Below are 113,933 nucleotides of genomic sequence, written 5' to 3'. Positions count from 1 at the left end.
GTTGGTCAGAAGAGTCCATCTTAAAGTCTCATTCAATGTTTGATTTAAATGTTTGATTTTTGTAAAACGAGCTACAAATCTGTGTCCTGAATCAATTGAGAAGCACCCATTCTAACAAGTCGGTTATGTTTTGGTGTTTTCAAATTCAATTTTTAAAATAATTTTGTCTTGTCTTTGGCTTCTTTGTCTCCTCAGGCCGGATCTTCATGATGTTGTTTGACAGTCGGTGTGTTTCTGTGCATGTGTGTCACAGGTGTGTACGTTTATCTGTAGCGAATGTCTGCTTCCGACCGTCTGCGCTTCATTTATCATCAGGACACACTGATTCATGTGTTTCTCTGCTGTGAATATTCTTCCACTTTGAGATGGTAAAACAATTGAGTTTCTCTAGCTCCTTCTGCGTGTGTGTGTGTGTGTGTGTGTGTGGTGTAGATAAGAAGTCAGGCTCTCTGAGGTTACGTGACCCTCAGTCTGTTTACAAACACAGCACTCGACCCCCAATAAATCACTGTCTGTGTGTGTGTGTGTGTGTGTGTGTGTGTGTAAGTGCGTGTGAGGGAGGACAGGTGCAGGGGATGAGTCCAAAGGAAAATCTTGTTCCCAAAGGAGCAGATTTAAGGTAAAAAAAAATCAGCACTTTAATTCCTTACAGCAAAAAAAATAAATAAATTAAATAAAAAATTGCACATAATTCAGTGACAGCTGTGTTGAATCTATTATTATCTTATTATCCTATTATTATCCTATTATTATCTTATCTTATTTTATTTTTTTATTTAAATGTTTAAATAAATATGATGATCTATAAATAGTTACTCCCCCCTGTTGGAAGAAAATTGCAATACAGAACAGAGTGTGTTACAGAATCATACATAAATAATAATAAACATAAATAAATGAATAAATTGGCACTTTTTATGCCATTTAATGCCATTTTATGACATATGGGTATAGTGGTTTACATTAGAGCAAGTGTGCAACAGTTATTGTTTATTACAGTATTTTTTTGTGTATTTTTACTAATGTGAAGTGTGCTGCAAATATTGTGATTTCTATGACTTTGTAAAGTGGAGTATGCAGTTGATTTGTGTAGTCAGTAATGGTGTGCATAATGAAGTGTTTAGTGTTCATTCAGTGTTTTTTAACACTAGAGCTTGACTGGAGGAGGATGAATGACCTGACGGGACAATCTTGAGATTCCACAGCGGAAGAGAGGAGGACAGATGAAAGAGAGCAAAGGTCAGAGGACAGAGGGACAGAGAAAGGGTTAAAGCTGAGCTCTCGCTCTCTCTGCTTCACCTCTCTGAGCAGCAATTCATGAACATTCAGCTGCTAATCGCTGTTTAAACACACTTCAGCGCACACAAACACACACAATACCACACACACACACACACAATGATCTGATCCTTACGTATCAATCCGAGACCTGTTCTGCACAAAAACAAGACTTTTAAACGTTTAACTTCCTCACATCAAATTGGAAATATCACTCACATGTTGCACGTTTTAGAATTTGCTTTTAGAATTTGTTTCATTTTTTTCAAAACCTTCAAAGTTCTTCATGTCTTTGAGAACAGGAAATCATCTTTCACTTGTTTTCTAGAAAAAAAAGAAGAAAACCCTTTCGGGTTTCAGAAAGAAATAAAATGAAGGGAAAGAGAAAAGAACAAAACATGTTGAACATATTTATATTTCCAGCTCAGCTGAAGTCAGATCACCGTGCCACAGACTGCCAGACATGAACTGGAATATCAGGAAATGGCATCTCAGTTTCCTGTTTCTTCCAGAGAAAGAACTCAATCCATCTCTCTCTATCTCTTGTGTTTCTTTATACCGTTCTATATCTATGGTGAAAAACATATCTCTGTCACAGAATGTTTCCAAATCAGAAACAGCGAGAGAGAGAATGATTTATGTTTAAGAGTTCAACTGTTATATTGTTAACATGTGATTGAATTCTAGTAGATGTTTCACTCGTGGGGGATTGTTTTATAATAATATTAATACAGGTATTACAGACCCCACTGGCTCAAACAGACAGAACAGATTCACAATGTTTACACTCTTCAGGGAAATCAGTGTATGAATGGATTACATATTTAGACTTGGCTTCATGTCAGTGTATTTTCATAATTCAAAACCCAGATTATCATTATTCATCCCAAATAAACTGAAAGTCCTTTATAAACATTTATAGCGAAGTGCTTTCGCTGTAAGAACAGACTTTTGGTCTGATATAAATGTCTTCATCATGACAAACAGATGTGTGTTTGTTGATTAATAGCAGATGAAATGAGGAGGAAATGTTTTAAATGGATTGTATGAAAGAATATAATGTGAATAAATAAATATTGTCCAATAAAATGCGTTTTTTATAAATATTTTTATTGTATGCATATATTTTTTAAAATGTGTATTTGTCCTTTTATCATGGTTAATTTGCTTCTTTAGTATTGATATAAAGATAATGCTGTCAAATAATTATATTGGTATTATAAAATTGCATATATTACTATATAATGTAGTATTACTATAAATATTTATTTAAAATTATTAAAGTAATATTATTTCTCAAAATTTTATAATTGCTTAATGTAAAATATTTTAGATTCTTTAAATGTTTTAAGAGTTACATTTAAATATATTTTATATAATATTTGTTTCATAATAAAAATATTAAAGAATTAATGTAGTATTAAAAATTAATATAATACATGATTATTTGTTACATACCTTTTTAATATATATATATATATATATATATATATATATATATATATATATATAAAGGTATAACAAATTATTATTAATTTTTAATACTACATTACTACAAAATGTAATAATCATATTATTTGAGTGCTTAATGTTAAATAATTTAGATTCTTTAAATATGTTTTTAAGTTTTTAAGAATTACATTTAGACAGTTTTTTTATATTTATATTAAAAATATTAATTAACGAATTAATGTAGTATTAAAAATGTATATACAGTATTTTACAAAATTGATTATTTGGGTAAATCTGCCAAACTGGGTAGTTTTGGTTGCTATTTCTGACAAGACTGAGCTTTATAGTACAGGTTTGAGGTTTGTTTGTGTAGGATTTTTAAAAGAAATTGTGTGTGTGTGTTTGTGTGTGTCACAGGCATTAATGATCTGATCTGCTGAGTTAATGAAGACATATTTTCCCCTTCTCTAAGTGCCTGTGTGTCTCCGTGAACCCTTAAACCTCAGATATTTTATGGTCAGCAGCAGTTATTTTGAGGTAATCTATGATGTCATAATGAGCCACAGTGAAATCTGAAGCTGATGAAAGGCTCAGTGTTGTCTTCCCTCAAGCACTGTAAACGTGTCTGTTAACTGACCCTGAGACCGCCAGACCTCTGGCCTTCTGCTCTATAAACATCACAAGATAAAACAATCCCCAAAGCAGCCGTACCTGTTTCAGATGTTCAGAGCCTTGAAGGTACACGTCTTACAATGAGACACTACAGCTCTGGTCAACAATCATCTGATTGCTCCGGTTTAAAGAGTAACTCTTCACCTCTCCATAAGCTTTACAAAGTAAAGGTGGCTTTAGGGTCATTATAATGGAGGTGAAGAGAAAAGAAAGGGTCAGACATGTGGAAGTCTGGAGGAAAGAAAGAGGTGAAGTTAAGAAGTGATTGCGCTTGTGAGGGTTTTGTTGCAAACAGAAAGCTACAAAAGTCACGTTTTTATTCAAATAGTATATCAAATATATAAAAAGTGAAATGGGCCACTTCTACTGACTAGATATATTTAGTAAAACAAATATGGTCTTCCAGATCATCAGCAGCATGTGACAAAAACAGGACACGTACTAATAATATTTTGAATCAGGATTTGTCACCATCTGCTGATTATTATGAGAATCGCTGTGGGTTTTCAAGCACTTCAAATGAAAAATAAAATAAAACAACATATTACCATAACACTCACACATTATACATAATTTATTAGTAATATATAATTTATTTATTATGTATTAAATTCTATCAAAGGTACCACGGTATTACCATCTGATATATCATAATAAACATCACAATACTTTTTGTAAGGGGCTGACAAAATATTACATCTCCCATATTTAAGAAAGTTGAATGTTCCGTTAAATAATTAATAAAGAAAACTATAAAAATACAAAGAGTCAGAGGGGACGTTTGGGGGCTATATTTAATTATTAATTAGGATCATAAAAAAGATGATTAATAAATAAAAACAGAATTATACTTGTAAAGTTTTGGGGCCATAACCTAATGAATAATTGATGAGAATAATAACATGAGATCAAAATACAAAAATAAATAAATTTATAATTTATGAATACAAATAAGAAAAATATCCAAATCCTATAACGAGAGAGAAGAAGGATGCGTGCTTAGTCTATTGTTGAAAAATTACATATATTATTAAATTATATATAGTCATGCATATATAAATACGACTATTTAAAATCATTAAATCAGATTGATATAATTATATGTAAAATATGTGTATTACATAATTTATATCAAGATTTACATTGTATAAATGTTTTTATTTAAGTTACATTTAAATATTGCTTTTAAAATATTTATTAAATAATAAAGTAGTAATAAAACTTAATATAATACATGATTATTTGCTGTATAATTTGTACTATAAATTATAAAATATAATATTGCTTTTATAAAATGGTTATTTGGGTAAATCTTCCAAATTGGGTTACTAGTTCTGACAAAATTGGGCTTTATTTTACATAGTTTGAGGTTTGTTTTGATTGGAGATTAAATACGATCATTAATAAATACAACTAAAAAAGACTTCTCTTTTAGTTTGAAAGTTTATGGGCTGTAACATAATTATGAGTATAATCTAACATAATAATAATGTATAAAATATTAGTAGGGTAACACTTCATTGACTGTAAGTGTTTCCCCTGAACAAACGCCTGTTTATTAATAGTTAGTAAGGTAGTTGTTAAGTTTAGGTGTGCAGTTTAAGGGATAAAATGTGCTTATGCAGAATAAGGCATTTTAATTTTAATACTAATAAACAGCCAATATGCTAGTAATATGCATGCTAATAAGCAACTAGTAAACAGTGAGAGTTGATCCTTAAAATAAAGTGTTACCAAAATATCATATATGGAAAATATAACAGCAGAATGAAAATAAGACAAAAAGGGACACGTGTGAGTGTGTTACGTGTTCGTAACGCAGCTGTCATGTGACGGTCATGTGACTTAACTCCAGCTCACTTCCGACTCTGCCTGGAAGAGGAAAAAAGTTGCACCTCAGGAGTGAAAAAAGTTTTAGTTTCGATTCATTCAGTGAAAATTAGAAACGTAGCATCGTTAAAGCTCATCTGCGTTTATCGGAGGATAAATAAGGTCGCGGTGCTGTAGTGTGAATCGGGGTAAACGCTCGGGATGTCCGCCAACAGCGTGTCGTATAACGAGCAGGGCTCGGTGGAGTCCGGTGTGGACGCGGCGCAGGAGAACAGCAGCATCCCCGCGAGCATCAGCAGCGGCGGGGCCGCCTTCAGCCTCTTCAGTGCCGACTACAAGAAGTAAGAACCCCGGAACACACACTCACTTGATCCTTATTAATATGCTTTTCACTGGTTCCTGTGTGAGAAGTGTAGTCATAGCATATGAAGAATGTTTTTGTGCATGTTTGGGTGTCTTAGGTTTTTGTGAACTGCTAATTTGGGTTATTAAACATATTGTTAGGTTGGAACTAAGTATTATACTTCGTCTGCGAGATCAACTGCCTGTGTAATATTTGCATGGAGAGTAGATTAAGCAGCCTCAAAGGCCAGTGTGAGAGAGTTTTGGGTTAATTCACAGATTTGTCAGTTTACATTTCAGGTCAGCGTTGTGTTGTCTGTCTTGAGAACTGAAATATTTGATGTAAAAGCCTCTTAAATAAGTGCCATCTGAAATTTTCTTCTAAAATTAGTATTTTTATCAGGCTCCTATGTGTAGGTTCAGTACAATAGGTGCTTTTCATTGCCGTAAAAGTGAAATAACTGAACATAAGCATTGGAGAAGCATGAGAAAAATGCTAATTTTAGAAGAAAATTTCAGATGGCACTTATTTAAGAGGTTTTTGCATCTGAACTCTTCATTTGCTTTTCTGTCTTTTTCATTGTTGATGTAAAAGTTGTCACCAAGATATTGTCTAACTGGCTGACATAATAGATTTTAAGAGCTTTGTTGATTTTGGAAACATGCCTTGTGTGATAGTTTTGGATAAATATGTAATAAACTAAAAAATTTACATTTTGTAGCAAATGTTTCTATTATGGAGGCCTGTATAAATGCACACTCTTATACATTTGATATACAGGTTAAATATTTCCAGCAAAAGTATGTTTATGAATTAATGGAGTTACATGATTGTAGCACATCTGTATTTATCAGAGGATAAATAAAAGTATAGATGGATAAATAGATACACACATATAATTTGATTTAAATATGAAATATTTCTAGCAAAACTGGAGATGTATCAGCTAATAATATTTATTAAATGTGCATAATAATTTAATATTTAATATATTTATTTCTCTATACAGATAGAATGCATATATGTACTTATTTCTTAGAATGTTTTTTTATATAAGGAAAAATTGTTTTAAAGGGAAAAAGTAGTTTTTAAAAAGAAAACAAAATGTAGAAAAAAGATCAAATGCAAAGAAAAATATATATTATAATATAATATATTTAATTTAATTTCAAGCAAATAAAAAATATATTATTACTAAAAAAATCCCATAAATCTTTGGTGGTTCAGCATTTTTAATCTTGTGTTGTCTTGCAATCTCATGTCGTTGTTTGCTGCAGCCCTCCTCCTCCTCCAGGGGTCAGTATGCCGTAATATCAGAGCACTATTCATCCTTTTGATGCAAATATCAGATCAGTATTATAAACTAGGCCTGACTCAGGCCTAGGCCTTGTTTGTGCTGATGCATGTCATAAGGTGCTGCCTGGAGCTCAAGGACTGATCTACATACTGTATTGTCTCTAGTGTTTATCTACTCCGCCTCAGTGTTTGTCTTCTCCAGACTCTTTGTGAAGGCCGTAGACAGGGTTGATGTCAAACCTTCATGTCCCCGTCCTATGGGATCTCAACTCCATTTAGCTTTAAGGGATCTGTTCCAACAATTACGGTACTGAATGACAAATTCCCATCCTTAGACAGGAAGCCTGTTGCTGTTTCCTACATTAATGAGCCTGGTAATTGTTTAATCTAATGGGACGTAAGAGAATCGTGATTCGTGTCATTTATTATTCACTGCTGGTTGTTATTTATTTATTCACTGGTACTAGATTTTATGGATTCCTTTCTGTTGTTAAGAGGATACTGTTTAATGTCTGCTTCCTGATTACAAGATGCTGGTTTTCTGTTGTAGCTGATGGTGGGATGGTTTGTGTGTGTTATTGGTATGTTGATGCCTATAAGGAAGAATGGTTAATGTTATTTTGGCCTAACTGAATTGGCGCTCTCACATGACTGCAAGCAGAAGACTGAGTTCATGAGTACAGCGAGAGAAGCATAAGAATGAGATGTTAAGCATAAAAATGGGATAGTTCACCAAAAATGTTTTATTGTCTTGATTTACTCACCTTTATATGTTGTGCCAAACCTGTATGACTTTCTTCTGTGGAACCAACCACTGGATATATTATATTAAAAATGTAATATTGTAGATACACAGGTCTTTTTCATAGTAATCTTGACACAAAATGCTTTATGAAAGTAGTCTATACAACTCTTGCAAAGTTGTAAGAAAGCATTGTGTGATTAAAAAATCTAAATTTAAGTCATTATTCGCTGACAATCTTCCTCTTCAGTCAGCTGTTAATTCAAGAATATGTTTAGTGAGTTGAACTAATTCATTAACTAATTTCTCAGATTGTGAGCTAGATCAAGATCATTCCCTTTTATTCATAAGAACCAGCTCAAAGCAATAATTTGTTCACAGCTTCTCTAGTTCAACTCATTGATTCATTTGAGTCATTTGCAGTGCAAGTTTGTAGCTCACTGGAGGAGGATTTTTTTTTTCTCAGCAAATAACATTTTGGTCCAAGCTGTAATATGACTTCAGAAGACTCAAAATATAGCGCTTGAGTCATATGAGCTGCTTTCATGTAAGAGCCTGTTCAGGTAAGTTGAACTGAAATTTGAGAACAAATCATCTCAACTCAACTCATTAATGAATCATTTAATCCAATTTGTGAACTATAGCTCAAACAGTTTTCATTGTAGAACTGGCTCAAAATAAAGAGTTGTTCACTGTTTCAACTCATTGAGTCATTTGCATTGATTCTCAAGTGGAGGGGAAGATTATGAACAAATAACAACTTAAATTTCAGTCAATTTCTCTCTTGAAAGCTGTCATATATTTTCAGAAGACTTGTGTAAATATAGGGCATGAGTCGTATGGATTGCTTTCATTCTCAGCTGATAAGAACAAAATAATGATTTGTTTTCTGCTCCAGTTTTCAGGTTAAACTCATTGATTCAGTGATTCAGTTGCAGCAATTCTTGAGTCAACCACTTTATCAGCAAATTATAGCTTTATTTCAGTCTGTTTCTCTTTGAAAGCTATCAAATGCCTTGAAAAGACTCTGAATATATTGCACGAGTTGTATGGACTGCTTTTATGGTGCATTTTATGATCTTTTTTCGAGTGATTCTTGTTCAGTCCAACTGATTCAACCAATTTCGCCCAGCCATGCTCGCAAAATATTCTTCCCGTTCCTTCCTCCGTCTCACTATTTGGGTTTGACTTTTGTTTCAGACTTGTTATATTTTGTTGCCTTGGTTGGCAGGAGGAAGTTTCACACTATCAGGATAAGCAGACCTGCCGTGAACGACGAACACAAGCGAAGAACACTGTTCTGCAGACGTGATGAAAGCCTCGGTCTGAAGATAAGAGCCTTTACGCTTCCTCTAAAGGGAGGCAACCACAGCCACGAAGAATTACCACGACCGGAGGGGATAGGAGTTGCCTCAGCTCTTTAGATGGTTTAGATGGTGCTGTTTTGACCTAAATGGACTTCCTTTCCATTTTACCCGCTTCCTTTATTGGCTACAAGACGCAACCGGCACTCAAAGGGACGCAGCTTGCAAGCTCTGGATCTTCTGAGGTTGATTTTCTCTCAACCCAATCATTACCTGAGGTTTCATCGTTCTCTAATGGCGACCCAAAAGTGAAAAGCTTCTTTGGACAACTGACCAAATCTCAGGAGAACTTTGAAGGAAAGTAAGGGAATTCAACCTTCAGTCCATGATAAGAGTGAACCATAGTAACCTCACTGGTCTCTCAGTGCTCATGGATCTAATTGGTGTGTGATGGTCACACTGGATGGTTGTGCGACTGCTGCACGTGGCCATTAACCAGATGATCGAGTCAGGCTGGAGGATAGTGCTGTCTTGTCCTTCTCTGGGCTTCTTTACAGAAAACCAGTTGACTGTCACTCCCTGTCATACTTTCTCTTAGCTTAGCTTCAACTTCTTAGATCTGGTCTTCTGGGTTGGTTTGAAGAAATGGATGATCTCATAATCGTGTTTGGAAGTTAAATCTGAATGGATTCATGAAGATAAGCAAGGCTTGAGGAACCTTTTGTGGTGGGTTGCTCTTCCAAGGCTTTGTGTGGATCATCTTGACCTTCTCTACTGCTGTGGTTTGTGATTTTTAGTAATTGTGTAAACGTGTAAGATGAACGGAGGATTGGGAAGCTTGCGCTTGGAGGCCGTTGGAGTGATGCGAAACGCTCTCGTCTCAGCAGAAAACCTTCAGCTCACGCTGAAATCAGACTTCAGCTCGGAGGAGCAGTCTCTGACCAACAACCACAGCAGCGGTAATGAAGAGAAACCAAGAAGAGGGTAGGAGAAATGCTCAAGTAAAGCCAAGAAAACCCACTTTTTCAACCACTTCAAAACAAGGCACTTTTGAAATTAGGCACAGATCTTGATTTTTTTTTTTTTTTTTTTTTTGGGCTTTCCTTCAGCTTTTTTGTTCTCACAGTCTTAATATTTCTGTCAGGCTATCGGTTTGTCGTCTTATTCGTAGGTTCATTTAGTCAAACACTCACATGATTGTATGATGAGCATCCTTATAGTCCAGCTCTATATTGCAGTTCCTTTAAATAATAGCTCATCTGTATCTCTGTGACATGATGGCAAACTATCTTCATATTGTCTGAAGAATGTGTCTCTCACATGGTACATATGTAAATGACAGCACTGTGCGGACAGAGGAATGACCAGCATTCGCTCAGAGTAATCTAATATATCTTTGACCGTTTTCCATTAGCTGGGATTGAGATTTTGGTGTTTATGGTGCTGTAGGCCAGGCATTTTTATTGTTTATGTCAGCCGAACCAACCTAAAGTATTTACTTGAATTACCCACTGAGATTTTTAAGATAATATCTCAATTTAACAAAACATTTTATGTTCGTGGTTCTCTGTTGTCAGTTAATTGTAACATGACATGCAGGTAAAAAAATAAATACAATTGTAGTGTTTTTTTCTATTATTTTGATTGTTTTTATTTTGAAACGATATGAATTGCCCAGTTTATAGTTTATTATAATATTTCTAATATATAACAATATTTGATATAATTTTCAATGTAGATATAATTTATCTACATATAAACTACCGGTAATTAAAAAATGTGCGATTTAATTAGTAAAAAAAATTTAATCAATTGACAGCACTAATTTAAAAATAAATAAATAATATATATATGTAAACTACCAGTAATTAATCGCTCATGGTTCTGCTGTTTTGAAACTGTGAACAAACAATTGTGGATAATACAGATATTATTTTTATTTCATTTACAATAAAAGAACTGAAGCTGAATAATAAATCACTGTAAATCAATAGTATAATGAATAGTAAATCACTGACACTGATTTGGAGTGAATTGACAGCCCTACTTTCACTCTATAGCTAAAACTATATGGTTAGCATGGTGCATTTTCATAAGGGTACATGAATGTAAATGAATCAAATCCTTCTTTCACCGTGTTTAAATATGAGTTACTGTAATACTGAATCATTGTGTTCTCTTCAGGAATGAAGATCTGAAGGAGATGCTGGAAAGCAACAAAGAGTCTCTGAAGCTGGAGGCCATGAAGAGGATTGTGGGGGTAAGCCATACTGACAGAGAGAGAGAGAGAGAGAGAGAGAGAGATCTGCTATTAAAGGGATAGTTCACCCAAAAATGAAGAACATGGGTAAGCAAACTGGTCCCCTTTGACTTCCATCAATGTCAGTGGGAACCAGCAACCGTTTGGTTACCAATATTCTTCCAAAATATCTTTTTTAATGTTCATCTGAAGAAGGAAACTCACAAAGGTTTGGAACAACTTTAAGGTGAGTAAATGATGACCGAATATTCATTTTTGGCTGAACTATCCCTGAAGATCCAGTCTCTGATTTTATGATTGCATTCATCACTCAGCATCAGTATGTTGCTTCATTCTGTCTCATCATATGTTTATTTGTCTCTATCTAGTTGATTGCCAAGGGAAAGAATGCATCTGAACTTTTCCCAGCGGTGGTGAAGAACGTTGCAAGCAAAAACATTGAGGTAAGAAAATATATAAAACGCAACAAAATATGCTCAAATCAGTTTTCCTCACTGCTCTTTTTGCTTTGGCTTGAGAGTGAAAATCGACTGCTGAACACAAATGTTCGGCAGCTGTGAGGACCCCTGTAGATGGGAGTTATTTTTGATCAGGCATCTCGCAGGGAAGCCCTTGTTGATGAAGAATGAATGTTTAGATGGAAGGAAGATTGTCTGGACAGGATGATGGAAAGACATGAGAGGTGGTTGGGAAAACGTCCTGGCTGAAGAAGACTGCTGCTGAGGGGCCGGTGTGTAATTAGTGGTCCAGGGGCCCAGTCACGTTCTCTCTGCCTCCCCCCATGTCTGATGCTCAGCGCTGGGCAGCTGTGTGCTGAACGCTGTCGCTCTCTGGAGCTCAGAGACGTGGGGACGCTGGCATTGATCCACACACACACACACTCACATACACGCATGCGAGACCACAGGTGTGACCATTGATCCACTCACTGCAGGGTTACACACACACACACACACACTCGTACACACTCAAACACTCATGTATTTGACCCTTCACTAAACTCCTCCCTTGCTTGGTTACTGTTGCTAACTTGGACAAGCTTTACATGACATCCTGTAGGAATGAACTTGAGATTTCTGTGAACAGCATGATTTTCAGTAAAATGTGTTTATTAAGTTTATCAAATTCATTTGATATTATTTTATAATTTTTATTTGTTTTTATTATTTACTTTATATCATGTTTACCTTTTAAAAATCTTTTTTTTTTTTTTTAATTATGCAGTAACATTTAAATCTTTGATGCCACAGACCCTCACAATTGTTAAGATTTTTTTGTAATTTTTTTTTTTTGTGTGGTTTGTTTATTTATTTATTTTTTTAAAAGTCTATACTGTTTTTATTGATTTTTTTCCCCCAGTTTTTTTAGTACATCAAGTTAAACTAAATGAAAATGTTTACAAGTTTTAAAATATTTCATTTCATTTAACATTTAATTTTAAGTTTTTTATTATTATTATTTTATAATGGTTTTAGTTTTAGTTTACTACAATAACCCTGCCTAAACTATAAATAATGTAACATATAAACATTTAAATAACATTATAAATGTTTATAAAATATAGTTTAGAAAATATTGCTATATGTTACTTGCTATTAGGTTGATGTTTTTTTTTGTATGGTATCTGTCAACATATTAATTGCAATTTATGTAAATCCCGTGTATATTATTTTTTTAATTTCTCACAATCATAAAATAATGTATTTTTATGTTTTTTTACTGTATTTTTTTTCTCATAATTTTAATTTACTTGTATTTTAATTTATTGTATTTATTTTACTTTTTTTTTATCTTTCTGGTGGATCCTTTTGAGGTTTCATTTTAAAATTGGTTTAAAACTGGATTAATCCACAGAATGCACTTTTTAAAGCACAATAGCTTGTTTTCAGGTTTCTTGCGTCCCTATTATAAATGACCCAGGAACAACAATCTTACGTGAAAAAACATCAGTTTTGTTTTTCTGTTCCTCCTATAATTCTGCTTCATAAATGCCAGCGGCTCATTTAGTCGCTGTCTAATTAACATGCACACGGCTGCTCCAATCCCTGATCAGCAGGCCGCTGTATGTAAATGTGATTAACCAGAGGGGCAGATGGGTAATGTCTCTCTTTATGAAGTGAGTGATGTTTTTCCATTTGGCTGGTAATCGCCGTGGTGATGATGATGGAATGCGTCGTAGTGACTCCCTGATCGCTAATGATCTCTCATCACCCCGAGAGCTGGGCGCAATTATACAGAGAGCTGACCTTTGACCCTTCACCTTTGAGCACAATCTGATCAGACTGTTTCATGATAGACTCCGAGTTAAGATGGAAAATGAGTTTGTTAAAGCTGGGATTGGATGATGCTTGTTTGTGTGCTTCTTAAAGTTTTCTGTGTGTCTTTCCTGTTGTGTTTCTGTAGGAAACTGTAAAACAAACAGAAGCAAATTACCCAGAATAATGAACTAGAACTGGGCTGTTTTTTTAAATTTTGTGTTTTAATAATGTGTTTCAGTTGAAGAAGCTGGTGTATGTGTACCTTGTCCGCTATGCAGAGGAACAGCAGGATCTGGCCCTCCTGTCAATCAGCACCTTTCAGCGGGCGCTCAAGGTAAGTCCGCCCCTTTCCTCTCCCATGATGATCTCTTTGCTCTTTAGATGAAATTATGATTAGAAATTATGATATGGCTTTGAGCGATTATCAAATCACAAAGGCTGCAATTTAATTAAATACATATCCTGCAGTATTCTGTCAAAATAAACATGCAATGGTTTAAAGTTGTGTGATTTTATAGTTGTAATATAACAAAATTATTACATTTTTTTTAAATGCTATTTTTTTTTTTTTTTGGCAATGAAATATATATAGTGTGGTATTTGTGTGTAGTAGAAATAGCAATACTTCTTATTTCTAATTAAATAAATATACTGCAGTTTTCCATCAAAATGTGATGGTTTAATGTGTGAAAAATGAAGAAATTAAGACAATTCTGATTATTCGTTTTGTAATTTTATAGTTTTGTAATTATCATAATTTTTTCTTAAATGGTTATTTTTTAGTTATTTTTCTTAAATATGTATTTTTTTTATTTTAAGTAATATAATGTATTTGAATATAATGTAGTATACTTTTTTAAGTAATATTTGGTGCTTATCATATCGCTTACCATTATCATAATTTATAAAATAAAATTATCGTATTTTTCTTAAATACTTGATTTTTTTGTTTTAGTAATGTAATATATAGTATTTATTTATAAAAAAAAGTATTTTAGTAATATATAAAATAGTGGTAATAGTGTTATTTATTGTTGTTTATATTTATTTTTAGTTACTAATTAGTAATAATAATAAAATGTTGTAATTAATTCTATTATTATTATTTTATAGACATATTAATATATATATATTCCGAAAATTTTGGCCAAAATGTGCTTCCCTACAAACAAGCACAACAAATACGTTTTTTTCTGAAAAAATCCAATTAGATTTTTCCCCAAATCATGCACCCCTAGTTTCCTCCCATTATGCTCTGCCCCTTTGTGCATAGACTGAAAGTTTTGCTTGTATTTTATATTAGCACTAACTTAACACACGTCTTTATCATTGGTGTGTGTGTGTGTGTGTGTGTGTGTGTAGGATCCCAATCAGCTGATCAGAGCGAGTGCTCTCAGGGTCCTGTCCAGTATCAGAGTTCCCATCATCGTCCCCATCATGATGCTGGCCATCAAAGAAGCAGCCGCTGACCTTTCACCTTACGTGCGGAAAACAGCCGCTCACGCCATTCAGAAACTCTACAGGTAAAACACATTCACACAGATGTGGTCACTGAATGTTAACCAACGAGTGTTTTACAGAGGTCTCTGCCTTTGTCTTCCAGTCTGGACCCAGATCAGAAAGAGCATCTGATCGAAGTGATTGAGAAACTCCTGAAAGACAAAAGCACGGTAAAATCAACACACACACACACCACCAGTTTTTTCATGCTATGTCTATTACTATTATTAAACCAAAATTTTATTAGTGATGAAAATGTAAAACAAATTATTGAGGTTTAATAGGATTAAATGGTCTGTTTTACATGAAATTGGAAGCAAAGTGCATGTTTACTTTATGAAATTGTTTTTCCACTGAATTGGGTAAACTTGAAAAATATTTAAAAAAGAATAATTTTAAATTAATAATAATAAAAAAAAAAATATTGATATTGATCACATGTTAATAAATTTGCTGGAAACCGTCTCTGTCTTTTGTTTATATGCAGTACTGGTCAAATGTCTGGACGCATTACTATTTTTGATGTTTTTGAATGAAGTCTCTTATGCTCATCAAGCCTCCAGTTATTTGATCAAAAATACAGACAAAATCAGTAATATTGTCAAAAATTACAATTTAAAATAATGTTTTTTTGTTTTAATATTCTTTATATTTATTTCTTAAAAAAAAACTTAACTTGTGTTTTCGCTTGATTTAAAAAGGATACGCTGTAGGTTTTGATAGATCTGAGATTTAAAAATGGCGCTACCGGAAATGCTTCAGGACCAGACATGCGCAGTAGCGTTCCTACACTTTTGTTATTGTTTACGTCCTTGAAATGGTCTATAGTTAACTAAATCCTTAAAAAAGGTTGTTATCAGAAATAAAATGAAACTTTAACTGAAATAAAATAAAATGTTTAAAAAAAACAAAAAAACACAAGGAACCAATAAAATAAATTTAAATAAAAGTAATGTAAAAAAAAAAGTAATGCAATAAATAAAATAATAAATTAAAAGTAATAAAGTAAAATAAAGTTAATACAATAAAATGATGAAATTAAATTACAAATAAATCATTTCATTCTACTTCTAAACACAGATGAGAAATTAAAATACAAAAAACATGGGATTAAAACAAATTGTAATTTTTTTTTTATCTGCCTGTACAATATTGAAAAACCTTTCTTTAGCTTTTAGCAGAGCGATATTGACTGGATTTACAATCTGACCAGCTATATTCTAAAAAGCTGTTTTGGCACAATGTGCATTATAAATATACAAATGAGCTGAACTGAACTAAACTAATCAAGTTTAATGCATCGTTTTACATCAACTTTAATTTACAGCGTACAGCCACCAGATGGCATAACAACACCACATTCATTCCTGTCTGCCTTCCCTCTATCGCCATTCCTCTATCTAAATCACTTCTGGCAGTAAAATAAACACTTTCTGAACTCAACACATTCCCGCCAGGGCCTTGGACAAAGTCTCAGCAACACATTATCTTAAAACTTTCCTGCCAGCCTCAAATCTGAGTTATGTGTATGGGGTTTCAGCTCACGTCATGTTTTTTTAGCACCGTCCTCATATGCTTTTAGCGCAGAGCTGTATTTCACGTGTAGAGCTTCCCGAATATGCGCTGGAAATGTTTATTGTGACATAATAGACATCTCTACGAGCTTCCCCTGTACACTGCTAAAGGAAGCTGGCAGGGATGTGTTGCCGTTGATGAAATATGAGCACGTAGGTGTGTCTTCAGTCTGACCGGCGAGCACAGCATCAATCACAGCCGCATCGTTCCAGCATCTCTCTCTCTCTCTATCTCTCCTCGCTCGCTGATGACCCAGCATTCCCTGTTTCCTCTCCCGTCAGTGCGGCCCGGCCTTAATTAGAATTCATGACAAAATGGATCCAGGGAAACGTCCTGTACCCTTCATAATTTTACAGGAAATTTATTGTTATTAGAGGAGCCATTTGCTTAGTGTGATTTTTCCATTAAGGTCTTGTCAAGCAGCAGAGATAGCAGAGCTTTGTTGATGAGGTGTGTGTAAGTAAGAGCTTTGTTGATGGTGGATGGAGTTTACCTTGGAGCTCTTGTTGGGTAATATGGGAACGGAAAGATGGGGAGACGCTAGCTAAAGATGAATGGGAAATAGAAAGATAGAATAAACTAGGGATGCACCGAATTTTCGGCAACCGAATAAGCTAAAAGACCGATTAAATTGTACTGAACAATGACGTGACATGATCAAATAGAGGCGCACACTGATGCAGCAAACATGTCTGCTGTGTGGAAGTATTTAAAACCGTCAGAGAAAGACGCAAAAATCATTACAAGTAGGGATGCACGATATTGGATTTTTGCCGATATCCGATATGTCGATATTTTCGAATCATTTTGGCCGATACCGATATATTTTTCTTTTTGTTTGGAAACAACACCAAGTCTCTCCTGTGCAGAAATTATAAGCAAAATATTTTTAATTTTGGTTAGTTTTTAACAAGAACTTATTTGTTAGGATTAAATAAACTGTAATGGAGTTTTTTGACAGCACATTGAAGCTTTGAAAACAACTATAAATAAACTATAAATCAATCGCTGCATATTTCCCCCCAGAAAGATCCAGTGTTAACCCCAACATTTTGTTTTATTTATAAGATTTGACATTTGTAGATGGTCTAAAGCAGTGCTTCCTAAACCTGTCCTGGAGGACCTCTAGCCCTGCACATTTTGTATACACTTTTCAAATATTTACTTAATTTTTTATTGAAAGTAAATTGCTTTCTGATCTGGTATGTGATGGCAAAAGGAGTTCCACAATGAGCCAGTCCCACAATGAGCTTTCCTTAGGACGTGCCATTTCTGTGTCTGTAGCTTTAAATGCTAATGAGGAGGAGAGAGGCGGGGCAAGGTGGAGGGGTGGGTGTGTGGCCTTAACCAGCTTGCGCGCTAATGTTGACAGTGGATGTATCGTAATGGCTCGTAGACACATAGTCATTCAAGCTTTTCAGTTTGAACCAGAATCTGATCCGGATGGAGAAGCACCGGATGAAGAAGTTGCAATTCAGCGGCTACAGCAGAACGTCTCTGAATGGTTAGTTTAAAATATTGTGTCTGGATACGGTACTTTAGTTGGTTTGTTATGTATGCTGTTGCAGTTATTATCATGTAGCTAATGCTAGCCTACGTTGTTGGCTTTTCATGTTGCTCTGAGCAACTGCCACGCTTCGCTCGTTTGCAAGCCATGATGTCTCTCGAGGAAAAAAAAATATTGCGCTCTCCTCGCACGGTCGTAGCTCATTTTCTCATGGGCGGGCAAAGCAGAGAAAGGGGAGGTAGCCTTTCCCTGTATGACGACATAAAGGGAAAATTCCAGATTGGGCCATCTGAGCTTTCATTTTCTCAAAGGCGAAGCAGGATACCCAGGGCTCGGTTTACACCTATCGCCATTTCTAGCCACTGGGGGACCATAGGCAGGCTAGGGGAACTCATATTAATGTTAAAAAACCTCATAAAGTGAAATTTTCATGCCATGAGACCTTTAATCAGAAACAGTCTAAATGTTACTTGCGTAGGCTATTTTACTTTTAATTTAATTAGAAGCCAACAGCTCCCCCTACAGATTAAAACTCTTTACCGAATGGACATTATAGGACCCGGGGGAGGCTGTCACTGCTGCCGCTGCATGTGCTATTACTGTTTATCACACACCGAAAGCATCATTCTGTATGTGCTTTCACAGATTAAGTGCAGTGATCCAAAAGAGTGATTCTAATCATCATGACGTGATCTAATCACTAGCAAACCCTGAGCACATGAGAGTTAATCTATTCCTCTTATTGGCAAGACATATCGGCATAATTTTTCATATCGGACTGATGCCGATATTTACATTTAAAGCCATTATCGGCCGATACCGATAATATTGTGCATCCCTAATTACAAGCACGAAACACAGACAGCGAGAGACTGTTTAGCACTGCATCTCATGCCTCCAATGAGAAGAGGAAGAGGTGGTTGCTGGTTACTGTATGATGATTGAAATTGTGAAATGGTCTTAAACGATTTGTAAATAAACTGCAGAATATTATGTTTTCAAATACATGCACGGATTGCATGTATTCAAAAAGCGCTGCACAAGCTTGTGGTGCCAGGGTTCAAAATCCAAAGCACGAGGAAAATCTGCTGAAACAGTGTTACTCGTCAGTTGCTCAGTAACATTTTTAATCATTTTTTAAAGGCAGAAAAAATACATTCCTGATTCAAAAAGGGCCAAAAAAGTCTCAAAAATGGCCAAATTTTTTTATTTTACTTATTAATTTAAGTTAAATTGTGCTTTGTTGGTATAATGTCTGCTAGAATGTAAAAAAAAAATGTTCAGTGTTAAAGCTGCAGTCCGTAGCTACTGATTTGTGTTAAAAATGATCTGAAATCAATATTTGAGAAAGTACATAACCAGCCAGTGTTCAAATCTATCACCTTACTTTAGCCTGATTCACAACATTATATTAGCTTATAATAATGTTTTCTGATCCTGCAGGTGACGGATCATTTATAGCCTTTTCTCACAGCAACTAGAATAATTAAACTTAACATTTTGAGGGCGGATTGTGATCCAGAAAGGATTATGTGTTTATGAAACACGTGTGAATGAAATTAAATTATATTCCAGTTTTAAACGTGCTTCCGATTACAGATAGCCTGGGATTACACAAGATTTGTATTCTAAAGAAAACCATTTCGAAGGGAGCATAGTTTTCTTTTGGGGTTAAAAGAATTTCTTAATATGATTAATATTCATCATTTACTCACTCAAAATTAATTTTAAACCTGGATGAGTTTCTTTCTTCTGCTGAACATAAATGCTATTAGGTCCACAGTGACTTCCATAGTATTTTTTTTCCTACTGTCAAAGTCAATGTGGACCAGCAACTGTTTGGTTACCCACGTTCTTCAAAATATCTTATTTTGTGTTCAGCACATGAAAGAAATTAATACAGGTTTGGGACAACATGTGAGTGAGTAAATAATGACAGAAATTAAATTTTAGGGTGAACTATCCCTTTAATTACAGTTGGCAGCATGTTTAGGTCCCTTTAAGAGCTGCAGGCATCTAATATACAGGCACGCATCTGTTTCTCTCAACTGTTTACTTTCAGTTTAGACATAACCAACTGTGTCTATATGTAAACCTTGTGTGTTTTGACAGTATTAGCTCAAAAGATAACTTAGTTGAGTAATCAGGCGCTGTTAGACAGCCTTTTTAGTGCGCGTGCTTCGGGTGTACGGGCTCACGCCCGTTTCACACAGCAAGCGTGAGAGGTGCAGAAGCGGTGCGTATGCAGCTGAACCGCGGCTTACTGCATGCAATACAGACGAGTATCGTCATTTCTGTCATATTTTCCAGCGTTCTCCTTCGAAAACGGTGTGCCATGTGCTTTGATGTATGATATGGCCAGCGTACTCTGTGATCCGACGGGTCCCCCTCCCCTCTGTCCCACACACACATTTATATGTAAATAACATACATTAGGTAGTTTACACGATAAACTTGAGCCAAGTTTTCAAGATTTGTATACAAAAAAATTGCCGACCCAGTCAGAAAAATTATGTCCAACCCTTCTCACATTTTGTATGAGGAATATTAATTTTTGCCATCTAACAGAAGGCTTAGAGTTGCATATGCTAGACTGAATTGTCTGTTACATGCTGTAAAATCTTTTGTGTATCAGTCTGTAAAATTAATAAATCAGAATCGGGGGTTCAAATTGGCCTCTGGAAAATAGAAAGGACTCATGCACTGTAGCCGCGTGTTTATGTATATACTGTTGTTGTTGTTTTTTGTTTATTTATTTATTTATTTTTTTTTGTATTAAGGTGCGTCTATTGTTGAGTAATTATCGATGTGAATTGATGTGAGACGCACGTGAGATACAAGACAAATTTTGGAAAGAATTCCAACAATAAAGTGTAATTGGATTGAATAATTGAATTGAAAAAGTAATATTAAAGCTAACAAATGCCTCTAGTTTTATTAATTTAACAGACCTCGTGGAAGTGATGTATTTTCGTGCATTTTATTTTTGCATATGGTGATTGTGAAACAAGAAACACATGATTTTATGGTGAAATTTGTTATTTTTAATGTTAATCGGGTCAATTTTGATCAAGAACAATGCATTTTGACTTTAATTCAGGGTAAGCAATGCAGCAAAAATAGACTCGGCATGGAAACGATCGCGGCACTGCTCCTGCTCCCGGTGTGAATGCACTCATTTGTTAACATGCACGGTGAAAAAAAATCCGCACCGCTCACGCTTGCGGTGTGAAACGGGCATCAGAATAAGCGCACGTCAGACCAGCGCATAAATGAAAAGTTTAACCGGCAAGGCTTTAAGACACACGCAAATAATGTACTTTTGTGATCACGAATAAGTGCAGTGTCCCATGAATGTAATTCTAACACTGAGTTAACACTGAATGGATGTGGCGTTGTACAGTATGGCGGCGCCAGAACTGCCACTGAAAGAATGTGTGCTGTAGCACGATACTTCAAAAGCAGATCGTGGAGACATTTTTATCGCCCACAATCAAAAATCGTCATATAGTTGACGTATCGCCGACGTGACCAGCTCACTTTTTTTTTAAGATCAGTGCAAATTCATGGCTGCTGCGTAATACTTACGGTTGCTAAATTTCTCAATTCACCTGCCACTGACCGATGTGGCAAAAGTTTAATTTTGCACCCTTTCTGTAAAGGTTTAAGTGATCAGTTACATGTAATTTCGTTCCTCAGAGCTGGAATTGAAGTCACATGATGATGAATGAAGCACCTGACCTGCTCAAACTCTCTCTGTGTGTGTTGTTTTCACACACTCTCTCTCATATACTGTAGTTCATTAGTCTAAAGTGAGAGTGGTGTGTTATATTAGCTTGGTGGGAAGCAGAACAGGTTGTCATCTTCCAAGCATCTGTTTGTTTTGAGACCACACTGAGGTTTGTAATTACGACGCATATATAACCTAATCAGCTTAATTTGCAATTATAAACCTCCAGCACAACTTTAGGGTTGCTGCAGGAGAAGCGGGTGAGTGATAATTGCACAGAAGCTGTGGTGTGTGTGTGTGTGTGCGCAGCATGTGTTTGTGTGTGTATGCACAGTTTTATAACTCAGAGTGTAAGCGTAAATGTGTACAGAAGCTTTTTATTCTTCTTTTCAGGTATGCAAATGTAATATATATTTATAGCGAAGTTCAGATAGGTGAAATTACAATACAATACCAATATTCAAACCAACACTTTCCACATGAGTACCACAGCATAAAATGAATGTGGCAAAAGCATAAAACTAATGTAAACTATATACATACATACATATATACACTACCGGTCAAAAGTTTTTGAACAGTAAGATTTTTAATGTTTTTTAAAGAAGCCTCTTCTGATCACCAAGCCTACATTTATTTGATCCAAAATACAGCAAAAACAGTAAAATTTTGAAATATTTTTACTATTTAAATAACTGTTTTCTATTTGTATAAAATATATTTTAATGTAATTTATTCCTGTGATTTCAAAGCTGAATTTTTAGCATCATTACTCCAGTCACATGATCCTTCAGAAATCATTCTAATATTCTGGTTTGCTGCTCAAAAAATATTTTTTATTATTATTATGTTGAAAACAGCTGGATAGATTTTTTTTTTTTTCAGATTTCTTTGATGAATTGAAAGTTCAGAAGAACAGCATTTATCTGAAATAGAAATCTTTTGTGACATTATGAATGTCTTTATCATCACTTTTGATCAATTTAAAGCATCCTTGCTAAATAAAAGTATTAATTTTCTATAATTTCTTTACCCCCCAAAAAAACTGACTCCAAGCTTTTGAATGGTATAGTGTATAATGTTACAAAAGCTTTTTATTTCAGATAAATGCTGATCTATTTGATATTTCTATTCATCAAAGAATCCTGAAAAAAAAAATTACTCAACTGTTAATAAATATTGAAAATAATAAATAATAAATGTTTCTTGAACAACAAATCAGCATATTAATCAATGATTTCCGAAGGATCGTGTGACTGGAGTAATGATGCTAAAAATTCAGCTTTGAAATCACAGGAATAAATTACATTTTAAAATGTATTCAAATTGAAAACAGTTATTTAAATAGTAAAAATATTTCAATATTTTACTGTTTTTTTTTTCTGTACTTATGATCAAATAAATGCAGGCTTGGAGAGAAGAGACTAACCACTCAGTTCTTGTTTTCGCTTTTCTTTACTTTTTAATTTTTGTGTTTCATACGCTGTTATTTGTGTTTATAAATGTAATTTAAATTTAATGATTTCTAATGGGTTATTTTAATCACTGGTCTGTTGATTTGTCATTTAGGTGCACAAATGTTTATGGGTAGTTTGGTGTTTTTGGTGGATGTAGATGTGGTTTATTGTTCCTTGGATATTTCTTGAATGTTTCATGTCTCATAAATGATTATAATTTGTAGAAATTCAAAATATCTGATCCTGTGCAAATTTATCGTTTTAACACCAGAACTATTGAATTATAGAAAATTTAATGTAATTAGTCCAGAATAAATAATTGCAAATGACCATATTTATTATTATTATATTTTCATTTATCATTAATTTTATAAATCATAATCTCAATATAATCATATATATATATATATATATATATATATATATATATATATATATATATATATATATATATATATATAAATAAATATTATTTATATAATATTGGTACCCCTGGAATGTGTGACAACCAATCAAAAAACAAAAATTCTAAACTTGACTTTTCTATTGTACCACATAGTGAAAAAACACTTCAAGCTGATGTATAATACAGTAGTCAACATTTGAAGTGGATCAAAACCTTTCTTCAAATTTGTCCTAAAACCTAAATCCAAAATGCGTTCTTGTTTTAGGACAAATTTGAACTTTTTTGATCCACTTCAAATGTTGACTACTGTATATGAAAGTCTTCTAAAAGGTGGCTAATCTGTAAACCGTGCCGTTTATCATGTGTTTTTTGTAGCTGGTTGCTGGTAGCGTGGTGATGGCGTTTGAGGAGGTCTGTCCGGACCGGATCGACCTGATCCATAAGAACTACCGCAAGCTATGTAACCTGCTGGTGGACGTGGAGGAGTGGGGTCAGGTGGTCATCATACACATGCTGAGCCGATATGCCAGGACGCAGTTTGTCAGCCCGTGGAGAGAGGTTAGCTATTGTCTGTGTGTGTTTAAGCACAGTATTTCTTTATTATTTGACTATTATTTATATTTTTAAAGCTCAGCTATCAAGATTAGCGGTTTCATTTGAGCACAAATTGTTGTTGAAATGGGCTCATCTGATTTTCATTTTGTTTTCTTTTTCAAAGCTAGCATTGAGGGTTTCAGGTAGGACGGAAGGATGGAGAGGACTTTATATTGTAACTCTGAGTGAAGTTATGTAGACTGTATTGATTGTCCCAGGAGAGAAAGTTGCTGGTGTTCCTTTTCATCATTTTTAGAGTTGGTATAATGATCTCTGGATTTTGTTTTTTTTAGATGTTTTTATTCATTAATTGTGTGTATGATTGTAGGATGCTGTGTTTGATGAGAACAGCGAGAAAACATTTTATGATTCAGAGGAGGAGAGAAGAGTGGACCAGTCCAAGCCTTACACCATGGATCCAGACCACAGACTCCTGCTCAGAAACACTAAACCACTGTTACAGAGCAGAAACACTGCAGTGAGTACAGACACGCTTGGGTGATGTTCTTGGACCAAATCTGTCATAATAAAAACAGTAATTATAATATTATACTTTTGCCATTTTAAATATTGATACAAAAATGGTAATTATTATTTGTATTATTACTGTTATTATTATTATATCACTATTTTAAATGTCAAAACCTAATATAGTAAATAAGTTAATTATTTTAAGTATTAAAAATTAAAATATTTATATATGTTTATATTTTTTCATTATTAACATTAATAATAATAATACAAATATATTAATATATTTAATATAGTTTGAGCATAATATATAAAGCATAATTATATATAATTTGAGCATAATTATATAATAAATATTAGTATAGCAAATTATTATTAAAGTGGCATGTATAATCAATCTTAAATCAATAATACCGTTTTTTTCCATTTTGAATATTTATACAACATTATTCATAATTATTGCTTCATTTTTTGTATCAATATTAGTTAAAATATAATAATAATAATAATATAACACTTTAAAATAATAATAAATTATATTATGAAATAAATAATAATATATAAATAAAATATACTAATTAAAAAAGATATTCCAAACAACAATTATTATATTACATATTTTGGATTTATTATTATTATTATTATTATTATTATTAAGAATCTATTATAGGAAATATAGGAGTGTTGTATCGTTTGATCATTTCTATATTAATTATAAATATATCAAATATTAGAAATGTAACAAAGCTTCAATGGTAATATTATGCAATTGATAATTTTATATATAAGCAGTTGTTTTATTATTAGGCCATATCTCCTTTTTCGCTTCTCAAAAGTTTTAAGAAAAAAAGTTTTAAGATAGATAGACCTTTTAGTCAATCGTTGCTGATTTAATTCCTGTAGGTAGGGTTTGCTCCATTTGAACCAATTTCAGCTGATAGTTTCATCGTGTCTTCTTTATTCATATTCTGTAATATTCCTTTAAGATGCTCACATACTCTCATTTCCACACACATCTGCGTTCTCCAGTTTTCTCTTTCTCCCTCTCTTATGCTCGTTCCTGTTCAACTCTGAGCAATAGCGAAGGCCTTCGGGACGCACCTGAGTGTGTGTGTTTGAGTGCGAGTGTGTGTGTTTGTACATCAGAATATTAGCGGGACCAAGGCTGTATCAGACACAACTCCATCATGTTACACACACTCAGCCTTAGAAATGTGCTCAGAAACGTTATTCCCTCCTACATCACACACACAGAGTGACTCGAGTGCTCCATCAACCTGGAAGCTCAAGGTCTTTGTGTATGTGTGTTTTTTGTAGTGTGTGTGTGATATGTTTTGATTAAAACTTGTCCTGCTTTGTTCTACACTCAGTCTGCACTCTGTCTTTATCAGCTCTCTCTCTCTCTCTCTCTCTGCTGCTTTAGCGGTTGACGTGTTGAAGTCTGCTGTCCTGTTCGTATATTGGGGTCAAAGTAATTTGGGGAAGACAAAATCATTACATACATTGAAGGCTTCCTAATCTATCACCATCTATCTCTTTTTCAACCCCGCTCAAACCCTCCTCTTCCTCTTTCTCTCACTTCACATGTCTCTGGGACTCTCCACCACATCTTCCATTAATCTGTCTTTCTTTCATGAGCTACGTTTTATGTCCACCCATCTTTTATCACCTTTCTCTCCCTTTATAAAAAAATACCATGGAAAAGTGTTGTGTTTTAGTTTCTTTGGCATTCTTTTAAGTACCTTACATTTAACATTTAAAGGCGTAGCTCTTCATTTATTACATTAATCATCTCTTTTTCAGGTTGTGATGGCAGTATCTCAGCTCTACTGGCACTTGGCTCCTAAACATGAACTTAGCATCATCACCAAGTCCCTGGTGAGGCTCTTGAGGAGCCACAGGTAACAATCACACTATGAGAGAAATGAAATGGAGATGATATTAAGATCAAATTTATCAATCTAATTCCTGTTTTTGGTTTCACTCTCGGCTCTTTTAGGGAAGTTCAGTACATTGTGTTGCAGAACATCGCCACCATGTCCATTCAGAGGAAGGTACTACAGACTCGCTGAAATATTCATCCTGCTTTTCTCATGAAATCTGAATATAATATGAACAATGTTAATGACTTAGAATCAGTTAGGCCTAAATGAATTAGTCCATTTGGTAAACACTGAGGTAAAAATTAGAGGTAGGCCTCAATACTGAAGGAAGTCATGAGGTAAAATGGTAAAATATGAAGTATATTGCAAGGTTAGATTTGAGGTAAACATTGAGGTAAAATAAGCGGTGGGCCTTAATTTTGAGGGATATCATGAAGTAAAATATGAAATCAATCATAATGTAAGATCTGAGGTAAAATCTGAGGTAGGGCTCAATTCTGTGAGAAATCATGAAGTAAAATATGAAGTAAAACTCGAGTTAAGATGCGAGTTCAAAGGTCGTCCTCAATTCTGAGAGAAATCATGAGGTAAAATATGGAGTAAATTGCAAGGTAAGATCTGAGGTAAACACTGAGGTAAAATCAGAGGTAGGACTCAATTCTGAGGGAATTCTTGAGGTAAAATATGAAATTAATCATAAGGTAAGATTTGGCGTAAACACCGAGGTAAAATCAAAGGGTAGGCCTCATTTCTGTGGGAAATCATGAGGTAAAATATGAAAAGGAAAAGGAATAAACGTGTGGCCAAGTATGGTGTCCCATACTCAGAATTTGTGCTCTGCATTTCACCCATCTAAGTGAAATCTACACAGTTGGGGGTTCGGTGCCTTGTTCAAGGGTTCTCACCTCAGTTGTGGTATTGAGGGTAGAAGAGAGCACTGGTCATTCACTCCCCCCACCTATAATCCCTGCCGGTACCGAGACCGCAACCTTTGGGTTGCCATTAGGCCACAACTAAGCAAATTTTACGGTAAGATCTGAGATCTGGGGCCTCAATTTTGAGGAAAATCCTGAGGTGAAATATGAAGTAAATTGCAGAGTAAGATATGGGGTAAACACTGAGTTACGCCGGTTTCACACTGCAAGCGTAAGCAGGGCGTAAGCAGCGCGTATTTTTTTCGGCGCCCATGTTAACGGATGAGAGCGTTCACACAGCACGCAGGGGCGGCGCGGCAGCGCGTAGCAGGAGCAGAGCAGGTGCGGCAGTGCCGCGATCGTTTCGGCGCCGAGTCTATTTTTGCTGCGCTGCTTACGCTCAATTAAAGTGACAAAGCATTCATTATGGACAAAATACACACGAAAAAGTGAAATTGTTCCCCAGAATGTAAATTAATGACATCTACTATGTTGTAAATAGAGTATAAACTTCAGTAAAAAAAATAAAATAATACTATATATTACAAAAAACTAAATAAAATAAAGTTTTTGCTCTAATCACTAACATTAGTTTAAATAATTTATACTGTTATTTCAGCTTAAGTCACTGGTTAATTGTATTAATTATGTTAGCCTATATGTGTTATAACTATATAGTAAGTTGCCGTAAGAACAGGTGTCATGTTGACATCATGATGACGGTACTAGTGCTAATGCAAAGAAGACAATCATGGACGACACTCGTCTAATCGTGGAGGTTGAGAAGCATACAGTTATTTATGATCCTCATAATTTACTATATAAAGACTTGCAGGCGAAGGAAAAAGCATGGGAGGAAGTTGCATCAGCACTCGGTGCAGAAAGGAACCTTTCTTGCTTTTTTGTTTTCAATTTTTAGCATGCCCACGTACGAACAAATTAATAGCTAATTAACTAAATACAATAGACAGAATAAGGTCACACATGCTACATACATCTAAGCTGTAGACTATACTGTATGTCTATTTCAGACTTAATTCTCGATAAATTGATCATTAAAAAACGTGTCTATTAAGAAGTTTAAGGTTACTTATTACAGACATTTTTTGGATTTTCTATGTTTTTGATGGGTAATGTATGTAAATTTTCTGTTTATAAGATAGATAAAAATCTTATAAACTTAGTAAGAAAATCTTATTTTCTTAGTAATGTTTTTTTTTTGTAATGAAATAGGTAATTTATACCATAATTCATATATCAAAATATTAGCATTTAAATTATTCTACACATATATAAAATATGTAAAAGCAATTACTGTGCAAGGTTAATGACAACCTCAAAAGCACTGTCAATACTACAATGTAATGTTCAGGATAAAGCATTGTGTTGGCCTCAGCCATGCAAATCCAATCAGTACAGTTTTTGAAGTATTACAATCAGTAAAGAAACAACACTGATGAAATAAAACATTTATTTAAAAATGGATACTTTTCACACAATAATCACACATGTATAAGAAATATAAGATACATATGTATACAATTAAATGTTTCAAGTTGAGGAGGAAGGTAGGCTATTCTTCCTTCATCTTACATTGTGTGTAAACTGTATAGAGTGTACCCAAAGTCTGCGTCTCATCCTTTGTCGTAGTCTTCTTAACAACATATATAGCGCGATTGCCTTCCTTCTGTCAACAACTCTCACTACACGCAAACAAAGCATAAAAGAAAGTTGAAAACAAACTTATATTTCGTAATTTATTAAAAAAAATAAATACAGTTTTCCATCTGTAATGCATTTTAAATAGAAATAAAACAAAGCTAACTTATTACCCATTATTGAGAAATCTGTACAAAATCCGCGGTTCATGTGCGCGCTGCAAACGCTGCCGGTGTGAATGCAAAATGGATACGCGCTGCTTCTGCTCTGCTTCCGTCCTGCTTGCGCGCTGCGTACGCCCTGCTTACGCTTGCAGTGTGAAACCGGCGTTAGACTTCAATTATATCCCAAGCAAACTTAAGAGTAGTATCTAAAATACAATGTGTGATAAATTCACTGCATCTTCTGAGGCAAATGCTGAGTTAAAAGTTGAGGTATAGGCCTAAATTAAGCCACAAATAAACTGAGGTAATGTCTAAGAAAAACCTTGAGGTAAAATCTGAGGTATCAGTTGAAGTAAATTCACAATAAAAATTTGAGGTAGAGCCAAATTAGTCCTGAAATGTGCTGAAGTAATGTCTGAGGAAAAACCTGAGGTAAAATCTGGAGTATTGGTTGAGGTAAACACTACATCAAATTTGTATCTCTCATTTTCAGTCAAATTAAGTATAATCTGAGGTGAATACTAAGGGCAATAGTATGAGTGTAAAGTGGGACTAAATTTTGAAATAAACTGAGAAATTTTCTTCGATAAACTGTGTTAAAACTGAGGTGTGCAGATAAAATGTGTGGTAAAAGGGAAAATGGTAAACACCGATGTAGAATCTGAGGTAAAGTCTTTAGGTAATCACTAAGGTTAAAAACAAGAATCTAAAGTACACACATGCTATACGAGATAGTCCTGAGGTAATGGCTGTGCTGTTTTTAGGGAATGTTTGAGCCCTTCATGAAGAGCTTCTATGTGAGGTCTACAGATGCAACGCACATCAAAACACTAAAGGTACAACATAGACTTACCTTCGTTCAGTCTTTGTGTTTGTGTTCAAGTGCTGTGTTAATGTACAGTAGCCTTGAAACGGTGTCATATCTGCTGCTGATGTTTTGTGTCTTCTCTGATGTTTTTTGCTTTTGTTTAAATCCTTTAGCTGGAGATTTTGACTAACCTGGCTAATGAAGCAAACATCTCCACCATACTGAGAGAATTCCAGGTAAATTTTAATAAATTAAATTGATTCTGAAGGGGGAAAAAAACTGTTGAGATGAATCTTAAGGTGAAGTCTGAGGTTTGAATACTTTTATGATTTAGAAACGCAGCTGAGGAATAGCAGTTTTAAGCAGGTATATGTGTGTTCCAGACGTACGTGAAGAGTCAGGATAAGGCGTTTGCGGGGGCCACCATCCAGGCCATCGGCTGTTGTGCCACTAACATCTCTGAAGTGACCGACACCTGCCTCAACGGCCTGGTCCTGCTGCTGTCCAACAGAGACGGTAATCACACACTAACCTCACTGGAGCCTTTTGCTTTTGAAGTTATTGTTTAATTATTAGTAGCAGTGCTTCTGGTTGCCTCCAGATGGCAATATGATGAAGTTCAATGTTTTGCAGTGTAAAGACAAAATTGACTATAAAGACAAAGCCATTATCTCCAGTGATGAAAACGTGAATATTCTTTCTGAAAAATGCATATCACAGTCTCAATATTTAAAAAAATAAATAATAAAATTCTATGTCTGTGTCTTTTCCCTTTTCAATAAATATATGTTTATATTTATTGAAAGGGGAAAAGAGAAAACGATTTGTGATTTATGGAAGACTTTCTTGAATTTAAATCATTCTATGTTTAGACAATGTTTTTATTCATAAAATGTATTAATGGACAATTTTTAAAGATTTATCCTTGAATAATTGTAGAATTTTTGCATTACATTGAAATATTCTAAATAATTGTTATTAGGATTACAACCTTTTTATTATTATTTTAGGTATGTGTATATTTGTGCATGTTATTTCGTTTTTTAAAGACAATTTTTTAATTATTGTAAGCAATGTATTGAAATTATTTTAATTGATTGATTTGTCTATTTTACTATGAATGTAGCTCATATGGCGTTAAATCATAAATAAATCTAAATATATAGTTGAATATAAATAATATGTAACACACAAATTGCATACGGTGTACAACTGGTAAAAATAGAAAACACTTTTAAAATATAGTTCCTTGAATATTTAAAGTGTAAAATATGGTAAACTGCAGCATTTACCTTACAAAATGGAGCACAAGGGCTTGATTTATCGGATTTATCTGACTTGAAATGACTCCCTAAAGCTACTGTGCATATAAGAGAGGACATTTATGTATAGGAGTGCATGTATTAATTCCTCACCTCAAAAATGTAGTTAAGTTGCTGCTTAGTTACCTCCTCAACACTGGTTACTACAGTTAGTTATTGTTACTACAGTAAAAACATAGTATATTGGCTTATCAGTGTATTTGTGTGTTTCTTCTCTTCGTAGAGACTGTTGTCGCAGAGAGCGTCGTTGTCATCAAGAAACTTCTGCAGACTCAGCCGTCACAGCACAGTGACATCATCAAACACATGGCCAAACTCTTCGACAACATCACTGTGAGACACGAGTGCAATATTACACAACTGTAGTGTTATTTTGTGTGCAGCTGCAGTCTCGTTAACAATTAACACATGATGTTCTGTGTATACTGTGTCCATTTCCTCTTTAGGTCCCGATGGCGAGGGCCAGTATCCTGTGGCTGATGGGTGAATACTGTGAACACGTGCCTAAAATCGCCCCTGACGTCCTGCGACAGATGGCCAAGACCTTCACCAGCGAGGAGGACATTGTCAAACTCCAGACGGTCAACCTGGCTGCCAAACTCTACTTGACCAATTCCAAACAGGTAAAATCAAATCACGCTTTGAGTGGGTGTGTTTTGGCTGTGTTTTATCTCACTTTCTTTATCTCTTACAGACTAAACTACTGACTCAATACATTTTGAACTTGGGCAAGTACGATCAGAACTATGACATCAGAGACCGAACGCGGTTCATTCGTCAGCTGATTGTCCCAAACGAGAAGAGCGGAGCCCTGAGCAAATACGCTCGCCGCATCCTGATGGCGCCCAAACCGGCTCCTGTCCTGCAGTCTGCCTTCAAAGGTAACAACCTTGAAAAGTCATATAGAGTTATTTATATTTCTGTAGTGAATATATATACTTTTTTGTAGTTGAGTACTGTATTAAAATTTTTAGTACAAATATTTTATCAGTTTATCAGAAATTGCTTTTTGCTATTGCAATCTCTGAAAAAAATGATTAAAAAAATTAATGCAAAGTATGCAGGTTTTCAGGCCTGGAAAAGTTTTTTAAAAATCACATAGTTAATAAAAAATATTTTTAGTTAGGTAGTAAAACATGTTAGTAAAATTTTATCAGCTAGAAATAACTTTTTGTTGTTGCAGTCTCTGTAAAATGCTTTTTAAAAATAAATGTAACTGCAAATAAGTGTAAATTTCTATAGAGAATATCATATTTTTTGTAGTTAAGTACTGTAGTAAAATATTTTAGTAGAATATTTTATTAGAATTTTTTTTATTTTATTGGAAATTGCTTTTTGTTATTGCAGTCTCTGTAAAATACTTTTTTTAAATGAAATAATGAATGAATAAAATGAATGGAACTGCAAATAATGTAGATTTTCAGGCCTGGAATAGTGTTAAAGAGTCATTTAAATTTCTGTAGTAAATAAAAAATTGTAAAGTTAAATAGTAGAAAAAATAGTAAAAAAAAATTATCAGCTAGAAATTACTTTTATTGTTGCAGTTTCTGTAAAATTATTTAAAAAATAAATTATTAAATATATTATATAGTTTATTACATATTTTAATAAAAAACTGCAAGTAATGTAGGTTTTCAAGCCTGGAAACGTCACGCATCAATTACATTTTTTCTAGTGTTATTTATTTATTTTATTGCAAATTTAGTAGGAAAATATTTTATCAGCTAGAAATGACTTTTTATTGCCATCAAATTTACTTTTTTTTTTTAACTGCAAACAATTTTAAAACTGAGTGAAACTGCAAAAAAAAAAAAAAAATAGTGTTTCATGTCCGGAAAAGTCGTAAAGAGTCATTTAAGTATCTGTAGTGAATATAAATTATAATATGATATAATAGTAATAAATATGATTTTTACAAGTGATGGAAATTTAGTGGTCATAAGCTAAGCGATGCCTGAAACCATTCTGTGCAAGATTCGAACCTACAGCCTTTCATTTACCAACACAGATCTGTAACCTCGAGCCTATATCGCTCACCTGTAAAGCTTTGTTGCATGATAAAACAGCTGGAGCAGTTAAAAAAAAGTCCAAAGCCGTCAGTTAACCATCATGCTCTGATTCTGAATTACACGACCACATCTATACGAACTGAGTTCTGCTGACATCGATTTCTCCCACTTCTCTCTCTCTTATTTCATCACATCATTCCATTCCAGCAGAGCTTCAGAACTGAAACACACAACACTGCCATGGGAATTCATCCCTGCAGGCCATGACAGCAGCGCTAACCCGTAAACATCAATACAGCACGCAGAAATACTCTGCAACCGACTCTATCAAATGCCACACACTTATTTTTTCCCGCCTCTGAAGTGGGCTTTTTTTTTTAGCTGTGTGGATTTGTAGGCTATGCCTTTTGTTCCTCCTGTGCAGAATTGAATTGTTGGATTCGGTGTAATTTGATAACAGACAGTTGAATCTGGCCGTCCCATCCGCCCAGCACGCGCCCACACGTCTATTTACTACTACCTCCTGTACGTTCACGCACTTCACCTGCAATCAAACGGGAGTAATTATGCTCACGAGCAGGAAAAGGGTTTTACTCATTTGCTCCTGTAGATACACGGATGGACGGATGGATGGATTTGAGTTTAGCGCGAAGGATGTGCTCCGTGTGATTGATGCCGGCTGTCGCTGGGGGTAATTTTTGTTGTGCTGAGTATCGTTCTCAGTGCTTGGTAAAGCGTGTCCTGCTCTTAATAGGAGGTAATAAAGTTTGTAAGGGCTGATTATGCTTCGCTGTGCTCTTTGTGTGTTTTTTATTTAAGTCATGTGAAGACACAGGTTGTGACATATGATCTGTGCGATGATGGCTAATCATCAATAGTCCGAATTGCTAATCTACTGATCTCGAATCTGTGCTGCTGTTTCCTGCTCTAATTTATTTTAATACAATGAGTTCATGATTGTCCCCATGGTTACTGTAGATTAAAATAAATTATAATACACCCATTAGTTTTTATTTCATTAAAGCGGCATAAATTTACTCTATAACATTTGCGAGATATTTAACTGCTGCTGTCATTTTTAATATTGTTGGTTTAGATGCGCTGTGTGCGCTGGCGTTTTTTGCTCATGTTTATATTCTGCAGAGCCGCAGTGATTATGCGTTCATATACCTTGGTTATTACAGGACGTACCCGGCGTATTGTGAGAAGGGCACATGGGCAGACCTGAATGTCGTGGCATTTCTGCCAGTTTAATGTCAATTACCCAGCAGGTCTCCTGAAGGCCTGTGCAGACACTTATTGCTTTTTTGTTTATTATGACAAAGAAGTACAGTAATACCTAGAGCTGGATGCATAAACTAGAAGATCTGAGTTTATTAGTCTTGCATAGCAAAACTTTTGACTGTCTGCTTGTTCAACACAGTACGGTTTGTTTTCAAACTTTTTATGCCACATTTATGATGAAACTATAAAGGCGGCTGAATATATATTAGATTAGATTAGATTAGATTACAGTAGATTCAACTTTATTGTGATATATATACACACACACAATGACAATAACATTGAATCTAATCTACTATATATAATCTAATCTACTATGATATAACATTTAGAATTATATTCATGATTGCATCCATAATTAATATGAAATATTTTTATTATTAATGTTGTTATATTAATAATCTAGTGAAAAATGAAAGTCAAGTCTGCTTTAAAGAAATATATTAAAGTTATGTTTCATATTATCTGGAAAATATTTACTAAATATATAGTTTGACATTTGATTTTTCTGTTAATAGAATATAATAATTTGTTATTTAAAATCATGATATCAGTGTTTAGAAAGCAGAATCAAATGGCATTTCAGGAAATTTTTATTTAGAAATTATTTTCTATTTTATTTATTTATTTATTTGTACTTGTACTTTATCATTTTTTAATTACCTTCGCTAAAAATGTTTGCTTTAGCGGATGGTCAAATTAGCAGGTGTTGCTTTGATATTAAAACATTAAATGTTTTTGGCCACTGCATAATATTTGATGGTATCAACATATTTACTATCTCTTGGTTTTCGTCTTTTGTCTTTTTTTTTTTCTTTTCAGATCGAGACCGTTTTCAGCTTGGGACGCTCTCTCATACGCTTAATTCCCAGGCCAATGGATACCTGGAGCTTTCTGATTGGCCGGCTGTCGCTCCTGACCAATCAGTGAGAAATGTGGAGGTAGTGGAACCGGTAAGACTCCCTTTTATTTTTAAAAGATAATCTTCACATAATGTTCATATGTCTTGCGTAATAAAAGGGCCTCAGCATATAGTTCATTCACAGTGCAGTGATGTTACCAAGTCTAAAATTGTTATGACCTCATTTCCTGTTCATTTGTGAATGGCGCAGGTGAAAGAGGCTGAAGCACCAGCACTTGGTAAATCCAAAACTCGCAAATCAGAGAAGTTCTACTCTGATTCTGAGGAGGAGGAGGAAGAGGGAAGCAGTAGTGAGGACAGCAGTAGCAGCAGCACTGAAGGTAAAACGTGAGCTTTGGCTTGTTTAGTGTAAAATTGTCTTAACCTGTTTATGTGTACATGTAGAATCAGAAAGCGAATCTGAGAGTGAGGAGAACAGCGATGATTCAAACAAGAGCAGCTCCAGCCAATCAGAGAAGAGCTCCAGTGAATCAGACTCAGAAAAGAAGAAGAAAACTGTAAAAAACAAAAAACTACAACAGAAGAAACCGGACAGCAAAGACAGGTACTGGTCTCACTCAGTGTAAAAGACCTCATTTAAATTAACCAGTCATGACCTTGCTCTGTATCCCACTGGCAAATCACATTCATTCTTTCTAAATAAATTCTTTAAGATAAATTGCAAAAGTACACTACTCAAAAAAAGGTTTGGGGTCAGTTTTTAAAGAAATTAATAATTTTATTTAGCAAGGATGCATTAAATTGATTAAAAGTAACAGTAAAGACATAATGTTAAAAAAAGATCTCGGTTTCAAATAAATGAGCAGCAAATCATCATATTAGAATGATTTCTGAAGGATCATGTGACACTGAAGACTGGAGTAATGATGCTGAAAATCACATGAATAAATTACATTTTTAAATATGTTCAAATAGAAACCGCTTATTTTAAATTATAATATTACGATTACATTATTTGATCAAATAAATGCAGCCTTGCTGAGCATAAGATACTTACCAACCCCAAACGTTCCAACTGTATTGTATTTTTAGAATCAGCCATTTATATTCATGCCAGACACAGCATTGTTTTCAATTAAATAGATGCATCACTTATGCATAAACCTTCATTAAAAGTCATGCATGTTTACTGAACACCCATTGAACTCTACTGACAAAGTAAGTGGTCTGAATTCCAGCACTTTATACTTGCACCTCATGCTATTGCCTATTTTGAAGTGTTTATGTGCATAAATATATAGACAGATGGTATGTGAGATTGACTTTGGTCATTTTAACCGCATATATGGATGTGTTTTGCTCAAGTGTGCGCACTAGTGGATGCACAATGTACAACTTGGGTTGTATATATGTGCAGGTGGTAAATAATGTGTGTGTATTTGTGTGTTTGTGTGTATGCTGCAGCATAAAACGTGACTAATAAAATGTGGCACCAATAATCTCCTCCTCCATCTGTTCATCCTCGCACACTCTCTCTCTTTCTCTCATTCACACACATGCCAGGCCTCACAATAAGGATATTTTCACTGGCCTATTTATATTTTTCATTGCATTTCTGGTTTGCTTAAGTTTGAAAATACAAAAATATCTGTCAATTGAGTAGCTGTAATGCAGCTCAATAAATGCATACAATGCAAATCATTTATTCATCAGTTTTTGATTTTCAACCCGTTTTTACTGATGCTTCCGAAGCTATCAAAAGTCACTTTTGCAATTTTGCTAACATTAATAACAAGTTTAAAATCAGCAGAATATGTTTAGTTCATCACATAAACCCAAATGTTTATATTTGCAAAGCATAAAACACAAACTTGATGACTTTTTCTATGCTGTCCGCACACAGAGTTTGCATTGTTAATTGTTGTGATGTAACATTCCTGTAGTTGACCCTGCTGCCTTTATTAGAGGCGGTGATTAAACAGCTAACACACACACACACACACAACACTCTTTGCCTGTTTTGTTTGCTGTTCTGTCATTGTGCATAATTTAAGGCTCTCGCCTCCATCCTCAACTACCGTGAAATGCGCTCATTAATACACACACACACACACAACCTGCTTTAATGCTGCCATTGAACTGTGCACACTTCAGTTAGATGGTCTCTGTGTGTGTGTGTGTGTGTGTGTGTGTGTGTGTGTCACTTGTTCGGAGCAAATGAAATCCAAAGGCCAAATTAATCCATCTAATCATTTTACAATTAAACAGACATTGTTCCCTCTGCTAATTTAGCCAATCTTCTCTCTTGTGCTCCCTCTCTGTATCAAACGACGTCCCTTTTTATGCTTGAATATTGAAATGTTCTTTAGTAATGGCTAATTGTTGAACAGTTTTTCTTTTGGTTGTCAAAAATGACCCGGGAATAAATATTTAAAAATGTTTTTACATCATTAATTGTAGTGTTTAGTCCATAAGAAACTCTTAAATGGAAGGTAGTAGATGAAATTTAGAAGTGAAGTGTGTTTACTGGATGTTTTGCAGTTATTAATTTGTCTGGTGGACTCAAACAAATAGTTCAGTTGTTTCTGTGTCTCTGTGTTTGTGTAACTCGAATAGGAAGCAGAAGAACGGGAACGCTGTAAAGGGTGAATCCAGATCCGAAAGCGAATCAGCCTCTGAGAGTTCCTCGTCTGAGAACTCATCTGTATCCGGATCAGAATCTGGATCGGAATTAGGTGCAGATTCAGACTCAGGAACAGACCAGAAGAAAAACACAAAGTCTAAACCTGTGCAGTCTAAACCAGTCACAAAGGTGAGAAGAGCAAGAGAGTCCAAGCACATATCCAGAGTTGTGAGTAGTATGAAGTTGTGCTGTATATTAATCTGCATGTGTAACATCTGGTATCCATGTTTCTTTTCAGCATGTTGAGAAAAAGGAAGTGTCTCTGCTTGATCTGGATGACTGTGAGTTGTTTTCTGAGTTTCTTTTAATTGTACTGTTTTCTTCTTTTTGTTATAATTTTGGTTTTATTATTTTGTGATAAAATGTCTCTTTTTCCAAACCCCAGTGACCTGTCTTTGGTCTACACGGTGGTCTCTATAGTGAAAATCCCATTCATTTTCTCCATAAGGGAATTGAATTTGAACGATAACTTATTTAACTTTAAAGACAGACCTATTTAAAGCTCCGAGCTTGTTAATCTGTGGTATATGCTTCTGTTGAAGCCATCAGCCTGCATTATTTCAACTTATTTTTAAAATAATCATGTTAAACCACATAATTCCTTGTGAAAAACTTCATTATCCGTGAGCTTCACCAAAATATATACTGTGTTTGTGTGTGTATGTATGTATGTATATATAACAGTAAAGACAAAATTGCTCTGTTGGCTGTGTGTCAAGACAAATATGATTAAAAGATGAATATGAGACAAAACTACAGAATGTCACATTTTATTATTGGGTGATTCAACACATAGATGTTTTACCAGCTAAGAAGATCAGCACTTTTAGAGTTTCATCCCTCTATCTGATGTGAGCATAAGTATTGGAACAGTTGCCTCACAGGTCTTTCTAAGTGATCAGCTGTGTCCTGTTGCATTAATTCTTCAGATATTAAAAGCAGGGAATGTGTCGTATCAGTTATATCCATTACTTCTGTATTATGAATCTTGCATTCGATGATGACACACAAACCAGGATGAAGACGAGGGAGCTGACTTTGAGAGAAAAGCAAGCAATTTGGATGCTAAAGGAAAAGAGGAAGTCAGTTAGAGCTCTAGCAAAAACAAATGGCATGGACAAATCAAGAGTTTGGAAACCACCAGCAACCAACAACTACCTGATCGGCTGAGAAAACAACAGTAGTTTATGACAGACAAATCATAAAAGCTGTGAAAATGAACCCTAAAAGACGTGTCTGTAAAATCACCAACAACTTCCAGAAAGCTGGGGTGATGCTCTGACAATCTACTGTCCTCAGGAGACTTTGACACAGAATTACAGATGCTACACAGCAAGATGCAAACCTCTGACCAGCACCAAAAATAGAAAGGCAAGATTAGAGTTTGCAAAAAAGCACAAAGATGAGCCAGAAGAGTTTTGCAACTGTGTTTATGGACCGATGAGACAAAGATGAACCTTTATCTAAGTGATGGGAAAGCAAAAATATGGAGAATAAAAAGGGAACTGCAAATGATCCCAAGCATACGGCCTCATCTGTAAAGCATGGTGGAGGTGGTGTCATGGCATGGGCATGCATGGCTGTCTCTGGAACAGGCCCTCTCATCTTTACTGATGACTTAATGTATGATGACAGTAGCAGAATGAATTTGGAAGGGTACAAAACCATCTTGCCTACCAATATTCAAGAAAATGCCACCAGATTCATTGGAAAGTGCTTCATATTGCATCAGGACAATGACCCAAAACACCCTGCCAGTTCAGTCAAGGAATTTATAAGGGCAAAGAAATGGAAAGTCTTAGATTGCCCAAGTCAATCTCCAGATTTAAATCTGATTGAACATGAATTTCACCAGCTGGAGAGGAGAGTAAAGGCAGAAACTCCCCAAAACAAGCAACAATTGGAATTGGCTGCATTAAAGGCTGGGAAAAGTATTTCAAAGGATGAGACCAAGAGTCTGGTGATGTCTATGGGTCACAGACTCACTGCTGTGATTGTGTGCAAGGGATCTGCAACTAAATAATAGCTTTTAATCTTTTATATTTGCTTTATGTTCAACTGTTCCAATACTTATACTCACATCAATGAGTGGGATGAACTCTAAAAGTGCTGTTATTTTTATTTGGTAAAACATGTATGTGTTGAAACGGCTAATAATAAAATGTGACATTCTGTAGTTTTGTCTCATATTCATCTTTTAATCATATTTGCAAATGTCTTGACTCCACAGACAACAGAGCAATTTTGTCTTTACTGTTCCAATACTTATGGAGGGTACTGTATATATCTCTCTCTCTGTGTGTGTGTATACATGTATGTGTGTGTGTTTATATAATATATATATAAGTTTGTGAACCCCTTGCAGAATCTGTGAAAATGTGAGTAATTTTAACAAAAGTTATTTTTTATTTAGTACTGTCCTGGGTAAGAACTTTTACATGAGAATGCGATATGGTTTAGCATGATTATCAAATTGCAAAGACTGGGTTGTAATTTGATACAGTAATTATGTAATCTGCTGTGTAAGTGTATGATTAATCATATAAATACAATAGAATGTTGCTTTCTTGTCTGTAAAGGACACACATGATGATGCCTTAACATTTAGACAAAGCTATATACTTGTTTTTTGTGCTGATTTTGAGGGGAAATTTACACAATGCAGTTAAAACTAGTAAAATGTGTTAAATAGAGACAAAACACAAACCTCAGTATGCCATTTAGTTAGGCAGCTCACTCTCTTTTGTAACAGGACCAATTAATGTATTGATACATATGTGACCCTGGAGCACAAAACCAGTCTTAAGTCGCTGGGGTATATTTGTAGCAATAGCCAAAAATACATTTTATGGGTCAAAATTATTGCTTTTTCTTTTATCCCAAAAATCATTAGGACATCAAGTAAAGATCATGCTCCATGAAGATATTTTGTAAATTTTCTACCGTAAATATATCAACTTTATTTTTGATTAGTAATATGCATTGCTAAGAACTTCATTTGGACAACTTTAAATGCGATTTTCTCAATATTTCGATTTTTCTGCACCCTTAGATTCCAGATTTTCAAATAGTTGTATCTCTAAATGTTGTCAGATCCTAACGAACCATACATCAATGGAAAGCTTATTTATTCAGCTTTCAGATTATGTATAAATCTCAATTTTGAAAAATTGACCCTTATGACTGGTTTTGTGGTCCATGGTCATATATATGGGTTTTAATGCTGTTGTTATTGTTTTGTTTGACAGTCTCGCCCGTGGCGGTCACCACACCCAAGAGCTCCATCCTGTCTCCTAGTCTGCTGTCTGACCTGCAAGGGCTCTCGATCTCACCCACTGCATCGGCCATACAGGTGTGTGTCCATCTGACTTCGTGTTGATGTTATAATAAGGCTCTCTTGAATACTTTGAGTTGATTTATTTGCATAAAATGACTGCTAAACTATATATTCATCCTGTTTGGGTTTATTTTGCGTTAATGACCGGCTGACTGTACATTATACCGCTTAATTTTTATCATTTCCCCTCCAGTCTTTTGTTTGTGTCCATCTAGACGTCTTCTATGTTCTTTGTTTCTTTTTGTTCTGCTGTATTATAGATTGTTTTTTCATTGCCTTCCCTCTTTCTTCTCCTCCTGTGTGCATCCAGCGTGTGTGTGTGTTGTCAGCGTATGTGATTGTTGACCTTTTGCAGTATGACGGCTCCTTCCTCTCCCGAGAGAGGGATGTCAAGGGAGGGAGAGATGTCAGTAAGAGATGAATGAAGCATGTGTGGTCATTTCTTCTCAAATACTATCTGTATCTTTCTCTTTTAGGATTGACACATGAACTGTAATATCCCAGAGGCCCACAGACACCCCCCGACAATAACACACACACTGTACGTGTGTTTATAGACCTGCGCTGCTGTCATATTTCAACCTAAAGATTCTTAGCGGGATCTGGACCTTGATCTTATCGTTTGTAATATTTTGTGGTGCTCTCTTAGCATATATTTGTAAAGACTTTGCATAGATAAAGATATTTTTGCATAGTAAACACAAGCAAAAGTTAATGTACAATAAAGATACGTTAGAGCTAGCAGCACTACCATTCGAACACTTGAGGATTTGTTTATTTTTTAAAAGTCTTTTATGCTCACAAAGACTGCATTTATTTGATTAAAAATACAGTAATAACAGTAATATTGTGAAATATTATTACAATTTAAAATAAGTGGTTTTTATTTAAATATATTTTAAAATGTAATTTATTTTTGTGATGCAAAACTGATTTTCAGCATCATTACGCCAGTCTTCAGTGTCACATGATCCTTCAGAAATCATTGTAATATGCTGACCAAGAAATATTTATTAGTATTATCAGTGTTGAATACAGTTGTGCTGCTTAATATTTTTGTGAAAACATAATTCTTTTTTATTCTTTGATGAATCGAAAAATCTAAAAGAACAGCATTTATTTGAAATAGAAACCTTTTGTAATATAATTTTTGCTGACACTTTTGATCAATTTAATGCATTCTTGCTGAATAAAGTATTAATGTCTTTAAAAAAAAAAACTTAAAAGGTAGTGCACTGTCGCTAACTAAACTAGTCTAGTGTAAACTAGACATAAACTGGTTAAAAACATTTAGACTGAGATTTTACGAACTAGCTGTTTAACAAAATCAGATTAACGAAACCAACTTGTCAATTGACAGTTTGTTCTTATTACTTTGCCTGGAAATAATTTTGAGTTTTATCTGCCATTTTTCTTTAAAAGAAACACAAACGAATTGAGTTATTTAGTGATTTGTGGATTTGCTCAGTAATGATTGTAAAGCAGGGCTAATAAAGTCTTATTGATTACATACAGTATTGTAACAAATAAGTTTTAATTGAAACATTTTTAATTTTGTGTACGTGACATATTCTGACTTTGTCATATATTTAAATTTCCCGATCAATTCCATCATATTCTCTATTTCTCTATATTATTAATATTCTAATATTATTGGAAAATACTTTTTTTTTTCTTCTTTTTTTTTTTTTTCTTCAATAAAATGTCAAAATGCACCAAAAAGCATGCAAAGGTCATACAGATTTATTACTTTGAGTATACGAGCATGCTGTTAAACTCCAGACATCTTGCTGACAGTGCTGTGGTTGTAATATGATTGCTGATAACACGCAATCCTTGATATCCCAGAGTCGGAGAAAACTTTTAAACTTCCTATAGGTTCCAACCTCATCTGTCAGAATTCCTATTGTCCTCCTGTCCATCACTGCAGGGTTGCCCCTGTGACCTGTATCGGCGTGTTGGGCGGGTGTCAGCGCTGCCGCTTTGATTGACAGCCTCGTCAGGCTCGGGCCGCTGCGCAGCTAGAAGCTGTTAGGCACAGGTCATTAGAATACTACCCACGAGCCTCGGCGGGCAGGCTAATCAGAGCTGAAATAAAGGGTGAGATTGAGAGAAAGAGAAAGGGCTTATTTAAAGTCAATGCTATGCATAAATACATTACAGGCCGCTATAATCTTAGTCACGGTGGATAAACCTCATCTCTCTCACTCGCACATACATGCATTCAAACGCGGGCATTCATTATGGCGTGTCACGTCACACAGCTGGTCTTTCTTAGCTGCGTGCATGCAGATGTATGAAAATATATTCATACGACACTGCTGCGAGTATGTGTGTGTGTGAGAGACTTTGGCCAGCGGGGGTACAGATGAAATAACGGTGTGTGAAATAGAGAGACACTCCGTTGCATTCTGGGACGGTTAGCGGCGGTATTTAGCCGATCCGGGGTCAGTGTGCCAACTATCTGCCTCGGCTCCTCCTGTTTCTAATAACATTTTGACGTGCGGATCTGCTCTGAAATACTGTTTAAGCGTGCGCCGGGGGAGCCGGCTGATAACTTTTCATTCATAATTAGCGTGGGGCGAATGGGGGCCGAACGCAGGGCGTCGGAGGGAAATTGAACTGTCAGTGTAGGGCGAGCGGGGGGCAAACGAGGGCGAGCGCGGGCTGAGCGCGGGGTGGGGGGCGTTTGACCCCATCACAATCTGGGGGCCGCGTCATAATTTGTTCATTTGGTGCCCATCAGCCGGCCGGCGTTGCCGCGGTGACCCCGTTCTTCTCGGAGCACGCTCAGTGCCGTCCTCATTATGACTCAGCAGCAAGGTAGAAACGCACGTGGAGACGCAGACTCACACTGTCAGTCACATGTGCTTTACGCTGGACACGTTTAGCACGGCTTTTTAAGCACTATAAGACACTTTGGTTTGATTGTGTGCAAGTATCAGTGTTTCCCACAGGATTTTGTGAGACTATGGTTGGGTGAACATTGGGGGTCCAGGAGTATGAATTTTTAATGTATTTTCAAGTTAAATGCATCAGTATGGTGAACTTTGGGAGCAAAATTAAGAGCATCAACCCCTTTTGCAGTGACCAAACTGAACAGAATAAAAAAAATATATATATATATTTGCATTGACGTTGACCTAAACTTTATAGTGGACTCAAATAAGGGTTATTATAGTTAACTAAAACTAAAAACATAAAAAAATCCCCTTTTGTGTCTTGAAATAAAATGAGCATTAAGTGAAGTGTAAAAATCTTTTTTTATTTCAGCTAGTTGCTAAAGCAACATTTCTCTTTTTTTTGTCTAACGTGATGGATTGAAATAACTGAAACTAAAACTGAGATAAAGAATTAATAAATTAAATCTTAATATTAAATTAATTATTAATAATATAAATCATTAATAACATTTATAGAATTTATAATAAAAAATAAAATAAATAAATAAAAATAAAATAATCATTATAATTAAAATACACAACAAAATTACTAAAAATGTAACTGGAATTAAAATTACAACTGAAAATATAAAAATATCTCAAATACCTCAAAATTCAAAATATTAATAAAACTACTAATATCACACAGAATTAGTTGTGATAGTGTTTCAGTCTGCATCATAATTAATAATAATAATCTTTATATTGTAATAAATTTTTATACATCTTTAATTATGCGTTATTGTATACATAATTATTGTAATACATCTGCACCGTAACAGTGAGTAATATATCTTAATTATTTTACAGTAGTAAAATGACAGTATATTTTAATTTCTTCAACTAAACACATTTCTGTTTAGTTGACAGCAAGTTTTTCATTACAATTCTGGTGAAATTCTGTAATCATCTCTTCACAAAAATGTAAAAAAAAAATGCTAATGTGAAAATAAATTGAAACTGGCACATGTTGTATCCCAAATGGATGTTAAACACATGGAGTTTGCAGCATTAACTATTAACCGAGTCGCTTTGAGATGCTGAAAACACCAGATCATGAGCTGCTCATGTGTAAACGAACACAGTACAGATACTCTTTGATCTGAAACACAATATAGGCAATATATAATGGGCCCAATAGATACTTTGAGTAAAAAGTATCTGACATTTGATCTTTAGATTTGATGCCATAATGTGATTTCGATTTTAGTCCTTTTAACTGACCTTTTAACTTTGTTTGCCACAAAACGCAACGTTAGATGTTTGATTTTTTGTGCATTATATATTTCGCAACACAAAAGAAACTAACTCCTATTTCTTTACATTTATTTCACAGCCTTCAATATTAATCACGGTGACTTTTAACATCTGACAGGATCAATGCGTGCGCACACCTCGCCAAATGACATTTTTTTCTTACAGACAGTCTCATAAACAAATGAATTAGATTTCAAACAGCAATAGAAAATAGATTTTTAATTCTCTCTGCTGTATGTCCTCCCGTCCTCCGTTTATCCTTCTTTTCCCTCCTCTGGTTTCTTTCTCTCACTCTCTCTCTCTCTCGTTCTCTCTCTCTCTCTTTATCCTGGCCAGTGGATGTGTTTTGCATCTGTCAGCAGATTTGGGCGGCAGCTGGACAGAGAGGATGCTGGGATATGTGAAGGTGACTAGAGCGAGTTGTCATCCATCACTGAGGTTTCCTTTAAGCTCATCCATAATAGAGCCCCTCAATCAAGCTCCCCTTCACACGGGAGATGTGTCCGAGTGTATGTGCGGGACGCTGCGGTCAAGGTTACACTTTTCTTTTGGTTATTTACTCTTCCACTGCTCAGCGGAGTTGACCACTTTATAGGACACGAAGTGTGTGTGTTATATTGGTGATCATAAGCGATGTGTTGTATATTGGCTCGTCCAGTCCTTGAGGACACTGATAGGGGCGGTTATCATGAAACGGTGGACACAACCTGCACGTTTCTGTGTGGTAAATCTGACGCTGTAAACGTTACGGCTACTTTTATCAACACAGACCGACTTGACACCTCCAAAAGCACGGCTATAAATTCATGGTGTGTCTGTAAATCCGTGTGTGTTTTTGTAGGAAGCTTACAAAAGGTTATGACACATCTAAAGATGCTTTCAGCTGCACATAACTGCTGTGTCCGTATAACGCTGCTGTTTCAGATAAACCAACTCATTCATACTGTCAGGTTTTCAAACCAATTTTATTTTGGTTTGTCTAGTTTCGGTTGCGCCATCCGTCATGGTGATTGTAGGTGATGTGCAGGCCCATACAGAAGCTCTGCAAATTTCCACAGAATTCGAACGCCCATCATTCACATTTTTCTACATATACCCCACCTTTGTTTGTGTTTTTTTATCTATTTAATATTTTGGTAAATAATGTTATATTTGATACATGATTTGATGATGATTTCATTTAAAATGTATCAAAATAATTTTAATTTTAACTTAATGTTTAATTAATTGAATTAATAATTTAATGTAACATAAAACGTATCAGAATTGAGTATTTTATATTAACATGAATATAATATTAAATGTATTATGATTGTATTAATAATGTAATATTATTTATCTGTATTTAATTTTATTTAATATGAATAATGTAATTTATCAAAATGTTTTATAATGTTAATATTATATATAAAATAATGTATTATTATTATTATTATATTAATAAAATAATTTTTTTTAATATTGGTTTTATTTTGACATTTTCCCCACACTTGTTTGTTTTTATAAAATATTTTGATATATAATATAATATTAATAATAATTGCATAAGTACCAAAATAATTTTAATGGTCATAAGTTAATATAATCAACGATCAAAATTAATATTTCATAATTTTATTAACATGATATTAAACTGTTATATCATTGTATTTATAATTTTATGTTATTTATCTAGATTTAGTAATTATATAATTTCATATTATTTAGTATTATAATATAATTTAACAAAATATAATGTTAATATTAGAATAATATGATGGTTATGAATAATTTAATATTTAGTTATTTAATAATATTACATATTAATAATTTAGTCAATTTAATATAATTGGTAAAATATTATATTTTTAATATTGTTTCATAATAAAAGTATCAGTTATATTACAAAATTTGATATTGTTTTACCTGAAAATCTGAATTATATTCAGCTACATTTAACAGATTTTTACCATATTTAAACCCATTTCCTAGAATTCTGCAGAATCAAAACAATGTGTTGATTCTGACATGGTGTTTGTTTTGTTACTGTGTATTAACATTAACAATGTTAAAAAGTATTCATAACTGAGCAGTGAAACATTATCGGTGCGCAAACAGAGCCTTGAGGTACTTCAGTATTCAGAATATGAAAGGATGCCATTTTTATTTGCACATTTTCAGTTTATTTCTATTGCACTATTTTAAGCTTTTATAACACCTCTCATTACTCTATGAAAATACTCCAGTGTTGGGTTGCAGATGGAATCCATAGCTCGGAGGGATTGCTGGTGTTGAAGACCGAGCTGGGGCCAACAAATAAATTGCAGGCAGAAATGTCATCCCTGTCCAGGTGTTCAGGAGTGCAGTGTAGAGCCAGAAAACTGCCATCAGCCACCGATCTGTTCTGCTGTCACACGAGCTAGAGAGAATCCAGAGAGTCAGGAGTAATGCATTGAGATGTCAGTGGTCTTTCCACACTCGTCATATCGATGGCAGCCGGTGTCACAGGCCTTTCTTTTCCTTGGGCCATTACAGTGATTTTCTTGAAGCAAACTAGTCTAAATCAGGAATGCACCATTTGAGACATTTTTGCTGATGCAATTGCAAATTATTTTTGCTATGGCTGAGAGCTGATATGATAGTCCATATTATACACTACCGTTCAAAAGTTTGGAGATTTTTTTGTGAAAGAAATACAGCATTGTATAGCAAACATGCATAATTTTTTTTTAAAAGTGACAGTAAAGACATTTATAATGAAAAGAAACATTTCTATTTCAAATAAATGCAGTTCTTTTGAGATTTCTATGCATAAAAATATGCTGAAAAAAATGGTTTGCTCAAAAATATGAAGCATAAAAAATCTTTCTTGAGCAGCAAGTCAGCATATTAGAATGATTTTCTGACCTTAGTTTTATATTGATAATTAAAGCTTTAATTATGGCTCATAACATTATCTGGATTTGGAGTGTTTTTGCAGAGCTGGCAGTACAGTCACTTGCTGGAGCAGTTGTTTTTTTCACTACGTCTTTGTTAATGCATTTTTATCCATTGCCAACTTGAACATTTGTTTTTCTGTAATGGACACAGCTGTTGTGTTTTCTGCTGTTTTAAATTGTACCAAGGTAACATTATCTAGACGTTTTGTGATAGTCTTGGAAACAGTTTTTGGAATTGGTTAGAAATTATAAACAAGTCAGTAATGAGCATTTATAAAACTGTATTTATGAGTGTGTGTATGTGTATATATATATATATATATATATATATATATATATATATATATATATATATATATATATATATATATATATATATATATATATATATATGTATGTATATATGTATGTATGTTCAAGTTTATTTGTATAGCGCTTTTTACGATACAAATCGTTGCAAAGCAGCTCTACAGGAAATTAAGTTTCCACAATATATTTATATATTGCAGAACTTTAATATATTTAACTTATGGCAAAATTTGGTAATTCTGTATGTTGTCTGAGCATTGGCATCCTCTGAGGGGTTGGCATTATCTTTTCTCAGGTGTTCGGTCATCTCAGATCATTTAAGGGTTGGATCCAGACTGAAGCTTCTGTCATTCCTAGTTACCACGGGATGTTAATCAGAAACGGAGAAACAAATAGAGACATAATTAGCGTAGCTGCTGTTCCATGATTTGTTCAACCCAAGCTAAATAATAATAAATGTACATTTGATCAGATATACTGCAGTACAAGATTATAAAATGCATTATGTGAATGCTTGGCTAAAGAGATGTGTCTTTAATCTAGATTTAAACAGAGAGAGTGTGTCTGAACCCCGAACGTTATCAGGAAAGCTATTCCAGAGTTTGGGAGCCAAATGTGAAAAAGCTCTACCTCTTTTAGTGGACTTTGCTATCCTAGGTACTACCAAAAGTCCAGAGTTTTGCGACCTTAGGGAGCGGGTTGATTGTAGCGTGGTAGAAGACAAGTTAGGTACGCAGGAGCTAAACCATTTAGGGCCTTATAGGCAAGTGATAATATTTTGTAAATTATACAGAACTGAATAGGTAGCCTGTGCAGAGACTGTAAAATTGGAGTAATATGATCATATTTTCTTGAGCTGGTAAGAACTCTAGCCGCTGCATTTTGGACTATCTGTAGCTTGTTCATTGAAGATGCAGGACAACCACCTAGCAGTACATTACAATAGTCCAGGCTAGAGGTCAATTTTTTTTTTCCCCCCCAAACCCCTGACCCTAAGTATTTAATGTTGGCACATAATTCCTCCCACATTGTTTGTGTGACCACCTAGCAACCATTCAGAACAACGTAGCAACCACAATGCACTGACAATAGCATTGTTATGGTAACTTTAGCACAGATGCGTTGTAGAACCACTGGTATTTTCTTCAGAAAAAAAATCTAGCTCTGTTTCCACTCTGCTTATCTTATAAATGACAGCATTAAGAGCATCCTAGCATTACTCTAGCGTTATATAGGCATTTTGCTAAGGTTTTGCTAATGTGTTTATAATGAAAATAGCCTTATGCCTCTCTATCATCTTCATCTGTGTCTCAGAGATTTTGCATTTAGATAAAAAGTTAAAAGGTGGCTTTATTAAGAGGAGGAAATGGGCTGATGGTGGCTCTTTATGTACTGGATTTATCTTTTAATTTTCATGTCTGTCTGTTTGCAAATAGGTTTTTTTTGTATGTTTTATGTGAACATTGACATTTTACATGTTTTAGGTCTTAAAGTTTTGATTAATTGACAAAATAATGACTGTTTTCATACAGGTCTCCTCTCATTTTCTATTGTTCAGACAAAAAATAATTACTTTTGATTAACTGCCAAAATAATGACTGTTTTCATACAGGTTTCCTCTCATTTTCTATTGGTCAGACAAAAAATAATTACTTTTGATTAACTGTCAAAATAATGACTGTTTTCATACAGGTTTCCTCTCATTTTCTATTGGTCAGACAAAAAATAATTACTTTTGATTAACTGTCAAAATAATGACTGTTTTCATACAGGTTTCCTCTCATTTTCTATTGGTCAGACAAAAAATAATTACTTTTGATTAACTGTCAAAATAATGACTGTTTTCATACAGGTCTCCTCTCATTTTCCATTGGTTAGACAAAACAAGAATTAGATCAAACATGGTCAGGAATAATGCAACCCAACTATAGTTTTGAATATTACTTATTTACCACCACAAATTATCCAGAGGATACTGCTGCTGATCATAATGACCAAATTTATTTTCAATACACATTGTTCTTTCCTTTTCTAATCAGTTTGTTGTTAACTGCAGGTGTTCTCTTCTCCGTCTTTGTGTATTTATTGCTTGTCAGTTTGACACCGTTTCTTGGCATGTGCGTGTCTCCCTGCAGGCGATTTCTCCTGTGTTTGTGCCGGAAACCTCCCATGAGCTGCTCCACAGGATGACGGGTAAAGGTTTGTCCGCCCAGTACCGCTTCACCCGGCAGCCCTGTATCTATGGCAACAGCATGGTATCCCTGCAGCTGACGCTCAGCAACAGTAGTGACCAAGCCCTGGAGAACATCCACATCTCTGAGAAGAGTTCCACTGGACAAAACATCCACCGCTTTAATGCTATCGGTGAGCTTCACACGTGAATAAATGGAGTTTAACAGGACTAGCTGTTAATGTGTAATGCACAGGGATCATAACATGGAGAACCAGATTTCTGTGCTTCTGCTTGCTTTTGAATGAAGAGTTTGAAGTACAAATCATTCTGAAATTGGCACAAACATGAGCATATTAAAAGAGTCTGCATATTGAACATATTGAACAGTCATGTTTATCAATATCAATACCTATTTGGCAACTAAAAAAAATTTTTCAAATTTTTTTTTATTTCTTTTAATCATAGTTGTTGTTTTTTATTCTTATAGTTTTGTGCATTGGGCATTCATATTAATTATTTATATTTTAGTTTTAATTATAGTTTTTTTTGCATTAGGTGTTTATTTATTTACATTATCTTACATAGGGTATTCATTCATTTATTCATTTTAATTATAGTAGTTTTTTACAATGATTATTTATTGTAATAGTTTATTTTATTTAACTTTTTGACACGGTTTATTTATTATTATTATAATTACATTTTTACAGTATTTAAGTATAGTTGTTTTTTCTTACAATTAGTGTTTATTTATTTGAATAATTTTGTTTTATTTATTCCTAGTTTGTTTATTTAAAAAGTAATAATAGTTGTTTTTACATTTATTTATTTTAGTTTTTTTTTTCAATTATAGGTGTTTTTACATTATACGTAGTTATGAAGTATTTTATTTATTTATTTATTTTAAGTAGAGTAGAGTTTTTTACAATTAGTTTATATTTTAATAATGTTGTTTTTACCTTATTGTATTTATTTATTATTTTTTTATGTTGAGTTTTTTTTATTACTGCTGTTTTACAGGTATTTATTGTTGTTGTTGTTGTTGTTGTTATTATTATTATTATTATTATTATTATTATTATTATTATAATATTGTACTTTGGTAATAGTTTTATCTATTTTAGTTATTTTTTGTCTTAGGTATTTTTGTTTATTTATTTATTTTTACATTTATTCATATTTTGTCTTTTACTTTTTCTCTCTCTCTTCCAGTCAGGGATTTTGCGGTCCTATTTTCACCCTTTAGTTGAATCTTTTTTTCTCTGATTGTCATGTAAATTTTAATAAATTCAACGGACCTTCTAAATTTTGTAGAATTCAAGAAGGCAACCCATTGATTTTTAACGTGTTTAGTAACTATTAACAGTCAAATTAGACATTGATAAATATTAAGTATTAATCAGACTGTCCAGCACACACACACACTCACATTCTCCCTCCTTCAGCCTGTATTAATGCAGCTGATATGATTTCAGCCGGTGTATCGATTAGCAGAGGTCCTCTCATCACACACACGGCTCACAGTGGTGCACAACACAAACACACACAATCACATTCCCTATGTTTTCTCTCAGTCTGTTTTTCTTGTTCTCTGTCACAAAGCACTTTTAGTCATTCACAGGACAGGTTTGGGTTTTCTAACATTAAATTGAACCATGCTCGTGTTGTTAAAGCATCACAAAGATGAATTTCATGGCTGGGAGGGATCAAGAATAGATCAAGCTTCGTTATACTGTGCTGCACTTTCACAGTTCAACTCAACACCAACTATTTCACTCCTGTCTTTTTCCTTCAATCCTACCTTCTTTCCTTTCTTCCTTTCTCTCTTTTTTCCTTCCTCCTCTGTTCCTTCTGTTTTTTCTTCATTACATCCTTCTGGTTTTCCTTACTTTCTTCTGACCTTCTTTACATTCTTCCTTTTGGCCTTTCTTTCTTTTCTTTCTTACATTTTTCCTTTATTCTTTCCTTTCTTCTCTCTGTCTTTTCTTCCTTCCCACCACTTCATTTTTTATCCCTTCCATTTCTTCTGGCTTTCCATCCTTTCTTGCTTCTTTCAATCTTTACTTCCTTCAGTTTGCCTTTCCTTCTTTCTTTCCTTCTGTTTTTTTTCTTTTTCTTCCAGCCTTCCATACCGTCTTCCTTTTTCTATCTTTACTTCCTCCTTTTCTGTTTGTCCATTGTCCTTTCTTTCCTTCCTTCCTTCTTTCTGTTTTATCTTTCTTCTATCAGTCTGATTTTCCTTTCCCTTCATTACTTCCTTCCTTCCTTCCTTCTTCCTCACATTTTTTTCCCTCAATTCCTTCCTTCTGTCTTTTCTTAATTTCTTCTTTTCCATATTCTTAAATTCTTTTTTTCCATATTTCCTCCTTTCTTTCTTAGTTTTTTTGCCCTTCCTTTCTTTTTTTTCTTCATTCCATCCTTCCTTTATTCCCTCCTTCCATCTTTACTTCCGTTTGCGCATCCTTTATTCCTCCTATCCACCCTTGCTTCTTTTTCCCCTCCTTTAGTTCATCCTTTATTCTTTCTTCATTCCTTCTGTTTTCTTACTTCCAACCTTGCTTCTTACTTCTTTCTTCCTTTTTTTACTGATCAGTTTTTTACCTTATTCTTTATTCCTTCCTTCCCTTTATCCTTTCTCCCTTTTTTCAATCTTCCCTCCTTCATTCCTTCATTCCATAGTTTTTTTGTCCTTCATTTTTAGATTGTTCAGACAGCATGCTGACAGATCTTTCTCTCTCTCTCTTCAGAGCGTTTGGAGCCGCAGGCGTCAGTAACGGTGTCCATGGGCATTGACTTCAATGACTCCACACAAGCTGCAAACTTCCAGCTGTGGTAACAGTTCACTACATATCATATAAAGCGAAAATTGTTGAGAAGAGCCAGAATCTTTAAATCCCTAACAATTTCCATCCCTACCTCGAGTCATTATGCTTCAGTAGCACTAAAACCCTTGGATCAGGTCACTTTGACACATCTGAGAACGAGGCACGATAGTGTTTGCTTTCCTCAAAAACCAACGTTCAGCAAAAACGTGCTGGTCTTATGATGGTGTTAGCATGTCATTATACAGATTAAATTACTATTGTTCATTATCCTTACACAGGGCAAAATAAGACAAAATTAATTGTTCCCCCTTTCAATACATTTTTAAAAAATAAATTATTACCGAATCGTGTGAATGGTAATAATATGCATTACATTTTTTTTTTAATAATCTAATTTAAAGTGATTACACTTCTCCACAAAGCTTGTAATTGTTTTTTCTTTTTTCGATTACGCCGGAGGCTTTTGTGATCGATACAGTGAAATAGCCAGGCGTGAATAACATCACCATAAACAGCCGAGCTGAAGAGAGTGAGCGAGCAAGCGACCGGTAGATTATGTTTGCTAATGGAGCCAATGTGAGTTCAATGACATGGAGACGAGTGGGCGCAGGTCAGGCCTGCACGCGTGTCTGTGTCCTGCACCAAAGCTGAGCTCATGGAGTCGGTTTAAGGAGGGATTCGGCCCCTCTCTATCGCGGCTACGTCAAGAGATTATGCCGTATTAGACAGTAATACCTGGATTTACTTTGCACGTTGATCTCTAGCCTGCTTATTTGGTCTCCGAATCTTTTTCAAGCCTGTTTCCCCTCATCACCTGATCTCCGTGGTGCTCCTGGATTCACTCCTTATTGGCTTCCTATTTCCCAGCATGCCGCTCTTCATGATGGGAATTTAATGTTAGATTTCAGTCTTTATCGGAGTACCTGACAGTATTCTTTCCTATGGCAGGCCACAAACAGTGATGATGCTAATCAATACGAATATGAAAATAGAAATGACTTTCATCCTTCTCTCTCCCTCTTTCTTTCTGTCTTTCGTCTGTGGATCAGTGATGGTTGATCCAGTGGGATGGTAATAACAGTTCTCAGCTAATTGGCTACTTACAAAGTAAATTGGCAAACCTTACAATCAGTAAATTTATTCTTTTACTCTTTTGGGATGAGAGGAGGGTCCAGAAACAAAATAGATTGTGTTGCAGTATCTCTCGTGGATGTAAAATGTTTTTACTTGTTTAATAAAAAGTGTGAAACACTGTTACAACTTCCCTGAAATGTTTTACAGCTTTATCACATTAATTTGTTAGTTAACGTGACATCAGAATTGATCCTATTTACTTTCTTTGTACATATTCCTGGTCTTTTTTCCGGGTTAGATTTGAAATGTTTTCAGAAGTCTCTTACATTCACCAAGGCTCCATTTATTTGATTAAAAATTGGGAAATATTATTGCAGTTTAAAATAAATGTTTTCTACTTTGATATATTTTAAAATGTATTTTATTTTTGTAATAAAAAGCTGAATTTTCAGCATCATTACTCATTACTTCAGAATTCATTCTAATATGCTGATTTGCTGCTCAAGAAATTTAATAATTAGGTTATTGTCAGTGTTGAAAACAATTCTGCTTCTTCATATTTTTGTGAGAAAACATGGTAATTAACAGAAAGTTCAGAAGTAAATGAAAGAGACATTTTTGTAACTGTTAAAGTGTCACTGTCACTTTTGATCAGTTAATGCATTCATAATGAAAAAAAGTATTAATTTATTTCCTAAATTCTCTTACTAAGCGCACAAACTTTTGACGAGTAGTGAATATTTAGAAGGGAAACACAGAAAAAGATGTACAGGTGTGTGGTGACCTTATGGTGCTGTTCTCTCTTCTTTCAGTACTAAAGAAGATGAATTCAACGTGTCCATCCAGCCTGCGGTTGGAGAGCTGCTGCTGCCCATCACGATGAATGAAGCAGGCTTCACCAAAGAGCAGGGTAATACAAACACCTCTTAGCACTTACACAACACAATACTGATGCTGTAAACACCAAGAAATAACACTTAAAGGCCTCAAAAATACAGCACTGTCTCATCTTCAAAAACATCTACAGTATACACCACTCTCAAAAACCTCAAGGACATTGTACTCAGGATTGGGTGAGTTTATATGAAAGCCGTTTTAAGCCTATGCTCTGAAATAGTCATTTTCCCACTAAACTAAATCAAAATGTTGAGTGCACAAACTAAAAAAAACACTCAAAATCGAGATAACAGTATTTAGTCATTGAACACAAAGAAGAATGATACCTATTTTTTTATGCATGTAGCAGTGGATTAAAAAATGTCCAAGTTGTGAACTGATCCAAATTTTTTGAACGATTTACTGAATCGGGCAGTTTGATTCACTGAAATTTATTGAACTTACAAACTCAAAAGATGATCATAGACAGTATTAAAACATTTTGTTCTTTACATTGTCATGCAAGTTGCGAGGCAAGGATGGTTAAGAAACAAGTTTATTGACAGTCTTTAGAAAATTTGATGGGAAAAAAAGAGTCATTGTGAAATTGTGATGTAAATTTTCTGCTATTGCAAATATATAATGAAAATTCAATGTATTGCCCAGCCTAACCAGTGCGTCCTAGAACTGCATATGATCATTTCATATATTCACCACTTGTTTCACCACTTTTAGTGCTGGTGACAGGCGTGAACCTATGAAAAACTCTTTACATTTAAATCTGGTTATTTAAACACACACAAAATATCTCATGAAATACTGTCCCTGCTCTTCGAACTGTCCCTCTGAATATAACCGCTGATGCAGAAAGCTCAGACAGGCAAATCTGACACACACACAGTATACTTCACATGTGCACCGCTAGCATCTCCACTGAAGGCCGACACAAGTTGTCCAAGGAGAACTAGACCTGACGCATCTGACCTGTTCTCCGCAGGACCCCGGGGGTCCTAAGTGTTTAAGCACTATTTTGCAAGAAACTGATTGATTATGAACACTTTTTTTTTTTTTTTAATATCTGCTCTTTTTATCTTGTCCAGAGCCAATTTATAATTTTTTTTCAATCTTAAAATACTTTTTCAATGGCTTTCTAAATTGCAAATTCCTCCATATTTCTCTTGAATAAGCTATTACTTTGCAGCTGTTAAATTTAGTGCTGTCAAACGATTAATCGCGATTAATCGCATCCAAAAAGTTTTTGTTTGCATATGTGTGTGTACTGTGTATATTTATTATGTAAATATAAATACACACACATACAGTATATATTTAAAAAAAATATTTACACGTATTTACATGTCTATATTTATATTCATATAATTTATATTATAAATAAATATATTTAATATATAAAAATAAATTTTTTCTGAAATGCATGTGTGTGTGTGTATTTAAATATACATAATAAATATACACAGCACACATACATATATTATGTAAACAAAAACTTTTATTTTGGATGCGATTAATCACAATTAATCGTTTGACAGCACTAAATAAATTAAATTAGTGTTCAAATAAAAAATAAAATATTTAAGAAAAACCATGGCAGCATTTCTTATTATTTAGTTGAATGTACTAAATTAACCAAATAAATTGTAACAAAATAAACTGCAATAAAAAATAAATAAAAATAAAAACATTTAAAAAAATTATATAAGTATACAACAAAATTACTAAAACTTTAAAATTAAAGTGAAAATGGAAAATATCATTTTATCGCGGTGATACTAAAATAATAATTGTATCAATTCCTTTTAGTTTGAATGAAATCCCATGTGGACGGGACTATCTGCCTGTCTGACCAATGACAGACTGGGTACAGGAAACCTATTTAAAAATAGTAATTTTAATAAAATATTTAAAAATACTAAAAAAAGTCATGCTTTCCTGTTATGTTATTGGAGTGTGTAGTTTTAAGTGAAAATGATTTCTTTTTAAATTTTTTAAATACATTTTTTATACATTTTAATCTTTTTTTGTGTGTGTGTGTATTAGGGAAGTTTTTGATTTTGAATACAATGTCTTAACCAGTTTTATCAATTTGGGGTAGGGCTATCAATTCTTCTGACCAGTGACAGACTGGTATGGAAACCTGTTTGAAAACAGTCATTTGTGCATTTATGTGTTACGTTAGTGACACACACTTCACCTTTAAACTTCTCCTGATCAAATTTGTTCCTCCTTCCATGATGCAACAAACCGTTTCAGCTGATAAAACCAAACACAAGCACGGGAAAACCAAATAAATGGAAGCCAAGAAGAGAAAAGCTTGGTTTAGCGTTCAGCTGGCTTGTTAGGATGCCTTTCGGGAGTACGCGCACACACACACACACCTGGCCCTTTCGAATACCTTTCTCCGCTTTACGCCCCAACATTAGGCCAACATAATGAAGCAGACGCTCTTCGAAAGAAATGGCGGGTTTGATTTTTCATTTACACTCAATGGATTCCTGCCTTGTCTTTTTAGAGAGCCGCCTATACCTTCACTCAGGACGACACGCGTGCGCGCACATTTTAATGAGCTAAGAGAGTGCTTCCCGCCTCACTATTTACAGACGAGGAACAGGAAGTAAGGCGCTTTTTATAGCCAATCATTTATTCTTAATTGGTTGCTGTGGCAAAGGCTTTTAGCATAAGCCGCGCTATATTCATTTACTCCACATTTTCTCTACAATAGAGCCTAATGGACAGATTTAAGACTTTAAATGAGCACTCTCAAAACCTTGCCCCCTAAACGAGAGAGTGCGTGCATGTGTGTGTGTTTGCACGTATCACTGTGCACTCTCACATTCGCACCGTTTGAAAGCCAAGCTGAAGTGGGCCGCAGTTTGTGCCTTTCAGAAAGAAAAGCACCTGGTCCGTCTGTGTTTTTTAAGTGAAACACAACATTTTCATTAAGTCCAGTTTGGACGCATTAAGCCGTATTGTCTGCGCGTGTTTCCCTGAAGAAGCTTGTTAAGGAGCAGCGGCGTGCTGCTTTTATGTGCTTGTTACCGTTCGACGAGGCTTATTCACGCCGTCTCTGGCTAATGTCCTGCACGGCCACCGTGTTTCTCCGCTCGTCTTAATCAAGTCTAGTGGTCCAACGCAGCTCACAAATAACACATGCTCTTACCGAAGGCCGAGATGGTTTTGACCCCCAGTCTCTTTCGTTCTGTGCTCCTCAGATGTTAAATATGAAAGACTGCACACGTATACATACTAGGTTTGTCTTTCTACGAATCAGAGGTACACTTTAATTTTTAAGCTTTATGCAGAACAGAGATGTTTCTGGTATTTCCTTTAGTACATCGATTTAAGTTTTAAAAGGGATAGGTCATTCAGAAATGAAACTGCAGTCATTGTTTACTCACCTTTGTTGTTTTAAACTCTAAAATTTTACACATACAAAACATACAAACATTTTGGTGTATTGATCACACAAAACTAAAGTCGCAAATCTCGAATCTTTTACTTAAATATAGCTCTTTTTTAATAGTATTATAAACTTTTTTGTCATATTTCTAGCATGACAGTCCATATATACATAATATATAGAAGTTCAGACTCAGTAGAAATTAATACATTTATTCAACAAGGATGCATTACATTGATCAAAAGTGACATTTAGAATGTTACAAAATATATTTCTATTTCAAATGCTGTTCTTTTGGCCTTTTGTTTTCATCAAATAATAAATAGTTAAAAAATCACATTTTCACAAAAATATTAAGCAGCTTTTTAAAACATTGATGATAAATGTTTCTAGAGCAGCAATATTAGAATGATTTCTGAAGAATCATGACTGGAGTAAATACTGTAAATAATATGCACTGTAAGAGATATAATGTTTTTGCTGAACATAAGACTTTTGAAAAAATCTTACAGACTCCACACTTTTGAACATTTTTCATCTTTCAAATTCATAAGAACACACATGCTGTTATATGCAGCAGATATTGTATATGCTCAAAACTTACCTATGGCTCTTCTAAGTTTGAATCCAGCTTGAGCTCCCAGAACAATTTGCATAAAATAATAATAAGAGACCAACAAAAACTGTGCAAATTGTAGTTTTTTTTAACAGTTTCCTGAATAACTCTTTAGAGACTAGATTATTAAGAGTATAAAACTAATGTTTATTTCTGTGTTCAGGTAAACTGATAGGCATGAACGAGTCATCGGCAACAATTACCATGACGCCAGAGAACGTCTCCAGCCAATCAGTAAACAGAAAGGTGGTGTCTGTCGCCAACCTAGGTGTGATTCCATCCAGTCAGGAGAACATACACAGGTAAGCATAAAGAAAATGTCCCGTCTCTAAGAAATAATTTGGACATTTTCAGTTTTCATTTTGTATTTAGTTCTTCCACCTAATTTGACACTTGTGGTTTTATATTTGTTAAATTTTTCCATCCATCCGTTTTCCCCTCTTCAGGAACTTGAATTGGTCTGTTTATTTCTTGTCTAGTACATTTTGGGGTCAGTGTTGTTGAAGTGTCCCTAGAAGGTGCCTAAAACTAACAAAACCTATTTTGGGGAATGACATCAAAAGGAAACGGTGTTCCTAATTAAAATAAATTTTGTAATTCCTAAAATGCAATTTGCACTGTTTTATAGGCTATAATTAGGCATTTGGGATGCATGTGCTTGTATGAATCCCTTGAACATACATAAAGATGTATTTTGCGGAGAAATTACCATAGGACATCTGACTTTGTAAAGGATTGTAGCAGCCAAAACTTTCATAAGCGCACACAAACGCACTCAGCCTTCCTGCTGACACACAGACAAACTTATTTGTCTCTGTCTCATATATGCACACAAACACAGCGACGTTTGGTCTGGACTTTGGGGCAGTCTGATGCAGGCTAATTTAATTATAAAATATGAGTGAATGTGAAAGCACCTTGAGAAGCATTAAAATCTTCCTCACAAGGACACACAGCACACGGGCTGAGTGGAAATCAATGCCCGCAGGTCTGTGGAAAAGGCCTATATTTCATTTAGAATACGCAATCGGGCAAATAAGAGCATGTCATCAATCACACGGCTGTTTCTTAAAAGACATCCCGAGAAAACTCTCCGTTATCCTTCCTGAGACACTTGTACACTCATAAACAAATAACTGAGATGTCCTATGTGAGTTTTCACTAAGTTGTTGTGGTAAAATCTTGTGATTTTATTCAGTTTTAAATCTTTTTTTAAGGCCGTTTCATGTAGTCTTTAACAGGTAATAACAAATCAAGATAATTAGATGCACATTTCTTTTGAGCGGTTTCTTAGTGTTGGACTTTAAAATAGAGATTCTTTATGTCCCACAGTCCCAACTGGTGACCTGTTTTACCCAGAAGTCTCATTTTAGGGCTGTTTTTTCCTTCATTTTCCCATTTATGTGCAAGTCCAACACCAACTGATTTAATATAGTTTCTATTTCCAATAGTTTTTATTAGTATTCTTTTGTTGTAGAGGCCTTTTCCAAGTCATTATTAACTATTTATGCACAAAGTCATGCACTTTCAGTGTTTAATGGTACCTGCTGGTCCGGTAGAGCTAATTGACCCAATTCTTTAGTGGATTGTGGGGTGTTTGTGGATGCAATTCTTCTGTTTGGCAGCAGGGGGCAGCACTGCTTCTGTCTTCAGCCGAAGAGGGAGAATGCAAGAAATTCAGGGGAGCCGCTTCTAAATGAGCTTGAAAAACATAGACTCTGTTCTTGTCCTTCTCTAGATCACAGAAGGAAAACATTTTGTCCTCTCTGTTACTAAACAGAGACCGAATGAATCACAGCTATTCTCACTGTTGTTTTTTAAGCAAGCCAAACCACAGCAGTCATGAAATGTCATAGTAGTGGACATACCACATATAAGATGCTTTGTGTGTGTGTGTGTGTGTGTGTGTGTGTGTGTGTTTAGTGTTAGTTGGTGGGTTGACTGATTGACTGAACAACTAGTCAACTAATCTGCCTTTTTATTGCACAAAAGTATTATAGTGCTAACAAAAAAAAAAACAGTGATGTAAATATTATGCATGAGAATGGGAATATTGCTGCTTTAAAAGGACTGCAACTATATATATATATATATATATATATATATATATATATATATATATATATATATATAGTAGCAGTTTTGTAGATCTACAACAGGTAGATCTACAAGATTCTTCAAGGGTTCTTTCAGTACTTTTTTCACTTCTGTCTTCACTGAGTCGAACTTCTGAGGAGTCTTGTGATATCTATCTCCTAGTTCTCCACTCTCCTACACTGTTTCATGTGTGTGTACGTCATATTTCATGCATGCTCTTTAGTTTAGGTGCACTTTTCTCCTCTGTCTGTTAGTTAGCAGCTGTGTGAGTGGAATTTGTTTTAGAGAAGAGGAGAGAAGCTTGTCCTTCATTTTGGAGAGGGACAGCTGGTCATCTGGTCACTCACATTAACCTCTATTAGTACAGAGGACTCTTAAAACAGACACACACGCTCACACATAAACATACTTGGCACGGACATTTGGCAATTGATGACTAAAACCCTCTCTGTAGATTTGAGGACACAGAGGAACAAGATGGCAGAATAAGGCTTTACCATATGCTGCATCCAGTGTGACATTTGCAAACATTTGCTTTCATGGCTAGTTTCTGAATGCTGGCTTTTGCAGATACGTGAATGGGAAATTTAGTGATAGTGGTTAACCGTTGTGGGTCAGTGATGACCAGTACCAATCTTATAGGACTAGGAAGCTGCTCAATCTGAAGGAAACATGTCACTCCAAAATAGAAAAGAAATATTCTACATAATATGAAGCCCATTTTAGGACCATTAGTTATACATTAGTTTTTTTTTTTTTTAATTGACGTTTAGAATAATTAAGCACATTTTCCCCCAAAATTGTAGTAATGCACTGTTCTTTCTTTTTTTTAAAATATTGCTAGATTCATTAATGTATGTGTTTTTAATGTATATAAAAATAAATATTTTCTTATACTTATTCAGTGCCAATTTATGGTATAATTATATTTTATATATCTATTTATGTTTAGTATACATTTTCATTTCAGCATGTACCAGTTGTTTTTATTTTTTTGTAACTTATTACCTTTTTAAAACAAAGGTAATACTTTAGGTACTATCATGGTTCATAAATACGGAAATATGTCACTATTCTTCACATTGTATTAATTAGGAATATTTATTTTATTTTATTTATAACATTATGGAAAGAAGAATTAGAGAAATATACTTAATTGTCATGAATATTCACATTTCAAAAAGGCTTTATTTTACTTTAAGTAAAATAAAAACTTTAAATTATTTGTTTTATAAATGTATATATTTTTACTTATTTTTTTATTTATTTTTATAAATAAATAAAATGTTTGTTTGTTTTGTGACATTCATCCACTTACATTAACACATTTGTGAATCTACTAATCGAACCCGTTATCAATAAAATATCTTCCAATAAATTGGCCTGAGCAGTGTTTCTTAGGTCTGTCTGTGAATGATAGTGAATGATAACTGTTGCGTGTGAACAGGAATCTTACTAGTCCAGTCTTTAAGGTTGAATAAAGAGGCGACAGTCATTTAGTCTCTTTCTCTCTCTGTCTCTCTCTGATTAGGAGCAAGTGTTAGCGTGTGTGTGTGTGGATCGATAGCGGTCTGGCTGGCCAGCACCGGGCTTCTGCTTTGCTTTTCTTCCCACAGCCTCAATTAATCCAGTTCAGAGGCCCAGTGGTGACAGACCAGAATACCAATGACCCATTTAGAGCCTGAACCACACCGTATACAACACACACACACACACTGGGTAGAGCTGTTGTGTGTGTGTGTGTGTGTGTGTGTGAATGTTTGTTTTATTTGAGAATGAGCAACAGATAGATAGTTAAACCGAATGACTGTCCAGTATCGGGACCTGCAGCTGTAATTGTACTGTGTTTGTTTGTCTATATTTGTGTATGTACGTTTAGAGACCACTGAAATCATGTGAATGATGTGGCTTTGGGTTATATCACACACACACGCTGTGCCTCAGAGCCGTGTTAAGTGTGTGTAAATAAGACTTTTATAAACTGACTCCATTAGTTGAGCCGCAGGGACTGAGAGATCAGAGTGTCAGCAGCACACTGACAGCACAGATATAATACACTAGATCTGAAATATTTGTGTGTGTGTCTGTCTATAGAACTATCTATATACTGTATGTCTGTTTATGTATCTGTCTGTCTGTGGTTCTTTCTGTCTATCTGTCTGTCTGTCTATCGTTTTGTCTATCGTTCTGTCTGTCTATCTATCTATCATTCTATCTATTGTTCTGTCTGTCTATCTGTCTAATGACGCTTTTCCACTGCTTGATATGACTTGGCTCGGCTCGGTTTGCGTTTCCACTGCAGTTTAGTACCACTTTAGAGTGGGCAGGATTATTCACGTGTCATTATAGTTGACTCCTGAAAAACTTTTTAATTCCGCATCGCTCCATCAAGCTCTCGCTGGATCCGCTCCTCGGCTATCAACGATAGGAACATCTGTACTTCCTCAGCAGACAACGAAACAGCCATTTTTTGGTTGTTAAAGGTGCGCTCATTAAAATCAGTTGTGTTCGATCCTTTGCTGGCTGTGCTGATTTAAATCTAGCGGGTCCGTTGTGTGTCGTGTTGCAAGCTCAATGATGCAGGCAGTGCCGATTTTCTCCGGCCAATCAGTGATCAGCAGAGTTTACACGTCATGTTTTGGTAACAGTACGGTTGGTTCTCTTGGAACCTCAACCGAGGTGGTACTAAAAAAGTACCAGGTTCCAGGTACTGTACCCAGTGGAAAACCCCCCAAAAAGTGAATTGTACTGAACCGTACCGTGCAGTGGAAAATCAGTGGAAAAGTCTGTCTTTCTATCTGTCTATCTGTCTGTCTGTTGGTCTGTCGGTCTGTCATTCTATCATTCTGTCTGTAATGTAACATTAGTGTGTGTGTGCGTCTGCGTGTGCACTGATTGTCAGATGTGACGCCCTCTCCAGTTGGTTAGCAGTAGCTCTGACGGCTCTTGTGTCTCATGCTGTCATGGCTAAATGGTGGCCATTGTGTATGTGTGAGTGCGTGAGACAGAGATTTAGGGAGTAAAAGAGGGGCCTCCTGGTGGGACGGGGGGTATGTGTGCTTCTCAGTGCTAAATGGGGTCCCCGTGTGTGAGGGTGTGTGCTAAATGGTTCATTGTTGTATAATAGGCTGTGTAAATGGGAGGCAGATGGCAGTGTATCAGGCACGTGGGTCCCCCTCAGTGAGAGAGGGAACGAGAGACAGACAGGAAGGAGGTACAAGGGCGCAGAGGTCGGACAGGGTCGTGTCTGCTCTGTCAGTGGATCCGCGTGTGGTGCGTTCACTAGTGTTTCCAGTCTGTGACGTTACCAGGGTTACTGGACACCAGGAATTCTCCCACAGCGCTATGGAACGGTTCATTAGTACAGGTCATCTCTATTATTACTCTAGCTTGCATCATACTATTGTAACACATCCATTTAAATTTTAGCAGTGGGTTTTATGTTGCATTTTAAAATCAGCTGTTCCTTTCCAAGATGTTTGTTCAAAAAGTGTTCCAGTTGTGTGAAAATACACCTGTTCACCCAGTTGCGCATCACCCATAGAGGTCAGCTATTCTCCTTAGTTTACATATCATGGAGAACTAATCTGCTTTTCATTCCATTAGAAACGGTCATTCCGTTAAACAGTTTTATTTAGATTATTTGGAGAATGTGTCATTAGCAAGCATCTAGAAAAAAAAAATCATTATGAGGATTATTTGTTTGGTTGGTTTAATTGTCATTTATTTGTTTGTTTTCTATTTTCTTTTTTTTACTCTGTTTATTTTTTACCATGAAGATTATTTATTTATTCATCCATCCATTAATTTTTTGTAGTATTTATTTTTTATTTGTTTTTATTTTATATTTTTTGTTTTATTTATTTTATTTTGTTTATTTTTTTACTGTAAAGATTTAGATATTTGTTTGTTTGGTTTATTTAGCATTTGTTTGTTTCCTTTCTATTTTCTAAATTTTTTTAAAATTTCTTTAAAGTTATTTATTTTTACAATTAAGAGTATTTGTTTGTTTTTTGTTGTTTGTTAATTTATTTTAGATTTTTTGTATTTCCTTTGTTTGTTTGTTTGTTTTATTTAATTTTGTTTATTTATACCATGAAGATTATTTGTTTGGTTTAATTTAATTGTCATTTTATTTGTGTTTGTTTGTTTATAGTTTTGCATTTTATTAAATTTTTTGTTTTTATTTATTTATTTTTCACTTTATTTCATTGATGTATTTCACCTTGTTTTGCAATGAAAATATCTGATTTGCATTAAGCACTCAACTTCTACGACTAAATATCAGTGAGTATATCCACTATCAGAAGAGAGGGGAAGTCGTGGCCTAATGGTTAGAGAGTCGGACTCGTAATCCAAAGGTTGCGGGTTCGAGTCTCGGGCCGGCAGGGATTTAAGTGTGATTTAAGCTCACTGCTCCGGGTGTGTGTTCACGGTGTGTGTGTGTTCACTGCTGTGTGTGTGTGTGCACGTTGGATGGGTTAAATGCAGAGCACGAATTCCGAGTATGGGTCACCATACTTGGCAGTATGTCACTTCACTTCACTTCCATTGTGCCCTAACATTTTTTTCTTTCGAATATAGCAGAGCGTGTCTTAGCTTATTGTTTAAAGTACATGAAATGCATTGTGTTTTGCTTTCTTTCAGGTATGCTACATTTTTGCGGATCCCAATGAAAGTTTGTGTACTACTATAGCTTACAGTTGCAACTTGTGTACTGCAAATAGTCTTTTTGGATAAACATATATCCTAAATGACCACATGTAAAAAGTAAAGCTTACAGTACTTAGTTTTCGGTATTAATGTGAAACGACAAAGCAAAATGAATCGCCAACGAAAATCACAGTTCTATTTGCATAATCATTTCTCTACAGATGTGAATGGTCTTTAATGCTGCATCATAGATATCGCACATTAAGTCCCTTGGAGCTTTTATTAAAATCATAATGTTGCTCAGTATACTTTACTCCATCTCCACTGAAGTTGATCTAGTCCTCTGCACTCTATTTAGTGCACACCCCCACACTTTGCTCCCTGTCTGTGAGAGACTAACGGGTTCGAGTCTGTGAGTGACAGGAGTGTGTCCCTTGGCCCTAATAGCTTCTTAATCAGACCAAATAATAGACTGCCATGCCTGTTCACCACACACACACACACACACACACACACACACACACCTCCCCCTTCGCTCTCCAGTGCTCACATGGCACATGGAATGGCACATAATTATGCACTTTATTAGATATATTTATTATTAAAATGTATTTATTTACATAATTATTCACATACATATTTACATACTTATTCATTGTTATTAACAGTTGGAAACCCAAAATTTGTTTTGGAAAATATCTTAGACAAATAATTTATTTTTATACAGTATTATAATCCTGTATTTTTTATAAAATATGTAAGCCTATGCATGCATTATATTATATTAATGAGTTATGGCATATGGAATAGCATTTACCTACACAATTAAAAAAACTGTGTGTGTACTGTGTACGTTGTATTATATATCTATTTATTTTCAAAAATCTGAGACTCATCAATGTCTCATCAATTTTCTTTATTTGACATTAATTCAAAAATGATAAATACTAGGATATTTTGTAAATCTTTAATATATTACCACTAACTGTTGTTTGGCTATTATCATTATCTTATTTTCAGATCATTGGTCAATAAATCCTCTGCAAACACTGCAAATATATTGATTGTGGCAGGCACCTTTCATTTATTCTCAAATTAAGTTGATAAAAATCTCAGTTCATTTCATGCAAGTAATTTAAGGTTTGTTGGTTAAGTCTTCAGAAAAGCCATTTTTGGGAGAATATAAACTGATGAATTGTGCACAATAAGATTAAGGGTATTTAAGTAAATTGTGTCCATTTCAAAATAATTATATTGTTTTAATGTTTTATATTTCTGTTGAAGAAACTCTGAAAGCTATTTTAAGTCAATCCTGAATCCATTTTAGATTTCCTACCTGAAGCAAACTTTAAAACCTTACTGTATGTTTTAAAATTCCTCTTTTATACTATTTAAACTTGTTAGTCGCCAAGAAAATAAGCCAGGGAAGCTGACATGGTGTCAAAAACCCAACCAATCAATCAACCAATCCAATTTTGTGTGTGTATTTCCAGGTTTGCCGGTAAGACGGTGAGTTCTGGATCTGTGGTCCTAGTGTCGGTGGCCCTGAATGATCCTGACGCTGTGATCACCATCAACACAGAGAAAACCGTGATGGGCTCTATGCTCCTGCGACAGTTTAAAACGGCCCTGACCAACAGCGGCCCCTAGAAAAACATTAAATCTCACTGTCACCCGTTCACAGTTCAGTCACGGACAAGTGCTGTATTCAAATATAGCTCGCTCTGGGTTATAATGACACTTTGGGAGGATTTGTATTGTTTTGAGAAGATGGCAGAAAGATGGCTTCATATCTGTTCTCATTTCAAGAGACTTTATGCCTCAAATATGCTTAAGTCTTTTACGGGCGCATTAATGTTCTCTGCTAATCTGTGAGATTTGACTGTATTCAGAAATGCTTTTCAAGGTCAATGCTGACTGTTTTTATTTGTTATGATTTCGTTTTGATAAATCTCCCAGGTGGCATGATGCCGACTTGTATGTGCTGCTTTCTGTCTGCTCTTTGTGTGACCAAAACATGCAAAGTTTCAATGTGAAGTGCCTTTCTTAAAACGATTTTTCCTGACAGAAGTTACATTTGCTTGAAATTACAGTGATTAAAAAATATATATATGGAAACTGAGAAGTAGTGTTTTTCTCATTTGTATCATATTATACTGTAATTTGTTGTGTGCCATGGATTTATTCTGATGTCATTGTAATATGATCACATGATGTCTGGTTTAAGTGAAGTTGCTAATGAACCACCCTTACAAAAATGTCCTGTGGTACTGCAGAAATACTACATAAATTTACCACACAACAAATGAGCAGAGCTAAATATGACCGGATTACCACAGCACTTTCTGTTGTACAGTATCACAAGAATTTACCATTAGATGCCGAATGTGGCTTTTCTGTAGTTTTTTTGTGGCATTACCGAAGTATTTGAACAGAGCTAAATATGACCGGATTACCATGGCACTTTCTATATAGCATGAACTTACTACAGAAAATACAATGTGTTGTATTTGTATTGTTTTTGTGTGATCTTTCCAAAACAATGACATCTAGCTGGCAGAAATATAATGCAGGTGAATGCAGTATATATATATATATATATATATATATATATATATACAGTGTATATATACAGCGCACATTTCCATTCAGGTAAGGAAAAGTTCTTGTTTTTTCCATTTGATTCTTTCCACGTTAACTCTTCAAGTGTGATGCAGCATGTGTTTCCGTCATTGTTGACATATGCGTCTAGCCTTTTGATTCTTGTTTAGTGAAAAAGGCCAAGCTTTTATTTCCGTTTTATTGCAAGCGTTATGTGGGCTATAATTAAATGAGTTCACATTAGTTGTCTAGCTATCTTGTCAGCAGATAAATGCAGTGAGTAACACGTTATAGAAACTGTAAACTTGAATGTGGAATAGTGCAACAGTTAACTGCAGTAGTTTACAAAAGCTAACAGAAAACATTTTTCATCACTTATGCATAATTCCAATATGTACTGATGTATTAAACAATAATAGTATTATTTGTAAATATTGTGCATTAAATAAAATGTGCATTATATGTATAGCTGCGTTAGCTGTAACAGAGATGTGTGCATGTAGTTTACTGAAGGCCCTGCTATCTATAGGTACTTATACTATATTGACTGGGTTAAATAGAATTGCATTACTAAAAAGAGACTAACATACAATTTGCATTGACTAAAACTAGACGAAAATAGTCATGGATAATTCTGACTAAAATAAGACTAAAATGCTCAGACTGAAACTTTACTAAACTAAAAAGAGTATGAACGTGACTAAAACTAAAATGACCGCTTCACACAAAGACCAGATTAAAACTAAAATTAAAACAGGCCGCCAAAAACAACACTAAGCATTCAAATGCTTTCTAGCACTGTTCCACAGCAACAAACTTGACCAAACTGAATGAAACCAGTAATAATGGCATGAAGTGATTCGCTTGCTAGCATTTATTTAGCGTTATAATAAACATGCATGTTCTGTAAAGCTGCAGTGAAACGATATGTATCGTGAAAAGCCCTGTACAAATAAAAATGAATGTGTAGACATACAGAGATTACAGACTGACCCAGCCATGCAAGTGAAATGTCCACCAGAAACCTCCCCGGACATCTTAACACAAACCATGATAAGATCGTAAGTAACACTGTTTGTCTTGCTTCAGTTTAACCGAACATAAGACTGATGTCATCCATTGTGCAAACAAATGATCCCAACTTTTCCGCTCAGGAGTTAATTGTAAGGACCAGACATGCGCAGTAGCGTTCTTACACTTTTGTTATTGTTTACATCCTTGAAATGTTCTATAGAGCCAATAGTTACCTGATCTTAAAAATTATTTTGATCTGGCAATACAGTCAGGTTGATCATGTTAAATAACCAGTTGTTTATAAGATAAAATAAATTAGTTTTAGTCATAGTCTTTTGACTAAAATACCATTTAATTTTAGTCATATTTTAGTCATTTAAATTATTTGAAATATCATAACATTTTAGTCGAGTAGTCTACAGTAAATTTAGTCAGCTAAAATCTAATGGGTTTAGTTACAGTGCATTTATTAAGCATTTCTCTAAAACTCATTATATAGGTTTGATATTAAAACCGAATGCACAGCTGCAATGGATGAAATGTACTGATTCACGTTCTCCCTACTGTTTACGTTCACATAAGACATAATTGACTGTGTTTATGTGAATGCTGGTCAAAACATATCATGTTATGTGTAATTCTCTGTTCTTGTGATGCGAGAGAGTACTCGCACGCTGTGAGAGGCGCTTTCTGTGTGTGTATGCTTCAGAAAACCAGACCGAATCCAGTTCTCTCTTGCCTCGTCAGATTTAACCATATGTCTGCTCTTCTCTTACTCCCACATATTGACATTTTTGAATGTTTTAAACCTGCTCCAACACTCATATCGGTAGTTTTATTGTTATCGATAAAATCCCAGAAAATACCAAGATATATTTTTTTGCCAATTTCGCACACCCCTAATTCATGTTATTTAATTTATATAATAATTTATTGATAATAACTGTTAAAATCAGTATTATTAATACTTTTGACTTGATTTTTGGGAAAACTTGTATCTGAATTGTAAATTATGCTTTTTACAGTCATTTTACAGTTGAATATGGTACTATAGACATTGCCCTACCCCGCTCATATGGTACTAATTTTATTTGTGCAGGTCTTAAAAAGTGCTTAAAAATCCTGCAGAAACCCTGAGGAAACTGCAATAACCAGCTTTCAGAGCGTTTGAAGGCTGGACCCGTCTCAGCAGAGGCACTATGCCTTTTCCTACAAGATGACAAACATGTTGAGAAGAACGAAAGGTAAGAGATGTCTGGAAAAGTGGCAAAGTAGCTGTGTGAATTGAGTAATGCTTACCATATATATATTCAGTACACGAATATATGAATATCATTTCTACTGCATTGTTGAATATCAAATTAAGTGCCTGTATCTTTGCTCAAATGTTCAAATCATTATTTATTATCTTTTTCATTTTTGAATTTTTATATCATTCTATCTATCATTCTCTGTATGTACATATATATTTACTAAATATATACAAATATGGTTACACTTTACAATAATGTTCCATTTTTTAAGTTGTATCAGTTACTATTGTTTAATGGATCTTGGTTAACATGAACTAACAATGGGCAGCTGTATTTTTATTAACTAATGTTAATATATATATATATATATATATATATGTGTGTGTGTGTGTGTGTGTGTGTGTGTGTATGTATATACACACACACACACATTAATCATAATGTTAAAGCCACATTAAAAAAAAAACACATTCCCATAAACAAAGGCTATATTTTCTGACTGCAGAGGCCTTTTCTCCCCGCTGACGTGTGTATGGGAGACTGAGAGTGTGTGAGCATGCACATCCAGAGATTTGCAGTACATTTGCCCATTAAGTGAGACATTGTAATTTATGGCCAGTATGAGGCTTTTCTCTGTCAAGCAACAAGCCACATCTTTATTGAGCATTATGGCACTTGTTGTTTATCACACAAAGCTGATATGATATGCACACAGATGTGCAGCTGACGGTTTTATGGAAGGGACACGTGCGAGAGAGAATTCAGCAACATCTTCTTCCATCACCGGAGGCTGTTAAGATGTCAGTGTGCCGTTAAGATGCACTCCCAGAGAAAACACTCATCAAGCGCTCACCTCGCGTGTGCTTAGCTGCTTCATTTCAGCCTGGTTTTATCTCTGTGTAATTATGGTGATGAAGGAATAATCATTATAGATCATACTGTCGATATGTATGATGATCACTAAACTATGAAGTAATAATTACTAATAATTACCCAATAAGGTATGAGATGCTGTGCTGTATTGTAAAAGTAATTATGGGTAAAGGGTGTTGATGACAACGGAGTACATACAGTCCCTTCAGCACATTAGGGAAAATAAATGTGTGTGTATGTGTATATATATATATATATATATATATATATATATATATATATGAGATACTGACATACTACTATAGTTTTTCTTAATACTTTGAATTGGTTTTTATTTTTGTATTTTCTGTTTTCTTTTTATTTTAAATTTTTGAAGATAATTTAAAGGTTTTTTTTAGGTTTATATATATATATATATATATATATATATATATATATATATATATATATATATATATATATATTATAATTTTTATTTCAGTTATTTCAGTACATCAGGTTAAACTAATGAAATTAACCTGAAAAAAAAAAAATTAATTTTAGTTATAATAACCCTGATCCCCAATGTCTTTCTTATTTATTTATTTATTTATTTTAAATACATATACATAATTTTATCAGTTATTTATAAATTATTTATTTATTTATCTATCTTTTTCTGATCATTTTCTAATTTCTTGGGAATATTGTTTAAATGAACTGAATTAACTAAATTAAGTTATACTTTTTTCTGTGTACTCAAAATCCCAATAAATTATAACATTAAATCCCATATCCCAATAATTTATAACATGTGTATATATATATATATATATATAAATAATAATAATAAATGCCAGTTTGTGAATGGAATCACCAGGAAGTTCAAGATTCAAGATTCAAGAGTTTTATTTGTCACATACACAATTATACAGAGTATAACCAGCAGTGAAATGTAGGTCAGGTCCGCTCCAAGGACAGTGCAATTATAAAGTATACAAATATTAAGAAGAAGTACAAACATAAAATAAAATAAAAGATAAGATAAAATAAGATAAGATAAGATAAAAAAAATATAAATATAAATGTGCAGGTCAGTATGTTGTTGACAAATAGTAATAAGAGGAATGTGCAAAAAATAATGTGCAAAAAGTTGTACAGGGTATTTGAATAGCAGCAATATGAGGTAGAGAAAAATTATGAATAGCTTATTGATATATGATATTTACATGGAGAAAAATTATGAATAACTTATTGATATGGTGATATTACATGGAGTCAAGTGATGTTATGACACAGAGTTAGAGTTTAGGAGCCTGATGGCCTGGGGGAAGAAGCTCCTCCTAAGTCTCTCAGTTTTTGCCATCAGGCTACGGAAGCACTTACCAGATGGAAGCAAAGTGAATAGATGGTTACCAGGGTGATTAGAGTCCTTGAAGATTTTGACAGCTCTATTTTTGCAGCGTTTGAGGTAGATGTCCTGCAGAGAGGGGAGAGCAGACCCTGAGATGCGCTCAGCTAAGCGCACAACTCTCTGTAGTGCTTTGCAGTCCTGATTGGAGCTGTTTCCATACCACACTGAGATGCACTGAGTCAATACACTTTCTATGGTCCCTGAATAGAAAGTTTTCAGGATTGCTGGTGAGACCCTGAATTTCCTCAGCTGTCGCAGGTGGTACAGTCTTTGCCTGGCTTTCTTAACCTGTGTTTGGATGTGTGTAGTCCAAGTCAGGTTCTCAGAGATGCTTACACCGAGGTACTTGAAGCTACTCACCCTCTCCACAGGGGTCCCACTGATCATAAGAGGAGAGTAGGGCTGCTGCTGTCTCTTCCTAAAGTGACATCATATTTGGTGTCTGTGGATTTAGCAATAGATTTGATGAATACTCTTATGTTTTGTGATATTAGTTAGTTTCTCACCTTACAACAATTCCATACTGTTACAGGAAATCTTAAAATTAAATAAAAACATAAAGTAGTAGTTGTTTCAGACATACTAAAATAACAGACCTACTAATAATTGGCTTTGTGTTGTTTTTTATGTAACTGTGTATTGACCAATCAACAGCCAGGACTGGAACCCTTTTATGGTAATGTGTCAAATAATGTCTGTGTTCCAAAATCTCAGTCCTGCTCATGCACTGTTCCATCAGCAACATGCAACTCCACTAGTAATGACAACTGAAAGCTGTTCAAATAAACCCAAGTGTATGTGAGATGGGAGCCGCTTCACTCAGATTAATAGAGGTCATGCTAACTGTAGCTGTTGAACAGCAGGCCTTTGAGATTGTGCTGTAATTTTAGTTCAAAATGCAGAGTTTATCACAGCATTCTGACAAAACGCATGGCACGCCGTGTTTTTCCTCAATTAAACTAGATTTATTTAGATTAGAAATAGATCAAATCTGAGGATTTAAAGGCATTCAGCTGGTGCGTCTGTAATTATTTTTAAACTCTGTTGCGACGTGATTCGACTCAAATTAGGGCAATGTAAACACTGCGCTTTCAATTAAACCTGGAGATGTTGCAGGTTGCTTGGGTGGTGTGGTTGTACATGTGTTGCCGTGGTAACTGACTGCGTGGGTTTTGTAATGATCAAAAATGACAGTTAAAATATTAAGCAGTTTTCAACATTGATGATAAAAATAAATAAATAATAAAAAGTATCATGTGAAACTGAAGACTGGAGAAATGATGCTGAAAATTCAGCTTTTCATCACAAGAATATGTTACATTTGAAAACATATTAAATTGGAAAACAGTTATTTTCAACTGTAATATTATTTCACAATATTACTGTTTTTACTGTATTTTCAAATGAAATACCTGCAGCCTTGGCAAGCAAGAGACTTATTTAAAAACATTTTACTGACAAAAAACACAAGTAGCTCAAACTTTTAACACTGGATTATAGCTGTTACTGTACTTTAGCTTTTATTTTGGCTATATTGACCAGTCAGCATCTAGAAACTTAACTACAATTTTATAATTACTAATAATGAAATTTAATTTAATTCATAAGTCATAATATTAAAACAAATGGTTAGTTTACAGGTTTGTGAAGTAATTTTGCACCAAATAAACATAGTTCTCAAAAAAAAAGCAATAGTTAAATTTATTGGTACACTGTATAAAATAATTTCTCAAAGTTGTTGGCTAATTAAAAAAATGCTATTGGTGTGTGTTTTACAGGACAATACTATTCCAGTGTTTCTACTTCAAAATGTCATGTTTAATTTAATGTGTTACTTGCCATTTCTTTGTAATTAATTTACCATTCGCTGGGATTTTGATTGACAGGTGATCTGACCAATCAGAACGCCAAATCTGCCATTTTGTCCGACAGACAAACCGACACGAAAGTACATTAACGTCAGTGGACTTGAACTTGTAAAAAATGTATTGACATCTTTCCGCGGTGTACAAAATGTACAAATTGTGAATAAAAACAGAATGCAATGATGTGGAAGTTTCACATTTCAATATTTTATTCAGAATACAACATAGATGACATATCAAATGTTTAAACTGAGAAAATGTATAATTTTAAGAGAAAAATAAGTTTATTTTAAATTTCATGGCATCAACACATCTCATAAAAAGTTGGGACAAGGCCATGTTTACCACTGTGTGGCATCCCCTCTTCTTTTTATAACAGTCTGCAAACGTCTGGGGACTGAGGAGACAAGTTGCTCAAGTTTAGGAATAGGAATGTTGTCCCATTCTTGTCTAATACAGGCTTCTAGTTGCTCAACTGTCGTAGGTCTTCTTTGTCGCATCTTCCTCTTTATGATGTGCCAAATGTTTTCTATGGGTGAAAGATCTGGACTGCAGGCTGGCCATTTCAGTACCCGGATCCTCCTTCTACGCAGCCATGATGTTGTAATTGATGCAGTATGTGGTCTGGCATTGTCATGTTGGAAAATGCAAGGTCTTCCCTGAAAGAGACAACGTCTGGATGGGAGCATATGTTGTTCTAGAACGTGGATATACCTTTCAGCATTGATGGTGCCTTTCCAGATGTGTAAGCTGCCCATGCCACACGCACTCATGCAACCCCATACCATCAGAGATGCAGGCTTCTGAACTGAGCGCTGATAACAACTTGGGTTGTCCTTGTCCTCTTTAGTCCGGATGACATGGCGTCCCAATTTTCCAAAAAGAACTTCAAATTTTGATTCGTCTGACCACAGAACAGTTTTCCACTTTGCCACAGTCCATTTTAAATAAGCCTTGGCCCAGAGAAAATGCCTGCGCTTCTGGATCATGTTTAGATATGGTTTCTTTTTTGACCTATAGAGTTTTAGCCGGCAACGGCGAATGGCTCGGTGGATTGTGTTCACCGACAATGTTTTCTGGAAGTATTCCTGAGCCCATGTTGTGATTTCCATTACAGTAGCATTCCTGTATGTGATGCAGTGCCGTCTAAAGGCCCGAAGATCACGGGCATCCAGTATGGTTTTCCGGCCTTGATCCTTACGCACAGAGATTGTTCCAGATTCTCTGAATCTTTGGATGATATTATGCACTGTAGAAGATGATAACTTCAAACTCTTTGCAATTTTTCTCTGAGAAATTTCTTTCTGATATTGCTCCACTATTTTTCGCCGCAGCATTGGGGGAATTGGTGATCCTCTTGCCATCTTGACTTCTGAGAGACACTGCCACTCTGAGAGGCTCGTTTTATACCAAATCATGTTGCCAATTGACCTAATAAGTTGCAAATTGGTCCTCCAGCTGTTCCCTATATGTACATTTAACTTTTCCGGCCTCTTATTGCTACCTGTCCCAACTTTTTTGGAATGTGTAGCTCTCATGAAATCCAAAATGAGCCAATATTTGGCATGACATTTCAAAATGTCTCACTTTCAACATTTGATATGGTATCTATATTATATTGTGAATAAAATATACGTTTATGAGATTTGTAAATTATTGCATTCCTTTTTATTCGTAATTTGTACAGTGTCCCAACTTTTTTGGAATCGGGTTTGTAGTAAAGAGGAAGAGGCGATCGCTTCATGTGTCGCTTGAACTGAGGAGCTACAGCGATCTGTCATGAAACATTGAAGAGCCACAAAACGGTGTTTATAATTTGAATTTCTTTAAAAAATGACTATTTTAAAGCTGAGACTTTGTTTCACACCTCAAGTAACCTGCTCTGTCTTGTCTGTCGGCACATTGTCAGTTTCCTCTTTGCTCTGAGATATATTTTTCACTGCGTGAGAACATGATTTGTAGCCTCATTAATAATAATAAATTGAGAAATATTTTGAAAGGACTGTTTGAAAGAACTCATAATGCTTTTACAATAGCAATAACTCAGTAATTATATTTTGGAAGAGACTGATTATCATAGTATATTTGTAACTTTGTAAGGGACAGACCTGAGATTCATCACGTGAGCCCTATATCTGTATAAAGAGAACAACAGGTGTGAACACACACCAAAGATGCTCAGTCACAGTGTCACACTAATTATGACTTTCTCTCTCTCAACTTTCTATTTTTGCCTTCTTTATTACCACGAAAAGATTGTACATTTGTACTGCAGAGTAAACGTCTCCTGAGAGAATAATGCAATGTAAAGCATCCACAGCTCTCTCTTTGTCTCTCTCTCTGTTGTTCTGACAGCTTGATTTCGTGGTCTCTCGGTGGGCAGCTCAGGGCAACATGATGGGCTTCTTAATCTGAGCTTTTCATGCTGTCTGTCAGGGCCAGAGGAGGAGGAAGAGTGTGTGTGTGTGTGTGTGTGTGTGTGTGGTAGCTTTTGGAAACGGCTGTCTGACCCGACCGTGGGGAGCAGCTCCTATTAGACAGAATCCTATCAAGCGTGTCTCCGATCTGCTGACAGCGTCACAAACACACACACATGTGCTGACATGCTCTGATAAAACTGCCGTTTTCTCTTCTCTTTTTTTTTTACCTGCGCTTCATCTCTCCATTCTCCACTTGTTTTATCATCTACATTTTTATGCTTCATTCCAATCGGGCTTTACTGAAAGCATTATGTATGTCCATGAGGTTATACAAGCACAGACTAATGTCATACATTTCTATATGAATACGTTTTGACTGTTTGAGTCAGAAGCCTTAATATATAATCTATTACAGACATTATTATGCACATTTCAAAATGCTTAGTTTATCATAAATAATTGTAATTGCTATTATTATTATTATTATACTTGTTTGTAAAATGTACCTGGCAACAGAATATATAATATAATATAGTAATTATAAGACATTATATGGCATTTTAAATTGTTTCTGATGTTGTATTATACTTAAAATATTGTAAATAAAGCACTTTTATGATACTTTTCGATACTGGAAACAATTTTCGGTTTAATGACAAAACAGTGTTATTTTAGCATAACTGTTTTTCATATAGTTTTAATTTTAATTTTAGTTAGAGTTTTAGGAATTTTGTTGTGTGTGTTAGTTTTTTTAATGTCTATGTAGTTTTATTCATTTGTATGTATTAGTTTTATTTTATTTAGTTGTTGTTATTGGAGTGCTTCAAGATAAACTAAACAATAAGAAATATTGCTTTGGCAAATAGCAGAAAATGTATTAAGTTTAATGTTTTTTTAAATATTTTATTGAATTTTAGTTATGTATATTTTATGTATGTATATTTTAAGTAACAAAAATGTTTGTTTTTTATGGTTAAAGTTAATAATAATAACCCTGATAAAGAGCAGCATGAACTTTCTACAAAATATCTCCTTTTGTGTTGGACGTAATAAAATAAGTCATTTGGGTTTGAAACGACATGCAAATTATAACAATTTTCCGTTTTAGGTGAATTATTTGATAAATAGGTAAGAATTATAATGCATTCTACAATTACTAAAATTAAGAAATTTGAAAAATCGTTCTTTAAAATATCTTTTGTGTGTGTGTTTGTGTATCCTACAGGAGAAAGTCGTTCAAGCTTTAAACAACACGAGGGTGAGTAAAAAATTACACATTTTTAATTTTTGGGTGAACGATCACTTATCACAACGAAAAGGCAAATATGTAATTTTATGTGTAGCACTATATAAAGTAAAAAAAAAACATGCATTTTAGGCTTGTATATGGCATCCAGTAGTTTACAACACAAAATGTGACCCACAGCGTTATTAAACTGAACTGGAGTGACTAAAGTTCAGTAGAAGAGCTGGAAAAGCTGGCGGTAAAAGCCCTGCATCTGTTAGCGGAGGCCTGGGGGGATTTCAGCTGCTGAAATAAACTACGTGCTCTGTGACAGCAGATATTGTAACAAAAGAAAACAAGAAACAATAAAAACACAAAGGAAAGCAGGTCTCTTGATTAATTGTGTGGTTAAAACTGCCACAAGCGGTTACAAATGCATCTGTTGTGAGCTAACAAAGACACTTAAGAGTGGCTGAAGTGCTGGGAGGGACGAGGACGTGTGACCTATTGTTCAGTCATTTATGCCTGATGTTCAGGATAAAATATTGACTGCTTGGAGGAAAGAATCACTATCAGGGTTCATAATATAACTTGTGTCTGAATTCTGAAAATTCTGAATGTGAATCTTTTTTTAGACTGGTCTGCTCATACGTTTAAATACACACAAATGAAGTTGTTTTGACACATTTTATGCTAAAATGATAATAAAGAAGCAGCTGTACATTGAAAATAGTATTATGACAGATGAAAAAAAGATTATTACGTAATTAGGGATTTACATAATCTGTCTAAATATACAGCAAACACAACTAATAAAACACACATCGTTCAAATTTGTAGGTTATAAATGAATAACCTCCTGCATGACATTTCAAATAGTGCCAGATTTCTAAAACATTATTTCCTTTGTTGGTTTTAATGAAATGTCTTATGAGCTTGTTCTAAGAAATTTTAAACTTAAATAATAATAAACTTATGTTAAACCAAAAAAATGGCACCAATTTGTAGAGAGTCTTCATTTGCTTTTTTAAATTAAAGCTTGAATGTGTCCCGTCTGTATCAGTGCTTTTACTGCTCAAATTTTGAAAAGCTTTGCGAAGACACTTTCATTTGACTGTGCATTGACATAAGTAAATTACTGAGTAATTTATATTTAAATCAAGCATGAACCAATGTACTTGTCTGCGTAAAGTTTGCTGTTTTACCAGCTCTCTAGGTACAGTATGCATCACTTAGCCTATTTCTTTTTAAATATACTTTTGCATGGATATTAGCAAACATTCAGGTTTTTACAGTAAGAATTAAAACTTTTATTTAGCAAAGACTCATTGTTGCAAATTATTTCTATGTTGTTCTTTTAAATGATGAGGCCTATTTATGAAAGAATCCTGAAAAAAAAAAGATTTTTCACAAAAAATATGAAACCGCACAACTGTTTTCAACATTGATAATAATAAGAAATCACCACATTAGAATGATTTCTAAAGGATCATGTGACACTGAAGACTGGAGTAACGATGCTGAAAATTCAGTGTCACATCCCAAGAATAAATGATATTTTAAGATATACTTAAATAGAAAAACACTGATTTTAAACTGTAATAATATTTCACAATTTGACTGTATTTTTGATCAAATAAACGTAAACGCAGCCTAGTGAGACTCCAAACTTTTGAAAGGCAATGTGTATATCTGTAGATTTCTCTTTCTATGTGTATATATTGCTTCACTTGTTTTCCCTGTATGCATATGTGTTATACAAGGAACTTCACATAAAAGCAGAAACAAATAGTCTATTTAAAGTAGATATTGCGATGTAAAGTGGTTTAAAGTGAGGTTTGCAGGCCTAAGCATCTCTGTGAGCCTAATGGAAAACATTTACACACCTGCGGCTTTATCACATCTACATCTTTAACAGACAACAATAACACTCTTGTTTTTGTTTATCTGCTTTCACTCGTCTAAGTTTCTCATCTCATTTAACATCCAATTTACGTAGTTATGACACATTTAAACAAGTCGATAGCATAAATTCCAGCAGTAACCTATACATTCCTCTTTGTGATTACGCTCGTGTGTGTGTGTGTGCAGGTTACGAGTATATTGCAGAGGGAAGTGAATGGAGAGTAATGGATGGTTTGCTGTGAGTGAGTGTCTCAGGCTCACCAAATACAATTTTTCTCTTGAAACAATCACTCTGTGTCTCTGAGGAGCCCCGGGCGCAGTAATTGATATGATTAGCCGTAAGTGGCTGCTTCACAGCTATGTTATGTCTGTTTTATTGTAATTAGATTTTTTTGGTAGTCTTTGAGGAGCTGAACTTAAACGACTGCATGTTCTCCCTCTGAAGTATTCAATCAGACGCTCATTAGAAGAGAAAGACAGATTCATCTTTTCTGATTTTCAACTGATTTTTCTCCCCTTGCTCTCTGTCTTTCTCTCTTCCTCATCTTCTGTCTTGTTTTCCTCTTTTCCTTTGTTCATATAGCTGATTCGTCTGTGGATTGAAACAGCGAATCGTAATTTCCGCCTGCGGTCATTACAGGCTGTTGAAGTAATAACGGAAGAAAAAATGGATTTTTGAACAGTTTCTTCACACACACTGATGCCAAATCGTTCCTCTCAACATCTACTCACCCTTTATTCTGTTTTCTCCAACATTAATTTGCTAATTCACAGCTTAAATGTGTTATTTTGCAGATACAGTTTTCACTTAATGGAAATGCAAGACTGGTGACTGTTTCCAAACAGGTTTCCTGACAATCCCCACTGTCTGCAAATGGTTTGTTGCTTATCCTACTATAAACAGGTGCATTTGGTTATCAATTTTTACTTTCAGGTAATATCTGAGTGATAATTTGAAGTGAATCTTGCTTTAATTTAAAGGTAATTCTATATAAGTGTGTCATAAGTATGTTGGGTTTTTTTTAGACTGAATGATGTCATGTGACCGGCTCCAAATTGTGATTTTCAAAGTTCCTGTAGTTGATATCTGTGGGAATTTGTGCCAGTATTAGTTATATCTGACAATTTCTCGATGGAAAGTGACAGCTTTCAAGCTCAGTCTTGGTATTTAAGACAGTTTGTGAATTTTGGTCAGGGTCAAAGGTCACCTTGTATCTGTCCATTAAAGTATATCTGGTTTTAAAAATCTGCTACATAGAAAAATTCCTCTATTGCATCCTTGAGCAAGACTTGACGTTGCTGTAGAAGTATTGTTATTTTATTAAATGGATAATAATTTAGTCATCATTTACTGAGTTTGTGTCGTTTTAAACCTGTATGACTGTCTTTCTTCAGCGAAACACAAAAGGATATTTTGAAGGATGTTGACTTTTATTGTATTTCATATTTTCTTTTTGTGTGTTTCACGGTAGAAAGAAAATAATACAGGTTTGTAGCAACATGAGGTGAGTAAATGATGAATTGTTGTTCTTTAGCAGGCAAACACCTAGCAACACCCTGGCAACCATTCCCAACACCATAGCAGCAGGTTTTACACGTGCAAGCACTACTAAATGTAAATATGTAGTTTAGTCAAAGAAGCATAGTAATAAAGCACAAAACACAGGCCATAACTTCACCAGAATAGCCATCTGACTGCAATTGTGTATGCTATCTCATCTGATTTAATATACAATAAAAAAGCTGTTATAGCACATTATGAATATTTAATGAATTCTAATCATTTTTAGTCCAAAAAAACAAAAACTTCACGCTCATCATTCACAGGCTTGTCTACAACAGCCTGATTGAGCTCTGAGCTGCTCAGTAAAGGAGGGAGTTTGTGTAATTGGCTGATAATGGGTTTTATAGAATGTGTTGTCATAAAAGGTGTTTTCATTTCATATTAAACTCTCATTGAAAGCCGCTGTTCCTTTCATTGTGCCTTAACGTTAAGGTTTAAGTACCCTCTTTGCAGGTGTTTCCTGAATTCTGGAAAACAGAACACACACACACACACACATTTGTGGCCTTTGATTGGGTGTTTGTGCAGTAAAGGCTGTAGATGTAATGGGAGTTGCTCAGTGTGAAGGCTATAGTATCTTAATTAGCCCCGATTGCTCAGTGAAAGCCCTTAACATGTCTTGTAGAAAAATTGGAAATAGAAAAACAAAATCCAGTGTATTAATCACCAACACTGCATGTTCATTTTGGGTTAATACAAGGCTATTATATATATATATATATATATATATATATATATATATTCTAAATATTTGTGAATTTGCCTCTAATATACTGTGTGCTTCATATAATCTTGTATGCATATATGTAAAAAAAAATGTTTGCCTCATTAACAAATATGCCAATATACAGTATATATATATATATATATTAATACATGTAGAGAACACATGCAAATAATACATATTATGCTAATAATTAATTGAAAAGTTTATATTTATGATTTGTTTATTTATATTTATATATCTGCATAAAACATTGGTGAATTAAGGCGCAGCTACTACATAGCTACATAAATGCTGCACATATTTGCACATATCACATATAAATTATATCTATTATATCTCATATGTATTACGTATTATATATTAATAAGATCATATATATATATATATATATATATATATATGCATGTATATATATGCATGTATATATATATGCATATAAAATTTATTGAAATAAATGTGTGTGTGTGTATGTATATGTATTTGCACACCTTAATGCATGCTAGTATGTATGCAATGCAGCATTTATGTATTATATTATGTAACTTTTTTAGTATAGTTGTGTGTGTGTGTGTGTGTGTGTATATATATATATATATATATATGTGTGTGTGTGTGTGTGTGTGTGTATATAGGGTCATATATATTACATTGAATAATAGTGAATATAATTATTTTTTTATTTATTCTTTATTATAATAACTATATAAAATAGATATTACTTCTTGCATAAACTAATAGTGAATTAAAGCCTTCAGGTATAGTGCTCGCACAAATCCAGTGCTCAGAGTCAGTTAATATGAATGAGTCGTTGACGGAGGGGGCCGGGCCCCGAGGTTTGACTGGTCTATTCAGCTGTAATTTTACTCTATAAAGGTCTGGCTAAATCCACCTCCAGACAAAGCGGAGTAGCATTAGAGACACAAAAGCTTCACAAAGACCCCGAGTACTCCTCATTAAACAGCATGCAGCTCTCCACGCTAATGCTAATGAAGACCACCACCACCCTCTTATCAGCGAGAGCTTTCCTCTTCCCATCTCATCCTCTTTAAATCCGCCCTGATACTTCTCTGAGAGAGAAAGCACTCTTGCGGGAGGCATGGAAATGCCCATTTAGGTTTTGTCTGCAGTTTGGCTTTTTAAATGAATTTCTCTTTTACAAACAATCAGAACACCCCATCAACCTGCAAATCAAGAGGCTCTGTGTAAAAGCCTGACTTATGAGATTTTTAAAATGGAGAGATGCGGCCGCCAAAATGCATCTCTCTCAATCTAATAAATCGCAAAAAATGTCCTAACACATAAATGCATTTGAAATTAAGCTCATAAAAGAGACCCTGCCACACACACACAAACACACATTATTCCCCCAACTGATGGTAGAAATCAATGTTTTTTTAAAGATGAAGAAGAAGAAAAATCAGATTTTGCCAAAATGAGAGTGTATGTAGGCCCATATAACAGGCGCATGTCTGATTGGTCTCTTAAAAGTCCAGTCATTTCCCTTCGTACTCACAAGAAAAACGAATTAAAAGCAAATTCGCGAGCAGGTGCGAGTCGCGGCCACCATTGATAGGTGAATCTTGGCGAACAGCATGAGAGAAGTGTTGGAAATGAGATCCTGCTGCTGTACTGCTTTACAAATCCAGCCTGGCCTCCTCCTCACAATATGTATTACAAATTGGCTATTTGTATTGAGACTCTTCGGGGGCCCGAGGCACTGAGGGCACATATTCCCTCGGGACGGAGGGTCTATAGCGGGGTCTTTTTAGCACCGTGTGGGGATGATGGGATGAGAAACAGAGAGAAGGGGCCCGTTTACGGTGGAAAATTATGTCACGGGAGTGCGCGCGGTGTCATTAATACCACCCTCCCTTTTTCCTGACTCTCTCAGGGGCCCCGCACGCTCTCATCAGAATGCTAATTTACCATTTAAGAATCCTCCCCCGCACGCCCCTTCTCAATGGACTTTCCGGGAGGAGAAAAGACAAAACGCACGCGCAACTTGGCCGCACAGATGCAGAGCGCGGTGCCACTCCTCGCCCATGTGCGTTCAACCCCAATTAATTAACCCGCAGGGCTCCAAGCGAGCAGGTACCCCTCCGCAGCGAGGCTCTGCTTTTTAAATGCGCATCTCATTTCTCAATTGGCTGCTCTGGCCACTTTTGTTAAGAGAGGGGACATATTTTTCACCCGTGCACATCACTTCCTTCGTCCAAGATTTAGGCTCTGCTCTAAAAACTGGTGAACTGACTACATAGGGAGCTTTTTAAAGTGCTTTCAGATGAAAATGCAATATCATGTTTATCCTTTAAAGAAAAGGAAATCCCACACTGGAAAAAAATTGTAGTATTAACTTTTATAAATAACTTACAGCAAGTAACACACTGAATTAAATGTGAAATAAAATTTATATAAAATATATATATTTTTTAATAAAATAGTAAATTAGAAACTAGCTACTGCATAAATGCTGCATATGAGTTATTACAAAAGTTAATTTGAGGAAATACACATTTGCATGCATGAGTGTATTCATTATTCATTACAAAAACATCAAGTAACATTGAATTAAACATGAAATTCTGAAGTAGAAAGACTGAAATAATATTTTCCTGTAAAAAATTCTCCAATATTTCCAAGAATCTTTATTTACAGTTTTTTTTATGTTTATTAATATTTAAAACTTTTTAAAATCTTTCTTTTACAGTGCAGAATGCATTGCGACAGTTTTTTGAATCAGAATCAGAAATGTTGATTAGAAATATAATGCATTCTAATAAAAAAAAATCAATTTTGATTAGAATATTGCATTGTTAACTTAGCAACATTCTACATCACCAGACTGGAAAATAAATTGTTTTCAGTTTTGTCTATATATTTTGAGTGTTTTGAGCTTGGATGCCACCTTTTGCTGCTTTTGAGAATATATAAATGTAAGATTCCAACTTTGAGTTCATAGTTTAGCACACTTTTGGTTGCAATGCTGAAAATGCTAGGTTGCATATTTGTTGTTGGTGGCAAAGCTACATGAATTCACCTCTATATGCTTTTGCAAAACGTTCTAAACATAGAAAGCTCACGATGAGAATGTGGATATAATAAAATGGTCAAATGTGTAGTATTAGCTACCTTTAACTTTTAGAGCTGCTGCTATTTTGGTTCTTTTACAGTGGTCAAGTGAAAGAAATTGTACAGGTTTCGATCTTGTAAGCTTGAATGTTTGTTATTAGTCAAAAGCCTGACATGGTGTGAACGTAGCACTAAGAAGGCAGCTTGCTAGGTTTTGAAACAGGCATAATCCTCCTCTAGATCCTGCGTGAGAATTACACTGAGAGGCAGCTCATGGAAAATCAAACGCTTTAAAGCGTTTCCTTTGTTTGGCCCCCTGCGCTCCCTTGACGGATCCCGGATGAAGGATGTAAATAGAGAGTGATGGCGCTCTAATTGCGGGCAGTTGTCATATGGAGATATTTGAATAGAGATTACAGGCGCCACTTCACGCAGATCCACTCCGGTTTAGAGCAGTAAAGCGATGAGAGATCAGGAGAAACTGAGGGATTACACAAATGGACTACACTTACCCAATTAACACTCTAACAAGAGACAGAACGCACTGCTTAACATCTCAATAGCGCTGTTTTGGGCTGTTCGACCCACCTCGTGCCGCATAACTAATGCCAGATTAGCCATAATAGTAGATATTTGTAATCCGTGTGAAGAGGGGATATCACCCCATGTGACTCTTTCTGGCAAAATTAGTCATTGGGGTATTTAAATTGATTGCTAGGATGCACATGCACATTTGCCGACGTTACATTTCTTCACTTACATAAATACATTGTTTAGCTTTGTTGCTAAAGCTATGTTTGTGGTGATTTCTTCAAACAACATTAGCCTAAGAAAAATATTTTAAGGAGAAATCGGATGGATGGATGGATGGATGGATGGATACTGAGATAGATAGATAGATAGATAGATAGATAGATAGATAGATAGATAGATAGATAGATAGATAGATAGATAGATAGATAGATAGATAGATAGATAGATAGATAGATAGATAGATAGATGGATACTGAGATAGATAGATAGATAGATAGATAGATAGATAGATAGATAGATAGATAGATAGATAGATAGATAGATAGATAGATAGATAGATAGATAGATAGATAGATAGATAGATAGATAGATAGATAGATACTGAGACAGATAGATAGATACTGAGATAGATAGATAGATAGATAGATAGATAGATAGATAGATAGATAGATAGATAGATAGATAGATAGATAGATAGATAGATAGATAGATAGATAGATAGATAGATAGATACTGAGATAGATAGATAGATAGATAGATAGACAGACAGACAGACAGACAGACAGACAGACAGACAGATAGATAGATAGATAGATAGATAGATAGATAGATAGATAGATAGATAGATAGATAGATACTGAGATAGATAGATAGATAGATAGATAGATAGATAGATAGATAGATAGATAGATAGATAGATAGATAGATAGATAGATAGATACTGAGATAGATAGATAGATAGACAGACAGACAGACAGACAGACAGACAGACAGATAGATAGATAGATAGATAGATAGACAGACAGACAGACAGACAGACAGACAGACAGACAGACAGACAGATAGATAGATAGATAGATAGATACTGAGATAGATAGATACTGAGATAGATAGATAGATAGATAGAGAGATAGATAGATAGATAGATAGATAGATAGATAGACAGACAGACAGACAGACAGACAGACAGACAGACAGACAGACAGACAGACAGACAGATAGATAGATAGATAGATAGATAGATAGATAGATAGATAGATAGATAGATAGATAGATAGATAGATAGATAGATAGATAGATAGATAGATAGATAGATAGATAGAATACAGTATACAGACAGACAGATACTTGGAATGGAATAGATATATACTTGGATGGAGATGGATGGAGGACGGATGGATTACATGGTATATATTGTAACAAAATTCAGTAAGAGTAAATGTTGTAGTCATAATATAATATTAAAATAATATTAAAGTCAAATTTGAGAAGATTTTGAAATACAAGGTGTTTCAAAATAAATAAATCCTTACTTTCTCTTCCTTCTCTCTGTAGCACAGACCTGTGGAATCAAAAAAAGAGGCCATTTACAATGTGCAAGGGTGGTGTGAAGAGTATATTTAGTTTTTCAGTGCATTGTGTGTGTGTGTGTGTAAATAGCTTCACTAATCATTGCATTTGAAAAGCCCTGATTTATGGCTGTTGTTGAATGCGGGCCATGATGAGAGGGCTGGTGGTAAGTGCGTTTGGATGTCTCTGTGTGATGGTGGCGTAAATAGGTGCTTTATTTATTGCCGTGCTGGGGCCCTCCGCGCGGAAGAGCGCCTCTCCAAATTGAAATATAGCGCGAGTTTACTCTGCTGATTAGGGCTCGAGCGCTGCAGCCGCCCAAGGCTATCATCAAACAGAGAACGGCGCGAGCTGACACCTAATTGTGGCGGGATTAATGTGTGCAGAGTGACAACAAATAACCCCGAGTGTCAGCGCGAGAGACTGGTGCCGCACAATGGATGAGGCGCCGGGCCTTTGGTGTGGGGCCACGTGGGAGCCTAATGTGGTGTAATCCGTGATAATCCTATAAAGGTGTTGGTACCCCTTTAGGGATTATAGGTGTCCTACTGAGAAGCATTTTGTTTAGGATTAAAAAAATGAATTATTTGATAACATTCCATTAGGCCTATAATATAATGAACATTTGAATGTAGGATCTGTCCATGGGACGATACGCCTATTGTAGCGAAAAATTGAGGCGTTTAAATTGATTGCAAGAATGAAAATAGCTAGCCAAAGTGTTTATGTAGCACTGAGACCTACTTGTTTTGAACATGCTGATTTGTTGGGTAGCATTCTTGTTAGATATAATGGAGAAAATAGTCTCTTTCTGGTAGCCTATAAATTGAATTACATTTATTTATTTATTTATTTTTGACAACGCATTATTTTTGCTGCATTGCTGTGGACTGAAATGCTATATTCCACTTAGTGTATGTTAAGGATGCCACCTTAGGAAAATAATTTATTATCTCTAGTTTCATTGTATCTGAATTGAATTCAAAAATTGGTGTGTGTCCATGTGTGACTGAGTAAATACTTTTACAAATATAGATATGTAGTAGATAATGTGACAGCATAATGATAGACAATTAGATAGATAGATAGATAGATAGATAGATAGATAGATAGATAGATAGATAGATAGATAGATAGATAGATAGATAGATAGATAGATAGATAGATAGATAGTTACAAGTACTTCATATTTGGGTAATATTTTATCTTAAGGTGTCCTTGTTACAGGTTACATGCACTATTATATACTAACAATAAATTATGCATAATTACTTGCATGTAACCCTAAACTGAACTCTAATCCTTACCCTAACAATATGTAGTTAATATTACTCAGTATTTAAATACACTGTGTAACCTTATATAATTACACTATAACAAGGACACCTTAAAATAAAGTGTAAACCATATTTGGAATCTGTGTAATCCAAATTACTTGTAATCCGTTACTCTGCAGATATGTGAGTTTATTATGTTATTATCTTTGCTTCATTTGAACACAGTTTGCAAGCAGATAATATTCCCAAACTCCTAAAATATCAAACACACACACACAGAGAGAGAGAGAGAGAGAACTGCAAGCGTCTCTACAGACGCCCATCCAAGCGTTACCATATAAACTTCCAATAAAACGGAGCCGCGTGATGACCTTTACAGTAATTCATCACGGAGCGCGCCGGTGACTGAGGGGGGCCCTTCACAGACCGATAATTTGATTACCACAACATCTGTAACATCAATAATGTCCGATGAGATTGTTTTGCGCAACCAAACATGGCGTGGCCATAAAAGAGAGAGAGAGGGAGAGAGAAGGTGTCATCATCTCTTTGACATTTTACTTGCATTTCCGATTAGGTGAGCGCGCAAGATTAGAGAATATTCACGTGGCCACGTCAGGACGTTTGAAGATGACTGCTATATGCCATATTGACCAAGCGTCATCATACTTTGCCAAGTATTGCATATCTCGGTTCTTTAATGTCATGTGTGATTAAATGGAGTTGGTTTGACTGAGGCGAGCTTAAACTGACACTGTCGTGCCCCTGATTACCCTAAATCACTTTTCATGCTCTTGAATTTGTCTCACCTGCTTTATAATGAGTTTAAATCGTAGGTGAGACACACAGTTCGTCTGCGCGAGTTTAAAACGCACGGGAAACACTTAGAAGTGGATATAAATGTTTTGCCTAACCAGAGGAAGCATTGCGCTCACAATCCAATCGCGTGATCCATTAAGCTCATTTATTAAACGCAATTTGCCTTGTGTCATTGACTTGAGTAACGCCTCGGAGTTGAGAACGGTAAGACACACACGACCACCGGGCGGGACAGCGGGGAAACACGGATCTGACACGCGGAATTAGGAAGCAATTAAGAGGAGGTGGTTCCCGGGTAAACGGTGGACACCTATGGACAGCGCTGGGCGAGTGTAATGTCAGCTTAATTGCTATATTCTGATCACTCATGAAAACGTTATTTCTTTCTGAATGTCAATTAAATGTTTTTACTTGGTTATGGAACAGTAATATAACGGTAAGATAAGAAATTATAAAATATTAAATTTTATAATTTTGTAAACATTGCAGGAACGTTACTTTTGAATGCCCTCTTAACATTCTGAAACAAGTAACATAAAAAAAAAAATAGACAAACATCCAACTTCAATTATTATTATTATTTTTTAAAAGCATTCTACGAATGATGTATAAATAGCCTAGCCTACTAATCTTTTTGTGGTAACGTTTTGAGAGCATTATTAAAAACTTTGAACAAAAGTTCTGTTAACGTTACAGGAAGAATGTTTTGTTCATAAGTGAGTAGGTAAAAACAGCCACTGTAAAACCACACTATACTGAGAGAGAAAACAAATCAGCTATACAATAAAAAACGTAACTGTCTTCTTAGAACACGTTTGAAATGTTGTCATTTTATGCATTTAATCATTCCAATATATGTTGGGCAAAACAATTATTTCATATTTTTATTACTCTCTATATCTTTGCTGTCTCGTTAATCATTTTGGCTTATTAAAATCCATTTAAAATGAGTCTATTTAAAGCACCATAGGGTCTGGCTGCAAATAAAGACGCAATTTGACAACTTATCCACAGTGTGACAACATTAAATGCAATAGGTCAGCACGTTTTTAATGAACAGTATCTTTTTTTTTCTCCAGAGCAACGATGGTGGAAATGTTTAGTAGACTCTATACACGTATGTGTCTATACAAACACTGACATCAAGAATAAACCCAGCCTGAGAAATATTCACTGGAGTAAAGGGTGTGACAACTAGCCCCGGTCACCTCCAATGTTCTCCGCACAGAAGTCTAATAAATAGCCAAAATGCATGCAAAGTCATGCATTTGCATGTTTTGCACGCCTATTCCAGCAGGGCTGGAGCAGAAGGTTGATGGTGTGCGGGGTTCGGGAGGTTTTGCGGTCTGCATGACGTCGTTCCCATGCGCAGAGATGCATGATTAGTTGTGGGTTGTGTTAACTAATACGTGCACGTTTTTGTGTACCACTTTAAATCATCTTTGTTTGTGTTTTGCAATCCCCCATTTGTTCTAGTTTGTGATGGCTGTTTTCTTGCCCCTGGTTTTCAGTATTAGGCATATTTAAGGCCAGGCGCGCGCAGGCAGCAGAGGCACTATGTTCAAGGTTGAGTTACTTTTGGGGCTTTTTTGTGTGAGCTATTTGTCTCAGCAGTCAGTACTGTTAATGTTACATTAGGTGTTTGATGTTTCATCATTTCAACCAATATTGCGTGAGATAACGAATGTAAAATGAAACCGCTAGGAACACGTTTGAATTCCCTCAGAAGGTGCAGGGAAAGAAATTCCACGCGCCATGCCTATTAGCCTGGGTAATTTATTTTGTGTATGTCAGAAAACAAGAAGGCCAGAAAAAGAATATGGGGCTTTCTTTTCCATTACCAAACATTACAATCTTATTTCCATCACTGCACCGTTAAGTAATTTGCGAAAAGCCAACAGAGTCTGGCGCGCCACGCGCGTGGCGTGTGTTTAAACCCATTACTTTACCTTTTAATCAAACCTCGCGCTCGTGTCAAAACGCGCAGTTTTCGCCATGCATCTCTCTGAGCTCGTTCCAGTTCACCGGGTGACCTTGAAAATGTTTGCTCTCCTAAACGTTGTCGTCTCTCTCTCTCTCATACACACACCATGCAATGTTTTCATTGTTATAATATCCTTGTTTCAATCCATTTAACTTTTTAAATTGTAAATTTCTCTCATTTCGATCTGATTATATGAGGTTTTCAGAATATCAACTTGATTTTCATCATCACAATTATATTCAAAGCGGTCAAAAAGTGTAATGACCTTATCACTGCAGGCTGTAACTTTTATCTTACCAATTTAGGGCAGCAATTAAACTCAAAGTTAAGGTAGGGAAATGAACTGCTTTTTCGCTGCACACAACTGTGCATAGAGATATGTGACACATGTAATTCAGTGAAAATTATATGTTTCCATATATAAATATATTGTCAGGTTTTGTACAGCAGCCTATCTGTGGAAATATATAAATGGTCTTTCTAATAAACACTTAGTGTCACCTTTATGTCTGCCGAAAAACAATGGTAGAAATGTTCAATTATTTACAAAGAAATGGCAAGTAAAACATTGTAAAGTAGAAAGACTAAAATAGTAGGCCCCTATTTTAAATAGTATCTTTTCAAACATTTGGTACAGTTACATTTACAGTTAGGTTAACAATTATCTGTTTTCACATATAAATACATAGCCTATATAAATAATTAAATACTTTAAAGATCAATTAACAGTTCAAATGCTTCATTTAGGTGACTGTTGCCCTGTGTGACGAGCAAAACAGAGAAAACTTCTATGCACCAGCGCCTTTGGGATTAGCTTTATGCTTTTTTGGAATGCGCGCGTGTGTGTTTGGGTAGATGGGGAGATGGGGAGGGGGAATGTTAGTTGCTTTCGGCTGTGATTTATCGCAGTCCCGGGGAACGCGGCTCCCGTTCCTGTCCTAACGCATTTCAGCGCGCGCATCAGCCGTGATTAAACACCTGCTATGGCGCGCGAACAAAGCGCACTAATCCAATATGTATCTCTGACATCTTAAATATCGTCCAATCCCCCGGCATCACGCGCAGCTTTTCCGCAAGATGGAATTCTAAAACATATTTTTCTAATTTATGGACGGACGATAAATCTAAATTAAGCCGTGGACAATGAAATATACATCAGCGTGCTGAGAACAGGCTTGGAATGCAGCTACAGGCTCATAGGTGTTGGGTTTGCAGTGGGGTTTTTGGTCTTGCTTTATGAAACATCAGACATGCTCAAGGCAAATTCTGTCCCTACCATGCTGAAATACCACACTACTATGCAACGGTTGTAACTGCACTGGAAAAAAATAAATAGCCTAAGCACTTGCATGTAGCCATTGCATTTAAAACGCTGTCATAAGCCTAATAAAAAAAAAATATGAATAACTTTTGATGTAAAACACATTTTAGAACAACAGTATTCCTCCAAATGTTGCCCTAGCAAGACTAAAATATATATATGCACAAATAATTTCATAATGCTTAATATTTCTGTTTTGTTTAAGGTTTGTGAGTTCCCAGAATGCACTGCAGCATGAAATATGATGTTATAGGGTTATTGTTTTACTTTATTTATTAAATATAGGCCTAGATGTTTTTGCCGTTACTATTAGCTATTTGTTGTGTGGTGATGCACATTTTTATGAATGATAGTTTACTGTAATTGAATATTGTGTGTTAAAAGATCAAAGATCTGGGTCTGTATGAATCTGTTACACTTATTATCTTTGCTTAGATGCATATGCTTTCTTTTCCATGCAAAGATTGCACTGAAGAGTTTTTTTTAACACGTTAAGAGTATAAACCTAAATCAGAAATGACCGAATGACAACTTAATTCATAATGTTCTAAAGTAATTTCAATTTATTGGTTAAATAAGACATATGAGATCAAATGTAAATTACTTAAAGGGTTTTACTGATGAGAATTAAGACAAAAATCATCATATACAGAAAAAGAGATAGTTTTAGCAAAAACAGGGTTATTTTTTCTTTTCACTCAAAATATTTTTGCTCAAATCTCTATATAGAAACTTATAATTGCTTGCTGTTTTTTATCCTAGATCTTACAATCAGTGTTTGCTTCACTAAACCTACATGCTTCTGCAAGGAATCTGACTTTTGTAAGGTATGAGGTGAGTTTATGCATTTTATCATTTTATATAAATCCTATAACTTAATTTGCATGCTCTTTTGTCATTGAGATCATAGCCAGTGAGTCCTATACGGTGCTGTTGTTTTCTCTGGTGCTAGATTGCTTGCTCTCAGACAGACATAAAGGAAAGCCATTCTCTCCGGTCACTGTCCCGGTGACGCTTATTATTTGTGACTCTTCAATTCCACAGTTTCCCTGAATTCTCAGCACATTCTGCCCAGTGTATTACGCGCCTTGAACTACTCGGACATCAGACGCGTGTCTGTGGCCCTATAGCCACATAATGGATTCAGCACCCTGTTCTCATGTTTGGAAACAACCCAACATCGGTGGCCCTACGACCGCTGAAACAAAGAAAATATCTGACCATCGTTTTGTCTGCCCTTACAGGCTTTTATTCCGGATTTCCATGCTGAACAAAGGCCAGGACAAACGGCTCGGTGCAGAAATAATACATCATCAGACTGACCTAGTTTGCAGGACCGCGGGTGCTTGTGAAGAATAATTGTTTGTAATCATCTTAATTAATATAATAATCATCTAATTTTATACCTCCTAATGAAAATTAAGTGCATTTTGATGCATAAGTTGTAATCAGCAGGCCAAGTAATTAATCTAATGATTTGTATCGGTGTTTATTCAAATAAGCAAACAATTTAATGCATTAATTTATACAGATTAAAACTTTGCAGGCTCAAACAGGGCGGTGGAGGTAGACCTGCAAGGCTCTTTTACATTTCAACACCTTCAAACAGGCTTTAAACCTGTACAGAAAACAAAAGGTTGTAAATATTACAGTAAATATGATGGGTCAATGACAAACAAGGATGCTTGATATAATAAAAAATGAGCAGTCCAGTTTAAAATGCATCTCTGTTCCAAAATAAAAATGGTTAAACTGGTGACCAAAGTTGTTTTGCTGAAAATTTGTTCACTAAGAGCATCATTTGTCTAACTTTAATTTAATGACCAGTGACAATCTCAGTAACTCACAATATTGACCTGCATATTATGTGGCATAATGTAGGCCACAGAGTCTAGATGAAAAATAAGTCCAAAATTAATCAAATATAAATAGGTTATGAAGACTTGGTTATGATTTGATGCCGGTGCAACTAAAATTCAGAGGCTCAAAACAATATATAGGCTTTTTTATGAATTAATATTATGTTTATAGTGGGCTCATTGGAATAATGCTGCCATATTTTGTAACCACGTCATTTTTTTTTTGATACTCACAAAGAAAATGAATAAAGAGCTGTTTCTTGTATTCCTGCAGACATGTTTAATTTTAGGATACCTAATGTCACATTTCGATTGTCTTTTGCTTTCAGATCTTCTGTGAATCGTTTCCATCAATGCATCAGTCAATCAATCTTCACCAACACCACATGCTATCAGCAACTCCATTTTTTTGTTTCTTCTAATGGAAACGGCTCTCCATGAGAGTTCTGACGAGTTCGAGTGATGAACGAGGACACAGTTTGGTGAGAGTAAGTGAAAATCACAATCTCTTCCTCCACTCAGCGACTTTTATGTAAAACGGTGCAATTAAACAATGTCCTGAAAATGAATGTATGCTGGAAACATGAGGCTCATTTGGCTGATGAATGGCCACACTTTGGATCAAACGCGATTTTAGTTGAGTGTGAGTTTAATACTGCTCTCATTGAAGTATTTCAGACTGAATTTCATTTATTTATTTTTAGCTTTTTTTATATTTTATTAGCTTTATTGTTTTTATTTGTCATTTAAACTTGCCTTTTTTCCTCCCCAAAAAAGAGTGGGTTTGAGCAATTCTCAACTGGTCAGGCAAGAATACAATCTGTTAGACCAGCAAAACCAGCTGAGCACCAGTTTGACCAGGCTGAAAGACCAGCTAAACCACGTTTGGCAGGTTTAAGCTGGTTTTGTTTTTTTTCCAGAAGGGTTTATTATTATTATCATTAACTTTAGTAGTAGTAGTAGTTGTAGGCGGCCTACTGTTGTTGTTCCCAATGTAGTTTATTGCAGAAGTGTTTACAGCAGTCGAGTTCTATATCATGGCCGTTTTAGTTGCTTTGAGATAGGGCGAGGACATTTTCATTCCAGATTTCGCCTCTGTTCGGCCCCTGAAACAGGGGGATGTGATCAATCTGCCGCCTATTAAGGCCGTTAATTGATAATGCATACTAATTAGGCAGAGCTTTGGTACTTTAGAGACTTTGAGGAGGTAATTGTCGGCACGAGTCCAAATGTAGTTTAAAAAGCAGTCTGCACGAGGTGAAAAATTTCACTCTGCTGGCGGCGTGAGGAGCCTGTAACGAACTGCACTCATAAACAGGTTTAGCGCACACTTACCAGTAAAAAGTTTGGGGTCAGTAAGATTGTTTTTGGAAAGAACTTAATACTTTTATTCAGTAAGGACACATTAATTTGATGTAAAGTGACAATGAAGACATTTATAATGTTACAAAAGATTTCTATTTAATTAAATTATGTTCTTTTGGATTTTCTATTCATCAAAGAATCTTGCAAAAATGAAAAAAATATATAAAGCAGCACAATTGTTTTCAACATTCTGAGCATCAAATCAGTATATTAGAATGATTTCTGAAGAATCAGTGACACTGAAGACTGGAGTAATGATGCTGAAAATTCAGCTTTGCATCACAGAAATAAAAATAAATCTTAAAACATACTGAAATAGAAAACAGTTCTTTTAAATTGTAATAATATTTCACAATATTACTCTATTACAGCCTTGGTGAGCATATTTTTTCAAATTCATTTAAAAAGTCTCACAATCCCAAACTTTTGAACATTTATGCAACATATGATAAGTATTTAGCTATTTAAATCAATAATGGCTAAAGCTAAAAACCACTGAAGTACCTTTATTTTGAAGAGGGATGATAGGACATTACAGTTTTGTTCCAAATTCAAAACAAATAATGTTAGGAGCAGGTTAGCCATGTCAAACGTAAATGAAGTGTCCTTGCATGAAGGTTGTTTGCATGTTGCATTCCAACGGCAGGCCCACACAGACTTCTCTTCTGTCAATGTGTGCGTGGTCATCTTGAGTGAGACGCATTTAACTTCACTTGATGCAACATCAAGCAGCCCCTGACAAGCATGCATCAAAGCACGCAGCTCTAATTAAACTAGATCAACATGTGAGAATATTTGTTTCTTTTCAGTGTCAAAATCAAGACCCTTTGAACCGTCAATCTCCCGCGCAAATGAGCGTGTCTGTCTGCCGTGTATAGAGCCTGGGTGTGATGTTGTCAAAAGCCGTTGCCATGGCGGTTTGTTGTGGTACTCGACCCGAATTTGTTCCCCTTTGCTCCGCGCGTCCCTCACAAGTGAAGCCCGTGGCGCGTGTCTGAAGGTTGTCACATGCTGTTTTCTGTCCGAACGGTTCATGGACATCCTTTAAAACGAGTGGCAGTATTAATATTTATTCAAAACTTCAAAACTAATTCTTTGTAGTGAGAGATTTGCAATAAACAGGCTAAAAAGCTTGCATACACTGCAAATACAGTGATTACTAGAGGAGGTTTTACAATTTCAGTTTTTCTATTTCAAAATTCCAGTTCTTTCAGTATTACTTGCTGTTCCTTTGTACCAACTTGTGAAATTTACTAACAATTTCTGAGTAAAAATGCACTCATCCACAAATTAAAGACTTAAAAAGGTCTTAAATCAGAACAGAAAGTCTTAAATTCATACAGCAATGTTATTAAATGTTGCACGCACAAATGCGTGTCTTTCTCAGTATTTTTGTCTTTTGTTCAGTTTCTCAGAAAACGAGTCTTTGCATTGGAAAACAAGACAAAAATACTGAGAAAGACACGCATTTGTGCGTGCAACATTTAATAACATTAAATATAGCTTAAGCACGCCTTAAGCTATATTTTTTGTAAAATTAATTAAAAAGTATCGATGACTTTACACTTATATATTGACGTATTATGTTCCCTATAATTTATATCCTAATATTTTCTTTGTTTAAAAAAAAATCTTACATTTACATTAATAAAACTTACAGAAACCCTGAAAATTGTCTCTACACAAAAATCCTTTCTGTCTGCTAACACAGTCCTGACTAAAGTGTTTTTTCATTCGTCAAAGCCATCAATTAAGTGCAAAAATAGCCCTCTGATGAGATTTATGAGCGATTGAGCAAATCAAATTAATTGACAGGTTGAAAAAAATATAGGCGGGTCACGGCACCACCGAGGCCTGGTGTAATATTCCTTGTTGTCATAAAATGCATTTAACTCATTGTTTATCCTCACATACTGTTTTTTTTTCCCTTGAAAATGTGCAAATCTGTTTTATATAGCCTCTCGCCGTCTCTCTCCCTCCCTGTCTACCTTAGTTTTTTTTGGATTTGTTTGTTTCCCGCTTTTCTCGAGGGGTGCGTGAAGACAGACAAGCTTGCCAGATTCATTTTCTGATCAAAGCTGTTTGATTTGGTCAATTTTGCCACATTGGAGACGTTCTCTATTACTGAGATAAATAGCCCCGGGCTAACTGTCAACCAAAACTTGTAAGCTAATAAATTATTCCAATTTCTCCCAGCCGGATTTCTCCTGGGAGACAGCCTCTAGGAAATACACTTTTTGATTAGTAAATTTGTGTGTGTGTGTGTCTGGACATTCGGATGTGTCGTCTTTGATTAGCGGCGGCCCTGTTAGAGCTTAGGGCGGCAGAGGGGCTGTCAGTCGAGCACAGATTCTAATGCATAATGCATTGACACAACCGGCTTTCTGCCACCTCCCTCTCCCAGAGCGAACGCCAGCGGACTGGGTTCCCCTCACCTGAGAGCTCCCTCTCTCGCTGTCCCTTTCTTGGCTAACTGGCTCAGGAAATAAAGCATCGTGACATATCCTCGCTCGCTGCAGACTTGTAGTTATGAGTGCCTCGCACACACACACACACACACACACACACACACACACACACACATATTGGAAGTTGGAAATGGGTTGACTTGAGCTGAAAGTGTGCAATCAGCAGAATAGGGTAGAGCTTTGACTGATAGGCTGTTGGGAAATTGATCTCCACCCACTGGCCCGATAACCCCCCACCTGCCCTCTCTCTCTCATTTTTCTACACTTCTCTTTTATCTTTTTTTATCTTTTACCTTTTTTTTTGCAGGCGCCAGCACTCAATCTGAACCCATTCTGTGCATTGCTGCCAGAAAAATGCTGGTTCTGGCTCTGTATTGAACCCTTACATTTTTTTTTTAACCCAGTGTCCTCACCAAATACAGTTTTCAAAACTAAATGCAAATGAAAATAGATGATACAAAACACAATTGTTTGACTATCAACACATCAAGTGTCCAGTGCAGCATGCCTTTAGTTGCCATGCGTTTCTTTAATTTAGCTTTTTAATTTAGAATTTATGTACAAATAGTACATATTATATGACTTTAAAATATAAGTTTTTAAAAACATAATTTTTAAATTATTTAAAAATACTGCATGTACATATAAATATGCATTTATTACTAAGGTAGAAAAGGTACAAAGCGCTAAACAAAAGATAGAATTATTTTGAAATGTATTCATTGTATGCATTTTAAGTAAAATATTTTAAATATATTTTTAAATTATATGTTTTTATATATTTATATTCCTTAATATATTTTTACAATTTAAACTATGACTATAACTTTTAAATTATATTTAAAAACACACAAACACACACACACACACATACACATTTATATAAAATAGTATGTATACAGATGTAAGGTACAAGTGTACAAACCCCTAAAGGTACAGGTACAACATGCAGTATAGTATAAAATAAATTATTTGTTATATGATAAATGATGTGCTATGTTTATTTTTGGTCAGGTCATGGAGTGCAGTAGTCAGTTCTGTCATAACTCTGAAGTCAAAGGAAAGTGGGCCAGTTTTGAGGGAGGTTTGTGATCACTCGCACCATTTTTTTAGTGGAAAACTGGCAAATCTCACTTTTTTTTTTATTTCCCTTCATATCCTCTATTTCACTTGTCCTTTTCTAATTTTTGCTCTTTGTTGACCCCTGTTCCCTTTTCCATTCGCCTATATCCCCCTCCACCTCCTTTTTGTGTCTTTCCACGTGCTGTGACTCAATAACTCCCAGCATGCAGTTTGAGTGCACACACACACACACACACACACACATAAACGGAGTACAGAACAAACACATTTCCTGGATCCTGAGCACCAAAAACTACACTCATCATTTATCAGCTAGCTAAATGCCAGCCCAAACCATTACCCTCCCCAAAGCAGCCAGCAGGACGGGAGGGGAGGAGAGGAGCGGAGCGGGGCGCTGCGCTGGGTGAATTAAACTTTTGAGGGTTCAGCGCTTTCCCACTTTGGCGATTCATCTTTCCTCTCACCCAGGAAGTGCACACCCAGCAGGAGGGTGAGGTAATTACATCTCCACATGACACGACGCTTCATTACTGCCTGTGTGTCTTGCTCGCCGCTGTAGTTTAGAGATGGGGTATGCAGGGAGTACGGAGATGGAGGCTAATTTTTTAATTTTTTTTTAGTTAAACAGTAATGGCTGACTACACACGGCCTCTCTGTGGGTGACGGTCATTTTTATGTACCACTGCGTTAACTGCTGGAGTGGACCGAAGGAAATTTGATGTACAAAGTACTAACAGGCCCATGTTGTGTCTGTGGAGGATAAAATGTTATCTGTAATTATGTGACTTTTTAATTGATGTTTTATGTGTCAGTTATGGTATAATGGCTTTCTACAAAGATAATCTATTCAAAATGATCCAATACACTATAGAAAGGCTTGTTTATTTTACAGTATTTTAATGGTTTTGCTCACCAAGGCTGCATTAATTTCATAAAAAATACAGTAAAACATTACATATTATTACAATTTAAAATAACTTTTCTATTTGAATATATTTTAAAATGTAATTTATTCCTGTGATCCAAAGCTGAATTTTCAGTATCATTACTCCAGTCTTCAGTGTCACGTGATCCTTCAGAAATCATTCTAATATGCTCATTTACTGCTCAAAAAACATTTTTTTTTATTATGATCAGTGTTGAAAAAAGTTTTGCTGCTTATTGTTTCTATTTAAACTTTGATCGTTTCTCTGATGAATATAAAGTTGAACACCATTTATTTGAAATGTTTATAATTATTATTGTTATTATTATTATTTATTTGAAATATTTTGTAACTATTATACATTAATAATATACTATTATATATATATTATTTATAATAGGCTATTATAATATTTTAAATGTATTTACTGTGACTTTTTTTCTAAACAATTTTTATTCATTAAAATGCATCCCTGCTGAATAAAAGTATTATTTATAAAAACCTTTTGAACAGTAGTGTATAGGTATGAATCTATGAAATATTGTATGTACACACACACATAGGCATATATATATATATATATATATATAAATACACGCACGCACACACACACACACACACACACACACACACACACACACACACACACACACACATATACATATATATATATATATATATACATACACATACTGTCTGTATAGTTGAATATATTTATACATACTGTACTCTCTACATTATTCTCTACATTTATGATGGAATGATGAAATAGGGCATAATATGCAAAATATCAGCTATATACTGTAGTGTGTGTGTATATAAAATAAATAGTACGTATTTGTTATAGGGCAGTGATTCTCATCTGGTGTCAAATGGCACTTTATTTACTAGGATATACTAAGTAACTACACAACATATGAAGTAAATTAAACCATCAGTAGAGAGTAGCTGTAAAGAGATTAGCTTGATGAATTCATCAGAATTCAAGCTTGACTCATTAGGCGTCCTGAGACCAACAACAGAACGAGGTCTTACATTTATAACTCAGTTCTCTGACTCCCTCTGTAGAAATCAAATCAAACACAAAAACTAGCAACTGACCGATTACATCTGACAGCCTGTCTCTAGGTGTGAGGTGTTTGAAAGACTCTCATGCTCTTGCTGTGGTCAGACAGATGCACACTCGTTCAATAGTCATTTTGATTCCAGTGATTTAGCTAATTACTGTGTATCAGCTCAAGTCATCGATCCCACCCCTCTCCCACTTTCAGCCACTCCTGGGGGTCAGAGAGTGATTGACAGCCATGAAAACCAGCAGGTGTCTACCAAATGGTCATTTGTTTATGCCGATTTATGGCCACTTGTTTTGCAACATTTTAAAGCAAATATATACTTGCATGTAAGTATTATTGTCACAGTAACATTTTCTTAGTTACTAAGATCAGTCACATCCATGCTCCTATTTGCATGTAAGCTGCTTCAATTATGTTAAAAAATAGTGACACACCCTCAGGAATCGCAGAATCTAGTCATAAAAGAATTTATAAAAACAGATTTTCTTGATCAATGTTATGGCTCCATTAAAGGTGCCTATAAATCTGTCCCTCTCCCTCCCCTGGGTTTTGCCAATCACAACTGTGTGCATCTTATACCAGCGTATCGCACTTGCCTTCAGAGGGGGAAAGTGGATACCAGGCAAGTGAAGGTCTGGTTTGAAGAGGCTTCGCTGGCCCAAGGCTGCTTGGACTGTACCTTGTGGGAGGAGTTTGTTCAATCTTCAAGGGACATAGATGAACTGACTGAAGTGGTCAGCTCATGGGTTGCATATTGTGAGGACTGTAATTCCTAAAAAAGTTGTCAAAATATACCCCAATAACAAGCCATGGGTGAGAAAACAACTTAAAGACAACTAAAAGTGGGCATTTAGACAAAATAACCTTCAGGAATTACACAGTATTCAAAAGGAGATTAAACAAAAGGCTAAATGGGATTATAAATTTAAAGTGGAACACAAACAGTAATAATCTCCTAGGCTCAGCATGGGACAGTATTAAAACAATGGTGGGTCTAAAAGACAAAATAAAGAAAAAGGTGGCATTGGAAGGCTTCACCTCAGACGTATCTCTGGCCCAAGAACTAAATCAATTTTATTCAAGATTTGACAAATGATTTTAGCAACGAAAGTGTTGGCCAAAAACAGTCTTTACTGTCCCAGCCCCAATCAGCTGTATGTTTCTCTGCACGAAGTGTTGTGAACACCTTTAAATATTGCAAAGCCAAAACAAGACCGGGCCCAGATAATATTGGCAGCCGTGTTCGTTCTTGTTGTGCGGAACAGCTAGGCCCTATTTTTAATTATATTTTTCTATGTGCCAACAGAAGGCTTATATATATATATATATATATATATATATATATATATATATATATATATATATATATATATATATATATATATATATATATATATATATATATATATATATATATATATATATATATATATATATATATATATATATAAGCCTTCTGTTGTATTTAGGATCTATTATTGATAAGTTGTGCTTCAAGTCAAATACCAGTTTGCTTTGCAAGAGAGGCCAGCAGAGCCTGTATTGCCCGAGGAAGCTGGCAAAGTTTAATGTGGACAAGACTCTGTTGACCTTTTTCTATAGGTCCTTTGTTGAGTTGGTTGTTACCTTCTCCTTAATCTGCTGGTATGGGTCCATTACTGTAAAACAAAACAAAAAACTCCCTTTCAAGATTAATTAAGGTGAGTAGCTGCATCACAGGTTCTAAGCAGGTATTAGCTTTCCTGTAGCTCAAATAGTAGAGCATGGCGCTAGCAATGCCAAGATCATGGGTTCGAGTCCCAGGGAAAGCAAGAGCTGATAAAAATGTAAAAACTGTAACTCGAATGCAATGTAAGTCGCTTTGGATAAAAGCGTCTGCTAAATGCCTAAATGTAAATGTAATGTAAATGTAAGCAGAAAGGTCTGGAGGAACTTTATCAGAAACAGATGTTAAGAAGGGTTGAATCTATCCTGTCAGATAGTTCTCATCCTTTACAGGTTGAATTTCAGATGTTCCCATCAGGATCACGCTTTAAACTCCCAAAATTCAGAACTAACAGATATAAACACTCTTTTGTACCTGCTGCCATTCTGCTTCTCAATTCTATAAAGAACCATAGATAACTTATTGACTTACTATTATTGATTGTTTATTGGTTTTTATTGTTTTTAGCCATGCCTGTAAGGTAGGCAATCTCTGTATTGTGTGTGTGATTGTGTGTGATTTGTACTATGCTATCTGTTGCACAACCAATTGCCCCATTGGAGACAAATAAAGTCATTTGAATTTGTAAACGGAATTTACAGTTTAACGCGGAATGTCACGGAATTTGTCAAAGTTTGGATGAATTAATCAAAAGTAGGTTATTAAACTTGTTGGGGGTAACGCATTACAAGTAACGCGAGTTACGTAATTATATTAGTTTTTTCAAGTAACTAGTAAAGTAACGCATTACTTTTTAATTTACAAGAAAATATCTGAGTTACTTTTTCAAAAAAGTAATGCCAGTTACTTTTTCCCCATTTATTGACTGACAGTGCGCTGTGAGCATGCTGTTACTACAGATCTAAATTGTGAATGTGCATGAATTCATCCCACTCGCAAAAAAAAACGATTTAGTATTCATCAAAATGAATTAAAACAGTGAAATGCAAACTCAGAATATGACGCAAACTGCAATAATTAATTATTTTAAACAACACAAATGTATCTAATCCCATTTTATTAACCAATGTCTTTGCTGCTGACCTTTGATGATCCAGTTCAACCATACTAATAAGCAAAAATGACTTTAGATAAACTAACAATTGTGCTTCATTGTTCATCGAAGAGTGTTAAACCTTCTTATCCTGAGTTTTACTTTACAGACGTGAATTTACTTTTCCTTCACCAGATACAGGGCTTTTACATTTGTATTAATGTAATTTCTTGTATTAAAAACAATCAAGCCCTGCTCATATTTAAAAAGTAACGCAAAAGTAATGCAAAAGTAACGTAACGCATTACTTTCCATAAAAAGTAGCTAAGTAACGTAATTAGTTACTTTTTTAGGGAGTAACGTAATATTGTAATGCATTACTTTTAAAAGTAACTTTCCCCAACACTGCACTTAAATCAAATTGCGATATGGATTAGTATCTGTAAATATTAAGCCGCAAAAGTCGATTTAAATATGAATCCTGCATGTTCTGCTCTGTAGGAATGGAGCAGATGCGTGGTTTTGTTTACTAAATTCATACGAAGCGTGCATGGCGCTCGCGGTGATTTCAGCATATGCCGTCTCAATGAGGACATAAATACATGAACAATATCTCAAAAACTGATCTGAGAGTCACTTCACGAGCATTTTACCATTTCATTTGAGTAAAACTAGCGTCATATCATACACACCCAGACTTTTTAAAGACATTGTGCCAGAAATAGGCTATATTACTATTATTTAGTAGAATGTACACATACTACTACTACTACTACTGTTGAAAAATAATAAAACTTTTTAAAGAAATAATCACAAAATATTCAAATTTTAATAGTAAATTAAATGTTTAATTAATTAAACTATAAATTAAATCAATGTTTTATGCCTTCATCTGATAACCAGTAACATTTAAATACACAACACAGAATTTCTGAGAGGGGAAAAAAAAATCATAAGGCTACTGTAAGAATAAATAAAAATTGTTTGTATGCATTCAAATAATTAGACATGCTAAAACACAGAATTTGGTAACAATAAAACATAAGGTGAGAAAAAAATTAAACATTTCATATGGCCCTAAACTTGTCATTTTTGTTACACTTTTAATAAATTAAATTTTAAATTGTATAAGTTTCATGATTTTAATTAATTAGACAAGCTTTTTGATTAATATAATTTTATTTGACCATTAAAAAGGAGTCCAGAAAAATTTAAATGGAAAAAACTGAATTTAGAAAAAAATAAAACAGTATTTGGGAAATAAAACGGATTTCATAAAGCCCTACTGAAGGAATGACAACATACAGAATACTGCCTGAGTTTCGTTTTCACTGTGGTTTGTTTCAGTGTTGGATGTATAATTAGATTAAATGTCACAGGTAGCTGAACTGGATTGTGTAGAGAAGCTAGCTTTGTGTGTGTGTGTGTCTGTGTGTGTTGGAGCACTGAGCTGTGGAATAGGCAGGTTAGTCAGTAAACCTCTCAACTTTAAGATGTGTGTTTGACAGTGTGAGGTGTGTTTTGCTGCCTGTCATTGCTGTGGGCAACAGCAGTGACCCGAGCAGAGTGTGTGACGGAACCTTTCTGAGTTTGTGTTGAGTCTCGTCAGACTTGGACCGCCTGGACTACAGACACACAGACACACACACAAAATGTGTTCAGCTGACTGCTAGAATCTGACCACATTTGCACTCGATGAAGCCATGATTCAGAAGTGGTTGCCAGTGTGTTATGTGGTATCTATCTATCTATCTGTCTGTCTATCTGTCTGTCTGTCTGTCTGTCTGTCTATCTATCTATCTATCTATCTATCTATCTATCTATCTATCTATCTGTCTGTCTGTCTGTCTGTCTGTCTGTCTGTCTGTCTGTCTGTCTGTCTGTCTGTCTGTCTGTCTGTCTGTCTGTCTATCTATCTATCTATCTATCTATCTATCTATCTATCTATCTATCTATCTATCTATCTATCTATCTATCTATCTATCTATCTATCTATCTACCTGTCTGTCTGTCTGTCTGTCTGTCTGTCTGTCTGTCTATCTATCTATCTATCTATCGTTTGTTCGTTCTGTCATTCTATCATTCAGTCTATCTAACATTCTGTCTATCATTCTATCTATCGTTCTGTCTATCATTCTATCTATCGTTCTGTCGTTCTATCTATCGTTCTGTCTGTCTGTCTGTCTGTCTGTCTGTCTGTCTATCTATCTATCTATCTATCTATCTATCTATCTATCTGTCTGTCTGTCTGTCTGTCTGTCTGTCATTGTATCTATCGTACTAGCTGTCTGTCTGTCTGTCTATCTATCTACCTATCTATCGTTCTATCTATCTATCTATCTATCTATCTATCTATCTATCTATCTATCTATCGTTCTATCTATCTATCTATCTATCTATCTATCTATCTATCTATCTATCTATCTATCTATCTATCTATCTATCTATCTATCTATCTATCTATCGTTCTATCTATCTATCTATCTATCTATCTATCTATCTATCTATCTATCTATCTATCTATCTATCTATCTATCTATCTATCTATCTATCTATCTATCTATCTATCTATCTATCTATCTATCTATCTATCTATCTATCGTTCTTTCATTCTATCTGTCTATCTATCTATTGTTCTATCTGTCTGTCTGTCTATCTATCTATCTATCTTTCTGTCTATCATTGTATCTATCGTACTTGTAGAGCGCGTGGGTGAGACGTCGCCATTCTGTTGCCTGGCTACAATTACACTTGCGTTACCAAGGAAATTGTATTACATTCCAATGGGCTCTGTTATCAGTACCACAGTGGTCTGTGATGACTGACCCGGATCGCTACGGAATGGAACAGTTAAGCAAAGAGAAACGTTCGGCCTGATAGTGGAAAAGCAGCTTATTGTTCTTTCTAGCCATCTTCAATCGGAATTGTTCTGTTGTTCAATCAAGTCATTCTATTTAAATGTTCTTTCAAAAATTATATGAATTGTAGTTAATGTGTTTCCATTTTAGGAACCATTACTTTAGCACCCATTACTTTAGCGCGCATAAGCATCCATGTTTGGCATTAGAAAAATATTGCACAAATTCATTAACTTCTACAGTGTTACAGAAGTAGGACACAGACTGAGTGAATTAATGTGAACGGGTTTTATTGACAGACTAGAGGTGGTGGAATGAATCAGGTAAGTGATAATACAAGGATTCTTTGGTGTTCTGGGGTGTATTCCAGAAAGCAGATTATGTGACATACCCGGGTAAGTTTGAGGATAAGCGAGCGGATAAACTCGGCTTTCGGTTCCAAAATCGGAGGTTACTTTTAGGGTATGCAAGTAGCCATAGTAACTTGCTCTCTGAAGATAACCTGCTCCGGAGCAGGTTATGTTCAGGGTTAGTTCACTTCAGTGCTATCAGTGCACGCGTGACATACTGACCAGCCTTCAGGGGGCATGACAGATAACGCACAACATTATATAATATTAGATTATATAATATAGCCATATATATATATATATATATATATATATATATATATATATATATATATATCGCTAATATAAGTAATAAATAAGGTAATATATTATTCTAATATGGTTATTTTATTGGCATATATAACAGTTATCTGTATAAATTATAAAACACTATGACAAGGTAATGTTTAATTTATTATATATACTTATTACATGTTATATTATCATCTCACACATGGATTGGCATTTTCTATAATAAAAATACATATCTGATATGACTTAATATAATTAGCATCAAACAAAAAATATAAGTCATATTCTCAAGGATTGAAGATTAAACGGGGGAAAAAAAAAATGATTACACAACCATCAATTAGGTGGCAATCATGTAAACGACCATTGAATAAAAGAAGAAATAAACAGCATGTGCGCTTTTTCTTAGCGTCCGTTTCCATAGTGACTCGTCGATTCGTCGCTCTGTTGAGAATGTCTTGAGTCTTAACCAGGAACATACTCTGAGTTGAATGAACTTACTCCTGGATGCGTTTTTGGAACCACATACCTCGAGTAAGCAAGGTTTGGGGTTAATCAACCCAAAGTTCAGGGTTTAGCTGAAGGTAAGTTAACCATGCTTTCTGGAATACATTGTGAGGCCGGTTGGAATTTGGTACTGCCAAATTCTCTGAAATGCCTTTGGAGACGGCTTATGGTAGAGAAATGAACATTCAATTCACAGGGAACAACTCTGGTGGACATTCCTGCAATCAGCATGCCAATTGCATGCTCCCTCAAAACTTGCTACATCTGTGGCATTGTGCTGTGTGATAAAGCTGGACATTTTACAGTGGCCTTTTATTGTGGCCAGCCTAAGGCACACCTGTGCAATAATCATGCTGTCTAATCAGCATCTTGATATGCCACACCTGTGAGGTGGATGGATTATCTCGGCAGAGAAGTGCTCACTAACACAGATTTAGACAGATTTGTGAACAATATTTGAGAGAAATAGGTCTTTTGTGTACATAGAAATAGTCTTAGATCTTTGCATCGTGAAACAATCGTGGTGATTTCTGTGATCGTGGCTCCTAATCGGTGGTCTTATGTCGTACAGAGGTTCAAAGAATGCTGTTGCCAATGTCTGGCGACCAAAGAGACCCTATGATAATTTTCTGACAGTGTTAGAAATTCAGCATGATCATCGCACAGTGTGTCTGCTGCTATGACCCACGTTTACTGACCAGCCAATAAAAATTTGACAATGCAACATGGCGCTAAAACATGAAACTGCTTACCTCAAGCTCTTATCCCTTCCTCTTTCGCTGCTCCCACTTTTCTTCAGCATGCATAAAACCTCCAACTGCCAAAGTGTGATTCATCATGCTTTTTGTTTACCACTAGCGCATGCTGATGTTTTATTCTTTTATAGTAAGTGCGTCGTAGCGTATGACTCAATAGGTGACATCATCGTACAGTCTACATGCATGTCTTACCCAGGTTTATCCATGTCGCACAATATGATTTGCAATGATCTTACAGGACTACTAAAATCATGCAGTGTGTAGAAGGCTTTAAGCATAAAATCAGCATATTAGGATCATGTGACACCGAAGATGCTAAAATTCAGCTTTAAAATTACATTTTAAAATATATTAAAATATAAAAGTTATTTTAAACAGTAATAATATCTCACAACATTTTTACTGTATTTTTGATCAATTATTACAATAGAATACCAACTTCCAACTTGAAACTTAAACATTTAAAAGCGTATGTATTGCATCACCTATCGAAATGTAGAGTACATAGATGATGGTAAACATTTACTCAAGCCAAGAAAATGTATCAGTGAGTCAAAGTTCAATGGCACTTTGCGCTAAAGCAGCCAGAATGGACACTCATGTACTTGCAACTGCCTATAAGTTGCAAGCGCTGTGATGAAACCCTACCCACATACCTGCTCAAAAGCAGCCTCCCACAGTGCCAGCCTATCACACACACACACACACACACACACAGAACCTCTGCCCCCTCTCACTCCCTAAAGAAAGCCAAACCTCCCATCTCCCCTCTCTTCCAGAGAGAGAGAGAGAGAGAGAGAGAGAGCGGCATCAGGCAGCTGGGTTGCAGCAGTAATAAAGAAAGAGAATCAATAGGGCATGCAATGGAGCCAAGGTGCTGCCATTCATCATGCGTCCTCCCAAACTCCCATCATTCATCAAAGTCAATGAGCCAGCAAATAGGAAAATGACTATTTGTATCAAACACATCTGCACTCATCCACTGAGGTATTTCATTCCCATTAACTCCCATGGTAAAATACACTGAGGGTTTGTGCACGAAGGAGGGAAGAGAGCGTTGTGTGTCTGTTTGTGTTTGCGCTCGTGTGTGTATATGCTGTTTGCACAGGTTGCTTGTTGTGAATTATCTGCCGAGGAACACTTTTATGGAGCGTGTGTGTGTGCGAGTGTTGTTTTCGAGGGACATTTTTACGTTTTGACAACACCACCTCCTCCTCCTCCCCCAATCCCTATCCTAACCCCTATCATCTTTTATGGGCTGTCACTGGAGGATTTTAGTGTACATCTTCATCTGCTTATTTCCTCCATCCTCCCCCCTCTCTCTTTTTCTCTCTCTTGGCCTCCATTTTCACTATCTTTTTATTTTACCTCCTCGTTTTTCTCTTCTCTTTCAACATACATGGTTTGGTTGTGGCAGTGTGCTCTGTCTTTTATATATAAATCTCCCTCGGTGACACTAAGCGTGGGTTATATTATTCCAGCCTGCTTTTTTTTTTTGATATCGTCGCTCTATAAATTCGGTGGCGCGAGGTAAAGATGAAGGTGGCTGATGGTTCGGATGCAAATGGCAGCGCCATCATCATTATGGTGTAATACCCCATGAAATGGCGGGGATCATTACTGCAAGCACTTTATGGCTGGCGCTGAGTGGATGGGCCAACGCTGAGCGATATTTTATATGAGAGTCTGTATATATGAGCTTTATCCAGCTCTTTCGGGCTATTATTGAAGCAACGGTGTTTGCTTTGGTGGCTTGTCTCGGGTGGTGATCCATACACATCATCAATATGATTTGGTTTGGTAGTATTTTTTGATAACTGGCATTAATAAGTCATGAGGGGAAGCATTATATAATGCTTAACAGATGTAGGTGATGCATATAGATGTGTAATGTAATTAAAGATCTTTTAAACAACCCTTCCTTTAAAAAAATACTTAACAATATTTTTAAACCTATATTTACACATACAATATAGAAATATAGAAAATATAGAAATATTTACAATACTTGTGTATATATATATACTGTATATATATATATATATATATATATGTGTGTGTGTGTGTGTATATATATACATTTATATATATATATAATTTATGTACATTAATGTATACATATACATTTATTTGTAACATATTTTATAATATATAATATTTAATACGATCAATAATATTAAAATTATGTAATGTCACTTTAAAAAACGTTTACATTTTTATATCATAAAACATTTTTATATGATTAATATATGGTACATATTCACATATTTACAAAAACAAACAAACAAACAAATATATATATATATGCTGTATATATACAGTAGTTTCAGTTTTGTTACAAGAATTTAAATTAAAATTGAACATTAATAATATTATTAATGTCAGTTTATATATTTCATATAACATAACTGAAACTGAATATCACCTGCTTATATATAAACACACACATATGAATGTGCAAATCTGTTTTTGTTATATTAAAGTAATTTAATTCAACTTTATGACATTGATTACATTTACATTAAAGTAATTCATCTATTAAGCATTAGGCCTACATATTATTTCATATTATTATATAATATTAATCTTATATTTATATTTAAAAATATTGAATAATATAATATAATATTTTATATGAATACAATTAGCATTATTAATAACAGTGAAAGTTATCGTGTTACCTGTTTTTTAATTATTAGTCTTTTTAATGAAGTGGATAAACCACCAAATGGCAGAGAAATTTACAGGAAACGTCAAGAGAAATGAATTTCACTGATAAATCAAAACGCAAGCAGCAGTCCTGTCATACGTCAAGTGCTGCTGGTGTGAGCAGCAGCATTAAAGCATCATGAAGTTATGACGGCTCATCAACATGTGTCTTCCACACAAACACTCGCACGCTTGATCACTGTTTTACAACAACAGCCACGACAGCAGAGGCAATATTAACAATAACAGTAATGCCTTCCATGAGATATTGAAAATTATTTTGAGCTAATTCATCAATTATCATAAGTGCAATTACAGTTATGATTTTTGCTGTTAGAGTTAATGAAAATATTTTTATAGAGAGCAATCATTTACATGTCATTTACATATTTAGATTGGAAAGTTTGAAGTCACACTGGTATTCCTGACAGATCTATCTATCTATCTATCTATCTATCTATCTATCTATCTATATCTATCTATCTATCTATCTATCTATCTATCTATCTATCTATCTATCTATCTATCTATCTATCTATCTATCTATCTATCTATCTATCTATCTATCTATCTATCTATCTTCTCTATATCTATATCGTTCTTTCTATCTGCGATTCTATATATTGTTCTTTCTATTCGTTGTTCTACCCATCATTCTATCATTCTTAGTATTAGCAGATTGTATTGCTGTTAATCATGAATCTGTATACTCTCATCACTGAAGGACTGTTGTAGCTGACTGAACGACTGAGGGAGCGGGGCCACTATTTTCCTCTCTCTCTCTCTCTCTCTCTCTCTCTCTCTGTCTCTCTCTCTC

At 35.0% G+C, this 113,933-nt stretch overlaps 1 protein-coding gene across 2 annotated transcripts; it reads left to right on the top strand.

Annotated features, from left to right (window-relative positions):
* Positions 1-5,233: 5,233 nt before the first annotated feature.
* Positions 5,234-68,880, top strand: LOC306862525 (AP-3 complex subunit beta-1-like). Of its 2 annotated transcripts, none has more exons than XM_079405362.1 (27): positions 5,234-5,573; positions 11,102-11,177; positions 11,546-11,620; positions 13,674-13,769; positions 14,798-14,958; positions 15,039-15,105; positions 23,986-24,168; positions 24,533-24,682; positions 26,479-26,576; positions 26,675-26,729; positions 30,060-30,131; positions 30,277-30,339; positions 30,487-30,619; positions 31,649-31,758; positions 31,872-32,048; positions 32,120-32,306; positions 35,541-35,671; positions 35,831-35,960; positions 36,025-36,184; positions 38,197-38,392; positions 38,502-38,544; positions 41,512-41,615; positions 51,162-51,390; positions 53,947-54,031; positions 55,911-56,008; positions 60,172-60,310; positions 68,252-68,880. In XM_079405362.1, the coding sequence occupies exons 1-27, from the start codon at positions 5,434-5,436 to the stop codon at positions 68,406-68,408; spliced, it is 3,315 nt and encodes a 1,104-aa protein (XP_079261488.1). In that variant the 5' UTR covers positions 5,234-5,433; the 3' UTR covers positions 68,409-68,880. The 2 variants fall into 2 exon arrangements, with proteins under 2 accessions (XP_079261488.1, XP_079261487.1); XM_079405361.1 differs by lacking the exon at positions 5,234-5,573 and adding an exon at positions 9,091-9,901.
* Positions 68,881-113,933: the final 45,053 nt, after the last annotated feature.

This window comes from Barbus barbus, assembly GCF_936440315.1.
Source record: "Barbus barbus genome assembly, chromosome: 43".
In the NCBI taxonomy this organism is placed as follows: domain Eukaryota; kingdom Metazoa; phylum Chordata; class Actinopteri; order Cypriniformes; family Cyprinidae; genus Barbus; species Barbus barbus.
Note: the sequence above shows the minus strand (reverse complement) of the source record. Positions and strands in the feature narration are given on the sequence as shown.

Bases quoted from the DNA above. Each gene is read 5' to 3' on its own strand.
- LOC306862525 (XM_079405361.1), top strand. From the start codon at position 9,735: ATGAACGGAGGATTGGGAAGCTTGCGCTTGGAGGCCGTTGGAGTGATG. The intron at 9,902-11,101 runs GTAGGAGAAATG...TGTTCTCTTCAG, and splicing joins GAAGAGAAACCAAGAAGAGG to GAATGAAGATCTGAAGGAGA. The intron at 11,621-13,673 runs GTAAGAAAATAT...AATGTGTTTCAG, and splicing joins TTGCAAGCAAAAACATTGAG to TTGAAGAAGCTGGTGTATGT.